The sequence below is a fragment of the Anser anser genome, assembly GCF_964211835.1.
Source record: "Anser anser genome assembly, chromosome: 1".
NCBI classification, from domain to species: domain Eukaryota; kingdom Metazoa; phylum Chordata; class Aves; order Anseriformes; family Anatidae; genus Anser; species Anser anser.
In genome coordinates, this window is record NC_139720.1 from 126,956,587 (window position 1) to 127,078,482 (window position 121,896).

General features: G+C 38.9%; 1 protein-coding gene across 2 annotated transcripts; it reads right to left on the reverse strand.

The window, feature by feature from the left end:
* Positions 1 to 11,080: 11,080 nt before the first annotated feature.
* Positions 11,081 to 113,900, reverse strand: PHEX (phosphate regulating endopeptidase X-linked). 2 transcript variants are annotated; one of them, XM_083832412.1, is made up of 22 exons: positions 113,171 to 113,899; positions 108,886 to 108,954; positions 106,580 to 106,741; positions 91,974 to 92,060; positions 90,751 to 90,977; positions 87,524 to 87,592; positions 84,728 to 84,844; positions 81,749 to 81,832; positions 81,316 to 81,461; positions 74,678 to 74,771; positions 70,160 to 70,288; positions 67,194 to 67,295; positions 48,249 to 48,326; positions 46,397 to 46,500; positions 39,679 to 39,737; positions 27,842 to 27,896; positions 24,552 to 24,619; positions 23,684 to 23,814; positions 20,603 to 20,668; positions 20,377 to 20,481; positions 18,724 to 18,800; positions 11,081 to 15,213 (listed from the first exon to the last, which is right to left on the reverse strand). In XM_083832412.1, the coding sequence occupies exons 1-22, from the start codon at positions 113,280 to 113,282 to the stop codon at positions 15,111 to 15,113; spliced, it is 2,244 nt and encodes a 747-aa protein (XP_083688538.1). In that variant the 5' UTR covers positions 113,283 to 113,899; the 3' UTR covers positions 11,081 to 15,110. The 2 variants fall into 2 exon arrangements, with proteins under 2 accessions (XP_083688538.1, XP_083688539.1); XM_083832413.1 differs by lacking the exon at positions 108,886 to 108,954 and having other exon boundaries at positions 113,171 to 113,900.
* Between the last annotated feature and the right edge of the window lie 7,996 nt (positions 113,901 to 121,896).

The following is a 121,896-nucleotide window of genomic DNA, read 5'->3' on the forward strand; positions in this document are numbered from 1 at the left end:
AATTTAATTTAATGGAGCTGGGCACAGTATTAGGGTTTATGTAGCCCCCAGCTGGTATGCCCGCATGGCATAGCACATCACAGACAGAGTGCTGAGACCCAAAGTAGCATTGCCCCAGCAGAAAGAGCATCAAAAGCCATCTTGCAGGGAGGAGCTTGAGGCTGAACTCTGTGATAATGTGCTCACCTACCTCAAACTTTTCCTTTTACTGAAGCTTTTCACAGCCACTGTGCTTGTCAGTGCCATACACAAATGAAATGCAAGATAATCAGGATGGAGATTAGTGGAAAACTGGCCAAGGGTTGCTTCCTAGATTCAGTCAAGCCTTTGCATCTTGGAGCAGACAGCTTCAGTTTTTAAAAGCAGATATGCAAAACTAAGACCACATTCATGTCCCCTGCAGCAGCCGGAGACTCTGCCCTTTGCCCCAGCCAGGCAGGGTTGTCTTTCTGGCAGGGAGCAGAGAGAACCTCATTTAAATGAGCTGCTTGGCTGCCCACGAACATCTGCTCCACAGCAGGCCAGGAAAGTGCCACACCACTTCCAAAGGCAACTGCGCTTGCATATGATGAAGGACAAAAATCTGGTTCAATGTGCTGTTCATGTGTACAGCTTTCTCTGGGCTTCATGTCTTTCCTCCTGAATGATGAGGCCACAGGTGTATTTGGAAGCCAGAGGGTAGATAAATGAATTTGCTGTCTCCTTTTTTTTTATTAAGTTTTTGTCAATTTTTCAAATTTACTTTATTTTTTCAACAATCCCAAGGAGGAGTTTACTAGCTGACCTTTCTTAGATGTGTTGTTACATGTCTGGAAATAAATTATTAGAGCTTTCTGTTGTCTCTCTCTCTCTCTCTCTCTCTCTCTCTCTCTTTTTTTTTTTTTGGTAGCAATTTGGAGTGTGGGGGCTGAGGGAGAAAAGTGATGTAGGTTTGCTGGACTGGCACAAACGTAACTGGGTCACAATTTATGACTCAGACCCTTCGTGGCAGATTGAACACTCTTGAAATGCTTAATGATTTATTGCTGATGTAAATTGTGATACTCAGTGTGCCATTAGCAAAGCCATTATCTCTGTCGTGAGAACTTAGGATCAATATATGTCAAGAGAGACAGAAACAATGTTGTGAGCTTGCTGATACAAATGGTTTTGGGAAGAAGCACTCTAGGGTGCCGTTTGACACAGCCCTTTGAGAATTTTGAGGACAGCATTTTTATGAGTGAAACTCCTCAAATCATGTGACTGTGTCCTGTCTTTATTAGCTATTTAATTATGTCCTGGCTACATCAGCTCCCTCCCTCAAAAAAAGAATTTTGTACGTAGCAACAAATCTGATTACCTAAAAAATTAGCTTTTGTAACATGACATGGACAGCCATATTCTACCTAAGACTATGCTGAGACATTATTTGTGAACATCAACATATGTTCTCAGAATTAATTGCTTTCATTCTGCAATTAAAGTAAATGTGTTTTGTGGAGAAATGCAGTACTAATTAGAGCTTTCTGCCAGAGAAGAGTATCAGCACCGTACATTCAGGTCACTGAGTACAGACTGAGTGCCGTACTGGACAGTCAAACCTTCAGACTAAAGCCACACTGAGCAACCCACTGACTACAGTCAGTTTGCCATAAATAGCTACACATGCTAATTATTCAGAGTCAGTTTAAAAATTACTATACTTTTGTAATAAAAATCAGTGTACTTCAGCTGAAAACACTAAAGATTAACTTCACCAAATAAACTGTCCTTTACGATTGTTCGCCCTGCTGTGTTTTTTGTTGTTGTTGTTTTTTTGTTCTGTTTTTCAGGAAGACCTATTTTGTAAGAAAGCACAGCTGAAAGAACCACTTTCCCTTTCTTGAAGGTACGTGTTAGATCTGGAGTTGAACTTCACTCAGTGCTCTGGAGCATTTGATATGGCATTTAGCACTGATTTCTTCTCTCTGGTGACCAGAGATAGATAGGACATGAGAAAACGGCATGAAGCTGCAACAGGGGATGTTCAGGCTGGGTGTTAGGAAAAGGTTCTTCACCAGGAGGGTGGTCAGGCACTGGGACTGGATCCCCAGGGCACTGGTCACAGAGCTGAGCCTGCCCGAGTTAAAGAAGCCTTTGAAAAATGCTCTCAGACACATGGTCTGATTTTTGGGTGGCCCTGTGTGAGCCAGGAGTTGGACTCGATAATCCTTTTGGATCATGCCAACTCAACTTTCTATGGCTCTATAATTCTATGGTTCTATTATTTGGTCAAGCTCACTCTGGAAACTGTTATAAGCCATGAAATGTTGTTTCCTCTAGTGAAGGGTGCTCAGCTTGCTCACTGGTAATTATATCCACATGGCATTCACAAGAATGTAATTATTTGGGATTCTCTGCAAGGATCTTAACAGCAGTACAGTCACTGTGCTTGGTCCCTGTATCAGTTCTTTCTGCTACCTGTTGCAAGGCTGCCTTACCTCATTGAACAAATCCCAAAGTGCTCTTGCATCTACACCTGCAACTAAAAAGTTGTCAGTATTCCCATACTAAAGTGACTGGGAAAAAAAAGTGTCTCTGATGGGGTCTCTAATTTACCCTCTTCTAGTTTCACACAGTGTACCTACTATAGAACTAACACTGTCAGAGACTCACAGGGTAATTCAATTTGGAAGGGAGCTCTGTAAGTCTCCAGTCCACCTCCCACATAAAGCAGGACCAGTTACAGCAGGTTGCATAGGGTCTCCAGTTGAGGCACGAATATCTCCCAGGATGGAGACTCCAAAACCTCCCTGGGCATTTAGGCCAGTGTTTGACCTCCCTCACAGTAGTCCCAAGTATCAACCCCTTAAGACCATCATTATTGACTGGTGACCAGATGAACACAGCACCATTGATTACAATCCTTTAAATCCAGCAGTCAAAAAAATTGTCCATCTACCTTGTTGCTTATAGTCCACCCAGCCAAAACATATTTCACTAATTTGTTTGTCAGAATACTATGTGAGATCACATCAAAGGCTTTGCTAAAATCAATATTGACAACATCCACATCTCTCTCTTCACTGAGAGTCAGTTACCTCATCATAGAAGGCAATCAGTTTTATCAGACACAATACAGCATTGGTAACTCCTTGTTAGTGGTTTCCAATCATCTTTCTGACATTCATGCACCTGTACAGGAATTCCAAGAGGATTTGCTCCATAAACTTTGCCATAACCTTCCAAAGCTGATATAGAACATCTGCACAGTAACATTGGCCAGCAATTTTGGTGTTTCTGGAGACATCTCAGCTGGTCCCATAGGCTTGTAGATATTGAGTTTTCCTGAGTGCTCGTTAAGTCTGTCTTCATCTACCCTTGTTATTGCTGCGCTCCCCCAGGCTTTGCAACTGGGTTCAGTGGGGTAGGAGGTCTGAATGCACCCTTCAGTAGCAAAAAAGGCAAAAAAAAGCATTGACTACATTGGGCTCTTCCATGTCCTTTGTCCCTCAATCTCTAGCTCTACACAGCAGCAGGCTCACAGTTTCTTTAATTTTCCATTTGCAGTTCTGTAAGAGAAGTCCTTCCTCTTGTCCTTCAAATCCCTTGCTAATTTAAGCTCCAGCTGCTCTTCTGGTATCTCTATGTTTTCTTATATTACAGACAATTAGTTATATTCATCCCATTGGTAGGATGACAAACTCTAAGGAAGAACTCTCCAGAGTCATTTACATGAGGGAACTAGTCAAATGCACCTAAATCTTTCAGGATTTGGAAGCAGCACCCAGATGAAAGGGCATAATTTCCAGATGTCAACCCTACATGGAAAATTTCAAATCCTCAAAGAAAACAATTCATAGAGAATTCATCTTATGAAAGACATCAGAGAGGGAGAAAAATCACTGTTCTGTTTTGTTACTATGCATCTGAAGGCCTTTCCCAAACTCTGACTAGTGATATATATTTTTTATCTCACAAGGCACATTAACTACCAATTATATTATAAAATTCTGGCAGCACATTATAACTATTTTCACCTGGAAAACTTTTTTTTTTTTTTCCCCCATGGGGCACTTCTGTTAAGTGTGAGACATCACTGTTTGGAAAGATGAAAGACAGCTCTGAAAAAAAAAAATAAATCCATGATTGAGCACACACTCAAGGAATAAAGCACAAAGCTCTGTGCCCTTCAAATCCTTGCTCCCCAAGGCCTTCTTAGGAGAATCTTGGTGCAAACACAATTTGGAGTTATATTCCCATTTTATTTTGCAATGAAAACTGATGATGTTTCCAACATGCAAATATAAAAACCCTAGGGGAAGATAAAATGTATTCTTTCCTGGTCTTTTCTTTAAAGATTCCTGTTTGCTGCCAGGCATGAACCTTCATATTGCATGTGAACTATGCTGTAGCTCACGGAGGTTTCAACAAGTTCATGCCTTTGCTCCCACAAATTTTTGATAAAATACATCTGGTGTGAAAATGGCATGATGGGAGAAAAGCGATTATCAAAGAAGGTGCTGCCTGAACATCTGCCTGTTTTTTCAAGTGACTTTCTGGCCTGAGGCTGTCACTATAAAGCTAAGAGAAGAATTGGTATGAGCTGTCTTGCCAAATAATCTTCTGTTGCCTTTGAACTTTTTGCAGTGATGCATAAGGGAAGAGTTACGGTTTCACTTCATCTTCCAGTAAAAAAAAAGCACACACCTAGTCACACATTTACATCTGCTACTTGCTGTATTAATGCCCAGTCACCCTGGCTTCTCCTTTAGCCCCTGCCTTCAGACAAACTGCACTTTCCATGGTAGGGAACTGGGGCAACAGGTCTCCTCCAGCTTTGTTCCAACTTGAAATGGCAAAATGTGCATTGCTTTGAAATTGTCCATTATTGATTGTCATACGAAAGCCTCTTCTGAGATGCTATGGATGTTATCTTTATTTCCTACACTGTGAACTTTTTTTTTTAGCTCTTGCAGTTTCTTCTCACATCAGCCTGAGAATCACCTTTCTGTTTCTCATTTTATGTGGTATTTTGCCTGATGTCCTCCTGGTTAATGATTATCTAAACGTATTAGTCAAGGTCTGGGAGCACTGCCTGGCAAATGAAGAAGTTTTCATTGGGGCTAATTTTAAAACTTCCTGTATTCTTGCTGCATATTTTGTCTAAAATCCCACCTGAGACCTGCTTTCATAACCCTTCCTCCCTTCTTCCAGCTTTCAAGAGCAGTCTTTAAACCCTTACTTTTAAACACTCATGAGCTCTATCATGGATTAGCCTCTGGTATCTCACTTAAAGTCATTCTGCTTGTGTGTCACCTTGACATGGAGAGCAGGGTTCTTCCAGTTCCTGTACTATGTAGTCATAGTTAATTCCTGCTAGGATTAATTGAAAATTGTTAAAAAATATCACATATTTCAAAACCAACTATTTTCAGGACTAAATGTTCCTTCCAAATAGTTGTATTTGTTGGTGGTATCCACCCTCTGCAGAAGAACTAAGTCTTAGATACTCTTTAGGTGTCCTCTGAACTTGACATCCCTCACACACTCCTTCTGTCTTGCCAGATGGTTAGGATCGAGGTGCTCTGGAATTGCTGTATCCACCAGTGAGCTGGTTGTCTTACTGAGGTTGGCGGAAGATAAACAGTATGTGTGTGGCTCCCATGCAGGCATAATCTCGCCCCTACCTAAACTAAACATTCCTCTTTGGCACTTCCAGTGCTTTTGTGCAATGAGAACACTTAAATAACATTGTGAACATCAATCCATGAAAAGTTAGGTCTGAAAAGTTTTGACACTGGAGGAAGGTTTAAAAAAAAAAAAAAAGCACCTAATTTTCTAAAAACACCTGTCTATACCTGTCTCCAAGTCTTTTGTGTGGAAATGTTATTCTCTGTAGAAAAAAGGAAGTGTGATTTTTCAAACACATGGAATTTCATAAATAAAATTATTCCCCTAAGGATAAAAGAAGGCACAACAGGACTTAGTCTTTGGTACATTGATTTTAGGGCCATGAGGGACCATTATGATTATCAAGTCTGAGAATCTGAATAAGGCAGGCCAAAAAAATTTCAACATTAATTCCTCCATTAAGTTCCTCTTGTAGTTGAGCAATAGAAAAGGCTTTAGCCTGGCATCCAATTTGATCCATTAGCAAATGCCACTTGTTTCTCCAATTCCCACAAGTAATTCTCTCTCTCTCTCTCTCTCTCTCTCTATTTTTTTTCCTTTTCCCAAAGTATACTTAAAGTAATTTGAAATCTTTTAAAATGAGTGTTCAGTTTCCCATCATGGTTGGGCTATTTTTATACCTCCTAGAAGAGATCATTTGCTGTGAAGAGTAAGTACAAGTGCTCAAACTTGGCAAATTGGTAAGGGAGGGACCCCTGTTAACGGAGAACAAACCTACTCACTACCACTTGAACACAGGTTACCTATGAGAGCAGGAAAAAAAATTAAGGAACCGTTATTATTGGTAGGAAAGATGGTGCTAAACTTTGAACTAGAGTTCACTATCTAACACAGTGCAGAGCAAAAACGGTACATTATAGGGATAACTCCAGATTCCAGACATAAGGCACCACTTTCTCTCTGTTTATGGTCAATACTCACTCCTAGACCTACAAAAGAAAGCAGAGAGCAAAGCTGGACCTGGGCAACCCTAGGCAGCACATGAAGTCCCACATCTGAAGGTTTCTGTGGGCCCTTGCTCACAGGGAAGTGTCTGAAGCCTGGTTACTCCTTGGGCACAGCATTGGGAAGTGGCCCTGTGTTTGCACCATGGAGAAAGGTCCTGTGGGAGGTTGGCTGTGGTAGGGGCTACATGAGCCGGCAGTGCTCGTGCACCATATAGGGCAGGAAGGTTTGAGAGGAACCAGGCCTCAGCCCTGAGGTGGGATGGGACGAAGGTGTTGCTGGTGCTTTTCCTGCAGGCCCTGAGGTGTGCGCCACTGGGGAGAGGTAGAAACCTCCCCATCACACTCCCCTATTGTTTTAAGGAATGCTGTCAGATCTCCCCCAGGTTCAGCTCCGCTTTGGAGCTCATGGCCACCAACTGCAGGCTCACAATGGTGCAGAGAGGTGTCCACCAACAGCAGTGAATCTCCATGCTCCTTCCTTTGCTGCATGTGCACAGCCCATCTCAAAATGGTGGCACTGGAGGGTGGCTTTGCAGCAGGGACAGTGAGCAAGGAGGGAGAAAGACAAGAACATCAGATCCTGAAATTTAGGGTAAAATTGCAGCAGAACTGCTAATCCCACTTGAAAGAATGGGCTCGAGTCTAATTACAATTTTTTTCCAATCCAATAGGAAAACCATTACACTGATGACAATTGGATTGGTGCAGCCATGGCAATCTTGAAAGCATTTAGGATATTTTGATTAAATGATACAGTGGGCAAAGACTGAAATTGCTTCTCTAGAAAAAGCCCAGCATGGATAAATTTTTAATTAAAATGAATTAATATGGCATTTTTATTTGGAAAATCACATGAAAGGGAAAAAATAAAATTGAGGGGTATGAGAAAGGGAAAACACCCCTTTGTTTTCTCTTCTGGCTGATTGTCACCACACTTTTAAAAATCCCTTTGCTTCCCTGTGTAATCAAGTTGATTAAAATCCTCTAAAGAAATAAAACAGCTGCACAAACCTTCAGAATCACACTCTCCGCTACTGTGTGTGCATTGTCTTCTTTTCAACAGCTTTGTTTTCAAATTATTCTTTTCCCTTCATTGCCTCTGAAAGCCTGTTACTGGATTTATTAAAACAAAGCCGAATAAGCATGCTGAATACAGACATAGTGATTGCCTCAACACATCATGTTGTTCTTGCGAAGAGTACTGTGCTAGCAGGTCTGAACTGCTGTCTGTCGCTGAACTGAAAGCAGAACAAAGCAAAACCCAGCTGAACTAATGAAAGTGTTCACTAAACAAAGACTCCATATTTTGCCCTTTCATCACATGCTGCAGAGCTAAAATAATAATTATCACGCTGAAGTCAGACCATGACATTTCCCTTCAGCCCAGGCTAGGCTGCAAAACCTTCCCGAACCAGCTCTAAGATGACCTGACACCTTCTCACCACCTCGGGCTAGGACCAGGCAGCTGCTACCTGCTGCTGCTGCAGCTGTGTCCTTCAGCCTCAGCCTGCCTGGGGTGTCTCAGGAAGGAGACACGCTGCTGCCCTCCCACTCCTGCTTGGGTTTCTTGTGCCTCGCTGCAGGAGGCAGAGGGGATGAGGGGAAGGTGGCGGGCAGGATGGAGGAGCACTGCAGACACACACTACACATATGCACACTGCATGCTGCACACACACACTGCACATATGCACACCCCAAATGTGCATTGGACATGTGCACACTGCACATTGTGGCAGTCCACCTGGACAAGGCAGTGGGGGTGGCTCACCATGACCGGGGAACACTGATGAGAACGGCGGCAGGGAGAGTTTGGTCCCTGCACGCTGCATGACATCTACAACATTTGAAAGGTAGCACCTAACAAAGCAGAGACATCTCTCATCCCAGCCAACACATTAAGTTTCCTGGATTTATTTTGAAGATGCAGTCTGGAAGGAGGTGTTGGCCTAATATTGGTGGGACAAGTTTTATTCTTGTCCTGCCTACTGACTTTGAGGTATTTACTTCAGCTCTCTGCAGCTGTGTTCCCTCATCTGGCAAATGAGATTAGTGCTAGCTAATGCCTTTGGAAACCACTCAGTGGACTATGAAGGAAAATTCCTGTGTAAGACACTAGATATTTTGTTCTCAGTCTGACTTTCTCTCTCATCATGGAGACCAGAAAATCTCAATGCCCTATATAAGCTTACACTTAGATCGATAGGACATATCATGTTTACTTTCTTAGATAAAGGTCTATTAAACTTTAAATTCAACTTGGTATCTTTCATGAAAAAAAAAAAAAACTGCACAAATCTGAAACAGTGACAATGTAACTTTTAAAGTGTTTACAAAGATGAAAATATAATACCTGCAGGATAAGAGTAAACAGAGTCAGTCCTATGCAAACAATGGTGGACTGGGCCTCATTGTCTTAGAAGAATCCCAAAGACTAGTTTTTTTTTATTATTATTTTTATTTGTTCCTGGCAAGAAGAAAATGTGTCCCCCAAACAGCTTTAAATCAGTAAATTCTATGTGCTGTTATACAGATGGAGTAAAATGCTGGCCCCACTGATGCTAATGACAAATCACCCAATGAAGTCAGTGGGGTCAGAGTTTTACCCTGAGACTCTATTTATTTAAAAATAACTCATATTTCTGACATTTTTATATACACTTACATAACATAGACTTGCAGACTTCCTGTGCTGTGCCTATATATATTATCTTTTATAGCAGTGCCCTTGTACTAATGCTTTGTAAAATCTTTTCATGATTTACAGCACTAAAGAAAAGATTTTCTAATTTCTCTTCATCATACTATTCAGAGGTCACACTGTATGGTGCTCTTCCCTCTCCAGTGCAAACCACTGAAATCACACTCTAGCAGAATGACATGCAAGCATATGCTTTGATTTTAAGTGTCTAATCAAGAGCAGACACAAAACATGCCAGTTTCTTTAAAATGCAGTGGCGCTGCATTGCTTTGCAGCATTGACCTATAAAGGCACCATATTTTCCTTTAAAATGCCATGATATGGTATAAATTGATTAATTTATAAGCCTGTTATATGTGTTTGGGGGACAAAAAGGATGCAGGAAAGTAGGAGGCAGTGGCAGAATTACAGATCCCCTAGAACCATCAGACAGCCCATCCAGTCTCCTGGACGATGCAGTGAGTTCCAGCCAATGCGGTGCTTACCCCCCACCCAGGTACTGAGCTGCAACACCCATGTATGCATGCCCCAGAGCCCAGTCACAAAGGCCAGCAGGGCTCCTGCACTCCCATTTTTCTCCCAGCAGGAATGATCCGGCAAGTTTGTGTACCATTTCCCAGCTCTGGTGGGTCAGCTGCTTCTTCTGCAAGAGTGATATTTCGATATTTTCAATTGCATGCAGTGACATATATTTATTTTCCATATTTGTTGTATATGAGATTTTTGTTGCCGGTGGTTTTACACAAATACTTTCCTAGTGTTGAAGCAAGAGAATGTGACATCATATTTTTTCAGGTTCCTGTACCAAAATCTCTGCTACTCACATTTCAGAAGAGCACTATACATTGGCCATGCAAAACAACCAACACTATCATTATTCAAAGAAGTGTTGATATCCTGAGTAAACTTTGTGGTAGAATTAAAAAAAAAAAAAACCCTTTTGAAATCCCCAGGCTTTTTTAAATAGGTCACTTTTCACAGGTTCAAAGCCTAGATAGGGATGTGATACATTTTTTAGGTACATTTTTGAAAATCTGCATTTAGGTTCACACCCACAGTTAATATATGCATCTGTGTATTTGTCTAACCTTGTACATAAAGCTCTTTCAGCTGTGATGCTTATGGATGATTAAAATTATATCATTATATCTGTTTCTTTGATGACAAATTAGTGTAACACATTATCTTGATTCTCAGTAACTTCCAGCTTTGATGTTATATTTAATAAAACATGGCGCTGTGTTGGAGAGTCCCCAGGGAATCTTTAATTTCTTTTCTTTTTTTTTTTAATATATATTACTTTTTAAGTGGGATTAAATTGTCTGATCAGTGAGGCAGGCTCTTGCTGTAGCAGATAAACCCTGAATTCCTCAGGGCGATGTGCAGCCACTGTTAAAGCCTCTTTCCAAGACAGAGACAAGCTCAGCAAATCCCGCGAGAGTTGAGCAAAATATTTCCCTCATGCCGAGGCTGGTTTCACACTCCCACCCCAACATTTGCTCTGCTCATTCATCTTCTGCTGCACAAACATTACTTTTAGGTACACAGGTAGCTGTTCTCCCACCCCTTGTTATGACTCAGAGGCTTCACATTGGGGCAGTTCTTCTGCCTTCCCCCCTCTGCAGTTTCTGCACCATCCATCCCTCATCCACAGTAGCTTGTCCTATGTTTATTTTAATCGCCTCCAGCGGATTAGCAGGGGCAAGTGGAGCTTAATAAACTCTGGCTGGAGATGGCCCTTCTTTCGCTGTCAAACAATAACGGTAGCCTTGAGAACCTGGGGCCATGTCATTATGCTCTTTATTACATTTTATAAAGACTATATATTACAGAAGTAACATTGCAGAGTTGGACAGTTACAGGACAACCAGATTCTGCCATAGTGCATGCATACAAAAATTCTTCATCACTTTGGCTCTTATTGGCTAACACAATTGTCTTTGAAATACTCTGTTAACTTACCATACAAGAAGGAAAATTAAGAAGTAGAACAGAGAGAAATAAAAATCCAGATTAAAAAGACACAAACACAAAAGACCTTTTAACTCACTATGGTTTTGTCTCTTGAGTCGTCAGGTTTTTAATATTTATTTGGAGACAGATATATATATTACATTGCTGTAAGACAGACTTCTATGCTGTAATTTGTGAATAATACTCAGGAAAAAGTTACACATAAAACCACCTGTTTATTTCATAAATGCTTCAAACATTTAGTGTCATGATAGCATTCTTATGTGAAGAATGCTGAAGTCCCCTTGCACGAGGCTCAAGGCAGAGCTTTATAATGCAGCTGGGTTTTTTGGTCCTTTATCACCAGGCCCCAGCCTAGACATCATTGACATACCTAAGTGGTTTACACAGGTGAGTAGCACAACTGCCTTTTCAGAGAGCCACTCGTGTAAAGCTACTCTTTCACAACAGGATCAGCAGAAATACTCACAGTGTACGAGGTGGTATTATGGCTTTCTCAGGGTCAGGGGAAAAAAAAAAAGTTTGCATAGTTTCAGGACCAGAAGAAGGGGACATGGGACAGGAGTAGGGGTTATTTCTCTATGTCTATACAGTAGAGAAAATCTCTTCAAATTCACACAGGTAAAATGTGTTGCTTTTTTTTCATATCTTTCCCCTCCTGACCACTGGAAGATAAGAAGATTACTGACCCAAGAGAAGGAAACATTTTACAATGTGCTTAAGGCAAAAAGAGTGTTGCAATAATTACTGGCAATTAAAAAAAATATATCAATATAGAAGTTCTAGGAGTAAAACATATATGATGAAGGAACTGTTTGCATAGATGCAGTAAGTGAACCTGATAGTAATACAGCAAGACATTACTAGCACAGACCAGGGAGGCACAGTGTGAAAACAAAGCAGGGCCAGGGAATCTGTTAAAATAGAGGCAATGTGAAGGGACCTCGCATATCATCACCATTTTTCTAGCTAGCTTAGGTGACCAAATTTTATGAATGTGCTTAGTTACCTTCTGCTTTGCCTTCCACCTGGCACCTAAATAGCTGATTCCAAAGTGAATTGTAAATTGTGCAATCAGCTCTTCGGTTGGTTGGAGGTAAGAAGCAGGCAGGTAAGGTGGGACTGGCTCCTTGTGCTAACACAAAGCTGTGCATGCTGCCGTATGCAAGACCTAAGCCCAAGGCAGCAAACACCTGAGTCAACAGCAAGATTGCCCAGACTCGGATACTACTGATGAACGTGCATGTCAGCAGCAAGGACTTCTGGTTTTCCTGGCAGTACATAGGCCTCTTCTCAACTTCTAAAAGTGGGGTCCAAAATCTGGCCATGCCCCCTCTTCGTTCCTTCCAGTGCATTGTCCACAAGCCCCACACCTCCCTGCAATGCCCCCAGCCCGGGACCCATCCCGCTGCCCTCTGTAGGAGACAGGTGCCTGCCGTAGCAAGGATGAGATGGTTTTGCAGTGGTAGCTGTGATATTGGGAACATCCATGGCACAGTTCAAAAGTCTTTGGTATTAAACATGAAAGCCCTGAGCCTAGCAGGTGTGACATAAGGCATTTTAGAAGAAATAACTATCCAGTACAGAGTTAGACCCCCCCCCCAAAAAAAAAATACAAAATGGCAGGATCTGTCCCACTGGAAAATAGCCATGAGAGAGAAATTCTTTCAAATGCATCTCTGACCCAAGAGATAAAATTAGAAAACTCCAAGCTGACTGTTGTGAAAACATTCTTGCCTAGGCCAGTAATTTAGAAAGTTTAGATAAGTGTTTGAGTCGCTGTTCTGACTTCTTTGAGGACAATGACCGTACTGGTACTACCTTTAATGAGGCCAGGATTTCACCCCTGAACTTTGTGCTGTTGATCCAAAACAGCCAACATCAAGTTGTCTCAGTACTTGTATGAGAACAGGAATGAAATCAGGACAGCACTCAATTTGTTGAGGAACTTTCCCATTAGTGGGCAAACCCTGTGCTCAAGAGCCATTTTGCTCAAGAGCCATTCGTACTTGTCTGAGGAAAGTTCTTATGAAAATACTGTCATCTAAATAGTTTGTGTGAAAAATATCTCCAGGAAAAAAATAAAAATGTTAGTGTCATCTCAAAAAATAAACTATGTTCCATAGAACTAAGAGCTGGCTCAAAGGAAGAAAAGTGCGTTTGCTCTTAAGAAAAAAATTGATTTTCTTCAGGGGAAAATTAAAAGAAAATCTTAGCCCCTAAAACATAATTTTCTGATTATGGCAACAATGACTTAAGTTTAGGAATGACTTAAGTTTAGTTCCTTCACTCTGAAAGGTAGTTTGAGGATCTATTTTCTTTTATGAAGTATGTTTCCATAATGTCGCCCTTCTTTATAAAGAAACATAGGAAACTAACCCCATTTGCAAAAACTTAGCCTCAGTTGAACCTTCATCTACCTTGACTGTTAGAAAATATTTGATCAATCCTTGTAAAAAAATGTATCTTACTAATATTTATATACTGATAAAATAAAACTTAAAAAAATTAATAGAATAATCTAGATTTTTTGTATATATATATATAATATATACACAGACATATAGATTTGCAGTAATTAAATCAATGTAAAGAAGCTCTCTCTCCATTTGAAATGATTCCACAATCCAAAAATGAATTAATGCACAGGGTATAAATAAATACCAGTTAAATATGTATCTTTCTGTTAGGGAAGAAAGGGCTATCTTAGTTTTCTTCCCCCTTTACTAATAATTTTGTGTTAAATATTTTCTGCTAATTTTTATTTTATTTTTATTTAATATCGTTAGAAATCAGATAAAAAACTCAACTGGCCTGTGTATATGCTGCATTTAAAAGTCCTCTAGTCCTCTACTTCTAAACTGATCTTTTGACCCAGAGAAGTCAAATGCTGCTGGCACTCTGTTTTTCAGTCACATGTTCTTCTTTCCTTAAAACTACAGGTAATCTTGCCCTGTTCAGAACATGAGGACAAACATGTACACTACTTATATTCTTCTGTAAATCTCAGACACTAACACATACTAAAATTAAAACTGCTGTAGTATTTCAGGCTTAAAAATAAATGTAGGTGAAACCATCTTCAGCACAACATAAAATTCAGCCCATGGGGAAAAAAACTGCCCACACTTTAAACAGGAATAAGTGCTGTAATAAATCTGGGTATCATGATGCTGGGAAATCCCTCTGCAAGCCTCTGTTTTTTCACCATACATTGATTTTTGTCATAAGCTGTTCTAAAATTAGAAAAGGACAGGATCTGACAAGTATCCTTTCTATTTAGTCCTAGCAGATGGAAACCATGAGGTGCTTTCTCAGCTTGAAGCTGTTCCAAAACCTAAGGCACTAATCTGGCATATTAAACCAAATTTATATAAAGTCTTGTGCCTTTACATCATGCAACATCATTTATGGCGTGCTGGGCAGTGACAGTTTAAGTTATGAAAATGCTGTATCACACAGCAGATCAGAGCTGGCTTTATAGTAGGTCTCATGAATTTCTTCATCCAAAAAGAACAAATTTTGTATGGGAGCATTCTGCATAGCACCCCTGCAGAGCAATAGATTAAAACTGGATTTTAGCATTTACCTCTTGCTCACATATAAATCAGGAATTAGAACTGATAATGGCAGTTACCCATCAATGGCAATGCAACTGCAGATGAACAGGAGTTTTATGGATAAAAGGAGTGTCCATATAGTTCATCCATATGGATGCATTAGAAGTAACACCTCTCCAGATTGCAGAAAGTTATTCTGAAACTCTAGTGGTGGGCATGAGCTCAGATGCAGCAGTTCACATTGCAGACCCCTGTTGACAAAAGACCTGTGTGGGATGTCTACCACAGCCGGCAGGATTCTGCCCCTCGGTTCATATTCGTATTTACTGGGCAGCTGAAAGCCTTACGGAACTCTTCAAAGTTGCTCATGGCACCAATAACTCTGCAAAGAGAAAAGAAAAGTTCTCAATAGGCAGGTTATATTCTGTCAAACATCACAGACCTGTGAGTGTTTCAACATATTCACTTCGGGTTGAATTTTCAGGCTTCCCTTGTCATTTCTCCAGAAATAAAAAGTTCAGGAGAAACACTCCCATTTAAAGCTAATGTGAAGACAATCTTGTTTCATTCAATGCTTTGAGAAACGTCATACTTTGCCAGAAATTCAACTGAAAACAATTGCTTTTTAGCAGATACCATGTCATTCAGAACGATTTTCCAGTCTGAGCCTTGGCAGGAAAGGTGGGGGGACGTCAGCAGTAGCCTTGTGTGGTGGAACCCTTCTTCCAGCAGCTGCCAAACTGCTGCAGCCCAGCACACAGCAGTGTGTAAGCACACACAGGGGTTGTGCTGGAAGTGGTTTGATTTGGCTCATGCCAACCAGGTTCCCATAACAACACCCCCTACCCACACACACAAGCCACCTCCCCAAGACTTTGCAGCCTGAAGCTGGGGTGACAGACTGAGCCTCTCAGCCAGCTCAACCTTGGGCATCCCAGCCCTTTCGATATTTTGGAAATCCATTTTCTGAAGCTTCTGACCTGACCAGCTCCCAAGCTCTCTTGCTTCCACCCCAGATGGCATGATAGTGAAAAAGCAGCATTTCTCCTCCTCACACAAGCTAGACAATGTGTTTGAATCCTAGACCGGCACCTTCAGGTACACGGGAAGAGCTCCTGTGTGCAGTCATCTTTGGTTTCTTCTTCCATGTCTGTACTATTTCATGCTGTCAGAAATGATTATTTTACCATTGCTAGATTGGAATTGTGTTGTTTGCAGATTTTTCCTATGCTTTTAAGCATCTTGGAGTTTACTAACCTGAAATTTGAAATGGTATTAAAGTAAACAGCAGCCTGAGTTAAAAGCAGAAAGGTATCTACTGAGATATTAATTGTGTGTCTTTCTGCCCTCCTTCTTATGCAGTGGGAAGACATTTTTCTCCATTGCAGGCAATCAGCTTCTCAGCATAGCTCAGCATGGTAGAAAACATTCTTATTACATTGATTAGACTGTCTGTGGGTAAGAGAATTTGCAGTCAGCTGGTGCAAAAATATCTAAAGGTCAGTTTTGTAGGGAGAATTACAAAATGTTGTTGGGCTTCAAATAAGATATACAGCTTTACCGTAGAAACATCAGAAATACCTACTCAGGTGCTGGAACAGAAAGAGCTGGTCATGCTGGATTGCTACTTACGTTGGCGGGCATTCTGCCTGCCACACCGGGGAGTTCACTTTGAAATCGGCATTCAAAATAAGTGAACTCCCATGCTAATATGGAAGATCTGCCACTTAAATAAAACCAGAATCTAGTCAGCAAGAGATCTTTATGTGTCCATTAATATGACTTTTCTATGTACGGTTTGACATTGCCATGTTAACTGTGGAATCAGAATGGGCTGTCTGGATTTCAAATCACTGACCTACAGCAGAGACACCTTCCCTTGAATGGGTCACCGTGGGCTCTCTTGACTGTCAATAGAAAGGCGTACTTGCAGAGTTGAAGTAATCCAGCTTATTTATTTACAGAATGATATGATACGCATTCAAAATACCTATTCTTTTTTGACTGAGAAGAGAACTGGGGGTGACTAGCTCAGATGCACACACCTATGCTCAAGATGTGTGTTTTTCATTTTTATTATTTTATGATTACTTTTTATAATTACTTAGAAAAGTCTGTTTGGGATGTCTGGATAGCAAGTACTGTCATTTTGGAAAGTAGCTACATTGCTGCTATAATCATAATGGTCTTGGGACATAAATGAAACAAAGCTGGGGGAAACATAATATTATTCCAGTTGATATGACATGGAAGAAGAGACAAACCAAAATTTCTCTTAAGTTCTGAAACAGAAGATTGTTCTGGCTATCTCACATAAAAACTAAGAGAAAGATTTGTCTATATTTTCTAGACTCAAAATTCATCTAATCTTCTCTGTAATTGTCTTCCATAACCTGACTCCTTCAGCTCAATAAGAGTTTTTCCTCATGAATGCATTATCCTTAGGTTTCTCTGCATATTTTGTGTTTTGCACCTTCTCATAGAAATGTAGCAATGTGATGATTTTGTACATAGAGAAAGGTAAATCTGAGGACTTTTAAAGCCAAGAAATGGTTGTTTTTATCAAAATCTGACGTGTGAGTTATAAAAAATATCACTCTGTAGGCTGAAGATCAGGTGGATACTGCAGTCTTCATTGTCATAAAGTATTTTTCAATTGTTAAAAGGCATGTAAATTTGTATATCATAGTTGTTTTACTCAAGCTGATGTGGCAAGTATTGCTAAGGTATGCTACTGCACGTTTAAGTGCAGAGTGCAGAAATCTACCAAGACCAGGCATATTCATCTGCATAGTTAGCTTACATTACATTTGTGCTATAATCTTTCCAGCTCCATTATTTCTTAACTCATTCTGGTTATAAGTACCCCAAGGTGTGCTATGCATACTGTGTTTATATGTCCAGATTTGGTATGGCTATGTCCAGGGAATATGTCAGAGTACCTGTACCCTTTGGTCCATGAAGCAACCTCACAGCTCCCCTGTGAAGACAGTGTTGCTATTTTTCCTTTATCAAGAGAGATAGATATGAGGCAAAGGGAGCTCATAACACCTAAATTTAGCCAAGGAAAATCCCAGCTTCCTCTTTAGTCAATAGAAAGTGGTAGGAAACACCATAAGATAACCTGACTGAGAGCAAATACACAATTCTTGGTGAAGTAAATGCAAATGGCATGAATCCCAGAAGAAACAAAAATTGCCCTTGGTTATGCAGACTCTGTGGAGATACAGAGAAATAAACATCGGCTTCTTAATTCTTACATAGTCTTTAAACCTTCCTCCTTTTCCAGTCTCTCCTTCTTGATGTTCAGTGGTTAAGAGAGCCTGGCAGAGGCCTCTTGGGCAAAGAGGTGGACATGCTGTTATGGCTGGACTACCACAGTTCCTTTAAGAATTGTGTCTTGGAGGTCAACTGAAGAGTTCAGTCTTGAACTGAACCGATGTGGCATGTTTTGCTTTGCTTTTCTACCTGTTCACTATTAGTATAATTCAAGGCACTCTCTTTAAAGCTTTAATGAACTCAGGCAGTTTGAATCAAGGACCCTCCTAATATTCATTGTTTTCCAAACTAGATTGTCATAGGAAAAAGAAAAAAAAAATGACAGATGAGACATTTCATATACTCAGGTCTTGATTATAGAACATCACAAGGATCACAGTATGTTCTGGTTCAACTGCTTTTGAGGGTAGATGCAAGTCCGTCATTTTTACAGAAGAGCATTTGTAACAGCAGAATATAAGCTAATAAGAACACTTGACTTTGAATCTAGGCCAAGACCATAGGCAAATTTTGTGTTTTTTTCTTAACTTCTCTTAACATGCTAAATTTCTGCTCTTGACTGCTGCAGTGATGATTCTGAATGTATACTAAGTAAATATATTATTTATACTACCTGAACATAGGAGGGCTGTGAGCTCCAGCATATATTTGTTCTCTTGCAGATTCTGATCTAAAGGAGTTGCATCTTACCTAACAAAAGATAAAAAGAAGAAATAGGCACATCATTTGGAATGACCTTGCAAGTTAAAGTAGAATGTAACATCACAGTTCTTAAGATGCTTGTTACGTATAGAATGTACAAAATGGAAAGACACCTCTAACTCCTATTTGGTTTCACCTTTGCTAGCTTGCAGCGTTCTCCTGATATATTCTCCTGTTTTTTGAAATCCCTTAATGGATCCAGTCCCCACCTGCTGTTTTTCTCCACCCACTCATTCCCTTCATCTAATCATAGCCGCTTTACCAGTTCTTTGTTTGATATGCTCTATAATTGTAGTTTGATTTTCAGCTTGTGCTGGAGCATCTCACACCTTAATAATTACCAAGGATATTTCTTGGTCTCAAAGCTATGTAATGTGTAAAAGGTACATATAATGATGTCTCCCATCTCTAAAATTGCAGCTGTATTACCTTACATTCGTTCCACATTGGAAAGGCAGTTTCTTTTGAAATGAAACATTTTTCAAGTTTCCACTAGTGTTCCCCAATTCACTATTCCTAACACAATGCTTGGCCCAATTGTAACTGACCACAAAACAGAGTAGAGAGAATATTTGCACAACTGAGTAATCCCTCTTATGCTGTATCCATTGCATGAAAAACCTCAATCTGTCAGTCCTTACCTTACCTAAGCCCGTGTTGAATATTTTCTATCAAAATCCTTTAAGCCAGACCACATATAAAATACATGTGCTTCAGTATAAACTACCAAAATGCAATCTTTTCATCAGTTAATATTGTCAAACTTAAGTGGTCATAGACCTGTACACTGCTACACTGCTACCTGTACCCTTGGCAGAGAAGTGCCAGGGTAGGTTTAAAACCAACGTTGGTTGCACTGGGTCCTGTTTGTTCAATTTTCGATGATTCATTCCTTCAGGTGGCTGATGCAATTTTATAGCTCTACTTTTACTCCTCATATAGGGAGTTTGCCCAGGTCTTTTATACAAATAAATCATTTCTGATTCTCTCCCTTGTTTTTTACAAAAACTCACATCTTCTATCAAAGTTTTACTACAGGGTGTCCAATGTACAGCAAACAAAGGTGAGAAAAAAAGAAGCAAATATTTTCTTCACCACTGCTTAGTTTCACTGAACAATCTGCTCAGTAACAAATGGTGGTGGTATATTTGCAACAGGAGTTTGTGGTGGATAAACTGCAGGTGGAAAACAGTCATAAAATTCTGCACACTTTAAGCACCAGAAAACTGGGATGCGAACATAGAAAGAGGTTATAGAATCAATATGTGCAAGACAAGTTTTGCAGTGGATGGAAGCAGCAAGAAGAAAGCAAGCTGCTGCGAGAACACTGTGCAAAAAAAAAAAAAAAGAATAACTTCAGCATTTCTGGTACCATGGATAGGTGAATGAGAATGAAGAGAGAAAGAGAAAAGAAATAATAGTCTTGTGAAAATAAGTCTCTGTTTATATAATTAAAAGTATGGATTTGGTTGCTATAGATTGTTGAAACAAAGCAGCCTCATCTCTGCACTGTACCTTGTGCAGGTCAATAGATGGAGACTCAAAACACATTCATATTACTCACATGGGCATAACTCAGAAAGAAAAGCTGGTTGTGTGTGAAGTTAACGCCTGGCAGTAAAGGTTCTTCTTCTCCTCCTCTCTTTTCTCTAATCCATCTCCTGTATGCCTGATAAGAAAGAGATAAAAAGTGTCTTTCAGTGACATGGAACCTAAACACAACTGTCTTTCTCTCTCTCACTCTTTTTTTTTTAGTAATACCATGTTCCAGACATTTTTCGTATACTTACTCTGAAAGCCTCTCGCAAACCTCCATTATCTGCAATGTTTTCTGCCAAAGTCCTCTTGCCATTCACCTGGCAGAATGAAAGCACTTCAGTCATTTGACCTGTTTCTGAACTTCCTTCTTGATCAACTTCAAGGGACAGGGAAAAAAATAAAGGAAGGCAAGGACAACCTCATCCAATTTCAACCATCATATCTCTGGTTAAGAAAACTGGTTTTCATTGTGAAAACTGTCAGTAAATAATCCTCTGTTATCCTGGCTCTTTGCCTAGATCTTTGTAGCAGAAAATGTAGTAGATAAAATGCACTCAAAAATCCTGTCCCTGATCTTTGATCTGAGAATCAATAATTTTCCCCTGAAGATTGTTTTTCTCTGGTTACATGTGAGATCCAGTAGCCCCCTTTGTAAACTTTTATCCAAAAGCTTATATTTGTTTCTCTACATAACTCTTTATATACTCCTGGGATGCTAAAATGACTTTTAAGTCAAAACATAGAAGAGCATAATTAAAAATAACCGTCAGAGACAGAATTGAAATTGATAGTATATTCAGTGCTCTAAAAATATCTGTGAAGGAGATTCATGTTGCTTTTCCCCAATATTGATTACAAGAGCAAGAGCGATGGAAACAAGAATATGTTGTGAGAAGCAGTGCTATCAGAAGTTTCTGAAAAAGCCAGTCTCCTGGTATTACAAAGTGCAATATCATCATGGAGAAATCCTCATTTCTGCAAGTACAGCGTTATCTCTGATCACCCAGCTGATAGGGTCTTAGTGCTACCAGACGGTATTTGTAATTAAGCAGTTTTACTCTCTGTTATGCCTAAAATGAACAATGTAATGAGCACAGTTTTGAGCTGAGCTCTGAAGACCAATGCTGACTGGCAAATCTTCCAATGCCATGCTCTCCCATGGCATGGCGGATGAGCATAGGAGGGTCTGGGTTCAGGACCCACTTTATTTTCAGGTTGGTATAAAAGGAAAAAATGGGGTAGAAAAGGTAAAAGGGCTCAGGAGATACACAGGCACATGCACACAGTCCCACCACTCAGTGTAGATGAGCACCCAGGTCAGACCCAAGGAATCTTGCTTGACACCTAGCAAGGGCGTAGCAAGGAGAAATGGGAGCAGTAGAGGAAAGAGCAGACCCTTTCCTACCTGTCCTTCCTCCCTTCAGAAGGCCAGAGATGGAGATAGGAGGGAGGTTGTCAGGAGAAAAGTTGCTGGGACACCAGGGAACATCCATATGTATTGACTGGCTTTTTTTTCCGGCCTACATCTTCACACATTTTACTTGTGGTTATCTTGTGAAGTAGACTGATTTAGAGAATGAAATGAGAGTAAGCTTGCAGTGGCATGTGAGCCATAGGTCATTTTAATAAGTGGAAGAAGTCCTTCCGCTGATCTCAGGAAGCTCTGGGTCAGGTATCTGAGACTAGTGGGTGCAGACAGGTCATGACAGGGCTCAGAGACCACGATAAGCCCTTTGTTTGATCAGTTGAAGCTGAAGCTATTTCTATATACACTTTTTCTTTCATTACCTTGCTTTTCTGGAGACATTTTTATTGTAAACTAAATGAGAAAGAGGAAGAGTAAATAGGTTTCTTGATCCATGTAAAATATTCGTACAGGAATAAAAATACCTGCAGAATGTATGAATATTGATGTAAATGACAGGGGAAGAAAAAGCTCTTTGCATGCATAGCTCTTCATACAGAAGCTATGAAATACATCAGAAAATACTAAGATTATTCTTCTATCCTCTAAATAGTGCTTTAGGTTATCCCACAGAAATAGAAGGAAAAAGCCTCACATGACAAGGCTGCAGATAACAGGATCTCTTCATAAGCCCATCCACCAGCTTCAAAGATGGTAACTGTACTGGAAGGGATAACTCAGATCTACCCCATTTCAAGAGACACCATAGAAAGTAAAGTGGATGGTGGAACCATTGGCGGGAACATTGGAATGACTCTGTTTGTTTCTTAGGGAAGGTTTTAATGATCTTCCGTAAGTGACATTTTTGTATTGATAGTTCTTGTCCTATAGACATTCAGGAACAAGCCTGAGAATTGGTATTTGCAAATTACTTTGTATGAATTACTTTATATCTGAGTTGTTGAACTTCAGATTGGACTACAATATGGTCTTGTTATCTCTGAGACAAATATAAACAGCCTGAAGAAAGTATTGCAATTATTGCTAAGCATTCAATGCAACTTCTCTGTTCTAGAAAGGCAAAGAATTTATTGTAATTCTGCTTCTAAAAAGGTAAGTAGAGGTGGCGAAATTGAGTAGGGGGTTGGGTATGTGTTTTGTCCTGAATATTAAGATTAAAATCATGTCCTGGCCAACATCACCAGAATTTTAGCTATTGACTTTTGAAGACCTGGGTTTTATCCTATTTATTCTCTGTTTGGGACACTTACATAAAGTGCACATTTTCAGAGAAGCCTATAGCTCTGATAGACAATGAAACAGAAACAATTGCCTTGCACTTTCTTTCTCAGTTGTTTTCTATGAGCTACTGCTATCATACTCCCTTCATTTGGGATACAAATTCGGTCTGTGTGCACATATGGAAAAAATAGCAAGAGTTGAATGTGAAATAAAGTAGGGTTCATGCATCTGTTTTCATGGCTGTAATAAATATCAAGTATAATTGCTAAAGGAATGCACAAAACATGTTATTATATTCTTCTTTTTAAAAACAGTGGCTGCTCAGATTTCATTACTGACCTCACCTTCAGAAGACATTTAACATGCTCACGGTAATTGACCAGCCCTGCTGAGTGGCTCCATCCTCTTCTTCTGTTTCCAATATGATATGATGGGGAGAAGTTTAACCCTGTCACCAGGGTATGGGTACTGGTATTTGACTGGACTAATCAAATCTGACAGACAATTTTAATCACAATTATTCATTTCAGAAGATGATTCGTTGTGAGAAATGAAGGCGGTAGCCTAATATCCCAATATATTGGGATTTATGAAAAGATAGATTAAAAAACAAAACAACAACAACAAAAAAAACCAAACACACTCCTAATATACCAGTGCTTTCAATCACTTCTGTTTTACTTACATGTAAGCCAGCTCTCTTCCAGTAGTAACTGCTGTATTGATTAATCATGCATTTTGTCTTCTCTTTAAATTTTTCTTCAGAGCCATTTGTCCACCATGGGTCTAAATTTCCATTTTTGTCATATTTCCGACCTTAAAAAAGAAAAAAAAGAAAGAAAACAAACATTTCGAAAGGAAAAGAAAAACAAAACAATAACAAAACAATAGCAAAATGAAACGAACAAAACCCATAATTTTCCAGTTCAGGAATCTAGCACTTCCATAGAAGTTAGAGGTAAATGTACTCATGGAAGTGTGTGAACAAAATACTTAATATCAGCAGACAAAATCTTTACCTCAGTCAACTCAGTAGTAAAAAGCTCACATTCATTTTATAATTATGTAATGTAAGAGGGATACAAGCTTTCTTGTGAATATAATTGTATTTTTCATCCTCAGCCTATATGTCTTTGATTCTGCAAACCTGGTGACAACTAATTTATTACTTGACAAGAAAAAAAATAAAAAAACCTGTGTCATAGAAACTTCTGAAGTTTACATATTTTTTGTCTTGGAGCAAAACCAGAACATTAGAACTACATTCATATAAACAAGAAAAATATATGTGTCCCATTTCCCAGGCTGGTGGTTTAAGCAATGGAGACCAGACCACAACTCCTTGGCCAGGTTCTTACCTTCCCATTATAGAACTGAATAAAACTTTAGGGAATTTGACACCTTGAACAAGACAGAGCCCTTCAATTTTCTTCACACAATTCAGCATCGTTAAGGAAATAAACAATAAAAGAGCTAAAGTACACACACGTCATCTTTCTAATCTGTCAACTGTAAGGAAAATAAAAGTTATCAACATACAGACAAACACTCACCATTATTATCAAACCCATGAGTAAACTCGTGGCCAACAATTACTCCTATAGCACCGTAGCTTAATGACCTGTAACACAAAGAAGCAGTGTTCTCGGAAAGCGTCTACACACAAAAATCAAAGAACAGAAGACAGAAGATCAAACAGATTTGTACCTCAGGAAAGATCGTTATTAAAATTGGGAGAGGCTGGGGGGGGGCTGGGACACAAAATCATAAGGTACAATTTTGACTTAAGGTTTTTGAAAGTCTGAAGGTTAAATCCTTACTTGTTTAAAAACAATCCTCAATATAAAATTTCAAAAAGCATTGTTGTGGCTCACTCTTTTAACCAAATCATTTATTAGCATTATCTGAGCTCCAGAATGTCTCCTGCAGCTGATTTTATTATGTATATTTTAACCAAGAACAGGAAAAAGTTATAGATAGTATTATTCTCTTATAGTCGTGAAAAAAGCATAGATCAAAGGCTGCAGTGGGCTTCTGTAATGCCAGGTCCAATCATTCTTCACTGGCATGCAACAAACAGACTTGCAAATGACTCTGTAATGCAAAGCATTTAACAGATCTCCTTTGAGTTTTCAAAATAAAGGTCAGACAATTTCCTTGCACCTGCACAGGGATAGGGCATGATCTGCAGTCACATAAATGCACTGGAGAACCAGAATAGACAGAAATATTTTGTATTCTTGATTGACAATAAATGATATTCTCCCTGTTATACCCGAATAAACATGCACCTGGGAGAAATAGGGATGAAAGTTTCAGTACGAAATGCAATGGGTATGGGGGGGAGGGGTGGGTGTTATCTGCTAAATGCATCTTTCATTTGTTAAGTTGTTCCTTGTGATTTTAATTATTTCAGTTATTGAGATGCCATATTTCAAAGTAGCTTAGAGTATTTTCAACAGATTGTATTGAAACAGGAGAAAGGCTGAGGGTTTTGAAGTAACATGTTATTACTGGACCTAATGATCCATAGCACACTAATTGCTCATCTCAGTCATACCCAAAAAGTATGATATGATTTAATTTCCCCTTCTCCCATGGCAATTCTTCACTTTGGATTTCTTTCTTTTTTTTTTTTTTTTTCATTTCCTGAAAGGTAACTTACATGATTTACATGTGATATTGCTTTTTTTTGCTTTTTTCTTTCTTTTTTTTTTTCTTTTTTTCCCCACTACTATTGCAAACCATTAAAAGATGTTGGTTAAAATTGTATATTTCTGCAATGAAAATATCACCCTTTTGTGTGGCAAATTTCTAATCTTGTGTAACAAATATTGATAATTATCCATACTTAATGTACTATATTAGACTTGTTTTCTACATCTGAAGTAAAGTGGTTACACAGGATCTTTTAAAGAATAGCATGCAACTTATAAAGAGTTCAAGAAGAACCAATGAGATCTATTACTAAATGCATCTTATTAATGATAGGTAGCAGAGAAAGCAGGCTGGTTCCCGGGCATACCCAGGTCTTTCCCCAGCTCCAAAAGACCTGTGCGGAAGTTTGGCATGAATTTTGTCCTTTCCTTCTATGAACCCCCTACAGCATTTTGTCCTGCTCAACAACCACTTTGCCAGAAATGCTCCCAGGTCTGCTCGTGCTCTTCTCTTTTGGGACACAGCTAGACACAAATGGAGAGGATTAGATCAAGCCCAACGGGTACCATATTGGAGAGGAATGTTCTGGGACTGGGGAGGCTCTGAGGACAGCAAGGAAGCTACTGACTCAGCCTGATGTCTCTATTTCAATAAATCTGGCATTGAAGACTCATAACTATGAATAATGGCATTTGGATGGTATTTTATTTCACGTACTGAGATGTAAAGTGACAACTTAACTTCCCTTTATGCAAATAGATGCAGCTGTTTTATAGTCGTTATGCTGGAACTGGACACTAGAACTGCACTAAATGTTAAATATTTGCTAAATCAGTTTTCCAGCAAGTGCTGATGATTTTTTGATGATTTTTCTGTTCCAGTGCCATGTACTGTTTCTTTTAAGCAGACAGAAAACAGATCCAGAATATTTCAAGGACAAAAGCAATCTGTTGTCTGATATAAAACAGCTACATTTGTTTACTAAATTTCATTTTTATACATACTCAAGCAAAACCAATTTAAGCTAAGGTAACCTTTAAAGAAGAGAAATGAGCAAAGTACAAATCTTTGAAAGAACCATAATTTTATCACTATGGCAGAAGGTCAGGGCACGGAGAAACCTCTTCAGCAAGTAAAGCTGGAAAATGATCTGCAACAACCACAGCAGAAAATAAGTTCTCCTTAACCAGAAAGGACTTTTCTGTATCCCCAGTTACCACCTAGAAAGTCACGTGCCTCGGGAGAATTCTTTTTGAATGGAAATTCATTCGTTCCTAAATTGAATGCATCTCTCTACACGTACTGCCAAATTTCTTGTTTACAGGGACACATCCAGACTGGAAGATGGGAAACCAAAAATGTTTTAAAAGTTTGATTTTATTTTTTCACAAATATTTATTAAGGACATGTTTCACTTGTAATTGACTTTCTATAACTACAAAATAACTTTCAGAAACTGGTGTCAGAGACTTTTCCTGGTCTGAACCTGTCCTAAAATAGAAAGATATTGAACTGCATAGAAGCAGTCATCTTTCAAAATTAAATATATGTGACCTGTAATTACTCTTCCTTGTCTATAGTAGCACATAAACCTGCTCAGACAATCACTCTTGCACATAGAGGTATTCTCATGCACCTCAACAAGCAGACCCACTGTTAATCTTAGATTTTAGCAGAAAATGAGAAAAAAAAAAAAAAGATAATGAATGGCTTCTCAGTATATTCATTTCTGTTCAAGGTGTGTTGGTCAGCTGATTTACAATTGCTTTTAATACTTGCCATATGCACACTGCTGCATCTGCGTACTATAGCATTGAACCACTTCCACTAAGGTGCACTTAATTAGCAATTCCTGTGAAAAATCAGTCATCAGTTTAAGACAACAGCAACACCCATACTGCTCCCCAGGGTAAGAAAAGTTATCACAAAAAGCAGTAGTTTTCAGATATTTTTTTTTTTAAACTATTGCAAAATCAGGACACAGCAGGGAAAAACAAGGCAACCCAAAGGCTGAGCTTACCCTACACAGTGATAAGACAGCATTACTGTGAACTTCTTGTTGGCTGTCTTTAGCAGTATAGCCTTTTTTCTCTATGCCCCCTTCTTTGTCTGTATGTATTTCTAACACCTTTACTTTCTATTCCTTGCTTTCACGTGTAAGAGGTTCCCCTGATGCAGTACCTACCTAGGATACTCTGTTCCCCAAAAGAAAGGCTTTTGCAGTTCTCCTGCTGGGAATCCTGTAATAGCAAAAAATGACAATCGTGAGATCCCTAGATAAATATAGCTGAATTACAAAGTAAGTCACTAGGCCCAACAGTCACCTTTTTTGTTTAGTTTCAGAAGATTTTGCTAGGCAAGCTTTCCCTCAGGTGGTACTTTCAGAATATGACAGAGAGGATCTTTGAGAAGAAGTGGAGATCTCTCTCTTTCAGGACCCCAATGAAAACCAGATGCTGCATTGCAAGAACTTGATTTTCTTCCATGGCTATATGTGCATATATGTGTGTTTGTGCATTTGTTCCCATGAATAAACAGCTAGCATTTCTCATGATAAAGAAAAAAACTACTTGATTGCTCTCGGATGCACTGGCAGATCAACATTGAACATATAGGCAAAAACCGACAAGAATTATGAAATTGTTGGTTTAGTGAAGCTTCAGTACAGCAAGAGACATACGAAAGTGATATAATGTAAACCTAATTGTAGTCTGTGAAATCAAAGGTAAAGGAACATACTTAGGCACTTCAGTAAGGAGCTGTAGACAGTAAAGAGCTGTAGAGCCAGTCTAGCTACAGGAATTACCTGGCTGCTGGTAAACTAACCAGCAGCCAAAACACACTAACAGTGTAGGCACTCCAGTGAATGGCGATCTACTGATGTTACACAAAGAAGCCAAAATAGTTTCTTCATCAAAGTCACGGGTCTATTTCTAATTCCTGGATGACATTTCACTGCCGTGATTCTGAAGACAATGGAGCAGGCCATGTTAGCAGTGTAACAACCCAAATAGTTGCCAAACAGACACCTATACCAAAAGTTTTCAAATGCTGGTGAAAACTGTAGTTCGTCTGGGTCCAAACGCAGAGTTTGGTGACTCACATGAAGAATTCCTATTTACAAAACATGGGCTTACATCTGCTTTGAATGTTACCCCACATGGACTTCTCCTTGTCAGTGAGGAAATGGTTTCCTCTGATGATTCACTTGCTTTCCCGGGAATCTCTGCTTCACCTTACAAGGCTCTCTGCAAGAAATCACCTGGCCACTCAGATCAAAACAAACAAAAAATGCATTCACTTGATTTTGACCATCTTCAATTTTTCACTGATAAATAGGACATAGATTTTCCAATAAATTTTCGGGCAAAATTTTTCCTTTCCTTCCAAAGTCATTAAATACAATATCCTGAGGGTAATTCACATCAGATGATGTAGCAAGTGTTATGTCCTCCTGACTGCTTTTTTTCACTGTTCTATCCTGGCTGCCTTGAATGCCTATTTGCAATTAGTTTAACAAAAAAAGTATGGATTGCAAACTTATTTTCTGAGTACTTTTTTCTCCTACTTCTGCAGATGCTGTTTTGTCCTTTCAAGCTTGTTATCAATTGCTTTCCCAGTGCTACAAAACACAATTGTACCAATGTCAAGGACAAAGTTTTCCTGATCTAATTCTATTTGCCTCCCAGCACACACAGAAAAGTATTGAGTGTTTATGGTTTGTGTTTTTAAACATCTCACAGTAATGGTACACTGATGCATCCTGTTGAAAATTGTTTGCTAGTACACTAAGTTCTTCCTAAAAAAAGTCTGATAAGTTTACAGAGGAACAAATCCATCCATTAGCGCCCGGTCCAAAATATACAGAGGCCAACAGAATTATCCCTGGGCTGGACTGTGGCACATTGATGTAAGTAAATGGCACTCCCCCATTCCACATTAGAGCATGCAATGTTCCAGCAGGTTGGTTGACATGACACCTGAACCTTCAGTGTCCTGTTCACATGCATTTTGTGACTGCTATATGTTGTAATCAACTTTGTGTGCTAAGCACCATAAGGTACTAAGAGTTGGAAATCTACCCTGAACTACATTGCATGCTTCCTTCCAAGTTCAAAACTTCAGAAAAGACTTTTGGACATGCCAAAGATATCATTTAATAAAATAAATGTTAGGGTCGACTAACCCTGAATGATCCTTTCCCCCAGCAGCAGATGAGAGGAACTGTGGACAGAATGAAGAAATCATGTCTAGTGGTCACACAACCCTGGCACACAGCCATGTAGCTGCTAGCACACCGAGATGCTATCAAGATCTTGTAAGCAGAAGAAATTACTTTGCTTATGTGTGCGCTTCTATAGTGAATTTGCACTTGTCTGTGCTCCAGTAGAGGTATACATGCATTTTTTTCAGTAAACTAGATGCAAAGATTCACTCAGGTTCACCCATCTAAGTAATATAATCTAAAGTTGCCTTCATGTGACAGTGCTGAAACAGTCAGGTGTGAGTTAAGCCATGAGATAAAGTTACCACTCATTATGTGAAAGAATGGGAAGAAGCTCCAACCATGAGTCAATTCAACAGGTTGAAAATTATTTTACTCTAAGTCAGGATCCATTTTAGATAAGACATGCCAAATAATGGAGCTTGTTTAAAGAGTGATTTCTGCTTGTGCTGTGTGAAACACCTTTGTAGTTCAAATGCACCAAAGCAAGCTTAGGAAGTATTTTCAGGCCAAAGTGAGTCACTGATCTAAGACCCATTTATGGAAAACTCATGGAACCCAATAGGGTGTTTTTGTTCAATAAAATTATTATCTAGTTTTAAAAGTGATTCCTGAGCAGCTAATAAAGTGGAGGTGTCCTATCCTCCAGAGATTAGTGATACTAAATGATGAAGGGTGCTTGCCCAGTATTGCAACAGTACTAGGATACAAGGAACAGCTTTGGAGCTGGCAACACAGGGCATCCCTCTAGAAACAATGTCTCCCTAAGGCAAGTGTCAAAAAGATTGTCCTTGGAGGAAACAAGGAAAACAATGTCCTAGACCTAGAATCTTCTCAAAATTATAACATGAGATAGATCACCTGACAGTTTCTTATTCTGTGCTGTTTTGAATCCCCTGAGTTAGGCAATTCCCTTCTGAAGCCTGTTTCTTGCTTGCTTGCTTGGCATATTGCACCTAAAAGAATTAATGACAAAACTCAGAGAGCTCATAGTAGGCTGCAGAAGCAATAAATACTAATAAGATTATTTATATGCCACTGGAGTTCAAGCGAGAAAAGCACTGATCTGGAGAAGTAAGTCAGGCAGACTTCAGTTTCACATCTTAAAGAATGGATACAGGCAATGAGTAGGTACTTACAGCTAGCACTTCACCACAAATTTAGCCTTTAGTGCATCTTTACATTCTTCCTCCCTCTACATGGTCCAAGAAGAGGGATATAGGCTGAAAACCTCTCTGTCAGTTATGTGTACAGTTTACCGCTAGTGCTGGCTTGGAACCATACTCATCAGCAGCACACAGAAAGAAAACTGTGCTCTCTTATTACAGACCCCCAGACAAATCCCTTTGCCATAGGTATGACCTGGACTTGCTGAATCTGCCTGGCCTACTTTCTTATGTCCTACCTACTTTTGTAGCAACATTGCAAGACTGCAACATCATTCTGAGATGGACACTGGTGTAAGATGACATGAGAGCACTGGAGATTTGTGGACATCTGAGTTCAAGCTATCAGAGAACAGCATTAGTACTGTACATCCAAGCATTTTAGAGAAGGCAAGATGTATGAGCTGGGTCATCCTCCAGATGGACTTTGTGCCACTGATCACAACCCTTTAAAGCCCAGCAGCTATGATTACAGCCTTCTGAGTCCAGCAGTTCCACCAGTTTTCAGTCTGCTTATGAATGTCTGCTTATGTAGTCTTTACTTCATCAATTTGTCTTTGAGAATATTGTAGGAGACAGTGTGGAAAGTCTTGCTCAAGTCAAGATAAATCACATGCACAGCTCTACCCTCATCCCCAAGATGATGATAGAAGGTTATTGGGTTAGTGAAGGAAATGGTTTCCTGGATCTCTACTTTAAACCCCATCACATACACAGGGACTGAAGTGAGGCTAGCCAGCCTGTAGCTCCCTGACTCTTGTCCTTTTTGAAGACAGGAGTGACATTTGCTTTCTTCCAGTCCTCAGCAACCTCCCCACAACCTTTCAAAAATAAATAGGAGTGGCCTTGAAATGGCATCAGCCATCTCCTTCAGCTAACAAGTTTGCCTTATCAGATCACGGACTTGTGTCTGTCCAGTTCTGTTTATATATTTCACAATCTGCTCATCCTCCAATGAGGATAAGACTGTTTGCTCTAGACTTTCCCTTTGATCTCAAGGGCCTGGGATTTCTGAAAGTCTGTTTTACCAGTAAAGACTAAAGCAAAGAAGGCATTGAGTACCTCAGTCTTCATAGTGTCATTTGTCACCAGGTCCCCTGAAACATTCAGCAGTGTGTCCACATTTTCCCTAGACTTTCTGTTGATGCTAATACACCTGCAGAAACCTTTCTGACAGCCCTTCACATCCTGCACCAGATTCATCTCCAGGTAGTCTTTGACTTTCCTGACCCCTACGCCCACACTCTTGGACAGTGACTTTTTGCTGAACTTTCCTCTTATCTTACTGCTCTGGAACACAGGAGCATTTCAACCAGTGATGCACATCTGGCTTACTTTAAATATTTCACTCTGAATTTATGCTGATCTTGAAGCTCTGACAGCACTCTTCACCTGCAGAGAACTACTTTTAACTTAATTGAAAGCATCCAGCTTCATTTTATCCATTGCATCAATTTTAAGCCTCTTTCCCCAGCAAGATGCTACGAAATTTGTTGGAGTGTATTTCAAGTTTGAAACACATTTTTTTTCTTTTTTTTTTTTGCCTTTTTTTTCCCTCTCTCTCTCTCTTTTTTTTCTTTTCTCTTTTTAGTTTTACAGTGGCTTTACTGCAATTAATGAATCAATTTACCAGCTGATACCATGTTATTATACACATTTTGCAGATGAACACCCTGAAACTCAGGGGAATAAAGCTACTTTTCCAGAGAGACACAAACAATGACATTTCATCTAATAGTTCACTGTAACTATGTAAACTAATAATGGATGAAGTAAACAAAAAACAGGTGAGATGCCTGAACATGTCATAAGGAAACTTGGAGTTCAAATCTCAATATGAATTCTAATTCCGTAGTTCATTTACATTGCATGATATTTTTAACTAAGACAAGATCTAGTAAAGCCTCATTCGAAGTCAGTGCATTTACAATTTCCAATAATTAGCTGGTTTGTTTAAAGCAACTTCTGACAGGCTAGTGAATCCACCACATAAATAGCAGATGTGGGAGACATCTGTGCTAAGCTGTGTGACTTACAGGGTACTCTGCTGATTGTCGTACTGGCTATTTACAGATGTCTTTAAAAAATGCAACCTGTTTTCAAGTGTCATTGAACCAATTCATATTTAGAATTTTAAATGGATAAGACATAAGCAGAAGACTAATTTCTGGTCAGTAAGCAAAGGATTTTGAATTCATGTAAGAAATTAAACTTGAAAACTATGAGGATGTTGTTTAGTTATCTAAAAGCTGCGTGAAGGGCAGGATACATTTCTTTAAAATGGCTCTATAGACTTTAAGTTGTTTGGATAACTGAATCTCTTCCCAGTGCCATTTGAGGTGCCTTTGCATGTCCTGCCTGGGACATGAAGTGCCACTCCCAATGGAATGAGTTCTCCTGTCTCCAGGGTCTCAGATCTGCAAGATATGACGATGTACTAGATGCTGCAAAGAATCCCAGACAGCTTTGATCTACCTATATGAAGGCAATTAGGATCACTCTGTCGTAACATTGACCTGAACCCTACACCTTATTTCAAGTTCTATCCTGCAGACAATAAGGATGGAAAATATAAATTGTGTGAGGCACAGTAACTGTTTCAGACTGTGCACGAATACAAAGCTTAACTTTCTGAGTCGTAGTGAATACATTAATTAACAGATAAAGAGAAATTATGGTCTTAAAGCAGAGGACTCAGCAACTTTTGGTTCAATTCTTGGCTCAGTTTCCATTTCACCTTACAAAAGAGGGTCTTTGCTGCTCATGAAACAGAGAGAACCTCAGTGGGGCACAGTGAGGAGAAATGCATGATGGTTTGTGACAAGCTAATGAATAAGTGTGCTGAGGGATTAAGAAACATGTTTTTACAATAAATTTTAAGCTTTATTTTCTGAAGACAACAACTCTCTAGATTCCCCAGATAAAAGGAAAAGCACACGGAAAAAATCCTCCTATTTTAAACATTTATACATAAGAATTTTAGGAAGAAGAAATAGAAAAATGTGTGTAAGGATCATGTATCATCTCACCTATAACTGTAAGTAAATAAAAGAGAATACTGTCCATTAGTAAACAGGAAAAAATGAAAACGAGTGCTCACTTAAGAACACTTAAAGCTTACTTAATAACAGGGCTCAGAAAGTATTCAGTCCAAATCTGTTATGTTCATTAACCTCCTGGAAACTAATGGAGCACTTGAAACTACTTCATCAATAACCTTCCAATTAGTCCAGTTCTTAAGGGAAGAGAAAGTGCTGCTACGAGGAGTCCCCTGGTCCTTCCCCAGCCACGGCACCATGTGCTGTTTGCCAGTGCTTGCCTGGCTCCTGGTGAGATAAGAGTTCTCCTTTGCAACTCACAGCATCAGCCAGCTGCCAGCATCAATATCTGCATGCCACTTTCTGTAAAGATGATACTTACTGCCTAATATAAGCTCTCATCTGTAGTTTTCTCTATGGATGCTAATTCGAACATAATTTTAAAATTCTATTTTAGATTATATCTTCTTCCTGTAGCATGTAATGAAGCCGCTCTCAAAAGAGGCCTCTCGACTTTCTAGAGAACTGCAGTACAAGCAAAAATGACTTAGAAGAAGCATAGGTATAAACTTACAGAGATAACATCAACAGGAGTTAATTATCCAATACATCTATTCAAGCTCATACCTCATTGAGTGTGTTGCTTATAGTTGCCTCAGTTCACTGTAAATCCACTTTTCATTACTGTTCACAACCCACAGATATTACTTTTTTGACATATTCTAGAGGCAAATATATTGACACTTGGAAAGAAAATTAAACACACCAAATGTCTAATGAGCAGTTCCCTTCTACCCTTCACACATTCAAGGGCCAATATTTTAGTGTTGTAATGAAATAAAACCTTTTCTTGAAGAGAATTATGCTAGCATACTTTGTTCATCACTTGTATCTATTTTCATCACGTACTTGTTGGCTGCTCTAGAGCTCATTAAAATAAAGTCTCTTTTGGAAAGTGTTTTTGTATTCCAGTGATCATAATTTAAAAAGATGGTATTCATGCTGCTTAGGTTATATGAAGTGTGCTTAGACACATATGTAGCATCTAAAGACAATTATATGTACCTGTTATCCTTGTTAAGTACCTATAATTGAACAGAAATTGACTAGCAAATACTAAGAAAAATCCAATTAGAATTTAAAAGTGATTAATAACCATTGTAAAGATGCATGGTTGTTAATCTAAGATGCTTTGAAGCATGGAAAAAAAAAGAAAAAACAGGAAATAAATAAAACTCAAGTATAGAGATCATCAGGAGCCAACTTTAATAAGATAAATTTTATACACCATAATTAATAAATTTGCTTTTTGCAGCACATCTTACCTTGATACTTACTTCTTTTTTGGAAAAATTAACAGAATTGTTGTCCATTTGAGCAATTGATAATTTACTAATGAAAATTAAATGAAGTAATAGCAGCCATAAAGGATGTTTGCACTGAAGCAGAGCAGAATTCATTACAATATATGCACATTGAAGTTTTGCTTTATTCTCCCAAATCCAGCCATTTTTTTAATCATCTAGTTTCTATTGTCTATTAATTTTCACTTTTAGTGAAGAAAAGTCTTTTCTTGCAAGCAATTCAGTAGTCAAGATGCCACTAAAAACAGTAACGAATTTCCCTTATATGAAGATTGCATGGACTTGCATGGAGATTCTAGCAATTTCTTGTTTAACACTTAAGCGAGCAATACAGACTACAGTGACAGGAGAATTTATAGACCTTTCACTGGGAGAATGCCAGAGACTTCCCTGTGCTATGGGTGCAGAAAGAAAAGGCATCTTCCTAAAGTTAAGAAGTGATCAAGGACCACCATGTTCCCCTCCACTTCTGCAGGTACCTGATGACAACTCCTTTTCAGAGTCCACAGATCAAGGCACAGATGATGCCTTTTCTCTAAATTGTTTCATGAAACCTTCAGTGACTAATCGAGTTTGGAGTTGCTGTGGTTAAGCTGATAATATCACACAGTACATTTCTGTTTCCAAATTGAGTGTTCTTAATTTTTAGAATCAACTTTAAAACCAAGTCTTTTCCCGCTAATGTAGCAGCTGCTTTCCAGAAAGAATTTGCTTTATACATTTTAGAATTCAGTTTTCCCAAATACTCCTTCTTAGTAAATGCATTTACCAAGAGAATAAATAGATGGGCCTTGAACACACTAAATTCTAGTTTGTGTACTGAAGAGCAAGAACAATCAAGAAGATAAAGAGCCGACCTAACCCATTCTCCTCTCTGTAGCAGTGACCTGTAGATATCAGTGGAAAGAGCATTGGGCATCTATCTGTGAGGTAGTTCTTCCATTAATACAACTTTTGACCTTCCAGCAATCAGTAGATGAGGGACATGTCCTCTTGAAACAGAGTTTATCCTCCTGGATCTAAAACTATGCCTTTGTTCAAGACAGAACACCCTCTTTTTCTGATCATCTGCTAACAGAGTGACCAGCACAGATCCTTTGGTAACACACCCCTCCAACTATTCTGAAAACAATGAATTTGTTCCTATCTCCTTTTCTCATCTCTGATTAGTCATTAATTTCTGAAAGGATATTCTTTCCTGTCTCCTGACAAATTCCAATTAATAGTATTGGGAAAGAACTTCATGAAAAGTGTTCCACGGAAATAAACGTAACATATCAAGTTCACTTACATGCTGAATTACAAAAAAAAAAAAAAAAAAAAAAAAAAAAAAAAACTATTAGACTAAGGAAGCGTGATTTTTTTTTTCTAAAAGAGAGCAAAGAACAAGTCACTTTGACTCTTCCCCATTATTTCACATATTTACTCATTCTTGTCTTTGTTATGGTCAGTTTTCTTCACATAGGTGCTAGAATACTGCATATAATTATATCCCTCTGGATGCTCTTCGAGAAAAAAAGATTTGACATTTGCCATACCCATTCTTCCCATGCCATGGATGGTGCAAGTGATAACATACCAAGGCTGGTTGGTTGGCAACTTCTAAGTTCCTTTGGAATATCTGAGTGAATATTATCTGGTGCTTATATTTGTTCCAATACACTTTATGAATTTCTTCTAAAGCATCTTCTATTAACACTATGTGTGAGACACTTCTTGGGACTTAATTTCCATAAGAAAAAGCTTGAGGATAAGAACCTTCCAAACTCTTCCAACACAGAGAATTGTATTATTTTTATGTCTTAAAGACTGTCCTTTTTCAGTGTATTTGGAAAAAAAAAAAAAAGTTTTATTATTAGTTCTTATATTCTTAGAAAGTTGCTCCTCCAATCTGTGTGGGCTTGTTATACCACAACTTTACATTTAACCTTCTAGAGCTCATGCTCATTTTTATTCTCAAATTACGTTCTTATTTGTAGAATTTTGACATTCTGTTTTGTAGAACTTTTTTTCTGTTGTTTAACTACACCTTTGAAAAGGACACACGTTTTGTAGCACATCCCCAGCCCCTGCAGAACTTGCTGTGATTACTACTGAAAACATAGCTATAGAGCAGTAAGGCAATAATTCCTGTGTGTGAGATTTGCCCAGAGATACAGCCCACAGCAGGAGTATGCTTGGGATTGCAAAGTTTGGTCTAACACGGTACAGTTCGTTCCCAGCAGCATTACTGGGAACTCAGTAGCAATATGACAAATATTTATCAGCAGCTTCAGACCTGAGCACGTTCCCTGCACATGTCACAGGGGCCACATTCCCTGCAAAGCACATTGATGGAAGTCAGCAATGGAAGATCATTTTGTGCTGTGCCTTTCATCAAGCCTCTTCTCCTTTTGCACATCATTTTGAGTGTGAGGTTACATGTGTAACTCTCTCACTCACAGGTAGAACAGGATTTTGTTCAGAAAGAACCACCTAAACCCTTTTGCTCTTAGGAGCTTGCTTGTCTTAAAAGGACAGTGAGCAGCACTATCCAAATTTCTAGGTCAAATGCCAGCAATACAAGACGGTCAGCAGTTGAGATACAAAACACAACCGCCCCTATACCCATGACGGATAGGTTACATTTGACAGCCCTCTGCTTCGTGACACTTAGACACAGTGAGTGCACAATTCAGCTTCAGTAGCTCCAGCCTCTCCATTGCAGCTTTCTCTAATGTGCCCTGGCGGAGAGGCTAGGAGAGCTGAATGCAGCTGGAACTTGAAAAGACCCAATATTAAAGAAGATGTAACAGCAACAGCTCTCATTTTGCACTGACTGAGCTTCCTCTCTGTCCACACAATACATCTGAAAGAGCAGCGGGGGCCTGTGCTCAGTTTAGTGGGAAAACCAGATGTCGTTTTTCAGATGTACTTTAGAGCTCTGATCAACCTGGTGAAACCTGCCTCAAGCATACACTCCAATGATCAACAAAAATGTGGCTGCTTAATGATGGCAGATTTCTAATTAAAGTGGAGCAGTCTAGCTCTAGAACTAATTTTAGTCAAAAGACCCACCTAATTATCATACTTGCTTTACAAATGAGCTCACTTAGATACAAAAGAATTTAGATTTGGTGGCAAGAAATTATTTACAGAAATAGGCAAGAGCAGATACCAGCAGACCCAGATCGCCTGTCCTCTGCTGTAACCTCTTCAGCGAGAAACATTCATTCTGGGCCTTTCAAAAATTGTTTTTCTATTCGATCAAAAGGGATTCAGGAGAAAGCGGGGGAGTCACTCAGTGATTTTTGACAAGCCTGTCTCTGGGGACCCAGATCACAGAGGTTGCAGCACTCAGCCTTCCAGGCCCTGGCGGCATAAAACTGGAATGGCTGATTTAACTTGCAAAGCTAATAGCAACGAAGAGAAGTGTCAGGGCAAAGATAACACTATTATCCACAGAAATACTGGTATAGACTTTTAAAACCAGTTAGAAATTTTGCATGCAAAGTCCCATTAAGGCAATTGGAGCAAACATCCAAACCCATACGTATCTTTGGAAAATCTCAACAATTTTACCAAACCAGGATTTATACTCACTAGAAACAACAAGGAACTAAAATTAGTGCAAGACAGGTGGCACTCTACATACAAGAAAATTTCATCATACTATACAGGCAAGAGTTTTAAGTTACCTACAGATACCGCTTCTTGTCCTTGTAAGGTATTGAACAAATCTGCCGGACACCATTTTTATTTTATTTTTTAAGTCACAATCTCCTATAACCATGGTTTTTGCTACATATCTATTAATACTAGCAAACTGAATTGCTGTCACTTAAAGTGTTAGTGCATATTTATGGGGGTATATGTGCACATGTTTTTGCTACAGCAAACAGAAAATAGAAACAGTAGTATAAACTTTAGTAAAAGTGATTTAAGCTAACATTTTTGTTCATATTTGCAATGGACAGACTACACACAAGCAGTTACTGCAACTCAGTTTACTCAGGGTAATTCACTAAGCAACAGTAATTCAGATTTGTTGGAGCCCTTGCTTTTCCAGAACTATCCTCTAACTAAAATGCCTCACAGATAAATTATGTTTAAGTTATGTTTGCACTTCTGATTTTCTTCTCCCCAATATACAGTCACACACACACAAACTGTACAGATATTTTCTGAAGCTTAATGTAACATTTGCCAAACAGACATTTTAAAAACAGGCTCAGAAGTCAGATACTCACTGATTTGATTGGTAGATGCACTATAAAAAGCATTGACAGTAGTTGGGCTGGTAAACCACCTGTAGTAAGAGCAAAAGCAATCATCTGTCAGTACACTAAAACAACTTTATGAATAGAATAAGCAAAGATTAAAAGTTCACTCAGTGGAAAGAAAAATGTAAAAGACCGAGGATACATTAAATTATTTCTCCAGTTCAGCTCACAGTTTCTGGAACATCGAAGTCTATTGTTTAATGGCTTTACTTTAAGTGCACTTACTCAATGATTGTTCAACAAGAGTGATTGTTAAGTTTCCTATTACCTAATCTGTTGTATTTCTAAGTGACATTAGTGCTTGTGAGGTCTTCCAAGCTGACAAACTGAAGTCCTGACTTCACCCAACAGAGGTGCAACACTGATAGCAGCTGTGAAAACTCTATAAGATTTTATTATACCTGTCTTTCAACCATGTGCAGAGAAACTCCCTCTTGAAACTAGAGAGCATTTTGAAATGACTGAAGTGGCTTCAGACTCTTTGCTGAACAGGCACTTGTATGATTAGGATGATGTTAACAACATGGGTAGGTCCTTTCTGGGAACCTAAATTTGAAATAAACAGCTTCACACTCTGTACTCTACTCAGTGAGCATCAGTGTGCCCATAAACAAATGGACATCCTTAAAGCAAAACAAATTTTACAAGGAATATTACCATTTCTTCTCGTGTTTAGATTTCTCATACTTCCAGGAACCTAGATTTGAAGTGCAAATAGGATTTATGAATCTCCTTAGCCTAAGCTCATCTATATTGGCAGTGGTTTCACCCATACGAGTGGAAAAATCTCAATAAGTTTCAGCAAGATCCAAAACCCCTCTGAGGAAATTCTGACTTCAGTGAGTTCAAGATTTCACCTTATGCTTTTATAATGAACTGAGAAAAAATTGAAGTAATTAATAAAGATGATGAGAATTTGTAGCTAATTCATAATAAATTAGAAACAACTGTAATAAGCATCCAAAAAAGGAAAATCCTGATTTCTTTAGCAACACATTACTCAGAAGCTTTATAAATCCTGAAAGCAATAAAAATAATGCAATTGCTTTGGAAAATTCCTTTCAAAGAGAAAAGATGGCAACTGCAAAACAAGGAGTAAGACAAAGGAAGATCTATCAGAACATGGAAAATGTGTGATGCCGGTGACATTCAAGAGCATGATTTGTGTTTTAAAATAGCATCATCAAATGAAGGAGTTATCTGCAGAGCCTGACTGTTGTTCTGACAGTTGATGTCCTCACATAGACCATGTAACAAAGGGGAGAGGTTTATGATGGCAGCATTCTGTCTTTTATCAATAAGTTTATCTGCTTCTCTCATGTTCAAAGCTGAACAGCTTATTTTATAATGCAGTAACTAGAAAAAGTAACCAAGGAAAGCCAAGAGTGATGTCTTGTAAATGTCTAAACCATCCATCACATTATACTCTCTAATTGCCACAGATAATTCTCCCACTTTTGTTTATTAGGAGATGCTGAATGGGAGGAGTAGGGGGAGGTTGTTTATTTTGGTGTTTTCTGTTTCCTCTGTAATAAAGGCATGAAATGCAAGAGATAACATAGTGAGATAACGGAAAACTGAAGAAAGAATGCTTATGGTGAAGGGATAAAGAAAAAAAATTAGGGGCTCTAATTGACCACATTTTATTTTCACATTTGTTGACATCACTGATGAGCCGAAATATTTTGAAGGATTCAAGCCAGCCACTTGTGCAGTGATACTGCTCTCCCAGCTTAGCAGTAGCTCTGAAGGACTCTGTCTCTCTTTGACAAGGAGACAACCCTGGAGGGACCCACTTGAAATGCTCAACACTATAATTTGGATTTTACTGGAAGTTTGAATAGACACATAGCATTGCAACTCCTACCTCACCCTGTGGGTTTGCTCCACTTAAAACATCCTTTCTATTCTCTTGAACAGCAACTTCTAAGCATGAAAAAGGCTTCCAAACAACAAACAACTCCCTTTTTACAAATCCTTCTTACAGTGTGTGTCTTGCAGGGCTCCCTCATTTCCAGACACAGGATTAAAGGCCTGAGGCAGATAACTTACACTTCAAAACAGACTAATGTACTTTGCTCTCTTCCCCATCCTCTTTGCTGTTGCGCTCCCAGGGCCACACTGAGCTCACTGCAACCAGCTCTTGATGGGAAACACCACAAGCAGTGGTTAAAGAGTTCCTCAAGTACAATCAATGCCTCTCTAACAGCACAAGTTTTCACATCTTTTTCTGGGTGAGGAGCTAACCATAGCGATGCACGTATTTGTCATAACAGAAACACCTCATTTGGCCTGAGAGCAACCAACACCGCACCACTGCTGGCCACACTTTCATGCCTAAGAAGTTACCTCATCGCTTGTAGACAAGCTGCTGAGTCTCATCACAACCTCTCTGTCCTGTTGCTACTCCTTTCTTCATGATCTACCACTGCAACAGCAGAGCCCATCTTGTCTTCTGAGCTTAGTATAAACCAGACACCAATAGCAGTCTCAATTTTCTCATTGTAAAACTGAACTATGTTCTTTCTAAGTCACTTTTTCACAACAAGGCCTCAAGAAAAACCCAGTATGAAATTTGTTATACTTTTAAGCAGATAGAAAGAGAAGACTTAGTAGCTGTAACAAGGAGTCACAAAGAAAAGAGTTTTCTGGTGACAAGCAGTGTATACTGCTGAATTTTATATTTGACGTTTAGAGACTCTGGCAAGGAGCATATTTGCACTCCAGCATTTTGTTGTACCATTGCAAGCCACTCTCAGAAAGATTTAGAAAGCATTTTCCACAAAAGAACAGAAATAACTGAGACTGCTTCTATTCAGACTAGATGAACAACTTCACCTCACATTTGTCAGCCTCTTTCAGTGAGTGCCTTGAAATGATTGAGTCTTCAGTGACAGACCTTAACTAATAATATATCAAATTACTATATGAAGAGCTATAATAAATAGCTGTCAATGTTAAATTTTAAGGTGAAGCAAATTTAGAAATAGCTCTCACATTCCTGTTTGAAGTCTGGTTGGTCATTTGCTCTAGATCTGGTTACAATGTCAGTGTATTTGACTCACTATCAGGACAGAAAAAAAAAAAAAGAAAAAAAAGAAAAAAAAAGAAAAAAAAGACAAGCATAACAAAATCTAAGCTCCCTTTAATTACAGACTAAATAATAAAACTAGAATTGTTTCTTCTGTTTCTATTTCTTAGTAGCATGTGAAAGAGGAATACCTGAGTGTAAAACGTTACCTATCAACTACTGCAGCAGTCAAAACATAAAGCTGTGGACTTGATACTTTTAAGTTTGATATCTCTTGGAAAGAAAATCTTGTACTGAGATAACAAGTGAGGCAGATGCTCTAATAGGTTTGTGTTACAGCTATCTCCACCATATCTTACTTCCTGAGTTAAAAGCATAGTGTGCTACAACGGCAGTCATGAAAAGTGTTGACTGGGAACGATTACAATACAAGGAAAAGCTTATTTCTTTAATTCTCCACAAAGCATGAACTGAAGTTGCAATTTGTTCTCTCAACTTTTTGAGTTAGAGGAAACACTTAGATGGAGCAGAACTTGATGTGCAGTGTCCCAAGTAAAAATTGTGTTTTTGTTGTTGTTGTTGTTGTTGTTTGAAGACTGCAAAGTGCACCTCCTGTGGCTGTGGTGACTGCAGGGGAACCAGGCCCCTGGGGACCCCAGTATCAAGTCACAGCTCCTCAGCACCATCTGGGTGTGAAAGGTTTCCAGGTGCATTCCTCCCATCCATGGCGTGATCAGCATCGCACATGATGCCCTCCCTACTACTTTTCACAGAATCATAGAATCACAAAAGGGTTGGAAGGGACCTTAAAGATCACCCAGTTCCGATACCTGCCAGGGACACCTCCCACCAGACCAGGTTGCCCAAAGCCCCATCCAGCCTGGCCTTGAATAACTCCAGGGATGGGGCATCCACAGCTTCTCTGGGAAACCTGTTCCAGTGCCTCACTACCCTCACAGTGAAGAATTTCATCCCGATATCTAATCTAAATCTACCCTCTTTTATTTTAAAGCCATTACCCCTTGTCATATCACAACACTCCCTTTTTGCTGTAAACCAGACAACAGCTAGGTCAGGAGGGAGCAAAACACAGGACAATGAATTTTGATAAATACTCCTGGTTTGGGGGATTGTTTCTGTTTCTTAGATTACAAAACCGTTGAATCCCCAGAATAACTATTTCCACTTTCTTATCCACATTCCTCTTGCTTTATCAAACTCCTTTGTCTTGTACCTCTCAGCTCCTCTGTCCCCTGATAGTGTTTCCCTGGTGTTTCAAGTGAACTAGCACGTTGTTTTTCCATATAGTTGACTATGCTGATGAAAGTGAGTCCAGATTGAAATAATATTGCTGAGAAATCTGCACCATCTGCTAAATGAATATAGTGTTTCACATTTGGGAGTAATATTACAGTACTATGTGATAACTTATTTTCTTATATACTTGTTTTCTTATTTATCTTTATCAGTCCACAGCATGGACCATCTTTTAATATATATCTCTAAATATAAATATTTTGCTAGAAGCTACTGAACTAAAGAAAAGTAAAAACAAAGAAAATGGAAACAAACCCCCAAGGGTAATTCTCTATTAACACAGTGCCAAGCTTCAGTGTAGGCCAATGATCTGTGGAGTTCAGTGACAGATAAAAGTTTAATAAATAAATAAATAAATAAATAAACAGAGAAAGAAAAGAAAGAAAGAAAAAAGAGAAGTAAAAGCCTCAGAATGCAGTGTTCTGATAGCCAAAATGTGGCAAACACTAATGCATTTAAGACCATCCTTGACATGCCTCAGACTGGTGGGAATTATTTGTATATTATAATAAATTAAAACACAGGATGGTATTTTTACTACAGGTGACAATCGCTTTCTGTGCCTTGGTAGTCCTCAGCTGACACAGCAACAGTGGCCAGTGTAAGGGATACCACCTTCAGATCCCTTTTCTATCCCTGAGCAGGTGCAGAGGCAGAATAATCCCCCAAGAGGAAAAACCATGGCTGAGGGCTCAGACAGGTTTACCCCCAGCCCCGCAGGGAACAGAGCATATAGTTGTGCTGACAGAGAAAACATATTGAAAATCAGGTTGGGATGCCCCAAGCCAGACTGTTCCCCAGTGAGCTGCGCAGAGTGAAGCTGGAAGGGTCTGTCCCCTGCCCTATATGTATGCACACATGGGGACAGTAAACCCACCAGAGGTTCCCATCTCCTCTCTTATGCAGCAGCCAGTACAGAAGGGGTCATTTTTTCCTTTTTACTCCACCTCCTGTGGATGAGCTACTTTGTGACCACATATGGACACTAGACCTGTTTATCTTCCTATTTTTTTAAGCAAAGGAAAGTGCAAAAGCAGACTGGAATAGATCTACTTAAGGGCAAGACAAAGGTGATGAGGAGACTGCTGTTAAGTAATCCTCAAAATAAAAGGGCAAAGACAAGGAAGAGAAAGTAGTCAATCTTGTAGTGGTCAGTAGGGTAAAACCTTCAAGTTTTTGAAGCGTACCCACATGAAGTGACAGTTCTCAGAGGTGACAGCCCTTGAGGTGTGTATTCAGGGACTACCTGCCCATTAATTTCCCTGCAGGGGGCATTTTCATTCCTGCCAGCAGTCTACTTGGTCTGTGTTAGTGCTGCCTCAACTTTGCTCACAGGATGAGGGCTGCTGATTACAATTTCTGTGGAGAGGCAAGCATTATGTTTCACTGGGATTAACCATTGCAATGTCAGAAAAAGGTGTAATGAGCTTAGGTTAACTCATCATTAAAATGAAGCTATAAATAACCCCCTGAAAATATGCAGCCAAACTATGAAATTCTAACCAAGCACGGGCTGCAACTGCCCTGCTGGCACCCTCTTCCTACCTCACGGACAATGCAGAGCCATCCTTGAAACAAGGTACAGTTCAGTATGAGAAGGAATTTCTGGAACCATAAGGAAATAGCATCACAGGAGCTAAGTAGCAGCACTGATTTCAAAGGCTCTGTGCAGAAGGAGTCATTTTTAAGTAGCGTGATTAGAGTAATTAAGTTCTGTTTAGGTTATAATTTGCATTTTAAGGATTTGATTACCCACCAGTAAGAAAAGAGACTGATTCTTTTATGTATTTGATGACTATAAGTGACACAATATGTACTCTCAGGTTTACAAATAAAATATAACATATGTAAATTAAATCATGTCTTAGGCTGTATCACTGCAATCAACAGCAGGTAACTAACAACGCTTATTGCTATCATTAATAATATTATCTCTTGATAATGACTCCATTAATAGAAAAAGTATTTCATAAATCTCTGCTGTACCATTCCAAATTCTGTGACCAAGAGACATAATCCAGTTTCAATTGAGATTCAACTAGTTCTTTTTTTTTTCATTAGATTAAAAGTTTAAACTGCCAGAATATGTTTATTGTGCATCGGAACAGGGGTACCTAGAACTTAATGAAAAGAGTATTTTTAAGATAAAAATATCCCCAGGAGTTCCTGAATAACTGTGGGTTTTTTTGTTGTTGTTTTGTTTTGTTGCCCATAGGCTTTTTTATTATAAAATGTTGCTGTGTGTATAATTCTATTACAACATAAATTGTATAAATTAAATAATGTAATTTAAAACATTGTTAAAAGATTATGAAAATTTGTCTTTTGTCTACTCACTCTGTTTTTGGAACTTCTTTTCTAAGCCAGTAGAAATCAGACTGGGCTGCGTATTTGCGAGTTTGTAATACATTGCCAAAATAGTCACTTTCTGTAAATTTCAGCTGTATAGGTAAAGCATAGATATTTTTAAAACATGTCCAAGGAATAAAAATAATAATAAAATAAATAAAATAAAATAAAATAAAATAAAATAAAATAAAATAAAATAAAATAAAATGCTGACATAAAACAATCAGAACTTTTAATTTAAACAAAATAACTGCATAATTTTTTTAGTCATTATCAAACTAAGTAAAATTTCCGCATTTGGTAGGAGGAATAAATATTTTTTAATAAGTATTGATGTAAGTTAAAAAATGAAGGGTGAAAGGATCTTTGCAAGGGGCTGGTGGAAAGCTCTTGCCTGTGCAGAGAGAAACTGAGGAATTCAGAAGTACCCAAAGAGAAATTGTAGACTGCATGTTTCTATGGCTATTGTTAAGGCAGACTCTTTTCCATATGGAAATAGGTCTATCCCTGTTTCTAAAAGTCCATTTTAAAACTGCTTTCAAAACTGTAACAAAGCCTCTTGTTTTTCAGCTTGCTTTGCATTTCATTATAAATACTTTGTACTATGTGCCCTTGGAGGATTCTGCTGCCATTTTTTACCATTCCTCACATTAAACACTTACAGACGTATGGCTCCACATTCCCATACGCCTCCAAATCTATTAGCAACACTCCCCACAACCAAACATGCAAGAAAAAGGGATGTTAATGTTTTATAAATCCAGATTATATCCCTGCCAAGAGTTTCAAGTAATCCCAGGACTTGTGAGTTACATTTCAGATTATATTTCAGATCACAAAATTATAAAAAGAATATAAGAAAAGTTATATTTCAAATTTAACTGGGTTTTGCCACTGTGATTAACAAGAGGTTTTTGCTAGACATTACCATTATCTGGGCAAGTAACTTCATACCCTAAGTGGTAATGTTGGTCACTTCCTTCATCTCATTACACTGGATTCACAGCACTGTCTCGCGCCACTCTTCCATGAACAAGGAAGGAGTAAGCTTGTAGAGCTAGTTCTTCAAAGGTTTCTCAATTAATCATGCCTCCTTTTAGTGCAGTTTCCTGTTTTCTGGCATAGTGACTCTATCACTACTTGGATTTTAATGGTTCAGGATCGAATTTGTGGTTCTACTTTGCCCACGACTTGCAGTAATACAATTTTCCACATACACACCAGTTACCTCTTTGAAAAATAACAAAATATCTTATTCTTTATCATCTTCCTTCCTGCTGTAGTTAGGCTGAATGGATACCATGTCAGGAAGGAAGCCTCCACAGTATCCTTGTCCAGCTTCTGTAACAGTAGGGCTGTACAGTGGTTAGGGCCTCCAGGTATGATGAGAAACAAGCATAAATAAAATTTGTAGCCTGGAGAAAGGGGGTAGAGTCTATACAGGCATCATCAATTGTGATAATTCAGAGGAAATATGCATTCGTTTTTCTGGAGGCCATTACTTTGAGGAGAAATGGTTTTGTTTTCTTCTGTTTTTATATGTAAATAAAAAAAATATATCTGGTACTTTTAACCTTAAAAATGTTTAATAGCGGGGAGGTTCTTTGCATCCAGGCCAATTTCACTCCCAGCAGGCCTGGAGGCCATCTCACTTAGACATGTTAACATTGACACTTTAGACACTAGAGCTAGCATACTTAATTCAATGTTTAAAAATAAGCAGGCAAGCAGAACTCCAGATGCGGGTAAAACTAAGGAGCTTTGGTTTTAGACAAGGGTGAAACAAAGCAAAGAATGGTCACAATATGTAAAAGAAGAAAGATACAAGTCTAACACTTACTGTTTTGATGTCTTCATTAATATATGTGTCATTCATTATAAACTGGGGATAACCCACTTTTGCCATAACTGCTTTTGCCTTTGAAAAAGAAAAAAAGAAAAAGAAAATAAAACATTGGCAGACATAACCATTGCTCAATGTATGACACTTTTTTCCCCATTCTTTTCCCACTGCATATTATTATGCCTCCCTGAAGGCATCCTAATTCAATTTCAAACCAACTTGCCTACAAGGTAAATTTGGTGCCACAAATGAGTTTCACATCACAGTGTGGAGGGTCTAGATTCTGTTGCCAGATTATCACGGTTGGTCTGTTGACACCTGCAGAGTTTTTGCAGAATTACAGCAATGTGAGCACAAAAATCTTTCCTACCAGTTTTTGAGATAATCAAATGGTCAAATGGTTCCTTTTATAATGTTTTCCAAAAGACACCAGGAAATGACCCATTTTGCTATGGCACGGTACACATCCAACTGTTAAATTGATTTAGTTCAGAGATATGGCTGACCCTGCATCCCTGAAAGGGCAAACTGTCGTGTTTCCATTGAGGGTCACTTCCATTTACACTTGAGGCCAGGTGCACACTTTTCTGAAGGACACTGTACTTCCCTAAAACCCCATAGCTGACCTTTATATTGTTCTCCACTTTTATCCCTTTGCTTCACAGTCTTTCCCCTTTCCCTAAAATTTAAAGGTGTTAAATAAGACACTTCACTTTCCATTGACTTTGTTTTTTTGTTTTTCAGTCATGAACTGGTCCCATTGTTTATGTGAAATCGTTGTAAACATGCTGGTGTGGATTGATAGTAACTGTAGATGAGTATTGCCACTTCATAAATCATAGTATGAGGATATAAACAACCTTAGCAACGTCCTCACAAAAAACAGCAGCAGGCCACCCAGACACCCAGCATCACTGTGGAAACAACACATTTCAAAAAGAAAAGCAAGAGGATACAAAAGGAAAGGGTGACATAGAAAGAAGTAAAATATGACAAAGCCTTAGAATAACTTAAAGCCATGATGGACCAGGGTAGCACAAAGATCGTACTTTGTATGTTTTTGGGAAGCTGAACATAACTTCTCCTTAAGCTTTTGGAATTATCCTCATGCCTCAAAAATAACTCTTCTGGAAATACTGTCCTTCAAACGGAAATGCTTAAATCCAAGTGTATATTGCAAGATATGAGATGCAACAAATTGATGGGCCTTTGAACCGACTACAGCCATACCAACCCTACATTCTGTCTGCCAGCAGACCCCAGACCTCTCTGGAGGCCCCCTGATTTCTATTTCTCTCTTGCTGCATGGGGTGTTTGTTCAAGGGAAGGTTCCCCTTCCTCCACAGTAAAATCCTTGCCCTCTTCTCCCCCTCCAGAGCATCTCAAACAACAGGGCTTTGTATGAAGATCACAGACAGCAAGAACTGAAATTGTTATTCCACAACTGTAAGAAGGAAGCTGATAGGGGATTGCCTTAGTTTAACCAAAATTATTTTGTCTCCTCTTTTATTTTTCAAGAAGAAAGACCTCTTTGCTACTCGAAACTCCTTCTATTTTTCAATCTCATTTCCAACCCAAAGTCATAATCCTCCATTTGTGACATCACAATTAATTGCAGTTGAGATAATTATGATGTCTCAAATAGAAAATTACAACTTCAGGTGGGAAATTAGCAGCAGGAGCAGATGAACTCTTAAGCAAGAAAGATCCCATTGTCATGCAAATATCCCTAGTGGGGGGAGAAAAAAAAGAAAAGACAAGTGCTGAAGAGGAAATATGAAGTGAGCCAAATTAACTCTCAACAGAATGTTCTCTCAGTTTTCCAGAAGGTACAGCAGCCTTTCAAGATATCAAGATATTTCAAATGCCTGGGGAGAAAAAAAGGAAAGGGAGCGGAGCACAGTTCATCTGCAAGTTTGTATATAATCAAGAGCATCTATTTTTTGTTGCTCATGGTGCTGTCAGGTCCAGCTGACTGAACTTTTTCAGGGGACTGGAAAATTTTCTTTTCTATTTCCAGTGCTTCAGTCCTAGTCGTTACCCTGCTCTAGATAAAGTGGAGTAAAACTCATCAGATTTAGTTTCTACTCAGTCAGCTGCTTAAGCAAGTTCAGTGAATCTCAAATGATCTGCATGTGTTCCAGCCATCATCTGAATTGCTTAAAGTAGCCTCTGTGTTGAATTTACTTAATTGAGTCCCTTAACACTTTAGATTTTATATCTATTTAATCAACTTATATGATAGAGTAATTCCTTTAAAAGCAATTTATACTGCAACTTGCAAAAATCCAACAATGATTTTTAAAGAAAAAGCAAGGATTTACTGTGTTAGTACAATGTCATTTCACTCATGATTTAGCTAGTACAGTGTCAATCAAAAATTGTTGATATTTTAGCACATAAAAGAACTTTTTTTTTTTTTTTTTTTAGCTACATTATATACTTTAAAAACACTCTTACCTCCTAGGCTGCCTTCCAAATGAAAGCAAAAAGCATTCACACCTCACTGGCTGTAAATGCAGAAGACTACAAAGCCAGCCTAGGTCTAGCAGTGCTTCTTTGCTGAAAGGTGTGGAACATGGGCCCTGTCCTCAGACCCACAGTGTTAGCTGTGTGGTCAGGACCACAATATGCCCATCTCCTCTTCACCACATGGACATTTTGGGGTAATTGTGGAATATCTGCCACATCCATCTCAGTGTCTTCCAAGCAGCCCAGTGAGAGCAGCATCATGGAAATGACAGTTTTCAGCCCTTTTAAGCCCCACTCCTTAAGCAAATGTCTCCAACAGTGAGGATGATTCCTTTTCCAGGCTGCTTACTAGCAGATCTGATATAGGCTGACTGAAATATCATGTCCATAACTATTATTTAATATTAATTTTATATTTGAGTCATATTTAAATTTGTTAGTCTTGTCATGGCTCTGCTGCATTAGAAACAGAAGAGTTCTCCTAACTGGACTACCTCAGAACTGCTGGGCTCACTTATCAGGTTACACAGATTCTTGCTCTGAGCCTTTGACAACTGATGTAATGAGCTTATGATTTCCATGAATTGAGGAAAAATGGTCAGATGCTTCTGAGATATTTCACAGTACAGGCTACATAGAATGCTAGTAAATAACAGAATTTGTCTCAGAATATTTTGAAAGTAAACTCAAAATGTAATGCTGCTCTTAGTGCTTTAATGTTTTAACAATTTGTTTTAACAAATTCTTACCATAACATGAGCGTTGTAGAAGTCTGAGCAAATAGGAAAGACAACTATATACTCCTTAATAAATAAACACTAACTAAAGGTAGATCTTACGAGCATTACTAGTAATTCTGGTGACTTCTTAAATGTTCCACCAATCAACTAGGATAACAAAGATTCAGAAAAGTAGGCTTTGTTACTACAACACCAAGTTACTTTGCAGGAAGCCAAAAGGCTGTGGCACACCTGTAAAGCCCCTGATGCTGACAGTGAAGGAAGCGGGACTCCTGGTGGAGGGGGCAGTGGAGGGGGCAGCTTCCTACAACCAAAGCAAAACCCATGAGAGGATGTAGGAAGCTCTGTGAAGACCCTGGGAATTGCTTCACCAGGTTTTCTCCCAACAGCTTTGCAACAGGTCCAAGCCCTTTCAGCTGAGCCCAGGACACAGCCCAACTTACAGAATCATAGAGTCATTAAGGTCGGAAAAGACCTCCAAGATCATCTGGTCCAACCATCCCAAACTTATCTACCACTGTCCAAATCATCCCAACTTATCTATACAGCAGACAAGTTTGAAAGCATCTTGTTATGAGCAGGTTTCTAAATTTGTACATTGGAAGTTTCTTGCTTCATTTTATACCTTTTATTTTCACTTGAGTAATATTTAAATGGCAGTTTGAAGACTCCTTATTCATAAAGCACAAGAAAGAAGAAAGCTCTCCTAAGACTGGCATGCTCTTTGATAATCGAGTCAGTATTTTCCCCTTGATAAAAGTATGTTTAAAGGACCAGCCTTCCAGGAGGCATGCACACACATATGGGCGAAGCAAATGAAATGTGACAAATGTACAGGAACCAACAATGTGATAATTGCACATGAATCCATTGTAAATGCACCATGCACAACTTCTTATAGTTTAAAGGCTCATTTAATTTATCTAATTTGCATATTAAGTAACCATTTGTACAGGAAGAAAAGGAACGATGGTTTATTTCCCCTAGCCACAGTATTCAATATTCAGACTGGCTTAGGCTGTCAGGTAAATGAAGAAAAATCATCTTCATGAGCTTCCTCTCCTGCCACTGAAAGTGAGAGGCTCTGGCAGGGGGTGACACAGAGCAACAGCAAACTTTAGAGTAAACTGTGATAACTGTTTTCTATCCAAGCAGCCAGAGAGAACAGGCTCCAGGGCAGAGGACCTGGTGTGCAACTGCTCCCTCTGCCACTGGTTAGGCCAGGAAGCTTCACCGCTGACTTCCACAGGGTTGGGATTTTATCATACGTATGTCCTTCTCTTTCTGTCATGAGAGCTTTGTATGTCGTTTTACTACAGAGACAAAATAATAAAAGGCCTTTCACTCTTGATTTAACTTGATAAGGTGGAAACAAACACATGCATTTAAATGTTACAAGGCATCATCGGTCAAGTCAAATTCTCACTTGACACCCAAATGTAGCACATGAGGTTTCCAAGAGCCTTTTTTGCCCATTATAGCCAGATCTGGATACTTTGTAGGCTTGCTAGCGAAACCAAGTACTGACATATTGTATTCACTGTTAAATAAATAAATAAAAATCTCTATATATCCCACACCCAACAAAGTTTTATGAGTCTGACATAGATCTTCTGTATATCAACTTGACTCACAATGACTTTGTGAAGATCATTTTCAAGCTTCTAAAAATAATAAAAAAATAATAATACAATTACAGTTCACTGAAAAATTAGCATGAAATACATTTTGAAAGCTAAAATCATTCACGGCAAAGTAATGTTCCATTTAATTACAAAGATTAATTCAGCCTTTATGTACATGTCTGGTCTTTTCATTTTTCATTGAAAACAGATGATTCAAGAGCCATCTGGTAAAACTGCTGCATAAATATCACTGCATCTATTTAGGTTTTATGTATAGAAAAACTGGGAAAAAAGTAATGGATCTTGGAAAATCATTGAAAAGTTTCATCACAGGGCTAAAGCCAACTCCTACAGATATCAGTAGGAAGTGACGCATTATCTTGAGTAGGACCTGGACTGGGCCCACCTTAAAAATGTATTTTATTTACACTGCAGAGGCTACATCAAATGTCAGGGATTTGCACATCATAAACTGCAATCCAATGTGAAGTAGCAACTCAGGCATGAACTCTTGGCCTGAAACAATAATTTTAAGAGTACTTGATCTGCACTGAACTGACAGTTATACATACTTCAGAATATAGCTAATCATCAAATTATTTATTTATAAACTTTGCTTTAACTTTCCTCCTACATTTGTGTATCACAATGCAACCTATGTAGACTGTGCCTATCAAACATACTTTCCAAGATTTTTAGAGCTAGTGATACATATAATAAACAACTCTGATACCACTCCACACTCCATCACTGTGTGATGTTCCCCACCCATATTTCAATAATCATTTTGGAAGTTTTAAATTAATCTGTTGTGACGATGGAAAATGCAGCTATGGCTTCATTCTTGTAATAGCTTGAGTTCAGGAGGTAGAAAAAAATCTATCAAGTGACTTACATGAATAATCACACCCAGCAACAAAACGGATTTTAAAGATTATGGCATCAAATACACTTACAGCACTGTGGTTTGAAAAGTAGCTGAGTCCATTTAACAACTATTTACTGCCAAATTAGAAAAAAAAAAAAAAGTCCTAGTCCTTGCCTTTCTCCTCCCATCACTGTCCATGATTCTGCTCATGCTGCTGGCAACCACAGGCTCTGTGAGCTGTCTCAGGTCCTTGCTGCATCTTTCTGCAAGATTATTTAGATCATTATCACAGAAGAAATCGACCTTTTTTCTTCTTTTTTTTTTTTTCTCCAAATATTTTTCTGCCAGATCGGTGAGCTGAATCTCTACACAGAGAGCCAGCAAGTGCTGGAACTAGTGCAAGACAAGTGCTGGGAACACATGATGTGGGAAAGAAGAAAAGGAACCGCACTAGGATTATGTGTTACATTACTTTACCCCTTCCTCTGAATCATCTTTTGAAACCAAAGCCTCATTCAAAGAAAATTTCCTGACAAGAAATTATTACCTAGTACACATGGGGACCATAACGTACTTTACCATCCAAAGGAAAGGAGGGGAAATGGGACACAAAATTTTCTAAGCAAACAGTTAGTTGGAATTATATAATTACTCTTAATATCCAATAACTGTTACTAACCATAAAGTTACACCTAGAAGTTTATTAGGACAGCCAAACAGAAAAGAGTCAGAAAAAAAAAATACATCACAGTGACTCTTTCCTGTCCGAAATCCGTTTTGGTTCTGGATCTCTGAAAGGCAAAGAACTTGAATGTTCAAGCATTCTAAAACTAATTTCATTGGAATTAAATTTTCAGTTTAAACTAATCCTGCATTGATTTTTTAGCAACAGAACCAAGCTAAATAACAGAAAGTCTGAAAGAGTACATCTTCTATAAACATACAAATCCACTGTGATATTTTCACAAACATAACTCCTTAGTACAATGTAGCAGTATAATTATTATACCTACTCATAATTTCACCTACCAGCTTGGTTCCAAACTCATTCTGCTGCCATGGATGCTTTAATTTTACTAAGAAAAAGAATTCTTTTGTCCATTTTGTTTTAATTCCATTTTCCATTTGTAACCTCTGCATAACAATTATCATGATTTCATTATTTTATGCATAGAACACTATATATGACAGGCATGAATGCTGTCTTCCATGAACAGAACCTCAGCTCTGTAAATTAAACACATTTCTTTTTGGCACACAGCAAATATCTTCCTCTATGCTTATACAATACATAAATAATTAGATGTATCTCTTTCATAATTTTGAATGAGAGCTTAGTTTGACTCCAGTGAATCAACAGAATATCCAATTATACAATCAAAACCTTAAACCAGTTTGTTACATCCACAAGTGACCAAAAAAAAAAAAAAAAACGAACAGAAAAAAAAATCATTGGTGAACAAGAATTTTGAAAATGCAAAGGCTACAGAAGGTAGATTTCTTGATGTTGTTTCTCCAACAACTCCAATAAAAGACTTCTGTTTACAGGCAGAAAGTTGTGGAGGACTGGGGAGAAGGCTGAGGTGGGGGGAATACTTCCAAAGAGATCTCAATTAGCAGTTAATGATGGTCATTATACAGCTTACACCCACATGAGGCAATGAATACATATGGACAAAATTTTAACCAAAACATGCTTCAAACAAAAATAAAATAATTATTGACTTCAAGAGAGATGAGCAATGCCAAAGCTAAGTATGCTTTAAAATTTTACTCTAATTTTATATACCAAGCAGAGCACGTTGCATACCAGAGTACTTTCTGGCTTTAAATCTGAAATACTTTCTACAGTTTAAGAGTAGGTATCACCAGAAATAGTTTGTGGTTGCAGCCTGATTGGCCACTGGCCTTCATTTACCCAACCCTTTGACTTGGCTTCCCAATACAGAAAATTGGAATAACGATACTTACTTCATGCATCAAGCACAGTAAGTGCATTTTGGTTTTCTTTTAATCCAGGAGAAAAAAAAAATTAAAAAAATGAAAAAAAAAAAAGGCAGGATAAAGAATACTCCAAATTGAACATAGAAACAAACAAAAAAATAGATTTCTTTCATTATCTCTTCAGATTTTCAGTTCTGCTTTTCTACATCACTTTATTTTCTTTGTCTTTTTCTTTTAAATGAGTACAGACTAACACTGTGATTCAACCTGAGCAAGACAGAAAGGGCTCCTCCCAAGAACTTTGGTGACGTGGCTACAGTGGGCACCCTCAGGTGCATCTTTCCCAGCACCCTGATAATCACAGGCAGCACTGTGATGTTTTCTCACGGTAGCTGATGTCTGTGCCTGGCCTCCCCATGGTGGGTTGACTTGCTGCAGTGCTGCACATCTGGGAAGTGCTGCTAGGTGGAATAGGGACAAGGAGCAAAAGGCATGGTTTCGGACTGTACCAACTCCTAGACAGCTTTTAGGCATGATTCAGGGGACAACACACTTCAGGAACCACTCCTGACAGTATCATTGAGGTTGCACCAGGTTCAATTACCTTCACAGTCATCCAACACTATCCCAGACAGTTATGCCTCCTTGCTTGTCACCTCATATCACATTCTGGGAAAGACAACACATCCGTTTGATCTATAAAAACATTACCTCAGTAATCTTCAGCTTGGCCTTCATTTTATTTCAGACTTTCTGAGCTTGGAAAAACCCAGGAGGTTTATGTCTTGGGGACACCACATGGGCCCAAAGGTGACCTAGACAGGTGCTGTGTAATATGAGTGCAACCAGTTTCTGTCACACAAATTTATAGCCACATGATTTCAGTATAAGGAGATTTAAGTACAAGGACTTCCAATCACGCACAATTAGACCAGGGCAGGCTAGTTCCCACAAAAGAATCAGGGGAAAATACCTCATGTCAGTACCTCTCCATATTAGCACAACCGAGCTATGTAGCAAAGGAACTATTTAACAGCAAATCATCACTGTACAAAGCTCCTAAGTCAGTTTTAAAAGTCTCTGGGTTTTCAGTGGAGTAGGGATCATGCTTGTGGACCACAGGAAAGGATGGTGCACAGATATGCACACTGACTCAGCCTGTGCTATGTCCAACTGCAGCATCATGTCACCATGCCAGCAGTGACAGGTCCACTCTGGCACAGGGATTTTGGCTGTGTCCCTCTAACACACCTTAAGATCACTTAGGGTGTGAATTCAATAATGCATGTGCAGCCAGCCGGGAGCTCCTCCAGCTGCATTTCAAACAAGCCAGAAGCAAAAGCGTTCTGGTCTGGATGCATTTGCAATGCCACAAAGAAAGAGACACCTTTGACCAGGATTTGGCACATTAGCAAGCTGCAGAAATTACGTTGCATTTTTTGTAGAAACTCCCTGGACTCGCTTCACTGCTCACCCCCTGAGCTCCTCATCAGCCAACCTGAACTCCTGCTGTCATGCCACTTCTTGCTAGAAACACACCCACCCAACAGAAAAAGCTTTTCTGCTGCTTTTGTTTTAGCTCTGAGGAAACAGCAGTTTTACCAAAAAAACACTGTGCTGCCTGGCAAAATAAAAGTCCCCAAGGCCCCAGTATGCTGAAGAGATCTCGGGCACTGAGTGCTGTAACACCCTCCTTGAGAGAGGAAGCCCAGGGGCAGGGAAGCCCTCTCCCCATCACGGCTGTAGGGGAGATGAGTTACCACACTGCTTCTTTTGGCAGTTTTACTCAGCAAAACACTTTATAACCTGTTCCAGAGGGGGACAACTTCTGACCTTAGCCTCTGCGTGCACGAGTTTATATGCATTTAATATTTTCAAGGTTATCTTTGCTTAGCAAAGGGTGCAGAGCTACTTTTTTATTAATGAATAATATGCAAAAAATTCTCTTTCCATTTCTAGCCACAAATGAGCATCAGACCAAGTCTACACACATCCGAGACCAGACATGGCAGAGACTCATTCCTACATTACTCTAGGTCCCCAGACCCCATTTCAGTTTTAAACACAAACATTGTTTGCTTTATATTTAACTCAATTCCAATTACGTGTTTAATTCCAAATTGATGCAGCTCACCCCTTTCCCAGAAGAATGAGCACAAGACACTGCACAGTATCTTTCATGAAGGAGGGCAGCTAAGGAAGCCTTTATTTTCAGTGAAGCATCCTGGCTTCTGAAAAGCCAGTAAGGGAGCAAATTCCTGGGTCCAATGACCTCCTTGTTATAAAACTCCTCTAGAAGTAATCTCCAGCAACACCACTACCTGAAGCATTTTGAAGATCCATTTAACATTTCACAACTTCGCTTCCATGATCAGTGCAATACCTGAGCCAGCTAAAGCGCTGCTAAGACTCAACAAGAAGGCAGCTTTCCTCTCTGAGGCTCAGGCAGGCATATATAGCACATGGAAGTCACCACAGCCAGGAAAGATAGGAAAGACAGGTAGATACCTAAGCTTGCCTTTGGACTCATCGTCCAAGCAAGACAAGGATATCGCATGCCTCAAGAATCTATTACTGGTCAGCTGGAGGACTATAACTCCTTTGTAACTGTTCCTCTACAGAAGGCAATTTTGCTTGGTAAAGCAACAAAGCCAATGAAAGTTAAAGCTAAAATTGTCCAAGACTTCCAGGGGTGATGGAAGATTTCCTGACTTTTGGAAGAATTAAGCTGCCTTTTAGCACACATATGCTTTCAGGTTGCATTTCTGCCACAAAATCTCCAGATTCACCCCAGTCCCTGAACATCAGAAGATGGGTCCATCCACCTCTGTCTCCCTCCCTCCGTTTCAAGCATGAGATTTGTCACAGATGTTTTGATGTCACACACCCATTCGGGTCTTATGCAGTTGTGGCGGAGTCTGAAAAATGACAGCTGAGAGATCAGGGTTAAATACAGTTTCCTCTCTCTTCACCTGTTTTCCACTATCTGTTTGCACAGTGCTCAGTTTATTAATGGAACTGACATCCCTGCACAACTGAGTGAGCAGTAGCAGCAGCCACATAACAAGGGAGAAGCTGACAGCAGCGATCTAACCCCAGAGGTAAGAGATAAGCAAACATGCCTTGGCTATTAGTTTCAACTCTGGCCAAGGGAGAAGAACATCTCCTGTGGTTACTGAATAGAAAAGCCCAGTCCTCCTGAAAAGGTTAAATTAAATTTTGGATGTGAGAGAGATTATTCTTTGAGTGTGAAAATCAAAGTTTGTGATGAGAAATAAACATTTGACTTCTAAAATAGAAAGTGTTGTTTGATGATCTGATGCAAAGTGAGGGTTTATTTTTATTCAGGGAAAAGCATGGAACACTTTTACATGGAAATGAAAGTGTCATTCATTCTCTTTATCTTCCAGGTGAAAAACACTACACTGAATATTAGCATTTTCCAAATATCTGTCTCAGGGATGGTGAGATATTCTACTGTCCATATTCCAGACTAGGTAAGTACAGCAAGCTTTCCAAATCCCCTGCAGCATTTCTGAGCTACGCTATTTCACCTCCTGCTCCCTATCGAGTTCTCCCTTTCTCTTCACATGTCCATGTTTAAGTTAGGATAAAGATGAGTTACACCATGAAGGTAAGCTCCTGGTGATATATTTAATGCCCAAGAGAGCTGCAGAATGTGACTCTGACTATTCTGAACTCCAAACCATGTTTCAGCTGAATCAGAGACTTACTCACTGCTCCCTGCAATGAAACTGCTACAGTACAGGCAGAACCCTAACTTTTCACATCAAAACACTACCCCAGACAGAGACTACCCTCATTTCAGGAAGTTAACTTCTACAAGGGAGTAGTATGGCCAGGGATGAACTGGCATTAAGTAGAAGTATGCTTTCTCATTTAAAAATGACAAATTTATTGCAAAAAGATCTGAATAAAACTTTCTATTAAAAACATCAAATTTGGAAGTAAGAACCTGCCTCCCTTGGCTTTTGAACAGAAATAAAGTGTCTAAATGCAATTAGAGCCTTTGGAAAGTTCTCCCTTTTGCTAGTTCTTCTGAAGCAAGTCTGGCAGCTTGTGAGTGCTCTGAAGCAGTCTTACTCTTTGTGAAGTTCTCTGAAATCCTTGAAACAAAAATATAAAGTCGTCTTAAAAGAACCAGTGAAAGGTGTCTTGGGATCTTCGGTTTTGGAACTTCCCCCTCCTTACAATTGTCATTCTGTCAGTCTTGTGCTGGTCTTTCTTCCAGAAAAAGCTCACTTGAGATGTGGGAGGCACTGAGACTCAGGACTGGTTGCTTTGTGATGTTCTTGCATTGTTTTATATAGGTTCGCTTCACAGACCCCACAAGGTACAGAAACACATATTTCTTTCTGCACAGCACCTACTGACCATTCTCAAGATTGGAAGCTTTGTCATCTTTGTGCCAAATTGGCATGGCATTAGGCAAGATTAATTTCAGCTCCTGGAGCTGTGGTGTCTGGCCTCTGCCTGGATATGCCTAAGATGTTAATGAAAAGTTATTTTTCAGAACTGTATCTAGTGAATGTCTTGAGCAGTCTGTTTGAATACTCCCATACTCCCTGCATGTAATTCACAGAATCACAGAATGGCCAAGGTTGGAAGGGACCTCTGGAAATCACCTGGTGCAACCCCCCCTGGAAATCACCTGGTGCAACCCCCCTGCCAAGCAGGTTCACCTAGGGTACATTGTACAGGATGGCATCCAGGTGGGGTTTGAATATCTCTAGAGAAAGTGACTCCACAGCCTCTCTGGGCAACCTGTTACAGTGCTCTGTCACCCTCAGTAAAGAAATGCCCTCTCATATTAAGCTGGAACTTCCTGTGTTAATGCGCCTTCATGTGCCAGGGTTATATGCAAAGACATATGGGCATAATTAGGCAATTAGATGATTCTCTGTTTTCCCCAGTACAAGAATGTAGGAGGAGCAAAAGACATTTTCCAGATAAACAAAAGGAGGTGCTTCCCCACACAGAGCACAGTGAGGCAGTGGAAATCATTGTCATGGAAAGCTGTGGATGATAAAAATTGTCATGGGTTCAAAAAAGTCACTAGACAAACTCACAAGAGAAAAAACTGGAAAAATACAAAGACACCAATTCTGCAGCTGAGCTGCAGATTGTCAGAGGCTGGGAGAGGATGGCAGAAAAGTATCCCTTTATGCTTGCCCTGTCCTTATGTTCATTTCTAAACATCTGCTACTGTTTGGCCACTGTCCGAACTAGACGTTGGGCCTCTGGTCTGAGCAGTATGGCCATCATGTTCTTAGCGAAATCACCCAAATGTGAAGAGAAAATGACCACAGAGAACAGGGAAAGATGGCGGGGGCTCAGCTAATTGACCAGAGGGCTGGATACAGCCAGCAAGTTCCAGATGAGATGCGAATGGCTTCAGTGGGATAACCGATGGACACCTACCTCATCTAAAGTACCTATACATTGTTGAATCAGGGCTTGTGCAGATGGCTCTTGAATTCCTCGGGGCTATTGGTCTTAATTGCATTACGTTGTCTAGGGAGGTTTGCCGTAGCTCTCTGAAGCAGGAGAACAAACCCTGTAGGCTAAGCTAAGGTGCCTAACACTTCCTGAGAGAGACATAAATAGCTAAGCACTGTCCTTATATTTTCCTGTGTTTCTCTTGCCTCGGTCTTCAGACAGAGCGAGATGCAAAGAGAACAAATGTTGCGTATATGACTTCCTTAGAGAGAAATAAAGCCAAGCAGCAGGCAAGTTCAGTAGGCAAAAAATGATTGCACAGTGACCTTGGGATTTGTGCTCCATGACCTAAAGAGGTTAATAATGTTACAGAAAAATCTTATTACAGAAAAACAAGCTTTTTTTTGGCTTGTCATCTATGCTTTAAAAATAGTATTGCAAAGCAAAAAAGATAACTTCCTACAATACAGCCTACTTTACAAGATTTGCAAACTTTCAGAGAACAAGCTTTTGTGTAAAAGTCTCTTTTTCAAGCCTCCAGTTAAACTCAAGCACAAAGGGCATTTCAGGAAGGAAAAAAGTGATTAATAAAATAATGGCTCCTGCACAAGATAGGAAATAATTTTACATCTCAGTGACGATCTTCCAATGAATTATCCTCTGAAGAGCAGCAGAAATAAATTACCATTTTGAAGATGGGAGCACTGATCACAGGAGCCATGTCAATGGAATTTCAATAGTGGGTTTCCTCTTGTCCCTGTGGACCACCATTACAAACCATAGTTGTCCATACCATTTGGCTGACAAAGTGGACTGCAATCTGCAAAAGCCTCCCCTCTCTCCCTCACATCCTCATTTGCCATCCTTCTTAGAGGCTGCAGGGTGGCTGGGCAGCTGTTGAGGCATCTTTCTGCAGAGCTTCTGCAACTTGCAGACCATGTACCTGAAGACTGTGGCCAGACACACCTTGCAGTCATTTGAATATTTTATCTGCTCTTCAAATGAGGGCAAAATTTAAGGCCTTACAATAGGGAGAGGAAAAAAAGACAAGAATAGGAACATGCTTTCTTCTTTTTCTTTTTCTTTTTCTTTTTCTTTTTCTTTTTCTTTTTCTTTTTCTTTTTCTTTTTCTTTTTCTTTTTCTTTTTCTTTTTCTTTTTCTTTTTCTTTTTCTTTTTCTTTTTCTTTTTCTTTTTCTTTTTCTTTTTCTTTTCCTTTTCCTTTTCCTTTTCCTTTTCCTTTTCCTTTTCCTTTTCCTTTTCCTTTTCCTTTTCCTTTTCCTTTTCCTTTTCCTTTTCCTTTTCCTTTTCCTTTTCCTTTTCCTTTTCCTTTTCCTTTTCCTTTTCCTTTTCCTTTTCCTTTTCCTTTTCCTTTTCCTTTTCCTTTTCCTTTTCCTTTTCCTTTTCCTTTTCCTTTTCCTTTTCCTTTTCCTTTTTCTTTTCCTTTTCCTTTTTTTCCCTTTTCCTTTTTCTTTTCCTTTTTCTTTTCCTTTTTCTTTCTTTTTTCCTTTTTCTTTTCCTTTTTCTTTTCCTTTCCTTTTCTTTTTTTTTTCTTTCTTTCTCTCTTTCTTGCTTTCTCTCTCTTTCTCTCTTTCTTTCTTTCTCTCTTCCTCTCCTTCTCTCTTTCTCACCTTCTTTTCCCTTTCTTTCTCTCTTTCTTAAATCGGAGATCTCCATCAAAAATTCGGGAAGTTAACAGGCATAATTTAAGCAAATTTCTGGTGATAGTCAATTACAGATCAATAAAGTAATGCTTGCACAGGGTGGAGGAGGCAGGACAGGGCATAAAGCAGAGCATCACAGCAGAGTGCCAAACTGTCCTCTGCGATGCGGAGCTCCTTTAGAAGCAGCATGAGCTCCATCCAGAGAATTAGGTGAGAACTGCACGTGAAGACAGACCATGGCACCTAAGCCTGTCAAAATCTGATTTTGTAAGACTGGCTTTCAGATGGTCTGGTTTAAATCCATGTTTCAATCATCTAAATACAGGAATGGAGGGGGACAGGAGAGAGGGAAATTACCAGCTACTTTCTCATTATATTTCTCTAATACAGACAGAAAGCTAAACATTACCTCCAGAGTTTACAGGGACTGAAAAGATGATTCTCAGAAATCAAGCATTATAAGAAAAATGTTCTTTATGGCACATGGCTGTGTTGGTTTGATCCTCTTAATACATTTTAGGTTTATCAAATTAGAGTGAACAAGTAGTGCTAGGTGTCCTTTCTGAACAACTTAAAACAACAGAACAGACACACAGAGTTATAGGCAAGAAACATTACAGTGATCAGATGGAGCTGACAGGCTGCCTAAAGCAAAATCCAAGCATCAATTCCTACAGAAGACCTTAAGTCCTTCAGAGGTTGATGGTCCCTTTGATTGCAAAGTATTAGGTGACAGCAAGGTGTACAGGTGACCTCAAGATGTACTTGAGGCAAGTACACGAGCAAGGTGGGGATCAGTCAGACAACAGGTAGCAGACACCATGTAAGACTGTATTGTGAGAGAATTTGTGGTTAATTCTCTTTAAAGCCTGCCAAGTCATTTGCATTAGAGTGTTGTCATCTGAAGATACAATCACAGAAGAGACATATGACTAGAGATGTTCATTCAGGAAGGTTTACTGTGCAGACATCCAGATCCTGCATTTGATCTTGTTCCTCTTTCAGGAAATTGCCAAAAAGTTTGCTAGTGACACAATTATTTCTGAAGTTAAATAAAGGGCTAATTATATATATATATATTTTATATATAAATTAATATAATATAATATAATATTATAAATTATATAATATTTATATAATATAAATATATATAAATATATATATATTTTATTAAATAAACTGTTCACACGAAGTAGGCCCAGTAAACAAACAAACAAACAAACAAACAAAAACAAACAAACAAAACAAAACAAACAAACAAACAAAAAACACTAGGCTTCTACAGTTCTTCTCTTTCCAAAGCATTTAAGAACAAAATGAGATTAAAAATATGGAGGCAATGCTAAGTATATGGACCACTGCCCTTTCCATATAACATACAGTTTTCCTGTAGAACTTCAGGCATCAACTCTACTCTGCCTCACCACAAGGGACAATGTGCCCAGGTGGCTACAGAAGTCTGAGAGTGAGAAAAATAGGATGGTATTTTTGGCCTCAGCTCTGTCACTGGGCCAAGCTACTCTTGTGCTTTGGTATCTCATCCATAAACTGGGAATGAGGCCCAATCTCCTTTGACAGCTACTGAAGAAAACATGATAAAAGGCCACGACATTCTTTATCTCACTAATAGCTCCCTTTCTTTACTTAATGGATAATACAAATGATCAGGTGCCATCTTCTGTTCTGGAAACAGAAACAAGGAGAAGATGCTTGCACAGGACTTGAAATTCATTTCAAAGAAGAATATCCTACTCTAACAAAAAAAATTCCACAGAGGGTTTATTAACCACAGAAAACTAGAACAGATGTTTTATGTGTTACTGGGCTCGGTCCAGCAATAATTGGCCAAAATGCTACAGTTTGCCTATATTAAAGCAGATCAAAGCAGAGGGTCCTTTCTGAAAGAAAGTGCCTTTTGTCCGAAAGAAAGTGCCTCCAGCACCCCACTATGCTCTGTCATAATGCTGGGTTCTACTTTGCTCCGAAACAAAGAGTAAACCTAAGAAGCCCCACAGGATCAGACAGTTTGCTCTTCTTCAATTCAAGAACAAAGCTTCTTCCTAACTTTTGAAATCCATGGCATTTGCATTGTCTTCAAGACGCGGATAAAAACTGTCAAACTGACAGAGAAAAGTCTCTTTTATAGTTCTATATAATGAAGCAATACTGTTGTTTTTTTAAACAGCACAACAACCCCTAGTCCAACATTCCTGTTGACTTTACTGTTTTGTTAAGGGATAAGTATTAAAAAAGTGACCACATAATATTCTGGGCTCATGACATTTTAAAAAGTAACAGATTTTGAAGGTTTTGTTGTATGATATATCATAGATTTCCACAGTGAATTATCTGTCTATACATGTAATGAATACATTTCTTAAATAAAAAAATGCCCATCCAAATGTTCTAGCACAAATCCAATACCAATCATTAGCAATAAAAGAGTATTTAATAAACATGCATAAGGTTCATGTTTGGAAATCTACCAAAATGCCATTCCAGGTTACTGCAATTTCTAAGTCATTATGTAGCACTTATAAGCCTGACCTTGTTTCTACCTCAGTAACCGATAAAATTGTTGCTCAAGTCAGTGATAATGGATTTAAACCATTTGCTATGCATAGTAGCATGGCATATAGTAATATTTTTATTGTACAGCTTGAATTTAGTTTGTCATGCACTGTTCAGACCAAACTCACCTCATTAGCTTCAGAAACTTAACTGAGATGCCTAAACTGGGAGCAAGTGCTGTAAGCTTCCTAAATATGTCAATGGAGGGGAAATGGGCATCTCCACCCACAAAAGATTTAACCTAACTTCTGAACACAGCCTTCCCTAAATTGGGAAGAGAGATCTCTTTAGGGAGTTTATTAGTTTGTGGTAAAGCTTGTATTGTTTCTCTGCTGGAAGAAAGGTAGAAAATTTTTAACAAAAAGTTTAAGCCGATTGTTTGCTGGAAAATAAACATATGACTTGTATATGGCTGTAAAAGTATATAGAAACATCTCTATTAAGGAAATAAATAGAAAATCTTCCTGCTCATAGTCTACATCAAATTTGTCAAATATCTAAATTAAAGATCATTATGCTTCTATGGGTATTTCTAGTAAACAAACAAACATCACATCCAGTAAGAAATAATAATTGTAACCCATATATCATCAGGTTAGCAAGAAATAACCTGCCTCTTACTATCCTTTGCTTGCTATAGAGTTTATTGGTCCATTTATGCAGCTCAGTTTCATTTGTGCATCCGTGAAGGGCATTGCTGTAAAAAAATGTAAATAGACTGTATATGGAATTTAAAATTTTCCACCAATAAAATGTCTGAATTGCCTTTTCTACAGAATTGGCAAAAAAAAACCAACTTTGAACTCCATGTTTGTTTTTAAACCAAAACAATGCTATTTTCATTCAATCACAGTGAGAAGGAACAGTGAAGCTGCATTTGCATGTCACATTATTCAGAGAGGAAATTTACTAATTCACTGATATCCCATTGCCTTCACAAATAAGGATGCAGTCCTACACATTTCCCTTCTCTGCCTCATTTATGCCTCTTCCAGCTGCTGCTCTGGGGCAGAGCTCTGGGTTTAGACAAGCTCCCTTGCTGTGTATCTCATGCCATAAGTACATGAGGAGTCCAAAAAGGAGTTTTCAGTACCTCCTACCTTCACCTTTACCTCCTGCATTTTATGGTCACACCACCTGAAAGTAATCATGACAGGTAATGCCCACCTTGACCATAACACTTCATAACTAGCATTGCCCTATCAGGAGATGGCTGTTCAGCTGGTGTGGTTACCATGTTCCTGGAAGGTGGCTTCCAATGTAAGCCTTCCACCATGACTTTGGAGAAGGTGAGAAATGTGGACGCTTCCACACCGAACATCCTCAGCTGTCCCACATGTTTTGGACACTGTTTTCTGTTTGTAGGTTGGTGAACCCCTGACACCCCAGTCAAAGCTGAAGACCTTATCAAGAAAAGCACTGCACAAGTGAATCTGAAATGAGCTCACGGTCTACATCAGCCACAAATGGACCGGGAAAGATGGAGGCAAGGGGAGGAAGAACAAGGCAAAGCAGGTAAGGCCCACGACATTGTGTTCTCACTCAAGTCAAATCTTCACTCTGGCAGGATTTTACCCACCCACCATTTATATTTGTTACCTTCTCGTAAGCTTTTCTTTTTGTTTCAGAGTCCATCCAGTCATTTTCCTTTTCCAACATGTCGATAAAAGCCCAGCGTATTCCTTCAGTCAACTCCTCCATCTGGAAAACAGTTAGCAAACCCATCCCCAGTAAGCTATGGCATGGCAGGATCATTATAAGAAAAGTTTCAATGCATGGTGGATTTGGTAAGACCATGAATGATTCCAAATCAGACAGTAACTGCTCGTGCTTCTTGAAGATTGATTTCTTTTTTTTTTTTTCTTTTCCTTCTCGTTTCCTTTCCTTCAGTTGTACCAGACAACTTGTTCATTGCTGATCCTTTCATGTCACAACTGTGAGAATGCCTGCCTTAAAACCGTAAAAAAAAACACTGAGAGAATTGCAGTGATTTGTGGAGATTTTTGTCTCCTTGATCCTAGATCACTAATCCATACAGAAGAGCCAGGTGCAAAGCATTTGCACAGATAAAGCCTTTTCTGCAGAGAGCATCTGTAGCCTTGCTTGGTTTATGTCACTGAGATGCTCCTTATTAATACTGCCAAAGAACTGAATTTGGGCTGACAGTATCACGATCCAAATACAAAGCAGCATCCAAATATTCAGCCAGCAAGCTGTGCTTGTGAAGTACTCTTACCCTTTGTGTACTGCAGGGATAGAGGCCATGGCTCACAAGACTGAGCAGCCCTTACTGCTTCTCTGGTCCTGAACTTCCAGTGACAGCCTGCATCTGTACAAAGCTATGAAGTCCACAACCATTTTAGCTTGGCTGCTTCTTTACGGCTTCAGTACAAACGGTGGTTTGGCACATATACAAAGCCCCAAGCGTATCACAAGCAAGTGAAATAATAATAATTGAAGCGTTCAATGAGTATAAACATTAAGAAAACCCTGAAATGAAGAGAACAAGGAGTCTTACGGCTAAGAGATGCATTGCATTGGTCTAAAGAGCAGAAATATGCTCACACCTGTGCATTTGTCTGGCAGTGCAGACCAGAAAGGTAAAGGCAATGAGCTGCTTCTATTTGTATCAATAGATGAACCTTGTGACAGATGACCTCGGAGAATACTGTGAGCATCAGGCATTTTGGATGATCCAGTAGTTGTCAGAGGACTTTAGCACAGTCCAAACCAGAGATGAGACAGTACAAGACATGACAGATAATCATTGTATGAAGACTTACTGGATCTTTTTGTTATCAGTTATGTTACATTTAAAAATAATGAAAATATCAAGTACCAGAATTTTATATAATTTTATTCCAGTGGTTAATAAATGAATGTTGTTATTATTATCCATTTTATGTCTGGTAGCTTTGAAAAGTCATTAAAGATGGGGACTAAACTCCAGAAAGTAATGTTACCTTCAGCTGAATTGTCATTTATGTATCAGATGCATATTTTAATCTGGAACAGATCTTTATTTGTGGTGGAGCCAGATAAAATGCAGCAATGCTCCTTTGATTATTCATTCTACCTTTTTCACCAAAAAAAAAAATCTTATTTTTTTTTATTTTTAGAGACAGTATGGGACAACCGGAACTGTTCTAGCATTAAATATGACTAAACAGTCAACATTCACAGAAAACTGCATTCCAGGGAATAGAGTAACTTAAAGGTATTGATGACAGAGCACCAACTCAATTAACTTAGTGCACTAATGAGGTGAATTCCCTGTATTTGGAGGTTACAAGTTCAAACTCAAGCTCTACAGCTGGGCCCTGGTGTATAGTTAGGCTTTATGCACCAGCTGTATCTGCAGGGGGCAGGAGGAGAAACCTATTCCTGCTATCAAAGTTATTACTGAAACTGCTCAGGCATAGCTGTAAGAAACACTGCAGGCACTCTGGGTTAGAAACAGAGCTATATTTAGACACAAATAATGTCTTTCTTGATAAAAGGAAGAGAGAAGGATCTAAGGTATGAAACAACAGTCACAAAACATGGAGGAAAAAATCCATATTATATATAACTCAGAATTACCTTCTCATACACATATTCTATGAGTCAGGGAAAAAAAAAAGGAAAAGAAAAAATAAAGAAATAAACTTTTATAAATAAGAGTGCTTCTCTCAAAGGCTTTCTAAATACCTAAGAAAGAAAAACAGAACTGAAAACCAGTGAAATGAAAATGATAACAAAAATGATCAACTAGAAAAGCACACTTCTAAATGGATTGCAACAAATTTCACCTGCATCCAATTTTATCTCCTATAAGCCTGAATCTTGTGATTTATACTAAAAAGTATGTATGAATGTCTTGCTACGGGTGTTACTGTGAATTTAGACTTGATAGTTTTTCAGAGACTTGGTCTGAAAGGAATTTGCATACTAAGAAAGGTTTTAATAAGGTCACATTTCAATAGATAACCACTCTCCAACGGCTCATCTCCCAATAAAGTGTGTAATCTTACAGTCCTTCACACAGACGTCATACTATCTTATATCCCAGAAATATGTTTGCCACTAAATTGCCAAATAACACATTACAAACTCAATAAAGAATTAGGGAACTGGAAAGCTGGATCTCAGAGAGGAAACTCCAGATGAGAGCAAGCAACAAAAGAAATGCAGAACCTGAGAGGGAAACACATGTAAAATATTTGTAGAAGACCAGTCAGAATGTTGGTCTGTCTAAAATGGAGTCCCTCCCTGAGAAAGCAGTTGAACTAAACAGGGTCAAGCAGACAAACCAAACTGACCCAGGGCTGTGCAAGGCCATTGCAGAGCTGTTGTTCCTACACAGGATGCTGTTTCATGTGTTTCTTTAATGGTTGTACCTCTCTTGTACTAGGAGCTAAGTTTAATAATTAAATTAGTTAATTTTAAACTACCTACTGTTACAAAATCAATGGCTGGAAAAGCAGATACTGGAAAACTCTATGAAAAAATTATGCATTGAAAATAAGTCATAAATGATTGTGCAGGGAAATTAATCATTTGAATATGCTATTAAGAGGACTCACCATCTCTTTCTTGTCTTCTTGAAAATGGGCATTCACAAACATCTTACCAACAACGTAAGGGAGTGCACTTTCAACAAAGTCCACACATTTATCCCACTGAGGCAGCAAAGATGTTGTTCCATGGATCACCTGTTGGCAAGTGCATGCAGGAAGTCATAAAATCATATTGTTTATAGAACAAGTCTACATCCACATACAGTATATTTTAAAGTATATTTGTCAAATAGCTACAAAAAAAAAAAGAAACAGTAATATTTTACAGTTAATTCCATTTTAATCTAGTGCTGTGAAAAATCTTTTCAACCCCACAAAGTAGCTGTGAAGTTTTAAATTTAATACAATGGTAATGACTTAGACTAAACTGAGAGGATTAGTTATGAAAAGGTTCTCACAAGTGCTCATTTTAGATTAATCTTGGTAGTCTTCTTGTTTTCAGTAGAGAGACACCTCCCTCTAGAAAATGCCTGCTCTGACATTTCTCCTGAAAAAGTTTCTCTGTCTTCACCAGTTAGCTGGGAAGCCTAAGGAGATCATCCTCATGGAAATAAGGTCAGTCCTTATGAAACACCTCCTACCTCAGGGTAGTGAAGGACTCTCCACTTAACTGTGCTAACTAATATCTAACACTGCTGGGTATGAGTCCACGCCTTTTTGCCATTTACTTGTCTGCTTACTCCTGCCACAGCCTTACTCCTACTTATCACAACGCGAAATAAATCTTTGCTTTCCCAGGGTATTTTCAGGAGAAAACCTGTTTGAATCATCAAGAACACTGAGTACATGTTTGTCCCCCCAAAATCCCCCTCCATGTGATGGCAGAAAGGTATTGCTAGAGCAGCATGTGTATTTTACTAAAGGAATGGTGGTTAAACAGAGATTTCAAGGCTCTGGTGAAGTTTCTGCACCACTGTATATAAGCTTCAAAAGAGAAATAGTCAAGAACAGTCAATGAACAAATAATCAAGGCAAAGTGAAGCATAAGCACATTGTAACTTTGGTTTGCATTGCTGAATGTTGTTACTGTGGACACTTGGCAGATAACATTACTTTTTCTTGTCAAGGTAGGAGTTCATTAAAAAAAAAAAAAAAGTACACATTCAACACAAAATACAAGATGTGTCCATGTAAGCAAATAGCAAATGCAGTGCTGATTATTTTATTATTTTGTTTTATTTTATTTTATTTTATTTTATTTTATTTTATTTTATTTTATTTTATTTTATTTTATTTTATTTTATTTTATTTTATTTTATTTTTTCAGATTCAAAGAGTTCTCTTTCTACTTCAGGAACTTACTAGGCTTGCTCTACAGAGAATAAGCAAAATTCCAGTCCAGTAGTTAACACCTGTCATTTGTGTAATAGTGGAATACAGTCAACACCAGGCTAGGTCAGGCAGGATAGGATTTTGTCCTCTCAAAGATTACACAAGCCTCCAAGCACTGACCTTGCATTTACTCGGCCTCTCCTTTTCGCCTATTCTCTCTTCCTTTGAGCCCAAGATCAAATTCATAGCACATAGCACAACTGAAGGGGTTGGATTTGCTGTTTTCTCAACAGGAAAAGATTTCATTGGAAAATTCCAGATTGGCTTAACCCTCAGCTATTGACGGTCATCTATTTTGGAAGTTGAAAGATTGATTTTCTCCATCATATCGTCTGTAATTAAGCTTAATCAATGACTCATACTTAAATACACCAGAGAGTTGCATTTTCAAATGCTTTTTATTAATACTGTATGGGCACTAATAGATTTTCAATGACAGAAAGAACACTGCATCTGTAAGAAAGTGACATCAGGCAAACTGATACATAATAAGGTAACGGTTTCCTATACAGAGCTAAATTTGAAAATAAACTCCTTTTCCAAACCCTTCAACCCTCATACATGATACATTTTAATAAATAAATAAATAATAAAAAGAAAGGGAAAAAAAAATCTCTCCGTGCAAAACCATAACGGAGCTTTTTCATGATGCAGGGGAAAAGGGGAGTCACAGTATTAGTCATCAGAGCTTGAAATTCTTTCCAAAAGCTCTGACTACACATCAACCACAGAAAGAGCCAGGAGACAGAGCTGGCTTTTAGTGTGTGATACATTATTACAACATAATAATCATTATTATTTTGAGGGAGGCTTGACTGTAAAGAGGACAAAAAGGCAGCACAGGCTCGGAGACCAATAAAACCAGAGCTGAGAGGAATAGATTATATCTCACAGCTGTTTTATTGATATTTATGCTACAGCAGCCACCTAGAGCTCCCTCAAAATTGTCCTCCTAATATTAATGTCTCACTCTAAAATGCAGTACTCCAGGTAGTAACAATGACTTTAAATAGCAGGTTTCAAGCCCTCCCAGGCAGCTCAGCGCTCCGCAACAGAGGTAATTGAGCTCTTCCCCAGGAGCCACTGCATATTTGCTAGAGCTCAAATAGCCAGAGCAGAGGAGCTGCTGATGTTTGCTGATTTTGTAATCAAAACACTTTCTCTAGAGTCAGCAGGTTTGTCCTATTTTTCAAACTGAAGTTTTTCGAAGTTTCATCACTTCTTTTCTCCTTTCTTTGCAAAATGCCTTCCAGTTTAAGTGTCTCGATGTCAAGATTTGTATAAATAAGATGTAAAAAACACCAGTAAAAATAAGAACCTGGTGGCATAACACTACACTTACAATGGGTGAGGCTGACAAGAAATGAATGAACAAATAAAACGCAACCTTCACTTTAGGGGTCAGTGATTCATCTCATGGTCATGTCTTTGTATGAAGTATTAAACTTTTTCTTCATTTATCAGGCAAGAGGTTAGTGGGTTCTTTTTATGATCCCAAAGGACCCATGTGGCTTTAGTCCTGCAGCCTCTGACTGGACCAGTCTGCTAAACAATAGCTTTGCCTTGGACTCCATTTCTCCCATCATTTCTGCTGACCTGTGAAAACTGTTTCCCTGAGCTGTTCAGTGCACTTAACCACAACTGTTAACTATTAGCTCTTGCTGTTCACTGCACTTAACTAACTCCCCATGTCCAGATCCCTGGGGCAGATAATGCAAACAAGCTGCTGGCTTACTCCCTTTACTGTGCTGCTCTTAAGTTTTCACAACCACTTACTTGAAACCTTTAAGACATTATTTTTAATAAGCTTTGAACCAACTTGAATTAGACTTCTCCCTAAGCTTCTGGAGAAAGCACCCTGAGAAGTGACAGCAGCTAGCTAGCATATCCAAAAGCACAGTATCTAAAGCTTATTGTTTCTTTCCAGGAATTTTCCTGACCATAATATAATTCAATGTTATGCTGCAGACTGGTGAATGGTCAGCAATCTGTTCTACCTGGCTAGCAAGAAATTGTCCTCACAAGGGGACACCCCCGCAAACTGGTCCCTGTGGTTCTGACAGGCAGTTTCTCACATTTTTGCATAAAGAAAATGGCATCTCTAACAATACTGATTCTGGAGCATAAGACAGTGCCTTTTCTGCATAGCTTCATCAAGCTATTGGAGTTTACTTTTAGATGTGTGATCAACTCGTAGCTACTCCAGTACTACTCAGGAAGGCATTTTGGGTGCTTTGGTTAGGCACCTGCATGCCTTGACATGGAGGACAGAACACCCACACCTCCTGCGCCAGATGATAGGCATCAAAGTGACAGCCTCCTCTAGTCAGGATGTCACCAAGCAGCTAATTTGCATAACAACAAACAAAAATTTCACCTTCTAAACTAACATGAATAAATATACTAAAAGGAGAAGATACAGCAACTTTCGGTCACAGTTTCATCTTTGGTTTCCTTAAAGAACCCTCACACTGCCCACATGAATATCAGGGTGGATTTCCATTCAGGATCCACTTAATCAAACATATGTTTTACTTAAATGCTCATATTAATTAACAGATAATTAGCTCTGCTCTCATAGCTTATGACAGCAATTAATGCACACATTTGAGACTTCCACAGCCCTGAGTTGGAAGTCACCTGATCTTCTTCTCTGTGAAAATGACTAATGTATATACGTTAGAGCTCACAGAAAGCTGACATTACAGCATGACAAAGTTTTGAGCAAGCTCAGAAAAACAAAACAAAACAAAACAAAAAAAACACTAAGTCTTCAAGTTTTGTTTTAGCAGAACTATTTTCATGTATATATAAAAAGTATGTTTTTTTCAAAAACCTAGATTTTGGCCAAATAAGTTTGACACTTTGCAGGTCACAACCATGGCACAAAATTTAATAACTTTCCAGGTTTCAGTTTCCTGTGTAAGGAAAACTAGCTTTTAAAGAGGAGGTCTCAAAAACTCCTTAACGTACTCTAAAAGATACTTTTCCTTAGTGTCATACACAAGAATATGTATGGCTTAATTATTTTAGATGGAATCTCCTACAAGAAGTTTAATCAATACATTTACCCAGCATGGAAAATATGTCATGTTCTGCAAAGGTATAAGCAACAAAAAATAGCATCTATAATGGAAACAATTAGTGCCAGCACTAGTGCCATTGTAAATTCTATCAAAAACTTTAACTTACCCGAGAAAATTCCAGCCACCGATACTGAAAACGTCTACTGAGGTTAAATAACCTTGAATAAACCATCCTCCACACCAGATAGTTGGCAAGAGTCCTGTTAAATCAGACATATTTTTATCAGACCTCTAAATGCATATGATGTAATGCAAAGCACTCACAGAAATATTGCCACAATATTCAGACTGAATGGTGGAAATTTCACCTTGAAAATTAATGAGTGATGACCAAATTGATAAATCCTTACTACATCTATAGTAATCTGTTGGATTGCGGCCAGTTAGTATGTAATTGCACAGTGGTAACCATGTTCTAGAGGGTATATTTATTGAGCCCATCACCTATTATGCCATGTTTAGGTAATGTTTTTTTCAAAGGGCAGTTTTCGTTTTCTGTAAAAGTAGCAAGAACAGTGTCATAATAATAGTTGCATGAAAATTCTGTACATAGATTTAAAAAAAAATCAGATTTTTCTTTTGTAAATCAGAGTGTTATCTCTCCTTATTAGTTGGGAAGATAAATTAGTAGGGAAGATAAACCATAGAATAGAAAAGATAATGATCCATTCCTCTGTACTAAAGATTATCTCTATTTCATATTTGTGCCTTTCATTAGAAGTTATCAAGATGGTAAAAGAACAATTCTTACTACTCACAGTTATTAAACTATTACCACCCATATTTTGCGGATGGGTAACTGACATACCAAAACAGGAAGTCTCAGTAACAAGAATCTCATAAGAACTGAGGGCTAGAGATCCTGGAAGAACTTGTTCAAACTTCTCTGCAGACCTGACATCTATGACCCTCTTTGTAAAACTTCAAGCACTTGACTAGGGTATTTATCTAGACTAGACTGAGCTATCTCTATGCTCAGCAGTGGTTGTACGAGGTGAAAGTGCACTGCAAATATCCAACTCAATCTCAAATAGTCTCAAAACAAGTCCATTAATGGCCTAAGTGTATTATCCTTGTGTTATAGATGACATTTTTCAATAATAGTCATTACCCTAAAGCTACAGACACACAAAAGTTGTTTGTTGTACACAGGGATATACATAACATCGTGGGCACACCACAGACTTCTCCATAAGGAGGAAATTTTTTCCTTTGTACCAGAAGATGCTGTGATGCCTGAACAACTCCCTCTTCTATAAAAAGCCAATTTCTTCAACTTTTAGTTTCCGTAGAGATGGAGCCACTAGCTGTTCCTGCAGTGTCACTCGGTTAGCTTTATTGACAGATGCTACCCATACCATCCCCTCTTCCAAATCCCACATTTTGTGGGAGTGTTGTCTCCACACCAGCATCACCTGAGCCATAACTTGAGTTTTGCCTCTAACCAAGCTCCTGTCAAGCTTCCAGCTCAAGATACGTGGTTGCTGCAAGCTCAAGCTCTTGGCCCCTCAGCTGCAGAGCTGATAGTGATGTGAGGATGGAGATGTTTAAGACAAATTAAAGTGACATATTGTCAATTTGTGACTGAGCACGTTACAACTCAGCCACTCTGGCTATGCACACACATCCAAGCGGGACACCACACCAAGAGCAGATGAGTGGCTGTGTGCTCTCGACAGGCTGTCAGAGGCCTGCAGTGGGGACAACTCTGGCCAGGCACAGAGGCTGGCAGCTGAGGAAGGCAGGGACTCTGCAGTGCCACTGGTTTCAGTTGTCCTCAGAGCTGCTCCCTCTAAACTGAAGCCAGCATGAGCTTGGGTGCAATTGTACATCCATGACAGTCTGGGCAAAGTCTCTTATTTTAAGTCTGCCCATCTTCAGAGGTTAGAAATACAGTCAACTGTACACACATAAAAACCTGAGGGTTTAATCTCAAGCTAGCTGTCACCACAAAGGCAGATGTCTTATACTCGCTAGTTTTTGTGGCTAGTAGCAACGTCTTTAGGGGACTAGAGAATTGCTACAATTTTTATACATCCTGCCTTTTATACTTCAACATCATCTTTCACACTGTGGAGAGAGGCTTCTACAAAGCATTAAAGGAAAGTCTTCCTCCCACTTCATTTCCAAGGCACCCAGGTCTGAATTATCCCATGCAACTCGGGGTGTAATTTTAGATATGCCACATAACCCCGGGCATGAGCCCTCTTTCAGGATACAGGTATATCATACAATATATATAAATCCCCATTATATTCATCAAATATATCTGAAAAAAGCTTTTTAGCATGAATAATGTAAATTTATAGCACTGTACACATCACAGCAGACAAAAGATCTAGCTCTGATTGGATGATTAAATCATTTTGACAGAATGTTTAGGGTCACTAAAAACTTATTCCAATCTATGAAACAATACCAGAAAGTATAGATTTTCCCATTAACATATTTTTGACAATGTAGAATTTCCTCACTTAACGGCAATTAAAGTGCCCTGAAAGAATACAGCTCTCATTTATTTTGTAAGTGACCAGAACCCCGCCAGCTCCACAAGCACCTGCCTCCTGTATTTAAGCAGCACTGAACAGCATCCCTGCTCCTCCAGTAACTACTGCAAATTCCCTCACTGTTTTACAAAGTAATTCTGTGGATCTAAAATAGCATTTCTGCTGGTCCTATCTATTAAAAGGTCTAAAGACATCATTTCTATTAAAGTTCATCAGTAAAAAAAAAAAAAAAAAAAATCAGCTAAATAGACAGCTATCATAAACCAATTATATGTTATAATTCAGTACATAATTGATGCAAAAAAATAATTCTTCCTTCCGCAAACTTCTTCTTCTCATTTGGAGGAGTTTCTCTTTACATTCAAGATGAGGAACCTCTGTCAAATCAATAGTGAAGGAAAGACTGTAAAGGATAAGTCTTGAAAAGGTGACATTCAAAGACACGAATATCAGTGTGAATTCAAAAACATTTGTATTAGTCATAAATGATGAAGGCAGGTGTCAGTTTCAGGAAATAGCCCACGATTAATTGAGATTTGTTTTAATTTGAGAGAGAAAAAAAAGGCTGACACCTCCTAAAACTAAGCTCTCTGATGAGATTGTAACAATTCCTGATTGCTATCACAGTAGCATCCACTGATGCATAAAATGCAATAAAATAGGAAGGTTTAACTTCAAAGCCCAAGGGAATGTATATTTATGGGGGATGGGGGTAGACCTTTTCTTTTTTTGTTGTTGTTGTTGTTTTTTTCATGGTTGTTGTTGTTCTTGTTGTTTTTGTAGATGTTTGTTTGGAGAGGGGGAGGGAGGGGAAGGAGGCTGATAATTTCATTTTATTTCAATCTGTTTACTTATTTGGGTGATGACTGTTTTATCTTTTTAGCTAACTGTATGAATTTAAAATCAATTGATTGCCTTCATTCAGGTTAAAAATAATAGTTTTTGGTTATGAAATGCCTCAGTTATGAGTTTTGGTTATGAAATGCCTCACCTATTTTGCGGTGATTTTCATCCAAATTTCACAAATAACGTCACTGAGGTTCAGGGAAATTAACCTCCTCACATGGAGTAAAATCCAATACAAAAATAAACCGCAGAACTCTCTGCACTTCCGATGAGACCAGAGCATTTGTTGTTGTAATCTTTGGGAAGACTGCAGTACATAGTCCCTTATTTTATCTTCAAAACAACTGTTACAGAAAGAAGTGTCAACTAACTGTTTCTTAACCAATATTACCATTGCTGTGATACACACTCCAAAAGGAAGTGGTAGAGAGCTTGCTTGCTGGGACAGTTAAAATTATACCAGCATTTATAAATATCTGCTGAAGAAGGCTCCACCCTATCTGGGAATAAAGTAGGTTGCTCATGTAAAATTCTGTGAGTTTGTAATATTTTAATCAATAGACACAGTGTCAATTAAAAAAGATAGATTTAATAAGAGATAATGGCAAATTAATTGACATTTTAAGAAAAATATATCTTTCACAAGTTTTGAGAACTGTTTGGAAATTGTATTCATAATTGGGTTGTGAATCAAATTAAAAGAATTGAAAAACATCCATCTATAGCTGGAGGCACAATTTCTCATTAAATTATTGTAGCTTAGCTCTCTAACTAATTTTTCAGGGGCAGCTGAAGACCAGAAAGGAGATCTAGTTCCCCCATCGCTCTCTAAAGAAAATTCCTCTTTATGCTGCAGGAATTACCATGTACTTCTCTATTAATTGTCCCACACCGCAAAAATGCAGTAAAATGAGACAACAGAAAGTAGCTATTTATTCTGACAACAATAAGAATGGTAAAGCTGCTTCCTACAGCAGCTGCAGACATCTCCGTAATGAGGACACATTTTACTATATCCTATTCATCACTCTCCTCTAAGGCACCAGCACACAGATAACAGGGATGGGAAATAAGCTTGCTACAGAGACCCATGCCCTAGGCTGGACCCACAGCAGTGCCCTGCTTTGGGAATTTCAGACAGTCCCCATTATGTTCCAGCCACACCACAGCACACATTTCAAGCTACACAGAGTAACTTGACTACATTCAGCAGGGTTGTCACTAAATAAATAAATAAATAAATGCCTTATTCTATTAAATTCACACTACACTCTGCCAATATGCTATTTTCTAGTAACATTGTTGTGTGAATGATTTCGCAATTCAAGACTGTTGAGCAGGTTCTCCAAAACAACAGTTTATAATAGGATTTTGAGTCCATACAAGTTGTCACCTCCATCACTAAGAATTGTTTCTGTAGCTAGGCTTAATTTTCACTCCATTCTTCCCTCCACCCGAAAGAAATTTCACCAAGTAGTTTGCCAGATCACTGGGGCATGAACCTTCATTTTGTGCCATGTTTGAATAGCACCCGTGCCAGCAGGTTGCCCACCTGGGAAGTAGACACAAGGGCACTGGAATAACAGTGTAAGTCAGGGATAGGAGGTTGGTAACTGAGGAGAATATGAACTCAGAGAAAGTGCCTGTCTCTCCAAATGACACTGACTCTCCTGAAATAATCAGAAGTTAATTCACATTTTAATCACTGATGCAAGTCTAAATGTTTTGAATGCTTTACTAGGAAACTGATTCATGGAAATATTTACTATATAAAAAAAATAATGTTTTTTGCATTAATTTAACCTTTTAAACATCATATGGAAATGACAAATGAGATTACCCGTAAGAAAATATCCTTGTTAAGCTTTTGGATTTTACTCCACAGGAAAATGTTAACACCTTGTTGTTAGCAGTTTGCATTAAGATGATTTCTGATTTTCTCAGACCAGATAACAAAGTTGCTTCTGGAGCAAACTATGACATTTTAGATAATGAATATTATTACCTAATATATAAAGATAAACTTTGTTATCATGCAGTGACTCTTTGGATGGATTTTATATATAAGAATTTGTTGAAGTCTTCTTAGGTTGAGTTTAGCACTGTATTTGACATTTCTAACATTTTATGATGCAATTTTTCTTAAGAAAAACTTAGAGAAACTGAGCAGAAAATACTTATAGTGTTGGCTCACACAAACCATTATCAGCTATAAGATAAACAGCCTGAATATATTAGAAATCAAAGACTGCTTTTGCCTGTCCCCTCAACCTTTGGGAATCAGGAAGCTGGTTTTGAACTTTGCTGAAGACGGGCATTGAAGTTCTTTCTGGTCACTACTCCAGCCTCTCTCTGCCATGATACACACACTGGTTTAACTTCTCTAACACTCATTGATGGGTTTTTCTTGAAATTAAATTAAAATCCTAATGAAAAAAAGCATCCAGGTATTTACTGTGTAGTGGTTACATTTGCACGTAAGTGTATTTGTACACAAGGAATAACTAATTCTCTGTTGTCTTGCTACATGTGTCTCTTCTAAATCACCTCTTATCCTCACTGGCGTAGCCAACTTTATAAGATACAAAGGATGGACAACCCAAACCATTTAGAAGACTTTCTTCAGCAGACTAAAATTCATGGTTCACTAATGATATTTCTGAATTTTATAAAGTAAGAATGTTTGACAATCTGTAGGCAGAACAAATGATCACCTTCACGTTTCTTATTGTTTGATCTTCTTATTACTTTTACAGGTACTGTGAATTTACATAAGCATTCTGTCATTGGAGGCACAGAGCAGCAATATAAGAACAATGCTTCCAAATTATTCTTTTTTTCTGAAATGCACATTTGGTTGTGGCCATACTGTACAATCAACTAGGAATTATTTTTAGAGATGAGAGCCTGGCAATGGTTTTTAAAAGTTCAGCAACACATCTGAGTGGAGAGTGAGAGCAAACTATTACAGAGACAACTTAGATGTTATCAACAAAAATGCTTCAAAATAGAACATCTTCACATACCCTTTATTCATCACATTGCCTGAACCTGTCTTGCTTCCTATGCAGAGCACATCCATTGTGAGCTGCCTGCATTTTTCTAGAGGTATAATGATTTCACAAGATACAAGACCCTATACAGGTGAGAGAGGCTGAACGGATCTGGAAAGGATCTGCTGAACTTTACTGCAATGTGTTCTGAGTAAAAAGATGCTTGAAACTATTTTTTTCTGCTGCACTCAAAGTAATACCTATATCCTCCTTCAGACAAAACCAAGGAGATCTTTTTCCTAGAGACTTGATTCCAAGAACCTCTGAAGCACCTGAAAATCCCAGGAAAAGCCCAGTATTCAATGCCCCGTCATAAATATGGGTGAAACCATCCTTACTTTTTCCTCTCATTTTCAAGTATCCTGAATAAATCTTTGAAGTACTGGGGAACACGGATAATCACATTTTCTGAAGGACCTATGTCTTTGAGCTCAGGGTAGAGTCTGGTGTCAATCACTTTCTTGATGTATCCCAGCCAGTCAAACTGAAATGACAAAAAGAAGGCTGGTTAAAGCAGTTTATCGAGGAAGATGATTTATTAATTAACTTGCACCTTTGAGATTAATGGTTTCAAAGCTTTACTTACTAAATATTTAAAAACTATTGCAGTTTGTCTTTACATGTTTGCAGACCTCGCATAATTGTGTTTAAAAGAACATACAAACATTCCTAATAATATTCCTTTAACCTGCTGTCTTTCCACACTAGAACAGTTTTTAATTACATAGGTCAGAAACTAAAACATTAGTTTTGTATTTTTCCACAACCAACCTGTGGAATCATGGCACTAAGCTCCGATATGTTCATTTTATTGTACATCACCTCGCTTGTTCGATTTTCATATGGAATCATGATCTGGGAAATAAAAAAAAAAAATAAGACAACAAGATGGTGAAAATCAGGCTCATCTTCCAAGGATGTGCTCTTATATCACTACTGTCCACCATAATCTCAGGGCAGAAGTATCTCACCACCCCTTTTACAAGCGTTCATGACATCAACTTCCTTTTCTGAGGATGGCATTACCTAGGAGAACTGGAATATGGTTCATTGTCAGCTTAAATCATTACTGGGAAATTTGATGAGCTGAATGTCTTCTTTGAACACAGTAGACCAATTTTAGTTCTGATTATAACAAGCAAATGTATGTGGATTCATTAGAGGCAAAAGCACACTTAGACCTTTAATATTTATTCATCTTATCATCTCAGAAAGAAGCCAGCTCCAAACTATATTGTTTAAAGGGTCAAATCTGAGATGGGTATGCTGGAAGCATATCTCATCTCTTGGATTTGAACATGTGCCCTGCTATGGCCTGATTCCATCTGAGGGAAAAGCCAGACACACACCGGTTTCTCCCCGTTTACCAGGTGTCCTGATTTCCATAGCAGAAAACCAGAGCATATAGGCCAGACATGAGCCAAAGCATTCACCAAACCAATCTCTCATCTAATTGACCACAGGAGCCAGACCTCAGGATCCTTCTGCAGTATCAAACCCAAGGATGTAGCAGAAGAAATACTAAATACAAAGTAAGTTCTTTTATAATTGACAAGGTACGGTCAGATTCCAAGATGGCAGACTGTTAACTTAGCAGAGAAACAAGCCAAGTACAAGATAAAGTTTAAAATTTTGTCACTGTTCAGGAGAAACAAGAATTCCTGATGCCAATTTCAGCCCCACTCTAAGGTAAATCCTGTACAACAGGCTGTTTGCTGCAGAGCTTAAACAGGACAGAGATTGATGCCAGACTAACCAGACAGCTGGAAGTTCTCCAACCAAAATTCTACAGTAAATGTCTGTGGTTTTACTGTTGCTCAAGCTCAAGCCATACAGAAAAAAACAAAAAAAAAAAAAAAAAAAAAAAAACCTTTCTTCCCCTTTTCTGCATGTTTCATTTATCTGACAAATCTTTAAACTCTTCTTGAACCCATTTGCTCCCTTCCTCTCAAAATTTTTCCTCTTCCTCCAGTAATTCAGATCTACTCAAAAACTTCCTTGTACACAACAAGATCTCTTGAAGCATACCATTCCTCCCTAAATCCAACACATTTTCCCTTTATTCTTGTTGTCTCTCTTCCTGAACACACAAGTTCTTCGTTATGTATGTTCACTAAAAAAAATGTATAGAGGAACATGGGATATAGTAAAAGCCAAAGTGACAAACACGACTAGCTCCTTCAAAATCATGGTAAGATGTTTATGTGATTAATTGTGCTCATTATGGATCATGTAACAATTCCCGTCCCTAGACTCGTGACTAATATCTGAATATATTTTAGGGAATTTTTCATACTAAAGGAATATTAGGTGACTGTGAGCAAACATGGCTTGTTGCATAAAGGCATGCATTACTAATCCTGAAGGCTATTACATGATCCATGTCATCTTTTACGGCAACTTCACATATCCTGTTCGTGGATTACAGCTCTGTAAGACACTTGCCAAATAAAACATTAGAACTACCAGAGGTAGCAATGCATCTTATCACATCACCAATAAACAGAACAAACAGTTCCTGTTTCTCAAGTCAACTGGATCGCAATGAAGTATCTGCTCATTATTCCAACCAGGCTAGGTAATTGAAACAGAATATTTGCCTTTATTTAGAGATTTAACAAAATTTCATCTCTGCTTTCAGCTGAGAGATGGAAACACTGATTTACTGCTGTTTGGATGGCTCTCAGTTCTGCACACAGACACACACACACCAAAAAGACATATCACTGCCTTTCCTCCTGGTGTAGACAGCAATAGCAGTACCCAGGGAAAAGTCATTTTCTAGTGCCACCTCTTCTGAGAAAGAGGCTTCTCTATTAACAGCAGAACCAGCATTTCACAGAGGACAGTGGGAGATAGAGTTTCTTTTCCATGGTGATATGAAGAAATCCTCAGTTCTCTTGGAAGTTCAGTAAATCAGTGCCAAGTCTATACCCCTAACTTTTGCTGGTTTCCCAACACTGAGGGAAACTCTTCTCTCTAGCTCTGGAAAAAGCAGAAATGTTAGCAGACTTGCAGCTCCCAGGAGCAGGACTCCTGCAGCAGCCACACTAGAGGAGATACAGGGAAGCAGAAATGTTTCTTCAGCCTGCAAGAGTCATAAAGTCTAAACTGAACTCCACAGGGGGCCAAAAATGTCACCAACTAAATCAATCAGACCTGAGTGCCAGATTTAAATCTGCTTAGTTTTGCTAAGTCCAGTTGGTCCCATAAATGAAAACTCATGGAGTTTCTTGTCCCTTCTTCCAGGGAACCCCAAGAAAGTAGCTCAGGAGCTTACTGTGGCACTACTATGACCAGCCATCCATTCACTAACTAGTAAGTGCCACTATACTAACTCACTCTTGTGCTGCTTTTAGACTTCCTCAGAGAATGAGACAGTCTACTCCTTGAATATATGGTAATGTATTCACAACACAGCTGCACAACAGGGACTCAAATTCTGCCCAAGTTCAAAATTAAGAAATATTAACAATTTAAATGACCAAGGGCAATTGGCTAAGGGTTTTATTTGCTTGTTTGTTTTTTTGTTTCTATTTTTTATTCAACCTGCCCCTGAGAATAAAATATTCTATTTAACAATTTACTAGGCAGGAAGACTGTTCATTCTTTTTTTGTCAAGTTCTGCCCCTTTCCTTCTCCTTCCAACAAACAGTATTGCTTAGGTGGTTGATATAATGACTTTCCATTTTGAAACAGGACTGCACTTTGTTTTTAAAGCTATCTTCAATACCACATAAAATTACCTACCTCAGCTATTTTAACTTCCAGCTTTAGAACTGACTTCATATCAGACTCGGCTCGTGAAGCATTTGCACCCAGAAGCACTGCTGTATCAACCATGAACTGCAAAAAGGCATCTCGGTACTGAAAAAAAAAAAAAAAAAAAGGAAATTATCACTGGATTTCCACTTCAACAGAGTTGCAGCAGTAGGTCACAAAATGCCCAGCTATAGCAGGGAGTAGAATACTTTGCATTTTCATGCCCTTGCAACCAAAGTTATAATTTCCTTACCTCAAGTGCCCACTTTCACTGAAGAGAAGAGGGGAAATAACACGATAAACATACTGTGCATGAGAGACTGAGATACCTGCTGTGGTACACAACTCTGAATCTCTGTGTAAATCTCAGGAAATGCAAATGACACTTCTGGATTACATTGAAAACACAAATCTTATAATGGGAGTAGACAATGTGTATGTGTGTACACAAATATTTTTTTCACAATTTCATACAGTAATCAGCACAGGACTGAAGAAGTGCTTATAAACAAGTGCAAGCTTCGTGGCTAAGAAGACTGGGAGATAGACTCTTCACTGACCTCTCTCCTCTATTTCTGCCACAGCACTGCAACACATGTTACTACCACAATGCTCTGCTCTCCCCAGCTCTTCTAAAAAAAGCACATTTTAGTCTAGTGTGTATAAACAGATGTTAGCACAAAACACTGTATGTAATGGTACTGTTGTGATTTTTGTGCTACCTCTCCCCAGGCATCATCTTTCAGAGGTCCTCAGATTGGTCCTCATCAGCTCCTGCTGGCCCATAGCCCTCCAAAAGAAAATACATTTCCCAATACATCACCACCTTTAATCTTTGAATAGACACAGTTATTTGGATCCCGGCATCATCTAGTTGGATGGATGTGGCTAAAAAAGCTCACTAGCTTCTCACAGAACTTAAAAGGGAAGCAAAACTCTAAGACCTTAATCATAAGCGATTTGTCCACTATGACAATCCAAGTGCTTGTTTTCTGTGAGCTGTTGGCTGCATGTGCCGGATGCTGCCCACAGTCTTTCATCAAAGGAGGGTGAAAGAGATGTTGCCATTGTCAAGTATCAATACATATGGCAAACCTCATCGGTTCATGACTGCTGTCCACAGAAAAGCAGCAAGAAAACTTGTTGATAAACTGTAGCAGAGTACTGAGAAATCATGAAGAGAGTGGGAAGAAGAGTTAATGAATCACTGAGAACCGCAGAGGGACTCTTGTTCCCTGTATTTAATAAATTCAGGTTAATTTGATGATAGTCATCTGTAATGGCGCTTGAAATGAGCTCAGCCTTCTGGCCTAATTGAACCTAAGACGCTGGCCTGGAGGGCAGCTCACCAATGTAGTAGTATCGGGGTTCCACTTTGTTGAAACAGTCCCGAGCTTCTAGTCGCTTTGTCCATGGTCTGGGAATTCCTGGGGCCTCCCCTGCAGTGGACTGTGGGACTCCTGTTGCCACCAGGTCAGGTGAAGGCTAAGGCAAGGGTAGCTGTAGCAGCTGCTAATGAATACTGTCAGCTGTCCTTGAACGCAGTGTGCCTGCAGACTTTCTTTTAGCTGACCCCTGACTGGGGAGAGTCAAGCACCCTTTTAGTCCACACCACAGAGAGGCCTATACTAGAGCCAAGCTCCTCAAGGCACAACTCCCACAAGCAATCAACAGATGCACCAGTTCACAAGGAAGAGGTGAGCGAACTCTGTCTGGCATACTCATCCTTAGATATGGTGGTCACATGCTATAGGACATGGTCCCCAGGCACTGCTGGTGTAACTGCCTTTTTGTTGAGCTCCTGGACCCAGATGGTAGACGCAGATCTGCAAGTCTCAAACTGCAGGCAGTGCCTGCAGCCTCTTGATGAGGCACATGGTCTTCTAGAATGTGTACTTTCAGCATGTTTGCAGACAGTATGAGACTGGGGGAGGTGGGGGAGAAGGTTTGAATGATGCATCATATGGTTGTGTTGCCACTCAGAGGGACCTTGTTAGGCTGGAGAGATGGGCCAACAGGAATCTAGTGAAGCTCTGCAAGGGGAAATGCCAAGTCCTGCACTGGGTGAGAAATAACTCCAAGCACAAACACAGGCTGGGGGCCAACTGACTAGGAAGCAGTTTTTCTGAAAAGCTCAGGAAGTCCTGGTGGACACCAAGATGAACATGAGCCAGCAATGTGTCCTTGCAGCAAAGAAGGCTAACAGTATCCTGTGCTGTATTAGGCAGATTGCTGTCAACAGGTTGAAGGAGGTGAACCTTCCCCTCTACTCAGCACTGGTGAGGCCACATTTAAGTGCTGGGCCCAGTCCTGAGTTACCCAGTACAAAAGAAACATAGCTGTACTGGATTGGGTCCATCACATGGCAACAAAGCAGATAAAGGGCCCAGAGCATCTGACATAAAAGAGGCTGAAAGAGCTGGGACTGAGCAGCCTGGACAAGAGAAAGCTAAGGGAGATCCTATCTATGTGTATAGATATCTGATGTGGGGAGTAAAGATGACAGAGCAGAGCTGACACTACTCAGAGGAAATGTCTCCAGAGGTCCCTTCCAAGGTGAAAGAAAAGCGAGGGGGCCCCCAAATCTCATTAAAAGCTTCACTGGAAATCTTTGCAAGAGTGTTGTTGGTGGTGGTGTTTTCTGATAGGAAATACCTTGAAAAATCTAAATTCAAAAAAAAACACTTTTTTTTTTTTCAGTTTGGAGCTCCATGGAGCAAAATCCACAATGACAAAAACTGAGGGAAAAAATGGACATTTTGAGTTTCAGTTAATGCTACTTACAGATTTAGCTTCTGTGGTGTTTTCTAGGTAATCCTCTCGAGATGAAAGAGAGAGGCTTGCTTGATCTAGCTGTTAAAAATAACAAGAAAAAGCATTAAATAATTAAATTCATCAGAATTCAAAGATAGCCATATTAGCAACCTTGAAAGAGTTCATGTTTTTCTGGCAATTACAGTGGGTGTGTGTAAATATCGATTACATAATACATTGCTGAAGACCAGCCTGAGTTCCACATAATTAAAAAATAAAAAATAAAAAACAGAAAAATGCTGACAGACATAACTAAATTCACATTAGCGTGATCTGGAAAGCCTCAGATGCCCCCTGCAATATTTGAGCTATCTACAATATTTGAGCTATCAAAGTATCACCTACCATGACTTAAGTGTTTATGGCTCCTTTAGCAAGTGGGGTAATGCAAAAGGAGTGGGTCTACAGGATCAAACACTCAGTGCTGGCAGTGATTCATGCTGTACATATTTCAGGGGCAATAGAGCCAACTTTGGACGTACTAGTCTAGTGTGTGGACCAAATGTCCATTAGCTGCTGGAGCATGTCCACTGCTGTGTGCCTGGAAAGCATCATTAGCCTTCTTTGACAAAAAACATGGTTGTGCATTTGAGCTTCACCCTAGAGCAGTATTGAGTCCTGTAATGAGTATTTGGCTTTTTGAACAGAGGTACAACTGGATTCCATCCACAGAAATCATTACATGCACGCATGTATACACGAGAAATTTCTAAACCACTCTTGAAAGTTCAATGAGATCTGCACTTCGTCTTTTGAATGAAATGACTACATGGGAGTGCTTGCATAATGTTTCAAGTTCTTAACTAGGCAAAATTCACAGTCAAGCAGTATTCTTAAAATCACTGCTGGAAACTGAGAGTTCACAAAACATTTCAATGTGATCAAAACAAATTAGGATATAGAAGCCAAATCTGAAAACATAATTCATCCAGTTTCTGAACTCTGCATAAGATACTCGTGGGAACGGAAAGAATGGAAAAACAAAAACAAAAACAAAAAAAAGTTTTGTCATTCTAAAATTATTATTTTGATGTTGTATTTGTTTTTGAAAAGATAAGAAAAGAAGAGAGATTGTACCTATTCATACTACTTCACACAAGCCCTTTTTACTTTAAATCCTACAGCATTTATATTTCACATTTTCTACATGTATAAAACTGACCTACGTAAATGCAAATAGAATCTCAAATGGGTGAATAAACATCATCTTGTCCTCAAGATGTGATTTCCTCAAGCTTTAAAATATACCAAAACCATAATAAAACAAATCCTCCCCTGAAAGCAGAGTAGCTGTGACGTTCAGTGCAATTCTGATTCTTTGAAAAAGAGTATCACCTTTTTTCTGCATATTGAAGAAAAAAAAAATCACTACATACAACAGATATTGGTCTATTTCAGTTATGTGACTGTTGCTTTAAGTGCTCAGCCAAATTTTCCTGGTTTAAGAGTCAGATTTGATAATCCACTGAAAATAAGAAAGACAAATATGAGATAGAAACAAAAAAGTTAACCAACATTTTTAGTCCAAATTTAATATATATATATATATATATATATAGAATACTGAACAAAGTTTAATTTGGAGCTTCCCCTCTTTTCCTGATCTATTTATGATTTTGCAATGCTGAACAAAGAATTTTGCAATAGAGCCATTTTCACAAGCAGATTGAAATACTCTTTGGTACAGCCACACTCCTGGGAATTTGTTAAAACATTAACAAATTAGAATACTGGCTGATGCATTCTGCAGATCAAGTTTGTAATCAAATTAACAACAACAGAATCCTCCAAGGAATAATATGTTATTCATAGGATGTAGTGCTTCAGTTATTTAGATACCTAATTTTTATGTGCCACTAAGCATACTGAGTGAAGATACTACTAGGTACAATTCATTTCCAAGGGATCAGCAATATAGATGTATCCAAGCCTTCCACTGGCGGGTGACTTGGCCTAGGAGATTATGGTAGGAGTATGACAGGAGATAGCTAAATATTTCCTCTTTTGATTCCACCGTTTCAGTTCTTTTAAACGAATCTCCAGCCAAAGCAATCTTGACAGGATCCAAACAGCATCTTAGCAGAATGACATCCTTAATACTTGAACTCTTGATCTGCTATTGCCTTGACTGTTCAGGAAAACTCCCTAGAGACAGGGAAAAGTTACTGCTGAATTTCATACCAGTCAAACACCTCAAACAAATGGCATTCCAAAGAGCTGATTCGGAATCAACATCCACTTCAGAATCACTGAAGTTGGTTCTGTCCAACTCTCGTCCAAGCCCCAAATGCAATGTATTCTTGAAAGCATCCCTACAGCTAGCCAGGATGTCAGCAATGTAAGGACCATAAATATTATTTTGCTGTGATGAATGGTGTCATAGTTTTTTTCCTTGTTCCTTCTCTCTTGCCTTCATAAATTACATTCTCATGGCAGTGGAGAGCTGGCCTACTCTGCTTACTCATCTCTACTTCCTAAACAACAACAACGCATTTGGCCCAGGCACTTGATCTTGCCATGATGACATCTCACAGTAACCATTACAATTCTCTCTGGAGTTTTGTCAGACTACAGCTAGGCATTTTTTTTTTAATTATTTTATTATTTTTTTTCCTTCTCACTAATCTAAACTGTTGTGTAATGCCATGCATTGTTAGTGAACTTTATGCTTTGGTGCAAAACGAAAGAATTTCAGTAAACGGTTATTCTGTATTTCAGGTTTAGAAGTGTTTGGGATACATTTTTTGTTTTAAGGTGCTGCATAAGCACAAGATAACATGTTTCCACCTCAAGAAAAATATCTCAAGTTCAAAATATCTGTGACCAATTCATCATTCCTCATCTTCACAGACAAAAAGCATTCTTCATACAACTGATAGTGTTATAAGCAGCACTCAGAACAAGATATCCACCACTCTTATTTTCATACAAGTGGACCCTGGACATTAGTCCACTGGGAACATGCTTAATCTTTTTTGCTATTTGAAAGGAGAAAATGTCCTGTGTACATATATTTTTCAACAGCATGTGATACCCAATAGTTTCTACATTCCCGGAATTGGCACCCAGGTACACCTGTAAGTTAGTAGATAAAAGCAACAATAGTTAAATGTAAGCATTTGGCTTGTATGCGTGTTTTAAAAAATGAGATCACAAAATACCATGCAGAGTAACCTAATAGATATGCTATTCTGTACCTTCAGGATGTACCGGTTGGAAATTTTGTCATCAGCAGCCACATATAAACGGATGAAGACAGAGTTACTGTATTGACCACGAAGGGTTGCCAGAGTCTGGACTAAGCTAAACCTCCTCTCCGACCACAGCCCCTCAGGTCCAATGTTGGATTCCAGCACAGGCCAGTGGAAAGGGGAGTGCCTCAATATGCTTAGCAGTGGTTTCACATCGGCTTTTTCAATTTTTTCTGAAATGTCAAAGTGTGACAACTGTTACATTCCAGACAACTCAAATCCAGCAGCACCACGGGAGATGCAAGGATTTATCAGTGCTGATTGATTTCTAGGCAGGACAAGGGCATTGCTGAACCCCAGCACCTCTGCTCTGCCTGTGAACACAGAGGCACAGCAGTCCTACACCAGTTTATATGAATCAAGTTAAAAAAGAGGCATATCACTGCCTTTTTAAAAAGACAAAGGCCTGGAATTAAGCATATTTTAATATACTGCCCACAATCAAAGCCAGAGGGGTCAGCAGCTGGGCACCGCAGCTGCAGGGCAGGTGCCCAAACTGCTGAGCCTGCCCCAGGAAACCATGTCTGAAGGAGAGTGAGAAGGACAAAGGGCACTTTAATGGACAAAGTCCACTCCCTCCCAACTCATCTTTCACCCATCCAGTTGCATAAAGTTTGTGCTGTGTCCCAGTTAGTGCACATCAACCGTACAGCAAGTGACAAGCTCAAGGAAAGCACTGCCCAAAAGTGGCTGCAGGGTTCCCCCCCTAAACCCACTTGGCACCCAGCTAACTCACAGATTCAGAGCTCAGGGCTGCCTGAGTCCATCCCTGTGGAAGTGTTTTGATCACAGGGATTTAGAGAAAGCTGGAGGGTGCTGAGCAGCAGACTCTCAAAAGTGTCGTAGGAGAATTTCATCAGAGGGCTCCTCTGATACACCAGGCATTACCCCTGCCCCCCTTGGCAGGGTTTTAGCATCCTTTTGCACACATAAGGATCCTTTCACAGAGCCCTGATGAATAGAGGTCTCTGTAAATGTGCTTCCTTGTTCCTTGATGTACCATTGCTTTGACTTCAGGAACAAGCAGAGGACCCCCTGCATTCAGGTTGAATGCAAGTCAGCAAAACCTGTGAGTCTGCACAAAGCTTCATGGAGTCCAGTGGAGAGCAAAAAAGTCTGCCTTTATAAACATGGCTAACACATCGGTGTCCCAAAATCAGACCACTTACTCTCATTCATACAGGATGCATAAAGGATCTTGGCCTTCTGTACAGCTTCACTGTCCTGTCTTTTGCTGATTGGTTTCTCAAGTAATGCTGGAAAAAGAAATGGCATTTTTTTAATACCTTGGAAATTGTGGGCACGGTCTGTTTGCCCGTCTCAACATTTGCTTCAGTCATAGCACTTAGTTAATTGAGGATGAGGCTTCACATGTATTTTCTTAGGCAAGAACACAGGCATGAGAGATATTTTCACTTTTTCCCACCTCCACACAGGATATACATACTTTTTAAAGGACTACTATAAAGACAAGTTACTGACACTGTTCTTTGCTCACAAAGAACCACCTCAGCAAACAGAGGTGACAGGAAATCAGGGGAGGCGGGTGGGAGCTAGCACACAGGGCAGAGACTGAGGAGTTTTTTTTAAGTGACTGACCTCCTGGTGTTGGCATGCTGTGAGACTGGAGTCTAAAAGAGAAGGTGGTAGGACCCCAGGAGCAAGACTCTTGGGGTTTATTTCCACCAGCTCTGCCACTGCTGAAAGCAAGCAGCAGAGAGCTGCCCTTTTGTCCATCAAACACACACAGCCTCAGCCTTGTGAATGACACAGAAGGCCAAGTGTGGAACCACTATTTGAAAAGCTGTGTTACATGGCTCCCTCACACCACAGTTGCTCACCCGTCTTGTTCTGGAAAACCAAACTTATTTTCCTAAGTTGTCATCTCTCTGCACAAACATTGTGCTCATCACATTATGTAAGGAAATGAAATATCATGCAGAATGCATCTGAACCTCAGCAGTCCACACTCAGCTGCCTCAAGCCATTTATCCAAGCTTTAAACCAGCCATGATGTTGTTGCAGACATATGTACTGTGGCTAGATGCAGATCAGCTTAGCTCCAGCAACATCCATCAGATCGGGTGCAGCACAGCAAGAGCACTTCTGTGACTAAGAGAAGCAGGGTAGTACTTAAGCACAGCACAGAAAATGGGCTAGAAAACCCTGTTGGACCTAATGTAGTTTTGTGAGACCCAAACAGGTCATGCCCAATATTACCTTACTGTTACTGGAACCATTGGAAAGATTGGTTTTGCTGGAGCCATCCCAAATGCCTCCTGATGGGTGCTCAGCCAGAGCTAAGAAGCCTTAAAAAATTCAAGAGTAATTTTCCTATAGCATACTCCCCAGTCAGTATCCCTCTGGGCTTCAGGAGAGTTTATGAGCAAAGGCACAGTGCAGATTGGCCCTACGAGCTGCTGTGCCTGCCTGAGTTAAGAAGCATGTCCCCCACATAAAGTAGAACAAAGTGCAGTGCAGGAGTCCCAGGTCTGCCAAAGTCTGCAGTTGGCCAGTGGGACCTCATAACACTTGCCACGGTAAAACCAAACCTCTTCTACATGGAGCTTATTCAAGAACCTGCCATGCTTCACCTTTCAGATGCTTCTCACCCATGTCCAGGGCACCTACACTCAGGGGACCATACTGCTTACTTCAAAAAGGTATTAGTCAAAGAGTATCCCAGTGATGAGCAAATGCCACTTGGTCTATTCCTCCAAAATCCCTTTTCTCCTTGGGAAAAAAAAGAAAAGTAAAAAAAGAAAAAAAAAAATAGAAAAAAAAAACTACTTAAAAATTTGCTTGGATCTTTAAGAAACTGAGAAATGTGTTGAGATCATTCCCTTCTAGCTATGGATAAGATAAGAATTTCACTTAAAAATAAATAAATAAAAGCTGCTGGACAGGATTCCCGACAGTTTTGGTTTCAAGTCCTCAAGTTCTTAATATTTCTCAATTTCTTAAACACAATATCATGCCAATAATTGACACATATCTCCAGTATGCACAGTTCTTAGCAGAATAATCAGACCTGTTCGTGTTTTAAGAATGACATTTTAAGAGAAACTATAAATGAAACCTACATAAAACTAAGGATGAAAAAACACACTCCCATTAATGCTGTTGTAAGAACTTCTTTTCCTTGCCAGTGAGCTGCACCGCTGTGAAATTTTGAAGCTAATAAAATTCAATAGCTAAAGCCCAGCTAAAGCTCAAGAGAGATACAGAGGATGACATCCAATAAAATAAAATCAACTCTAGGAATACACCTGCATAAAATCCTGCTAATATGAGACCTGGTGTTTTCCCATCAAATCACCTTGTTATGTGACAGAATGAAGCTGTAACTCCTCCTGCACTTTTGCAAAGGGTAAGGTAGGGAAGATGCTGCCATTTTGAGCAGAAGTATGAAGAAAATTCTTGGTTCCAATGATGCCAAATCCAGTTATCAAAGATGAAAACCTTAATAAGAAGGTTGAATCCTCTATTTGGACACTGAAATGAGGGATGTGGTCCATGTGTGCTCTTCAGACTACATAAGTTCTTCAGCTTCAGTTCCTCAAGCTTCCAGAAAGATTTAGAAGCTCAGATCTGGAGCACTGGTCAGATCGATTTGCTTTCTGCACTAGCTGATATACAATCCAAATACAAGCTTCAGAAATTCTCTGTCTGTTTAACACACAAATATTTACAGCTACTTTACGTGTCCTTGAATATTCAAGTTCTTCTTAAACAAAAAGAGTGAGAAAAGGCAAAAGGTAGTACATGCTAATCAAAAACATGGGTAATCAGTTAGTTTATCTACAAGTTGGGGTGTCAATGGAAGGAAAGTCACTGCTGTGGTAGTAACCAATGTATACACATCAAACTATCTATAAAGCAAGGTCAGGTGCCTCAAGTAGCCTGGCCATAACAGCAGGCTGCAGCAGGGCAGAGCCCAGAGCCTCTGCTCCCTGAGGACCTCCACGAGCTGCACAGACCCACCTCAGGACCATCCTGCCCTCTCACCAGCCTGGGGAGGCACTCTCTGAACACTGCTCTAGTTCTTGACTTGCAACATGGCATTTCAGGATCTCATCTGCACTATGACAAATGCCAGTCAGTAACCCACAGGGAGCAAATCCAGCCCCTCTGTCAAAGTTCAACACTTAACTATAGCTGGCTGGGAGAACCACATTTCCACCTTGAAAAATTTACACGGCTTCAGATATTTTCTGCTTGCACACCAGAATGAGAGAAACACCCAAGTGGTCTTCCAAGGGATAGGAAGAGAAAGACCACCACAGATCAGTTAATGTTCAGGCTAATGAGATACCCACAGAAAAAGCACAAGACCTCCATTCCCTACTGTCTTTCCAAGCACCTGCTCTTTCCCCTCACTGGAGGAACATTTGGGCTTGTACAAATCCACTGAGGAACTCAGTCAAATGGTTTTCTCTTAAGCCTACTGGCTGGAAGTAGAAACTCTGTCCCACTTAGGGAAAGTCAGTGTTTCGACTAAAGCAGTTCACTCAGCACTGAGAAGGACGTTGAGTTTGTTCTTGAGGTGTTTTTGTTGTCGCTGCTGTTTTTGTTGGTTTTGGTTTTGGTTTGTTTTTCTGAAATCAGATAATTTTCTGAATGAAAAAATAACTTGTTTAAAAATGAAAAGCACCAACTTCCTAAAGCAATCTTCCATTTTAGGACTCCAAATATTAACTGAATTTGACTTGAGTCTATAGGCAGTTTCAATACACTAATTATATATATATATATCCTTCACCAGATTTTCTGATTATGAAAGAAATTTTATCCACCTTCCATCAGCACATTTTAGTTTCATCTTTAGATGGGAGTTTTTAGGAATGGATCCCTTGCACAAGACTGTGAAACGCACAGCACTCCAACAGTACTAAAGAACTTGAAATAATAGTTCATTTGCTAGCTCTCAGTTAACTGTTATAGTGATAAAGATGGAATAGCAATCTAGCCAAAGAGACTAGAAAAGCAAAACATATAAGGTCATTTACATTACTCTGAAAGAGCACAGGATCATAATTACCAGCAATGACAATTTAACAACTCCTTGCTATTACTGACTTACATTACCAGCCTGCCACAAGTGCAAAGCACAATGTCATAGCTGAAAACCACCATGACAAACAAAATGAACCAACATAGCTTAAACCACCATGAAGACAAAGCCTGTGATCACCTGACCCTAGCCAAATATAAAGTACAAGTTTGAATGGCTGTTCTAGCAAAGCAGATCTTGTTCTTCCATCACACCTTTTGTTTCCTTCACTTTTAAATTAATTCCAAAGTTATTCTGTTAGGAATAAAAGGGGTCTCAGCCTGTGCTGTTGATCTTAGCACCTCATTGTCTGTGTTTCTGTATGCACAGAATGCTCAGAGGCAAGATTTATATCTGTCTTCACATAAAAGCTAGTTATGGCAAATGTAAAAACCTATTGGTAATTCTGCTCCACAGCGCTGAAACAACATAACTCATCTCATTGAGCAACTATCTCTTGCACAGTCAGAAACTGGTTAAAGCTGTTCATGCTATCCCAAGCTTTCTGAGGTTGCAAATTGCTCCACCATTCATTTTCTTCTACCGAGGGGCTGAGGGCAGGGAGGTTCCTGTAGCAAACCAAAGTTCCTCTGCTCGTGGCAGTCTAGGTCAGGCAGGCTTACATCATCGCCCTCCCTGGCCCTTGTGCAAAATACAAAGACAGAATCACCAACAGAAAGCATGCCATGACTGGGAATGATCCTCAGTTGCCTGAACTGAAGATGCTCAGGCAGGCAGTCAAGGAAAAAAGCCACAGCTGGGGTGGGGTGTTGGGTTTGGGAGGGCAGGAAGGAAGGTCTTTATTAGGTTTCCTTCAGACCGTGCTTTTCCAGGACAAGAGGGCTAAAAAAGGCCAACTTCCTGTGGTTCTCTACCCTACAGTAAATAGCAATCATCTACTGTCGAAAGTGAGAGCAAGGCACTTTACAAAGTAAGCTTTGCTATTTTGTGTGTGTGCATGTATATTTAACTACATGCTATTCTAAAGTGACTAAGAATAATTTTGTGGCTAAATGTTACCTTTAATCTCACTTTCCATTTCTAGCCCTTGTTGATTTTCCTGCCTACTGTCTTACAGAGCTTTGCTTTGGTTTTTGACCACCGTATTTTATTTACAGTATTGAGAAATCCTTTTCCACCTTCTGACTTGGAGCGCAGGAAAAAGAAGTTCTACAGATTTGTAGGGAAAAGTAGCATGCATACCATTTATTCAGATTAGAAACAAAGATTCAAGTTATGAGGCTTCTGGTCTGCAGACTGTATATATTGTGTGCTATCAGACAGTTTTCTACATACACAGTGTCTCACAGGAATGAAATTCAAGTTTATTTCTCGTTCTACAGAGACAACATAAGGTTTTACTGCACTCTCCAGCCATAGATATGGAGAATACATAGTGCTAGTGAAGATAGTAGCATTTTTTTTCCATTCATTTTTGTCCTTATCCTTTTACAAACATCTGCTGTATGTGGAAAATGCAAACTGAAGTGTTTGTACAGTGATATCTGATGATGATTTGAAATATATTATCATGCTCTGTACCTAGAAGAAAAAGAACTGTATGTGTGAGTATTCCAGTGGGAATACTTTAAATAAAATAATAATAATAATAATTTATACAAAAACCCCAAAGGGCCATCCCATTTCCTGGAAAGTTTTAACCCTGGAGGAGTGAAAGGCTGGAAGGAAGCAAGTAATTCAGCATGAACTCCCAGGACAATGCTAGAGAAAACAGCAGTCTTGGGCTGCAAAAACAGAGAAGTATCAAAGTGGGGAAATAATCTTATTGTCCTACATGGGCTGGCAAGACAGACTGGAACACTGCGTGCCCTTCTGCTGTCCAGATTTTATAAACAATTTTGAACATTTGGACAGGGTGCAGAAAAACATCACAGCCATTTTTTTCTTTGTGTGGAGAGGCTTGAGAACTGGGGAGGAAAAAAACAAACAAAAAAAAATGCAGTGAGAGAATTGAAGAGCTTGATTTATTTAGTTTCATGAAAGATTATGGAAAGATGATGGGATTACAGTATGAAACTACCTCACCATTAGAAAATGCTTGGTGCCAGAGAGATCTTCAGTCTACTGAAAAGAGGCAAAAGAAAAAGCAGACATTGGAAGATGTAGGCAAATTCAGCAGTGACAGTGATTAACCACTGCAGCCAAGCAAGTAGCAGAGATAGTGGCTTCTCTGCCCCTTAACATCTTCAAGACTTGATGTTTTGGGGGAAGATACGCTTTAGCTTAATGTGAATTATGCTTTATCCCAGTGCAAGCTATTGAGCTTCGTATATGGGTAATGTAATTGGCTGATACTAAAAGGTCACAGGAGATAATCTAATGGTTGCTCCTGGCATTGCATTCTGTACATTTAGGATAAGGATTTCCAAGCACTCTCAGACATGTGACAGCAAGGAGGTGCAGCCATTATCTACTGTTGCAGATAAAGTGAGGCACAGAAGATTAATTCCTCCATATCTAATTCATGTCAGAGTCTTACTGACTTGAACAGTGCTGCTTTATGAGCATAAAGCTTGCTAAACTTGGTTCAAAGACTTGAAGACTCTGATCTTTTGAATATGCTGAAAGATCCTCAGCCCCTTTAATGTCAGTGACAGTGGGAGTTGCTCAGCATTGGCCAGAAGATGCTCAATAGTACATCTGAAAACAATTTGCAATGCATTGTTTTCAGTGCAGATCCAGAAAGCAGCCCGAGCCTGTAACCATTCATTGGGCCAAAGGAAGAAAAAGCTTGTCCTTCAAGTATGCCACAGTAAGTCTCTGTGAAAATCTCATGCAACAGCATGCTCTTCCTTTGGTTTTGGTAGCAGTAACCAGAACACATATTTGCTGCAGATTGCATGTTTATCATTCCCTAAAACACAATGATCTTCAGTTTCTTAGACCAAAATGCAGGAACTCTGCTTGTGGAAAAGGAGTTTGCTTGCCTGTAAACAAAGAAAGTGGACTTCTCTTTCAGTTCCTGAGCAATAAAGACTGTGTTCTTCACCTTCTCCTTAATATCCGTCTACAGCTAAAAGCGTCAGGTTTCTAAACTGATGAAAAGAGTAGTTAAAGAAGCTGTTCACCCTCTTCAGCTATCAGTCACAAGCTTTGTTTCCTCTCCAGGTTCTGTGCTACCTCTGTGAAGAAGCAAAATCCAAGTTATCTTTTAGACATATGCAGCATATCCTCTGATGCTAGCAGCAGAATGTTTTAATGATCTGAGGAATTTCAGCCTAAAAGTAGAGAAAAAGGGGTATTTCATCACTGTTACCTTTTGAAAGCAACTTTTGCCCCCATAATCCACAGGGGAAACACAGGTGGTCATTTTGTTTCAGTGGGAGATGAGTGCGCATATGGGTACACATGGCAAATGCTTGGCAGTTTCACGCTGGGCACACTCAAACTAATCACATAGCACTTGTGTGTAAATTGTCGTTCCTTAAGCTCTGACATACTTATGGTTAATCTAATGTTCATTAAGTATGTCTAACTCTTAATCCCATACTTACTTCACACAAAAAAGCTATGTCAAAAGAGTCCTTGAAAAGCAACTGTAATCCAAGCAGTACCTGTGCTGCCAGGGGCATTTATTGAGGACTCCACCTGTGTCATAACGGCACTGCCCTTCTTCAAACTCCTAGTGCATTGGGTTTCAGAAACCAGGTTTATTGCAGTTTACAGAGTGATCTTGGACAGAAATGATTTGTCCAGGATGTGAGGGGGCGCACAGAAACCTTCAAAGCCACACTGCTGTTATGGAAATCACAGCTAGAACAATGTAATGTCTTAATTACAGTAATGTGAGCTTGCATGTTCCAAGAGTGGTTATCTGAGAATGGTTTGGAGTCAGCTGACTTTCATTCAGAGTATCTAGTTTCCAGATCCCTTTTTTCACAGCCTGGAGTTAAGTGAAGGAGGGTTAGTCTTATGGATGGAGGCCTACAAGGGCACAATGTTCTACCTCAAAATAAAATCAGTGGCCACAGCATCCAAAATTATGCACAATACTGTTATGATTGCTTGTCCAGTGGTAACTTCCCTGGCTTGCTACATGAGACTATGAGAATAATAGACTACAACAAAAACAATCCAGGTTATGAACTCTTCAAAAAGGAAAATCTGGTACATATATATATATTATTCTCATCAGTCTGGAAACCTGACCCCTACAGCTGGAGAGGTGAAGAGCCTTTATATCAAGTTATAAAAAAATAACTTATAATCTGTAAAATACAGTTCTACAAAAATTTCATCAACTAGCATATTTCAAAGCTGTACATATTTCCTGGAAACAAGACACATACAGTCGAGCCCATATTATAATATTCTTAGAGTTATATCTCAGCACACTCTCCTGCAAAGACAGACATCTCTTGCTCCAGAAAGCAGTGTTTAATGTTTCAGTAAAACTTTATCTTGAAAAAGGATCCTTGGTTCTCTTGGCAGGTTTACTAGCACAGGCCACACTCCTGTGCTAATGCACCTGCCTTGCTCATATTTTAGATCTGCTTTGAATATCAAAGCCTCGGGAGAAGAGCTGAGCAACCTCTTGCCTGCCTGGAAAACACTGCAGATGCAAGCTTTAAGGGTAAAGAAGCCCAAGCATTGCTGCCTTCTGGCACCATCGTAATCCAACAGCAAATACATAATTTCAGGGCCTCATTAAATTCCTTTTTGCCTTTAAAATACAAGTTTTTTCTGAGAATATCCACTACTATACATCTTCAGCATATGCTACAACACCTTTCCTCTTCTAACAATTGATAGACAGCAATATTTGTTTATTTGTTTTTTGAAGCTCCATCAGTGTTTTTTTTTTGTTTGTTTGTTTTTGTTTGTTTGTTTGTTGTTTTTTTAACTACCAGTTCTGTTAGTTGTTCTCTAGCACTTCTTACTATTTCAGGTGTTTGGTGGACTGTCTGATGTGTAGTTTGCAGTCCCCATCCCCAACAAACTCTTTTTAAAAAGTGAGCTGCAAATGATTGGTTTTTAAATGAAAGTTTGCTTTCAGGATTCCAAAAGAAGAAAATAGACTGTTTAAATATGTAATTTTCACTCCAACACAACTAAAAAAAAATTCTCACCACTGTACTTAGATACTTTTTAAAGAATATACCATCACTCTACTAACTCTAAGGCTCTTCTTCCTTTTCTTGCTGGTGGCTTTCAGAGGTTTGGAAGGGAAGCTGTCAGAGCCTAATGCAGTACCAAAAAAAATATTTTAATACATTTCATAAACACCTATTTCAATTTCTAATGTATTATGGTTCAGATTCCTTCATTGTTCCTCTACTGTCCTCAAATGTAAATGGAAAAAACAAATTAGCATCAAAAGTTTTCAGAAATCTTGAAATGCTTAAGTCAATGACTGCCTTAATAAAGCCTTTTCCTTTGAGTCTAAAAGAAAGTAAGAAAAAAGAAAGGTGGCTTTCCCCATTTGCTGGGGAGGGATTAATGGAAATAACACAACAGGCACCGATGACCTTCCTTCACAAATATTCTGATATTTAATTTTTTTTTCTTTTCAATGAGCAAATGTGGCCATGCAAGAATAACTTCATTTTTGAATTTGAATGATTCAGGAGCATAGTTTTATCTTACATGTAGTTAAAATACAGATATATGAAAATAAGTCACTTTACTTGTAAATACATAGGTAAAAATATATACACTCCAGCAAATCTGGAGAGCATTGTTTGTCAAAACAGAAGCAAAAGTGTTAATTATGAACTAATTAAAACCCATTGTTCAACCTGAACCAACTGGAGATCCAAGTTGAAATGCATTTGGTCTCCCATATCTTGAGATTTCCTAACTACTGGCTTGTATGGATTTCTGGGGTGGCCTTCCTTTCACCTCTACTGTGAGAATTATTTTACTTTATATGCAATTGCATGCTCTTTGGGGAGGAACTGGAGTCCTATGTGCCACCCAGAAATTGAATACTTTAACTACCTGGCTATTAAAATCATTTAGAAGAACATTTAATGGCTTTGAAGGTTAAATATTTCATATTAAATGTTAGTTTCAACAGGAGAGACAGAAAAAGAGCCACTGTTTCAGATTCTACCATTTCACAATTAAGTTGTTATCCTGAGTTGAAAGATCTGGATCCATATCCCTCCACACCCATTGCTAAGATAATCTCCCCAGTTTCTTACTCCACAAGGAGGTGCAAGGGAAATATGGTAAAGTTATTTCTCAAATTAATCTTAATTGTGTAAATTGTCTTGAATCAGCTTATATCATTTTTGAGAGAAGACTAATCAACCTTTCTTCACCTTCTTTCCTCTCCCTAGGAAAACCACACTCTGTACTGATGCAAATTACATAGCTAATCAGTACAATTTTTTCTCTTCTGTTGCCTATAGTGAATCTTCTGAATTTCACGAAAGCATATATTATTTTCAATTTCATGTATTTTGTATTCTCTCCTCAATCAGCCTTCCATTACCTTCTCACCTTCTTTCCATCACTTTCCCCATTATAAATAATAAGGTTACCAGAATCATGTTACTGTAAGGACTCCCAATAATCACTCCAAGCATATTTCATCAAGGCAAATTCCTTATTCATGAAAACTAGGAAATAATGCAGAGTTCTAGACACAACTCATGTTGTCCTACCATCTGCTGTATCCTCTCTTCATTGGAAGGCTGAAGCATCCAAAATGCCAATGAATGTGGCTATTGATCCCTATTGATCCCTTTTGGAAGACCTTTTGCTGGCTTGCACAGTCTCAGGTATGCCCTAAATATAACAATTTCCATGTTTTTAAAACATTAACATCTATTTTTTAATAAAAACTCTTTTTTTTTTTTTCCCTGTAGCTCCAGGAGCTCATTCCTCGGAATTGTCTCTGTGGAGCTGATGCCTTAATCAGGACTGTCTTTTTTTGAAAAACTGTTTTCCCACCCACCCAACTCCTACCCAACCTCCCCTCCCCCTCCCCCCTTTTTTTTTTGGAATGGCATTTAGTGATGATCAACACATCGTTAATCAATTCAGGCAAACATCTTTCATATATGATACAACTAGTGTCCATCAGTCTATTTCTTAATGGCAATGTCCATCTCACTATGGTTAGACTAGTGACTCTTGAAAATAACTTGTTCATAATTATTAATTCCTCTGACACTGATAGAACATTTAATCATTGTGAATTAGTTTTTCATTAATGAGAATATAATTAATATGCATGTCCACAAGAATTCACAAAGGTTTAGTAATTAATCAATTCATATATTTTCTAGTTGCTAAGCAGCACAAATCAAGTAAACCAAACAAATGTTCCCAAACACCAAATTCATGAAAGCATGTTGTATTTTTACAAATAAATTCAATCAATATATTGACATTTTAGGTTTTACTCAACCCCCAGCCCAAGAAGAAATTCCCTCCATCCATTTTTCTGAATATTGATTTTGGCAATATGTAAGTTCTTATGGAAATGGCAGCTGAACAGCTGTGCTTACATTAATGCTTCCTAATGCTGCCCAGTGCCCTAATAGACAGCACATTTCCTAAATGAAAATGCTGTTTGTTTCCGTAATTTCAACATTTTGTAAATTCTTTGAGTTTGTGTATAAAAAAGATAAGCACACCATGTGAGTTCCTCCAAAAGTCAGCTAATCTAAATGTACACAAACTCTAACAAAAACAAAAGTCATCTTACAGTGATGTGAGAGTTCATAAAACTAATTTCAATAATAAACCTCAAACAATCTTTTAAGCAATACTCCGTCCAACTACCCACCCCAAAACACACACATATCCACCAGCACAATAGTTTAAACTACATTTAAACCAGAAGATTGTAAGAGCCCCAACTGTTACAGTGCAGAAGGAGCTCTGTGCTAAATGCCAGCATTAAGCTTTATTTCATTATATTAATACTTTCAACATGTACTTGCACATTTTTTCTGTTAGTCATGAAATGGAAAATCAGATGTCACAGCTTGATACATTTTTTTACAGTACAAACACCTCTGTCTGCAAGATTTCCAAAGTACAGTCCTACAGTTATTTTGGAATTTGGTATCTGCAGATACGAACATACCATCCTACTTCAGGTTACAGCCAAAAGACAGATTCCCTGCAAACCCAGGGGACTATTGTACCATGCATGGAGCAGCAGTGAGGTGTAAACCCCACTCCTGCTCCAGCGCAGAACTTGCAGAGAGATGCCGTTCGGGTCTCCCAAGAAGGGAGACATTGTGGGAATTCTGTGGCTCAGCTGCTGTGCTGCCTTAAAACCTCACTTAGGAACCAAAATGATCTCCTTTCTGTACTCATGGTTTCCCAAAATCACCCAGTTCAGATACAGCTTTCATTCTGAGCAGCCACAAAGCCTTTAGAAAGTCTTGGCTACTCCACCTCTGATCCAGGTACTTCATTTTACCAAAAAGTAGTTGCCCAGAGAGATTTACTTGACTTGGGCCACTTCTGCCTTTTCTTACGCTCGGATGAATAAGTCATTATAAGAAAGATCTGGACTATTACAAAAATGTTTGGACCACTGAAAAGAGATCTATTTGCAGATGAAGAGACTAAGAAAAAAGAGTAAGCGCTGTTACTGTCTGCTGCTCGCTTGTTATCCAGGAAGAGCTATCCAACAAGAGGCTATTGGAAGGAATAACATAAATACCCTCTCTATTTTTTTTTTAACAGTTGGTATTCTTCCTCTTATTCAGGACAGCTCTCAACCAGCTACCTCTTAAAAAAAAAATCACAAGACAGGTCCACTGAGACAGAACACCAGCAGTGAGCATCAGTGGCGACACTACAGACTTCATGGGCCACATCCAAGTCCTGACCAAGAGTCTGTCAATGTGTGTAAGAAGAGAGGCCAACTCTACCAACTCTATAATATAATGACTATAATATGTTACTCTATAATATAATACTCTATAATATAATGAAGTAACTCAAGCTAAAACACAAACACATACAGAGGCTGAAGTTACACCTTGTTACTTTGGCTACCAATACTGACTTCTACCATTTACTTTTTTCCTTTTTTTTTTTTTTAATTACCAAGAATATATTTTGGAGAAATTATTAAATAAAATGATAATGATGAGATAACAAACGTTATATTAAATCAACTACTCTGCACCACCTGATGTTTCACATCTTTTCTCTTTTCTATGCTAAAGAGCAGTTCTTGCTGCCTGTTAAAGTAATTATCAGGCACTTCATTACACTCTTTTTTTGATATGGAGTTTCCATTAAGCAAATACTTCTCATTCAGATGTTTCTTTCTTTGTCTTGTGTTTTCCTAGCTAAGGATTAGCCACTTCTAAAGGGAATGCAGTAAGAAAACCACATAAAAATGTGGCTTAGCGTGATGTCCTTGATTAGGCACGGTAAAAGGAGGAAATTAAGAATGAGAATCACAGCTTGCTACTCTGTATTTAATTAGATCTGGCTTATATGTGGCTAAGGTTCATGAAGGATGTGCAGTTTTCTAACACAGCCTTATTCTGGCGGCAGAACAATTAGAATGCAAAGTGTAACTTAAAACAGGCTCTAGCAATATTTCTTCCTTAGGTTGTGACATCTTCAGCAGATTTTAAAACAGCAGTCATCAGATTATATCCTATGCTGAAATTCCAAAATCATACTCTGAAACTGCCTGCACCTTTCAAAATACTTAATGACGGGGAAATTGAATACAGTGTAACTGAAGAAGAAAAGTGGAAAAGGGCTTTGATGACAACAAACATGCGCATACAAAAACTAATAGAGAAATAAATGCTACATTTACGCACAACATCCTAAAGATGATCTCTGTTCTGTGGTGAACAAACAGGAGGCTAATAGGTGAACTAATAGGTCAATAGCATGCCTAAGGTGTGTTACGCTCAGGAACACTGACAGCATGTGTGACATGGTTTTAGTGAAGATGATAAAATTCTAACAGTTTTTTCCTCCCTAGCAATAATTGTAACCCTTTTTTCCCAGTTGGTCTGCAGAGCTTCCTGGTGAGGAGGCCTTGCTGCAGAGTATAGTGCTAAGTCAAATAACATACAGATTAAAATACCTGTCTTCCTACACACTTCCACACCAGGCTATTTTTTCTGCAGACACACATCCTCAAACAGTCTTCTCTTTCACTGATGATAGTTCAGGTACTGCAACAGAAACCTAAATGGCAACTTGAAGGAAACAGGGAACCCAAACAGCCATCTCCGGAAGGCTACAAATTGCCTCCTGCCAAGAGCTAGCTAACTATACTGGAAAATATCACTGTTTTTGCCTTCTTATATTCCTTTCCTGCAATCGTCTGCTGTCAGAGACAGAGTGCTGTCCTAGGCTGATGCTTGTCTGGATCTGGGACAGATATTTTTCAACGTGCATGCTGTACTCCTGCACTCTGGTCTACCGGTCTACGGCAAGGAAAAGGTGGTTCAACCCCTGCCACCTTTTCCTTTGGTATAAGAAGTATCCTTTTGTCTCATGGTTCTTAAATTGTAGAGTCAAAAGTAATTGTTTGCTTCCTCCCAAATTCTGTTTCTGTTATACATCATTTTCTCTCAATGTTATTGTCAATAAAAACAACAAAAATACATATAAAAGAGAACAGGAAGTTGTCCTGTTGGATATCCTGCAATAATCAGAAAAGAGTGTGGAGTCTTTACTTGTTTCAGCATCAGCCACTTAACAAGCAACACCGAAAAGTCAACTAAATACTTTCAGAAATGTCATATTTACCCTTTAGTTTGAGGTCCACATTGTGCCGCAGCCAAGGATAAACACCGTAGTTTGACATGTCTTCAGGAATAGGGTGATTATATATCCAGCCATCACATGCAAATCGATAAAAGTTCTCGCAAGGATCTACAGACTGATTTATCTTGCCTAAGATGGCAGCAGCTGTAAGAATAAATAAATAAATAAATAAATAAATAAATAAATAAATAAATAAATAAATAAAAAGATACCACATAAATTTTACGGACCATTTTTACCTAAATAAAGAATGCCTACATGAGAAGCAGAAAAAGAATGAAATATTTGTGCAATGAATGCTCTTGAGTGTCGTAAGAGCAATGACCACTGAACCTACTGGAACATGACCTTCTGGAGCCAGATACCTGAACAAAGACTGTCCTTTGTTGCCATGACAGAATTAAATCCCTGAGGAATATAATATCAATACATATCAAACAGACTGTTAACTTACCAAAAATTATGCACTGTTTACCTTCAGCTGAATAGCTGCAAGTTTGGATCTGCCATTCAATGGAAGAGATAACTAGTATATTCAGCTCAGTTTTGTGACTGCCTTCCCCAGCAGTATTGCAGGTGAGACCAGTTAGAGACAGATCAGTCTGACAAGTTTGATAAAATAACTTTTGCATGTATAATCAAATGATCATGCATTATAGAGATTCTGGCATAAGTCTACATGAGTAAAATAACAGAGAATATGGAGATAATGTACATCTTTTGGCTAAACGACCATGTGCTTTGAGGCTTATCCAAATAACTGATTAAATTTCTTAGCAGGAAATCTGATAACTTTTACAGAATTTATGGTACAATTTCTATTATCCAGTATTTTTACTTAGAATAGCTCTTCCTAAGATATTTCTGTTTCAGCTGAAGTTCCATCCTAATGTTAGAAACTCTCAAATTGAGTACATTGAAGACATTTTGGTCCTTGGCAATTTTCTATGACTCCTGAAAAGCTGTTCTTCAAGGCAGAGCTCAATCCCTACACAGTACACCCTCAGCTAAAACACTCAGGTCCTGTAGGTGTCCAAGTCTGCCTTGGTGTAAAATACCACATTCTGCAGAGTCTACAAAAAAATCTATGTTACTTCATGTGCACAAGAAAGCCGATTCCAACTCAGACTTGTAAAATGACTTTTTTTTTTCCGTCCTGAAGCTCAAGATGAAGTCCACACACTTCACACATATTTTTTTTTCTTTTTTCTTTTTCTTTCTTTTTTTGAGGAGGTGGGGGGAGTGTGGGTGGCGGAGTGTTATTTGTTTGTTTGTTTTGATTAGTCATCCTACTTAGATATATGCAATCTTCCAAAAATTAGCTATGGACAGCATTGCCCAGGGTGGCTGAGAGTACAGTCAGCACAGCACAGATGGAAGCCAAGTGACATGAAGTGTCAGGGCAATCTTGACATCTACAGATTTTTCACAGTATATATTTAGTCCACAGAATTTTGCCCATATTTCAAAACAAGACAAACATCTCACTGTATTATCTTAATGGTTCAGAATGGAAATAAATATTCGTAGAAGTTCACATGATGTCCACTTCATTTCTGTTGAAATGGCTCTAGGGCCAGATTTCCAGACGTGGTAACAATAGTTTGATCTTTGATCTTGTTACATTCAATGAAAGACTCTCATTGATTTAGTGGGAGAAAAACTGTCAAAATGACAAGGACAAAATGGGTCTCTTAGGTGCTACCAAACTGGATCTCTTTAGCTCTCATTTCATACTAATAGATGTCCAAGCTTTGTAAGGATTATCACATGTATCTCTGTGTGGGGAAAAGAGCCTGCCAATATGAAAATATGGTTACAGATTTTGAGTCATAGTTTCCACGTAACAGGTGTGCACTTCTGTGTACGATCTGGCCCTAAAGTACCTCTGTGCAGAATTCATTTGCCAATTTTCTGATTACTGGAAGGAACAAACCAAATACACCTGAAGGTTGAGTCACCCACTATTTGGTTCCTCTATTTAAAAAAATAAATAAATAAACCCTACAGGAAACTTTGAGTTAACCTGGATAGAATAGAGATAAAATGATTAAAAATATGAAGTTGAATTGCAGAAAATAAACAGATCTATAGTAATTTAGACCTTGACTCTTTTTTTCAAGTTTTTTTGTTTGTTTGTTTTGTTTTGTTTTGTTTTGTTGTATAACTGTCATTGTTAATGAACTTTATGAGTGAAAAGAACTGTGGAAAAAAATAAAATGGTATAAACATCTCATTAACATACTGTGATAATGATATATAATAGATGAGAGAAAATTGTTGCTTACCAGCTTCAGTGCATTCTGAAGTCAAACAGTATTGTTGCTTCGGGTGAAACTTTATAAGACCTTGGCTAACTGCAAAATGGAAAACCATAATGACACCATTTGTCATGAATTTTGACCATTTGAGCCAAATATTGTGTACCTGATCATTCAAATGTCAGTGTAAGCTCTGGCCCTAATGCATTCTGGCTGCATTGATTTAGAACACTTATAATGTGCATTAAGTAAATACTGCAACTCCTAAAAAATTATTTTCCCCTCCTGTACGTGCTTCCACCTCTCTTTCCTCCGTCTTTGCTCTTGGGCAGCATGGAAAAAGAACTGTCTGTCTCTCATAGTACATTTGCACAACACCTGGAGCAACAGCACTCCACTTAGGAATGGTGAGCACCACCACGATACAAAAAATCCATCCCTCCAGAGATATACCTTTCCCAGCTGGCAGCTTACCATGGAGCTACCTAGCCATCTTCTGCAGGGCTTTCCATGCTGCACCTCCTCCTGCAGCAGTGCTGCACTGTCTGGCCCCCCCCAGCACCCATGGGACACCTTCAGCATCCCCTAGTCTGGAATAACTTAGAGGGCAACAAATGGAGTAATAACCCTGGTTTATAAGCCACAGAGCGTCTTCTGTGTGAACTGGCCCCCAAAGGTACTGGAATTTTATTTGCTTCCAAAAATCGCACTGACAAGACCTATGAAATTCTCAGCTAATTTTGGTTATCTTTCAAAAATATGCATTACCATTGCCACCAAAACTTAAGTATAGGAATCACTAATTTCAGACCCTGCTGTCAGGCAGCAAATATGCAGACATTTAATGCTTGGGATGAGGATGGGAAAGAGTCCCAAGGGGCAGATGAAATAAGATTCAGTAGATGTGCTTAGTAGACTTAAACATCTCACAACTTCCATTATCTTATTAACTCAGTCCATGGCAAAACCAAAAATAAAAACCAAACCAGAGAGTAAGAGGGTATCATGGGTATTTCAAGGTATCATAACTTTAACTGTGCTGCTGATGAAAAAGCAATTTCTCCTGTGGTATTAAATTGTTCAAAAAGACATGAAGATGTGAAATAGGATTTCAGCACTGGAAAACTTTACAGTTAAAAACAAATAATAATTAAAAAAAAAAAAAAACAAACTTAAAGCTAGAAATTAATATTAAGATTTTTCATATCATCCAAATTCACAGTTTTAGTGACAGCTAAGGATAGAACAGTCTGGATTTCACTCAGACTTTCTTAGAAACTAAGACTGTAAAACTATTTCTAGACTACTTTACCAAAACTTGCATTGACTCAGTGAAATACATCTTAAAAACTACTACTAGTTAATTTGACAATTAGCCAAGAAAGGCACAAGAGTTTGACACATAAAAAAACTGCAAATGGAACTTTGAAGTACAGTAGGAAATAGAGAAGCGCAGATCTACAGAATACAGTTTTGAGCTTCTCTATTTTATTTTACAAATAATGGATAATGTGCTTATTACTGAATTGTTTTTCAAAAGCATTTTACTCCTCCCATTCATGGAGATTTGCTTTCTCCCTCTTTAAAGTTAGCTTTTAAGAACTCATCCAGGTCTTGAAGACTTGCTAGATTTTTCTCTTAACAAAGCAGAAAAAGGAAGGATATTTCCAGACAACCTTTAATTGTTTTGCACTTGATGAAAACTGAGGGAGAATGAAAACAAGGCAGTAAAGCTAAAAAATCCAAAGCAGACATCATGGTTCTTATACTTGTAAACAAAGAAAAATATAGTTTCAAATGTCTTTGTTCTATTTACAAATTTCTCATCAGAGCAAATTTTTTAAAAATTTAAATAAAATTTACCTGCTTTTGTTCTCTTGATTTTTTTTTCTTTTCCCTGTATTATAAGAATCAATCATTACATTACTACCTACAGTTGTGATGTTAACCTACACATTTTACTTACACTTGTGCTGGCCCTGGGGGGGGCAAAACCCCACTACAGAGATGAAAATGTTGGTCTGTCTGCTTTACTGCTGCCAGGCCATGAGGCAGGCTGCACTACCTGCCTCCATCAGTAGCCTACCTTCTTCCACCACGGCCTACCTTCTTCTACCCTACTCTTATTCAGGGCAGGGGGCATTTTTGCTTTTAATCTTGCCTGAGAAATGGGGAAATTGGAGGAAATCTTTTTTGTGTGTGTGATTTCAGAACCACAGCTCCTCACGAGGTGCCACCATGACCAAGTGGCACGGTGATGGCACAGCTTGCCCGGAGGACCCAGTCCTCCCCAGCCCTCACCTCCACAGTGGCTCTGCAGCATCCAAGGAGAGCCATACGCAGTGGGAAAACATGAAACACCCTCCTGCCTGCGCTACAGACATACAGAAAACAGCAGGAAAGTGTCAGAGAGCCCTGACCTGTGCTTTGGTGCCAAAGCTACAAGCAAATAATGTTCAATAAAAACGCTTCATTCTCCTAGATAGAGTCAAGAGAACTCTAAGAGGAACATAAAAGAGAAGTAGGAGAAAGTTATGTTACACTTCTCAGACTGAAAAAAATGAAGGGGAATTGTTTCAGGTCCACCAAAAACACCAAGTTTTTGCAGATTAAATAAAAATTCAAGAAAAAAAAGGTCATCTTCAGATGCCTGAAATGTTTCACATGACCATTAATAGTGGCTTCCTTTTCTACAGTTTTACAAACCTGAAAAAGAGTTAAACTCAAACTTACAAAAAAAAAAAAGTGTCAAAATGAAACACTAGAAGATTTCATTGACAAACTATTAAAACAGAACAGTTCAATTCTTTTCCATCATTCCTTTTGGTTGAAATCTTCAGACAATTTCAAAACAAAACCTTAAAAACATTTTGGTTGACCCAAGGCCAGTATTTTTATTTTCTTAGCTATTATGCCAATGAAAATTCTTATGCTGAATCCCCGGTTACAGAAAAGGTCTCGGCACACTTACAAAGCTGTCTATAAAAATTATCTGTTCTTGAATTTTCATGTCTGGTCTATGGGCAAAAGACATCTCCAACAAGCCATGATGTTAAAATTTCTATTGCTTTCTACAAGAAATAAATATACAAACAGACAACTGCTAAAAAAGAAATAAGGTCTCTCCATTACTGTCTGGTGTTTGGTATCATATTAATTAAGAGAAAAACATTATTTTTTATATAGAATCAATATTTTAGGCTACCAAAATGAGGATCCAATCTTCCTCACATTTATAAAGGGTTTTATTGAACTAAGTGGCATTCTTTCTATACACAATAGTTACTTAAGTGTGTTTGTAGAATTTATTCTACACCAGAAAAATATTGAGTGAGAGCCTGCTGCTTCAAATATTCTATAGAAAACTTAACACCATTTTCTCCGTTGTGATTACTAATGAAGCATACCTTGCACACAGCATCATAAAAGATTGGAGGGAAGCAAAAGATAGTTTTAGAGGTTAAGTTCCCTCAAGTCCATGGAAATTGGTGTTGATTAAAGAAATGAAAAGTTTGTCTAAATTGTTCTAAAAAGGATCTCTCTGCAACCTTTTACAAAATATTTCTTTCTATTCACTGTCTGGTGGTTTCTGGGTGCATTTTTAGGTGTAGATATATGCTTCCATGCGATATTCCAAGAAAAGCCATCTATAAATGATTCCAAATCCCAGAGAGAAAAATTTATTTCCTTCTCTATTTTGTCCAGTTACAGCTAATAAATCTGATCAAAATGTTTTAGTTTAATCCCGGGTGCACCTCTTATGATTTTTGCAAAGACACCTTTGCAGTTCATCATAGAAAAACAGAAACATCTAAATAATGTGCAAGCGTATGCGTTATTGAAGCTTTCTACAGGAATTTTAGTCGAGCCCTAATGAAAACCAAATGAAGGATAACCCAAAAGACTGCATAAAATGTGTGCACTACAGATTGATTTTCAGGAAACAGAGAATTTTAGTCCACATTGGTCACAAACTGCCAGTTTGCAATGTCTTACCAATATGCATAATTTTACCCTTTCCTCCCCATTCTGTGAAAGAATCCAACTCTAGCTAGAACCCATCGAACTGAGTATTCAAATTTAAATTCAGCTTTCAAAAGTTACATGGGCTTACATTGCAGCTTCTAGCTCTAGTGTTCCCCATAACAAATCTCTTTGCTGATGCATTTCCATTTTACGGTAAAAATAAAACAAGGAAAAAGAAGAGGAGACTGGGATTGTCACCAAAACATAGCATACAGCAAAAACACCCACACCAGGCGGGCAGGCTCAGGAGGGCTATGTTCACCCTCGCCTAGACATTCTCACTTACCCAAGAAAAGTGCAGTGCCAAGCGCAATGGTGCCAGCCACGAACACACCAAGGGCAATCCGAGTGGCTTTGTTGGCTGCTCTCCTGGTCTCTGATACTGTCTCCCCTTCCATCAGGATGGGATGGGATGTGCTCACTCTCAATGAAGTCTGGTTTTGCTCCACTGCAGTTTTATCAGGAGCTCAACTACTCAGAAGCTGCATCCATCAGCTCTCCTCCTCCTCTCTTCTATTTAGAACTTCAGGTTTCTGTCGTGAACCATTTCCTAGGCACTTCCTGCTCTCTCCCTCTCCAAGGAAAATCAAGCACTCATATAAAAAGCTGTCTTCTGCACTTCCCTCTGACCAGACCTAGGGAAGGCAAGCAGTGACCACTCTACTTACAGCTCCTGCTGCCTGTAAAGTCTCTACGAGCCAATCGCTCAGCAGTCCCCTTTATCAAGAGTTCAGAGCACAAGGATTTCACAATGTTGCTGAACAGACGTTTTAGTTATTCTAACATAGTTGTAAAGCCGTTACAATCAAAGCAGGATTTCTGACAACTTTTACAAGCACGAGACTGGTGGAAGGTTTTCGTTTTCTCTTGCGCTTGTTTTACAAACCTAATTATTTGCTGACTGAAGTTCCCTCTTCTTAAACCATTGCTACTGCATCATTTGATTTTTACCAGAAGCAATATTCACCCAGTGGGCAAATTCCTTTTTAAAGCTTCCTAAGAGCTCTTAGAATATCATGTAGCATTTTATTTTGGGAATTTGGTATGTGATACTTTGTGCCAAAAATCACAGTCATGCAGCACAAGGCAATAATCAGCACAACCTACAGAATAGTTCTGTTTTAAGAGCTGGATTTTATTTTATTTTCCAGGCAAGATATTTCAGTATTGCTCATATGCAGTGAATTATAGGAGAGGATCCTTTGCTTCCAACTCAAGTACCACTATGAACTTAGTGCAAAGTATCTATTTGGCACTTCCAAGATGGAGATGAGTAAAAGGAAACAAACAAACAGACAAACAAACAAACAAAAAAAAACTTATTTGTATGGATTTCTCAATTTCAGGCTGAGACTTGACAATCCTCTCTCTAGGTAGCAAGGTTTCCCTGTTCAATCCATAAGAAAGTTCATCATTTCAAAGTGAATTCTCTGACATGGCTGTGACATTCAGCCCTCTGAAGTGCTCTTAGTTCCTCCAGAAACAGACTCTCATTTAAAACATAAGGATGCAGGGAGAGGCAGTGCCACGTCCAAGCTCCCAATGGTTTATGTGTCTAAGTCACTTCTATGCTGAGTTTTTATCTCATCCCCCTCCAACCCTGATTAAAAGAAAAAAAAAAATTGCAAAAGGAGAGAAGACAGACAAAGGGTATGTGATGATGGTTACCAGTCTGGAGACCAAATTGTTTCTCCTTATGAGTGATTTATCCAAGTTGTCCTGGATCCCAGATGGGCATAAAGGGAAAACCCACTCCTTCCATATGAAGAAGTGGATTTTGAAGGTCCTGCAACCCTCTCAATAGCTGGGATAGGGTAATACAAGGAAAGCACCCCCATTGCTGACCCTGTCCCCCTTTGCCAATAAGACCTAGAAGGGTATTTTCATCTCCTCTCAGTGAAGACAAGGAAAAGCATTTTTTTCTTTTCACCTGCTTATTTGTCTCTTATTTATCCCACAATTCATGATGTCCAACAGCTGAGGAAGAAGAGGGAAATGATGATGACATGGAACCAGGAGGACCATATACCACTTCCCCAGGGGTGTTTAAGGAAAGGCTGGATGTGGTACTTACGGACACGGTTCAGTGAGTGATATTGGGGGCAGAGGGATGGTTGGACCAGATGATCTTGGAGGTCTTTTCCAACCTTAATGATTCTATGATACCTTCCCGTACAAGAGTTCCCTTTCATGAATGAATGACTCCAAGGGCATGAGCAGATCCCTGGTTTCAAATGATCACTGGCACAACTCTGTCACCAGCACAGACTTGAGAATGTATGTTTAAGCAACATCGATGCTATTGAGTCCTCATATAGAAATCACTAGGAGTCTCAAAGGGCAGGGAGTTGACACAGAAAATGCATGGACACGCTGTGATCTCACCATTTGATCAAATTTGCCCATGACACAAACATTAAGTAAACCTCAAAAGGAAGCTCTTGGCAAGGATTTGTGTTTGTATGAGTTTTCCTTCCACATCAGTACTGAACAAATGATGGTGCAAATACTGAACGTTTAATAGAGCTATGAATACCTTCTGTCAGCTTTATATCCTTTCAACTGACCAACACTAAATGAGCATATCCCTAACTCACTTGAATTCCCCCACAATTTATAACTTAAAAGTTTGGCTCCCTTGGGGTTAATTATTTACAGCCTAGCATGTGTGAATACCGTGTTCTATTAGTGTTTCACTGACAGCGTTTCACTTTCAAGATAAGATCTCGGCACTGATCCTGTCGGAGTTTAAGAGGCGTTTGGACTGTTCACTTAGCCATATGGTATGAATTTTTGGGTGGACCTGTGTGATGCCAGGAATTGGACTCGATGATCCTCCTGGGTCCCTTCCTACTTGGGTATTCTATAATTCTCTTTATAGGACAACACCAGGCAAGAAACAAGGAATAGCTTTCAGCAGTGCAAAGCAGCAGTGATTTATTTCCCAGCTCTCCTTGGGAAGATTGCAGAGGGAAGATGGAAAAGGGAGACTGGGAAGCAGATTAGAGGTAGAGTCTGGACAATTCAGACCCTTTTCCAAAGAGGAACCTTAGCCAAAGCAATGCTGAGGGCTATGGGAGCATGGAGGTATCCCAACAAGAACCAGCCGGCTACAAGTACAGGATGCCTCTGGAGAGTCAGTCCCAGGCAGCATGCGATCCTTCCGGCAAGGGACTCACAAATCAGCTGCCAGCACATGAATGACTCCTCTATGCTGGGGTTTGTGGGCTTATTTACACTGTGGCATCATGTAAGTGTCCTTCCCTGTGTTTAGGCGAGCCTGGTTGTAGTCAGTAATTTATTTTGGTTTCTCCAGCATGTAAGGAAATACAAAATTAGAGCTAAAACTCAAACAGCTGCAGGCAACAGCTGCAAAGGTTCATTTCTGGCAGTAGTTGAAAAGTATATGGAGCACATGTGAATCAGCTTCTGATACTGCTGATCAGTAACAGAAGTTCAATGTTGCACTTGAGACACTTTCCTGATGGATTTCGTTGCCCTGTTCATCATAACTCCAGCAGCAATTTGGCAGGTACCCAGTACCTGCCATGCTTGCAACTGCTAGAGTGGCTAATAGCACTCCTGGCTACCACAGTCCAATAAGATATTTAATGAGACTGTGCACAGACTCTGTTAAGTGTTCATAAAACACTGAATGGACATAGGAAAAAGATCTAGTACTTAAATGCAACACACTCTGAATTAGAATCATAGGATCATTACTATTCTTTCACTCAGAATTGCCTCTGACTGAGACCCCGCTCAAACAATGGGATCACTCTGGCACTTGCAACAGCGCTAGGACAATGTACAAACATTTCCACCCAAATCCATACGTAAAAGAGCTGGCAAGCCGTCTGGAACGTGTTCCAGGCTGAACCACAGCAAAAACGTCCCAGCTTCTAGAAGAATTCTGTCTACATGTGTAAGCGTGCATGCACACATGCATACGGATGCACACTCACAAATACAAGTACTCATGCATTACCTTTCTGTTTTACAAGCAGACACAATCCTCACTTCCATAGACTACACCAGTCAGGCAAGAGTTCTGATCAGAGCTGAAACTGATAGCACTATGTCAACTTCTCTCCATGTAGCTTGGTTTAAAGTAAGTTCCCATTTCTTGAGGTTTGATTATCAGATACCTTTGATAAACTTGCCAAACCCCACATTTTGCCTAGTTTTCACTGGAAACAGTCAAAACCAGAATTATGTATGCTGTCACTGAACACCCAGAACAACAAAACAGCCTGAGGTTGACATGTATTCAGCTCAAGCTCACTGAAAGTCTTGCTCGGGCTCATTGGAAAACATTTTGTCTTTCTTGCACTTAGGTAAACTTTAAATCATATTAAAACAACTGCTGATACTTTTTATGGAGACAGAAAAATCAGTTCAGATTTCAAGGCAACAAAGGACAAAATAACACACGTAGAACACATAGGATCACACCAATATGTTAGTTACAGAAGGCATTTCCTCACGCTGTCCTCGTGGTGCACAATTGACTTGCCAGTGAGAGGCAACAGACGGGTTACCGCAGAGGAATAAGTTAAGCTTGAGAGACGCAGTTCACAATCAGCGCATCGCAGCTTTGATAATGCCCTGTAAGGCATTTTTAGCTCACGGTGACATGAGGCATACTGCTGCTACCACGCTGCTGAAGGCAGAACCACCAGGCAGATACAACACGGGTGGCTTCAGCAGAAAAGCACTTAAGAGTCTGTGAAGTTACAGGTGCACTTGGAGGCATACGCTTTGTTGAATGAGATTAATCTGCACAGGTCAGAGCAGAGGCTGTGTTTCATTTCATTTCATTTAAAGTGTTCCACCATGGAGACTTGAACTGTGTTTCTTTTTAAGCTATGCAGCTGTTGTAGCCAGGATTGGCTGATTGGGCTCTAAGTACACACAATGTGCTTGAGAAAAACGCAACATATTGCATTTGAAGACAGTCTTTAGATCTCTGAATCTTGTAAATGGTACTCTCTTAGCTACAGAACTCCTGAAATTTCTGTGCTGCAGCCAACAGCAGCTGTGCTGTGGTGCAAACTGGTCCTTTTTTCATGTCACAGAGACAGCTGGAAATAAATAACTCCATTGTTTTCCACTGGTACAGCCACATCATAGAAAGCCTCAATTAATGACCCCTATCCTCACAGCTGCACTCAGAGCCAATGCAGCGCCACCAGCCCTTGCAGGGCTCTGAACATTGCTGGTGGCAAACTTTTCCATAAATACCCTCCATACAATTTCAAATGTGGAGGGAGCATACTGCAAAGCAGAAAACGTTTTCCTCCTACACTTCTAACTTCCCAAATATTTTTTATCATTATTATTTTTATTCCGAGTAGGCTTAGCTTTTCTCCTTACTCCAAGAAGAACTTGTCCCTGCTGCAGAAAACACTTTTGTCTCTGACCAAAAGGTGCTTGTATCCATCCCAAACAGCAACTCACCACGAAAGCCAATGTCTGGGATGATTAGAGTTAAACCACTCAAGTTTGCAAGCCTTCTTAGAGCTGCTTTTGAAAAAACACTTTAATGAAAAAATGCATATGCTCTCAAACAGAAAGGAGAACTGCTTTAGGTCTTCCGTCAATTTTTCTTCAAGAAGTGGATTGAAGTATAGCTAAATAAAACACCACTTCTCATAGAGGCCACGTTCACACCATTATAAGTGTGTTTACAGATGGCCGTCTCTTCTGCATACTCTCCTCCTCATCTGTCATTCCATGGTACAGATTAAATATGGGGCCATATCCACTGCTCATGCTAACATGGATTTTAGAAAGGCATGGTAGTTGGGAATTAAAAACATATAAAATAATTCTGGAGCACCTCAGAACAAATTTTTGACTTTGTTCATCTGAACTATCTGTGAATATAGGCTGTATAGCACTGAAAAAGACATTGCTGGGAAATGTGATACTTCCAATGGCCATGGCTGTAGATGCAGGGGTGTAGACAGGACATGACTATTGTTTCTTTAAAATATTGCATTAGAACTGCCAGAGCTTTAACCATTTCCTTTGCTCAGTCCAGATGTTTGGTCACACAGCCTTCAATACAAAGGTTATTTATATGAGCAGTGGAAGTAAGGAAGCCTGGCTTCCAACAAGTTTGTGCCTCATGGGTGAATCCTCAGGTGTGTAATGGGACATATATTCACCAACATGTGCAATCAAAAGAGGAGAGCCACCAGACCCATATGTGGCTGCTTTCAGCATCTACTCAGAGGATAGATAGACAGGACAGACTCCCCTGTGCTGACCAAGGGCCATACTCACTCTGAGGCCTTAGTAGCAGAAAAAACAGGCCTTTTTATCTGGGAAAAAAGTTGTCAGAATTGAGCTTCCTTGAGCCCAAATCCCCTCTGTCAAATTTGTTTGGAATTGGCTGGCAAGGTCAAAGGTTACTGAGCAAGGCTGGGAGATGAAGGGTAAAGAAATTCAGGGAAAGCACAACTGCATAGGCTCTGCTCTCAGAGTAAAAGCAGCTGGCTAAAAAAACTGTTCTTCCAGACATTGCTACAACCAGTTCAGAAGCTTCCTGAAATTAGTTTTATTTTACTGTATTTTACTTAAGTGGATTCTTTTTCCTCTCCCTCATCTCAAAAGGAGATTACAATTAACTGTGCATAGTTAAAAGCCAGGAAAATCCCACATTAAATATGTTGTCCTAAATCCAACATCCCATGATAATGAGACTTTGTGCCTCTTGCCCAGTGGAGGTATTCTAGCAATTTGTCTAGTCTTGTAGCAGTCTTGGTGCTACTTCATTGATTACATCCATGTCCAATAATGACATTCAACAGCACCTCAGCAGGGCATTTGATCAAGCTCTTGTGAAAGGGGAGGCCAAAATTGCCCCAGGTTGAAACCACCACATAAGACCCCATGGGACAGAACCATCCAGGCCAAATGTTTGTTTTCCCCAAGTCACAGAAATCCTCAAGAACAAGTTAGGAGCCAAATATAATTATCTTTACAAACCAAACTGCTATGTTCCTGACAACCCTTTCCTGAAGTTTCCAACATCTCTATTTAAAATAAAGCTTTGTGCTATTTTATTGGTGCCTTTTTTTTTTTCCTATTGACACAAGGCCACAAAACACAGATTTCTCACTGCCTTATACTATTATGGATTTATATCCAGACCTGATTAAAAATAAATTTTTCAGTAAAATTTGTGGACACTCACATGGACCTTTTGCTGTATACTTCTCAAAGTTAGTGCTTGATATTTTCACTGCATTTGAAATGAAGAGTATTAGCTTCAAGCTCATTGCAAGGCTTGGGTAGTGGATTTATCTAGGACCAAAGAAAAGCATGTGGTGGACTTCTTCTTTTGCGACTCATCTGCATACTCTGGAGTAGGAAAGTAGGTGTTCTGGATTGCTGCTTTTCAAATTCTAGTATCACAACAAATTTCCATGAGGAGAGCACAGATCTGGAAGGGGCATAAGCAAAAATGTCAAGTGTTATTTCTGCTCTGAGCAGAATGACTTAGGAAAAACACTCATACCTCCATATGTAAAAGGCAAAATGGAATAGAAATTTAGCAGTAAAGCTAAAATAACATTAGAATAGGTAGTTTAAGCTCATAAGGGAATCCAAAGACTTGGGAATGTTACAGTGCTTAAGACATCCACAATTTTGCCATCTTAGCCTTTAGCAGCCAAAAGAAGTACAAATGCAAAATAATGAAAATTTGAAGGGAAGCTCTGACAAAGAAATGTGTTGATCTGCAGCTCCTGAGACCCTGCTCTGTCACAAGAGACAGTAGGTTGAAAAAGTCATTGGCAATACAATGTTGTTGCATTTATCTACACCGGAGATAAAAATGAAAGGCAAAACACGATCTTAAGAGGAATCACATGTGTTTTCAGATTAATTTCATAAAATCTTCTATGGCTTGCTGTTTTTGTTTTACCCATCTATTTTTTTCACTACTATCTGGGGATAAAAGTAACTATATGACCATATTTTTAATTACATAAAATATTGAATGGAAAACATCCTCTGTTGTATGAATCTGCAGGTACAGTAAACAATTTTAAGCTATTACAATGTATTTTGTTCAGTATGACATAAAATATATCTTAGGGTGTCTGAAGTTCAGATGTACTTGATTACCATTTGTTCACAACTGTATGCTTGAGGAAGGCCAGATTTCTGCCACTCACTGGAAAAATGATTCACCTGCTATCACTAGACAGCCAAGCAGGTGCTGAGAAGCCAGATCACAAGCATCATCCAGAACTAGCCTATATTCCTCCACTCTCACAAATAACATGTTAGGTACAGAGAAGCACATCTGATAGACAAAGGAAATCACCTTGGCTTGCTTCACTGCAGCTCACCACCTTCCTTGCAGCCAGAGCTCACTGTGCAGTACAAAGGTGCTTGCCTGTGTAATAATCATTTCACACAGCACTCCTTCTGGGTACAGATCTAAAACCACATTGCTATTTTATTTTTGGTACCAGAAAAAAAAATAATAATAGAGTTTGTGTTTATTTAAGAACATAGCAATGTAGATCAATAGCTGACGCTGCAAGAATTGGGTGTTGGCTACACTCTTTAAAACCAGCTGCTGGCTAGGAAGTGCTCCTAGTCTTTGAGTGGAACTATCATTACCATTTTTAAACTAACCTCAGAAAACAGGGCAAAATCAGTCCATTTACCTGAAATGAAGTGGGACAGTTAAATGACTAACAGACAGAAATTTATTTGAAAGTTTTAAAGGTATGAATGTTAACAAGCAATTAAAAACAATGCACACACCCACAAAACCACAAAAGCTACATACAGAGTATTGACACAAGTTACAGATAAAGCTCTATAATTTCAATTAGGCTAGAAAAGCACATGGTTTGTGCTGGATTACCTTTCAGCTGCCCCCAAAAATCTGACTTATTTGAATATTCCCGAATGACAAATGGTTCGGTAGAGATGATTAAAGAGGAAAACAATAACAAGAAAAACAAGGAGCAGCTCCCTTAACGA

What these genes read in the sequence shown, in the direction of transcription:
- PHEX (XM_083832412.1), bottom strand. Translation starts at nt 113,282, where the DNA reads ATGGAAGGGGAGACAGTATCAGAGACCAGGAGAGCAGCCAACAAAGCC. An exon ending in AAAGAAGTTCCAAAAACAGA is followed by an intron (nt 39,738 to 46,396) that starts GTGAGTAGACAA and finishes CTCTTACTACAG; the next exon opens with GTGGTTTACCAGCCCAACTA. An exon ending in TCTTTCTGAGTTATGCCCAT is followed by an intron (nt 18,801 to 20,376) that starts GTGAGTAATATG and finishes ATCTTTTGTTAG; the next exon opens with GTAAGATGCAACTCCTTTAG.